Source organism: Stomoxys calcitrans, chromosome 4, assembly GCF_963082655.1.
Source record: "Stomoxys calcitrans chromosome 4, idStoCalc2.1, whole genome shotgun sequence".
Classification (NCBI taxonomy): domain Eukaryota; kingdom Metazoa; phylum Arthropoda; class Insecta; order Diptera; family Muscidae; genus Stomoxys; species Stomoxys calcitrans.
In genome coordinates this window covers 171,264,572-171,365,969 of record NC_081555.1, presented here as the reverse complement: position 1 = coordinate 171,365,969, position 101,398 = coordinate 171,264,572, and the positions used below count along the sequence as shown (strand labels likewise).

The 101,398-nt window shown below is 37.9% G+C and overlaps 3 protein-coding genes across 11 annotated transcripts; 1 reads left to right on the top strand and 2 right to left on the bottom strand.

Annotated features, from left to right (window-relative positions):
- Positions 1 to 3,850: 3,850 nt before the first annotated feature.
- Positions 3,851 to 85,008, top strand: LOC106085555 (neprilysin-1). Of its 9 annotated transcripts, XM_013249861.2 has the most exons (12): positions 3,851 to 4,100; positions 4,199 to 4,396; positions 51,000 to 52,154; positions 74,865 to 74,918; positions 74,993 to 75,120; positions 75,180 to 75,297; positions 75,359 to 76,362; positions 76,495 to 76,657; positions 76,722 to 76,841; positions 83,736 to 83,782; positions 83,844 to 83,993; positions 84,055 to 85,008. In XM_013249861.2, exons 3-12 carry the CDS (start codon positions 51,545 to 51,547, stop codon positions 84,325 to 84,327), a joined length of 2,667 nt encoding a protein of 888 aa, XP_013105315.1. In that variant the 5' UTR covers positions 3,851 to 4,100; positions 4,199 to 4,396; positions 51,000 to 51,544; the 3' UTR covers positions 84,328 to 85,008. The 9 variants fall into 9 exon arrangements, with proteins under 9 accessions (XP_013105315.1, XP_013105320.1, XP_059223522.1 ...); XM_013249866.2 differs by lacking the exon at positions 4,199 to 4,396; XM_059367539.1 differs by having other exon boundaries at positions 3,851 to 4,219.
- Positions 85,009 to 91,197: 6,189 nt separating this feature from the next.
- LOC106085551 (sialin) lies at positions 91,198 to 96,293 on the bottom strand. The gene is made up of 2 exons (XM_013249854.2): positions 95,875 to 96,293; positions 91,198 to 95,805 (listed from the first exon to the last, which is right to left on the bottom strand). Exons 1-2 carry the CDS (start codon positions 96,125 to 96,127, stop codon positions 94,205 to 94,207), a joined length of 1,854 nt encoding a protein of 617 aa, XP_013105308.2. The 5' UTR covers positions 96,128 to 96,293; the 3' UTR covers positions 91,198 to 94,204.
- A 3,943-nt stretch (positions 96,294 to 100,236) lies between these two features.
- Positions 100,237 to 101,112, bottom strand: LOC106085553 (uncharacterized; the record flags this gene model as incomplete). Its single annotated transcript, XM_013249856.2, has 1 exon — positions 100,237 to 101,112. A coding segment is annotated over one exon (720 nt), but the record flags the coding sequence as incomplete, so codon positions are not given.
- Between the last annotated feature and the right edge of the window lie 286 nt (positions 101,113 to 101,398).

Genomic DNA, 101,398 nt, shown 5'->3' with positions numbered 1-101,398 from the left:
TTTTATTTAATTTGTCGTACTTTACTTCTCATTTCTTAACCTTATTTGTCACAGAACGTGTTTTTCAATGACTTTCAATTAATGGTTACACATTTCTTTGTAAACCGTAATCGATAAACGTCATTCACCGAAAAAAATCAAATGATTTTTCAACCGTAACTACCATGAGTATAGAAAATGCGGACAGTTCCGCAAACACATGGCTCTTCAATTGGATATCAAATTGGTTTTTTTCTGTCAAACACCTTTCGATTGAGCTCTATATTGTCGTGGTTGGTCTATATACCCATTTTGCGGGTTTTGGACGGCCCCGAGGCACCAACCCCAACAATAGAAACCATGTTTTGTTTTGACTGTGAGAGCGCAAAAAAATTCGAACGAATCGCATTACCAATCTCTGAGATCTGGTGTTTTTCAAAATTAGGGTAATGAGATGTGCTTTTTAGGGGAGGGATGGCACCTCAGACATTTCGACTCAAATATGGATATTAAATTCGTGTTTCGTGCTCCCAAACCCATATTGCGATGGTCGGTATATATGAACTGTTTGGAGGTTGTTTTGGGGCTGGGGCGGCCACCGACACTTTGCCCTGAAAATAGATATCAAATTCGTTCTTTACTCACAAATACCGTTGATTTGAGCTCCATATTGCCATAATCGGAAATGTTGTTCAGTTTAGGGGGTGCTTTAGGGCGTACCCCAAACACTTGGCGCCAAAATTGGATATCCAATTCGTTTGCTACTCTCAAATACCTTTCGTATGAGTCCCATATTGTCATAATGGGTCAATCAACCTATTTGACTTATTTTTGAAAGGAAAGGCGCCACCTAGACTTTAACGTAAATTTTAATGTCATATTCCTAATCTACTTCCAAATTCCTTTCATTTGAGTCACATATAGCCATGGTCGACTAATTTGCCCATTTGGGGGTATTTGAGGGTGGGCGACCTCCCATTACATGGACCTAATTTTTTATGCCATATTTGTAATCTACTGTCGAATACTTTTCATCTGAGGTCCATATTGACATGAACGTTGAATATATCTATTAAGAGGAGTTTTTGGCTTAGGGCGGCCCGCTGGGTATTCCCACCAAAATTTTAATACGATATTCGTTTTCGTTTGGGGTTGGGGCGGCCCGATGGGTACTTAGACCCAAATTTTAATACCATATTCGTATTCTATTTTTCAATACCTTTCATTTGATACCCATATTGTCCCGATCAGTCCACATTTGATTTTGGGTGGTGTTTTTGGGTAACGGTGGAGGGTTCGCCCCCTTCAGAAATCAACAAATTATAAATCATATTTCTCCTTTCTGACCATATTCGCAATCTACTCCCGAATACCTTTCATTTGAGTCCCATATTGTCATGATCGTTAAAAAACTATTTTAGGGGGTTTTGGGGCTTGGGCGGCCCCCAGTTACTTGGACCTAATTTTTAATATGAAATTCGTACTCTACTCCTGAATTACCTTTCATTTGAGTCCCATATTGTCCCGATCGGTTCACTTTTATTTTTTCAGGGTCCGTTCCGCTGCGCCTTCTTTTACTTTTTATGGAACAAAAATATTTAACCCCAGGGTGGTGGTTTGTGGGTTAAGGGGGTGGTGTGGACCCCCAGAAACGTGTTCCCGTAAGTTGGTATGAATTTCGTGTCCTACTCCCAAATACCTTTCATTTGAGCCACAAAACATTACCATCGTGCTCTACCCTCAAAAACCATTTTTTAAAACCCATATTGCCGTTGGTTTAAGGGGAGTTTATGGGATGAGGCGTCGCCCAGACACTTTGCCCCAAATTGTTTATTAAATTCGTTTTTAAATCTCCAATATCTTTCGTTTGAGTCACAAATTATCATGGTTGGTAAATTTTTATACCCCAAATCATGGTCCCACTTTTGGATATAAGATTCCTATTATACTCCCAAATACCTTTATTTGAGCCCCATATTGCGTCGGTCAGTAAATAATTGCTGTTTGTGGGTTATTTTTGGGGAAAGGGTAGACACCCAGAAAATTGGTTCCGAAAGTGGGTACCAATTTCGTGCTCTACTCCCCAATACCTTTCACTTGAGCCCCACATTGACATGGTCGGTAAATATGTCCGATTTAGGGGTGTTTTGGGGTGTGTGGTCGACCAAACACTTATCCCTGGAAATATATCAGCATCTTGCTCTACTCTCAAATATCATTTATTTGAACCCCATACTGCCATTGGCCTCAAAATTGAATATCAAATACCTTTTATTTAAACCCCTTACTGCAAAAGTCAGCAAATATGTCCGGTTTGGGGTATGGGCCCTAAAAACCATCCACTCTCTTTAAGACCCAAATTGTCATGGTGAGCAAATACGTCCTATTTGCGGGTGGGACGTCGGTTAGACAGTTGGTCCCGAACGTTGATATCACATTCGCAGTCTACTCCCAATTACCTTTCATTTGAGCCCCATATTTTCATAGTCAAGAAACATGACCTTTTCGGGGCTGTTTTGAGGGATGGGGCGGCCACTTAGTGACTTGGCTCTGAAAATATATATCAGATTCTTGTTCTACTCTCAAATACCTCTTATTTGAGTTCCATATTGCAATGGTCAGCAAATACGTCCTATTTGGGTGGTTTTATGGGGTTGAGGTGGCCCGAATATTGATATCAGGTTAGTGCTTTACTCTCAAAGACTTTTCATTTGAGCCCCATATTGCTATGGTAGTAAATTTGTCCCCTTTGGGGGGTGTTTTGGGGAAGGGTTGGATCCCCAGAAACTTGGCCCCACATTTGGATATCAAATTCGTAATATACTCGCAAATACCATTCATTTGAGTCCCATATTGCCATTGTCAGTAAATATGTCCGATTTAGGGGGTGGTCCACCAAACACTTGGGGTGGTCCACCAAACACTTAGTCTTTTCATTTGAGTCTCATATTGTCGTCTAATCACGACAATATATATATATGTTTGGTAGATTTTGGGTGTGGGGCGGCCACTGGGGTTATCCGTTACGGTGAATGAACACATTTCGAACCGAACACTGATTTTGGTAATAAAATTCAATGATTTGCAAGCGTTGCTCGTTAGTAAGTCTATTCATGATGAAATGTCAAAGCATACTGAGCATCTTTCTCTTTGACACCATGTCTGAAATCCCACGTGATCTGTCAAATACTAATGCATGAAAATCCTAACCTCAAAAAAATCACCCTTTATCAGAGAGAACACAAAATGTAGGTTAAATCGCACCAACCATCTCCGAGATCTGACGTTTCTGAAAATTAAGGGGGAGAGTTCAGATATCAAAAAATGAAGTACCCTATTTTCAACACTGGACCATTATGCGGCATCAGTAAAAATTTCATGAAAATCGGTTCAGCCGTTTTTGAGTCTATAAGGAACACACAAACAAACATACAATCAAGCAAACCGACAAACACAAATTGATTTTTATATGTTTTATTTATTTTATATGAGAAGAAAATATGTATTTAAATTGTGGATGCATTTACTAGTCTGATCTGTTTCTCCCAATTGCCTACCTTTTCGCCTTAGAAGATAAGGAAAACACAAACCCGTTACATAAATGTACTCTCAACATTTAAGAGACCACTTTATTTATTAAATGCCGGTTCTGTTGTTTAAACTCTCTTTACTGCACTCTCTTTAATATTCTCTTTGCCATACATGGGCAAATAGTGATAACGGCACGTAAAGAGAACTTTTGTGTTTGTTTACGTATTTATGCACGAACGTTTGTAACCGCAAACGAATGTGGATTGTGTCGTGCAATGTAAAAAGCTAGAAGGGTAAAGTTCTTGTTAGCCAACTTAAAACCAGTTAGTCGTGTGCGAATTATCTGTTGATGTGGTTGAGACATCCTCCTTGAATGGATTTATAAAGAGAAAACAAACAAAAACCACACACAAACCCTTGATACATTATGTGCCACCACGTGAATGGAGGGACAATAATCAACTAGCAACCGACACAGTGAATGAAGTGAATAACAATGGTGGTGAACTTGATTAATGACAGAGTTTTCTTGAAGCCATCAACGCATTTATGGACATAATTTATTGCTTGCACCACTGCTGCTTCTTTTTGTAATATAACTACCGTGTTAATGTGTATGACTGTGTAAATCAACCACAGTACCAGATGTTTACAAATTTTAAGTCGCAAAATGAATTTTCATTCATAGATTTGCCAGAGCAACCGCAATGTAAATGTGAATATGAACTTGACAAAAAAAAAAAAAAATAATAATAATCCGAGTGGTTTAAATCGAATAACAAATTGGTTAATGTATCATTTGCACCTACAATGACAGTGCTTAAACCTCAAAGCTGCATTAAACACATTGAAATAAGTACTCTTGCAACTTAACAGAAAGTTAATGGTAACATATGCTACTGAATGAATTGCGCCAAAAGTGTTAATAACAATTAAACAGAATTTGGTCATAAAAACAAGTGTTTAAAAAAAAGCCTGTTTAGTCAAATAATGACATTTGCATACCCAGGCGAATATTCCTATCAATGACATATGGTTTTATTAGTATAAATGTTATGGGGATTGTGTGTTTTGTTTTGCTCTATAAACAACAAAGCCTGCATATGGCTCTTGTTTTCTCTGCATTGTGACAATATGTTAGTAATCCCTAAATGAGGCTTACTTAAGGGATAATAAAATTACAGAAATTAATGCAAAACAAAATATACCACAACATTAATTGTTCTATAAAATTAACAAAAACTGCAACAACAATAGAAAACATTACAAATATTTAAAAAAAAAATAATTTTTTTATAAAAATTTCAACAAAACTTGATTATCACAAAAATTTTACGGAAACATTTTTGGATAATTAACTAAATAATTGGAAAATATTAAAAAAATTTTATTTTATAAAAATAATATAAAAAATAAAATAATATGGAGGGCACCGTAGCGCAGAGGTTAGCATGTCCGCCTATGACGCTGAACGCATGGGTTCGAATCCTGGTGAGACCATAAAAAAAATGTTCAGCGGTGGCATGCCGTTCGGACTCGGCTATAAACAAAGGAGGCCCTTTTCATTGAGCTTAAACTTGAATCGGACTGTACTCATTGATATGTGAGAAGTTTGCCCCTGTTCCTCAGTGGAATGTTCATGGGCAAAATTTGCAATTTGCAATATAAAAAGAAGAAAAAAAAATACTTTAAAATTTTTTTGGATAATTTTCTTTGGCAAAATGTTGTATTTATACCCTACACCACTACTGTGGTACAGGGTATTAGAACTTAGTGAATTTGTTTGTAACACCCAAAAGGAAGAGAGAGATAGACCCATTGATAAGTATACCGATCTACTCCGAATCACTTTCTGATTCGATTTAGCTATGTCCGTCTGTCTGGCTGTCTGTCTGTCCGCCCGTCTGTCTGCCCACGTTAATTTGTGTACAAAGCACAGGTCGCAATTTTCATCCGATCGTCTTCAAATTTGGTACAGGCATGTTTTTCGGTCTAGAGACGAAGCCTATTGAAATTGGAAAGAATCGGTTCAGATTTGGATATAGCTCCCATATATATGTTTGTCCGATTATCAGTAATAATGCAATAAAATGGTCATTTGTTAACCGATTTTCTTGAAATTTGTCAGGAAGGATTTTTTTATGACCCTCGGAAAAATCGGTTCAGATTTAGTATAGCTCCCATATATCTGCTTGTCCGATTATCAGTAATAATGCAAAAAAATGGTCATTTGTTAACCGATTTTCTCGAAATTTGGCAGGAAGGATTTTTTTATGACTCTCGACATTACAGGTGAATTTCAAGGAAATCGGTTCAAATTTAGATATAGCTCTCTATATATATCGCCCGATTTGCACTGCTAGAACCACTGCAAGCGTATTTACTGACCCATCTTCCCAAAACTTCATACGACGCTTTCCTCAATGACTCTCACAGTATCTGAGAAGTTTGCTCGAAATCGGTTCAGATTTGGATATAGCTCCCATATATATGTTCATCCGATTTTCAGTAATATTGCAATAAAATGGTCTTTTGTTAAGCGATTCTCTCAAAATTTGGCAGGAAGGACTTTCTCTTGTCTCTCGACATTACTGGTGAATTTCATGGAAATCGGATCAAATTTAGATTTAGCTCTCTATATATATATATCGCCCGATTTGCACTGCTAGAGCCATTGCAAGCGCATTTACTGACCCATCTTCCTAAAACTTCATACGACGCTTTCCTCAACGACTCTCACAGTATCTGAGAAGTTTGCTCCAAATCGGTTCAGATTTGGATATAGCTCCCATATATATGTTCATCCGATTTTCAGTAATATTGCAATAAAATGGTCTTTTGTTAACCGATTGTCTCAAAATTTGGCAGGAAGGATTTTCTCTTGACTCTCAAAATTACAGGTGAATATCATGGAAATTGTAGTTAACCCATTAACGCCGAACGGCTAGAAATACTCAAAAATAGAAATGTGTCAGAAAAATTCTAGCTCAAGGCATGAAGAGAACGGATTAAAAATTGTAAAATAAAAATTTTCTCGTCTATAGATGTTTTGGGAGAAGATTGCCTTGTCAAGCAATTCAGCAATTTTATAAAAGCCCGAAATAAACAAAAAACAAACAAAAAGGCGTTAATTCCGGCCGGGCCGAACTTTAGATACCCACCACCTGGGGTAAATCACCTTTCGTCAAAATCCGATGAAAAGTGCATACCTTATGCCCCATAGCAGCTATATCGAAATATGTTCCGATTTGGACTAAATACTAATAAGTACAAGTCATTGTTCAATTTTGTAGAGCAAAATATTGGTCTTTTTGGCAGCTATGTTCAAATATAAACCGATCTGAACCATATGGGACACGGATGTCGAAAATCCTAACATAAGTCACTACGTCAAATTTCAACGAAATCGGTTAATAAATGCGCTTTTTAGGGGGCTATGATTTTAAATCGAGAGATCGGTCTATACAACTCACTGTCTCAAATTTCGGCCACATCGAACAATAAATGCGCTTTTATGGGTTCTAAACCTTAAATCGAGATATCGGTCTATACGGCAGCTATATCCAAATCTGAACCGGACCGTGCCATACTGCAGAAGTATGTCGAGGGGCTTAACTTACCTCACTGTCCCAAATTTTGCCGACATCGGACAATAAATGCGCCTTTTATGGGCTCAAAGCCTTAAATCGAAAGATCGGTCTATATGGCAGCTATATCCAAATCAGGGCCGATCTGTGCCATATAAGGCTATATAAGGGCTATATCAAGATATAGTCCGATATAGTCCATAGTCCGATATAGCACTGTGCAAAGTTTCAGGTCAATATCTCTATTTTTAAAGATTGTAGCGTGATTTCAACAGAATGACGGACATGCCTAGATCGTCGGGCCGAATCTTGGGAAACCACCACCATGGATTCTGCTAATATATGAGAGCTATATCTGGTTATAGACCGAATTGGACCTTACTTGGCGCAGTTGTTAAGAGTCATAACAGAACACTATATACAAAATTTCAGCCAAATCGAATAAAAATGGCGGCTTGTAAGGTCTCAAGAAGTCAGATCGGGAGGTCGATTTGAAACGTACAGAACGCTATGTAAAAAATTTCAGCCAAATCGGATGAAAATTGAGGCTTCTAGGGGCTCGTGAAGTCAAATCGGTAGATCGGTTTAAATGGGAGCTATATCAGGTTATAAACGGATTTGAACCGTACTCGGCTTAGTTGTTGGAAGTCATAACAGAACACTATGTGCAAAATTTCAGCCAAATTTGACGAAAATGACCAACATTGACCCAATGACCTACATTGATATAAAGTATCTGTGCAAAATTTCAAGCGGCTAGCTTTTTGCGTTCGACCGCAATCGTGATTTCGACACACGGACAGACGGACATGGCTAGTTCGACTCAGAACGTCGAGACCATCAAGAATATATATACTTTATGTGATTCTATTATAGTAGATAGATAATAGATCAATATTTCGAGGTGTTACAAACGGAATGATTAGATTAGTACACCCCCATCCTTTGTTAGTGGCTTTAAAAATTTGAAAACAGCAGAAAATGTTTGCTGTTTTCGAAACAAATTACTGCTGTCCCATTTTCAGCAGACTTTTTGCTGTTTCAGCAACCATTTTTGCTGTTTTTACTATGAGTTTACATCAAATTTTGGACCGATATGAGACGATACCATTTCCAAAATTTCAGGCAAATCGAACAATAATTGCGCCCTCTGGAGGCTCAGAAAGTCAATTTGGGAGATCGGTTTATATGGCAGCTATATCAGCTTATTAACCGATTCAGAGATCATATTTGGCACAGTTATTGGAAGTCATAACAAAACTAAATATTCAAAATTTGAAATCGAATAATAATTGCGGCCTTCAGAAGCTCAAAAAGTCTAGTCGGGAGATCGGTTTATATAGCGGCTATATCAGGTTATGGACTAATTTAGACCATACTTGGTACAGTTGTTGGATGTCATACCAAAACGATATGTGCTAAATTTCAGGTTTGTTTTTTTTTGCGCATATGCAAGCTAACATCGTCGTACGTAACGTTTCATCTCTGCTCTTTTGTTTTTGGTTGATCTGTTTTTTTCCAAACTTCTTTTTGTTGTCTATGCGTTCAACATCAGTTATTTTTGACTGGCATTTACCACAGGGGTAACTACCAAACCCGACATTAGTTATTTATTAGTTGCCAACCGTGGGTTATTTTATTTATTAATAAAAACACCATTTGGTTTTAAATTATTTATAAAAGTTTTACTTTTTGGGAAAAATGCATTCTTATTTTAGCGTTAGAAAAAATTTTAAATCAAATTTTTGTCTTTAGAGATAATTTCAATCAATTTATTTTTTTCTTTAGAGAAAATATTTTTTTGTGAAAATTGTCTTAAGAGAATCATTGTCTAAGGAGAACAATTTGTTGAAATTTTTTCTTTAGGATGATTGCCCTCCCATGCGTATGAGTATTATGATTTTTTCCCCTTTTAGCAAAATGTTAATCATACGCACACAGGTATAATGATTGGCCCCAATTGAATTTTGCTCAAATATTGCAATTGCAAATTTTGCCCATGAACATTAAGGAACAGGGGCAAACTTCGCACATATCAATGAGTGCTGTCCGATTCAAGCTCAATGCTTATGGACCTCCTTTTTATAGCCGAGTCAGAAAGGGATGCCTCAGTGCGACACCCCTTTTGTGAGAAGTTTTTACATGACACAGTACCTCACAAATTTCGCTAGCATTGGGAGGGGATAAGGAACAGGGGCAAACTTCGCACATATTAATGAGTGCTGTTCGATTCAAGTTATAGCTCAATGCTTAGGGACCTCCTTTTTATAGCCGAGTCAGAAAGGGATGCCTCAGTGCGACACCTCTTTGGTGAGTGGTGTTTACATGACACAGTACCTCATAAATTTCGCCAACATTGGGAGGGGATAACAATCGCTGACAATTTTCTGATGTTCTCGCCTGGATTTGAGCTCAGGATTTCAGCATAATGGTAACCTCTGCGCAATGGTGGTGTCTTTAAAGAAAATTATTTTCAATTTTTTTCCAGAGAATTTTTTTTTTTAAGTTTTTCTAAAATTTGTCTTTTTTTGTAAAATATTAAAATAAAACGAAAAAGTTAATTCCAATGGTAAAGGCATGGCGAGCTACGGGTCATGACCGTCTTTTTCATTGGATTGGAAAGACTAGGATGGGCAAATATCCTCATATTGAGCCATCAGGCGGTGCAGTGGCGGGACACTCTATACCAGCTAACGAACAGGGGCCGACACCAACTCACTCAATATTGGGAAGATTAGGATAAGCAAAGATCCTAATACTAAAACATAATGGGCTTTTGACCCTTGATTGGCAGATCGGTCTATATGGGCAGCTACATCTAAATATAGTCCGATCTGAACCATATTTGATGTCGGGAGGCTTACAACAACTCATTGTTTCAAATTTCAGCAAAATTGGGAAATAAATGTAGCTTTTATGGGCCTAAGACCCTTAATCGGTAGATCGGTCTACATGGCAGCTATATCTATATATAATCCGATCTAAACCATATTTAGGTCGGATGTCTTTACTTTACTTACTTTAATTGGCTATGACAGAACATCTGTTCAGCTAGCCAAACATAGAATAGGGTTCCAAGCGCGTCGATCTTCTGCGCTCATTCTAAAATCTCTGACATCAAGTTTCGACATGTCTCCCACCACTTGATCTTTCCATCGGGCTTTTGGTCTTCCCGGTTTGCGTGTACCACCATGTTTACTTCAAAAAGGCTTCTTTGCTGGAGCTTCTTCATCCATTCTGAGCCAACGCAGCCGTTGTATTTTGATGCGTGTAACTATGCTATCGTCGTCATACAGCTCATACAGTTCGTTGTTCATACGTCGCCTATATTCTCCATTAACGCAAACGGGTCCGTATATTTTACGAAGAATCTTTCTTTCAAATACTCCAAGCACAGCCTCATCTGCTTTCACAAGTACCCATGCCTCAGAACAATATAACAACACGGATAGTATCAGTGTCTTGTATAGTGTAATCTTTGTCTGTCGAGAGGTGGCCTTGTTTCTAAACTGCTTACTTAGTCCAAAGAAGCATCTGTTTGCCAGTATTATTCTTCGCTTTATCTCAAAACTGGTTTCATTCGTTTCGGTTACGGCGGTGCCGAGGAAGATGAAGTTACTGACTATCTCAAAGTAGCAGTTCCCAACTTTCTCCATTTACTACTTCCGGTGACCGACCTATGATGTCGATGTCATCGGCATAGGCGAGTAGCATGTGTTCTCTTGTGATTAGTGTGCCATATCTATTCACATCTGAATCTTGTATAATCTTCTCCAGCAGGATATTAAAGAGATCACACGAGATCACACTTCCTTGCCTGAAACCTCGTATGGTATTAAATGGTTCGGAGAGATTATTTCCTATTCTTACCGAGTAACGCGTATCAGCAAGTGTCATCCTGCAGAGTCTTATTAATTTTGCAGAGATACCAAACTCAGACATGGCTTGAAATACCTTTGAACGTAAAGGAGTATCATAAGCGGCTTTGTAGTCAACAAAGAGATGGTAGGTGTTGATTTGTCCTTCTCGGGTCTCTTCCAGGATTAGGCGCAGTGTGAATATATCTGGTCCAGGGTGGATTTACCAGGTCTTAATTTTAGGTTTTAATCTTTCACACAGTACGCTTGAGAGTATCTTGTATGCGATGGGAGGAAAATTATTCCTCTGTAGTTGGCACATTCCGTCTTGTCTCCTTTCTTGTGTACGGGACATAGTATGCTGAGGTTCCAATCATCGGCTATGCGTTCTTCTAGCCAAAATACGCAGATAAGCTGATGCATACGCTTTATCAGCGTGTCACCTCCGGTCTTAAATAGTTCAGCGGGTAACCCGTCGGCTCCTGCTGGCTTGTTGTTCTTTAGTCGGGTCACTGCTACCTGGACCTCCTTCTGACTAGGAGGTAAACATTCTATACCATCATCATTGATCGGTTCTGCGGTATCCTCTTCGCCGCCAACATCGGACACTAGCAGTTGAGTAAAATGTTCTTTCCATATCTTCAGCATGTTATCGGTGTCAGTTACCAGATTTCCTTCTTTGTCTCTGCAGAAGGATGTGCCTGCACCAAAGCCATCGGTTTGATGTTTAATTCTTTGGTAGAATTTCCGGACTTCATTCTTTCCATTTCACGTCTTTCCATATCCGTTTTCTTTTTCTGAGGAATAGACGTTTCTCCTCTCTCCTTTTCTCCCGATACTTCTCCTTTATCTGGCGCGTTGCTACTGATTGCAGGGTTGCTCTATATGCCCCATACTTAGCTTCAGTAACATCTCGACACTCTTGGTCGTACCATGGGTTTCTGGGAGGAGGCTTCCGGTACCCAAGTACGGTTTTCGCGGCATTTTTCATGGAGTGGGCAATAGTTTGCCACTGCGCCATTATATCATCGGAACAAGGAGTGCTTTCATCAAGCAGTTGGGTCAGTCGAGTGGAGTGTGCCGTTGCCACCTTTTGTGTTTGCAGCTTTTTAATGTCTAGCTCCCGTGCAGTGTCAGATTGTACTTTCCTCGCCATGTTCAAACAGGTGCGAACCTTTGCTGCAACAAGGTAATGATCCGAATTTGTATTCGCTCCACGGATCGATCGTACATCTAACACGCTCGATGAATTCCTTCCATCTATCACAACGTGATCAATTTGGTTCCTCGTGTTTTGATGGGGTGACAGCCATGTCGCTTTGTGAATATTTTTATGTTGAAATCTAGCGCTACTAACTACCATGTTTTTTGCCGCGGCGAAATCTATCAGCCTCAACCCATTGCTGGACGTTATCTCGTGGCTAAAGTTTCCGACTGTTGGACCAAAAATGTCTTACTTCCCTATCTTCGCCTTAAAATCTGCCATAACGATTTTAATATCATAGGCGGGGTCATATTCTCTCTCCAGGCGCTTGTAGAAAATATCCTTGGTCTGCTCGTCCTTGGCCAAATAAGGCTGATGTTAAAGAATTTGACTTTTATGCGGATTGTCGAGGTTCGGATGTCGGGAGGCTTAAAATCTAACACATCTAATAAGAATCAAGCAAGTAATTCTGTTATCGGCATCCATTCGATCGGTATAGTGGACATCATCTTGTTTTAGATGTTTCAAACAAATTCACAGAGTTATAAACTTTAGGGGTGTAGTATAAAAAATTATTTCTATTCAATTTCATTTCATTAAAACTTATAATGCGCATTTTGAACGCATGCATGCTCGACCTTTCTTTTCAATTTCTTTTTTGTCACCCACATCCGATATATGTCTTAAGCACTGCCTGTCTCTAATGAACATTTCATTGGCCTAGGGCAAGATTTGAACTTTTTTGCTGCTAAGTACTAAAAGCGACCCTTTTCCGTTGCTTCAGTTATTCCGTTCAGCGTATATGAATATGAAAACTTTTAAGTTTGAGTTAAGTTAATTTCCGTTCTAACGATAACAAAATTATGCACCAAGTACAAGAAGAGTGCTGAGAATGATTGGAGCCTAAGGGGCAAAAGCAGTTGGGTTTATAAAAATAGCAAAAATAACCTCTTTCTAGTTGAATGAAAACACAGGCAAATGAAACAAACATGTTTTGCTTTCATGTAGTTTTACTATTTTTGAAATCAAACATTAACTTTGTGTCCCACCATTCGATTGTTATACACCACATATCCAAATAAGCAGAGTATAAAGTCCCTAAACTTGGCTGCCTGATTTAGGGAACAGTTTATAAGTCAGCTGATGACACTTTATGTGGGCCCGGCAGAAGTTTTTGGTTGTCCAAAGGATTCTGACTCAGAGTATATGTTTTGGATTTGCTTTCAGCTCACTCTTATATTGTTCTAAATCCTTAAAAACAAATCTAATCCTATCAAAAATTTCACCAATCATCAGTTCATCATTATTTGGGTCTCTATTAAGTATGTTGTTATGGCGGCGTTGATGGACTCATGTTTTCACCAGAGAAAAATGCTTAACGCATCGCACCATATGAGTCATATTTGTCATAATTAATGTAAATCAACGTGCAGAATGTATCTTTGGTTACATGTCCTTCTGGGACACAAATTCAGGATTATATTAGCTACGAGGTCGAAACTGAGTCTCTAATCTGGCTGCACGGGTTACAAAGACCTATGGAAAAGCTTAATGTTAAAGTTCCAGCAAACACGGCACGTGTTTCCTTATCATAAAATGGACGAAAAGAGAACTCATGAAATACTTGCAGTCAAAGTGGCACTCGTGTCCGAAATAGGTAGTCACAACGAAGATTAAACCACAACATTAGGTAGCTGCATTTGATATAAAGGCTACACAAAATGGTGAGGAACACTTGAAACAGTGTGCAAAACTCTAGAATCGCGTTGTTACTTGGTTTAATAAATCTTTCTTTACTTTTTCCCTATATGTTTACCAAAACCCCATCTCCATTGTTGTCCCCCCCGAAAACTCCTCTTATCTTTTACTTGACTCGCTTGTATACCCCCACTGGCCAATTATCGAAACGCCAGTGGCACAATAAATTCATATTGATTTTTTTACACTTTCCATAAAATCATCACCATGATAACGAAACTGGCTGGTCATAACGGCAATCAGTTTTGCCGACAAGTTAAGAAGCACCGAGCAGGATTATAATCTGCGATATATCAAGGCATTATAATATGTTTATAATTTCTAATTTTTGTTTTATTATTTCTTGACGGGTTAAGAGCACTCTTATCACCTGTACTAGACTGAAGCGTTAATTGACTTTTTTTAATAATGCGTTGTGCTTAAATAAGAACAGACATTTAAAATGGCCGTTATCATTTTGAATGTCTGTTCTTATTTGGAATTTTTAATTTGGAAATATTGAAGAAATTTGATAGAATAAGGGATGTCTATTTTGAAAAATATATAAAAAACAAGTAAAAAGGCGTTAAGTTCGGCCGGGCCGAACTTTGGATACCCACCACCACCAGTGAAAATTGGATAACTTAAGCACCCAAATTCGGCACGGACATTGAGTGGTCTAATATATATGCCACTATTAAATTTTTTAGAACAAAATATTGGCCTTTTTGTAGAGACTAAAAATAGCTCACTGTTTAAAATTTCAGCGAAATCGGGTAATAAATAAAGCTTTTAAGACCCTTTATCGGCAGATCGGTCTATATGACAGCTATATCTAAATATAGTCCGATCTGAACCATATTTATATCAGATGACGGGAGGCTTAAAAAACCCCACTGTTTTAAAATTCAGCGAAATCGGATAAAAAATAAAGCTTTTATAGTCTTCAGACCGCGAGATCAGTCTATATGGCAGCTATATCTAAATATGGACCGATCTAATCCATATTTAGGTCAGATATCGCGAGTCTTAAAATAGCTCACTGTTTAAAATTTCAGCGAAATCGGGTAATAAATAAAGCTTTTATGGTCTTCAGACCCTTTATCGGGAGATCGGTCTATAAGGTAGCTATATCTAAATATGGTCCGATCTGAACCATATTTGAGTCAGTTATCGGGAAGCCTTAAACTACTCACTGTTTTTAGCAAAATCGGATTAAAATACAGTTTTTATGGGTATTAGACCCTTTATCGGCAGATCGGTCTATATAGCAGCTATATCCAAATATGGTCCTATTTGGCCCTTTCAAGAACTTAACCAGCGTGCACCAAAAAGACGTATCTGTGCCAAATTTCAGCGCAATATCTCAATTTTTGAAGCCTGTAGAATGATTACAACAGACGGACGGACATACGACGATCCGAAATATATATACTTTGTAGGGTCGGAAATTGATATTTCGATGTGTTGCAAACCGAATGATTAAATTAAAATACCCCCTAACCTACAGTGGTGGGTATACAAATATTAAAACCTTAGAATTTGTATACCCACCACCGAAGAATGGTTTGTCATTCCGTTTGCAACACATCGCAATATCAATTTCCGACCCTACAAAGTATATATATTTCGCATCATCGTAAATGATCAGCGTAAAAATCTAAGACGATCTAGCCGTGTCCGTCCGTCTGTCTGTTGAAATCACGCTACAGTCTAAAAATAGAGATATTGAGCTGAAACTTTGCACAGATTCTTTTTTTTTATCCATAAGCAGGTTAAGTTCGATGTTGGGCTATATCGGACTACATCTTGATATTGCCCCCATATAGACCGATCCGCCGATTTAGGGTCTTAGGTCCATAAAAGCCATATTTATTACCCGATTTTACTGAAATTTGGGACAGTGAGTTGTGTTAGGCCATTCGTCATTCTTCTTCAATTTGGCCCAGATCAGTCCAGATTTGGATATAGCTGCTATATAGACCGATCTCTCGATTTAGGGTCTTAGGCCCATAAAAACCAAATTTATTATCCGATTTTGCTGATATTTGAGACAGTGAGTTGTGTTAGGCCATTCGTCATTCTTCTTCAATTGTGCCCAGATTGGTCCAGATTTGGATATAGCTGCCATATAAACCGATCTCTTGATTTAAGGTATTGGGCCTATAAAATAGCTGCAATATAGACCGATGGACCCGAGGGCCCCCTCCCAGGCTACGTCCCTGATGGGAGCTATATCTAAATCTGAACAGATTTCTACAAAACTCCTTAGATATTGTGGCAGTCGTGGAGGAAAGCGTAAAGCAAAATTTTAGGAAAATTGGCTAAAACATGTGCTTGTAGTTGCTCTTGAAGTGAAAATCGGACGATATATGTATATGAGAAATTCATCATTAATATCGAGAATCACAAAAAAATCCGACCTGTCAAATTTTGAGTGTATCGGTTAACAAATGACGATGTTAGTGCAATTTTAGTCCAAATCGGACGAATATATATATGGGAGCTATATTCATATCTGAATCGATTTTTTTTCCAAATTTGAAGATGATCGGATGAAAATTGGGACCTGTACTTTGTACACAATCTAACATAGACAGACAGACAGACGCACATAGCTAAATCGAATAAAAAATTGATTTTGAGTCGATCGGTATACTTACCAACGGGTCAAGCTCTCTTCCTTTTGAGTGTTAAAAACAAATGCATTTAGTTATAATACCTTGTACCACAGTAGTGGCGTAGGGTATAAAAATGGGTTTAATGTTTTTCAAAGTATCCTCCAACAAGATTTGTACACTTTTGCTTGCACTTAAAGAAAATCTCTTTAAGTGCAAGCAAAAGTACTTTTCAACTCCGATTGAGACACCTCCAAAAAGGAGGTGAACAAAGATTATTCCTCTTCTCTTGTTCGTTATTCGAACTTCTCCCAAGACTTCAGTCAATCAAATTATGATGTTACAACTCAGAATTCCTTAGCGGAACAATAGCCAAAATTCGCCAATTTTGCCGGAAATATAGTCGACCATTTGTTTCGAAGTGCTTCTTCCAGTAACAACTTTCGTACGATTTGGATCATCTTCGAAGACCCATACGGTCGATTGTTGTTTTGTTTCGTGCTCATACACACAGATCCACGATTCGCCAATTGTGGCGATCTTATAAACGTATTTTGAAGCGCTGCGCTCGTATTTTTCCACAATTCTTCGTACTAATCGACACGAGTTTTTTTTTGAGTGGTTGGCAAATTGTGCGGAATCTAACGAGAAGCAAATTTGCTCATGAACATTCCATTAAGGAATAGGGGCAAACTTCTCACATATCCATGAGTGCTGTCCGGTTCAAATTTAAGCTCAATGGTAAGGGGCCTGCTTTTTATAGCCGAGTCCAAAAGGAGTGCAGCAGTGCTACACCTCTTTGTGGAGAAGTGTAGAATCTGGTAAACGAACGCGGTTTCGAACATGTGTTGAACTCTGAAGGGGGTCCACCCATTCAAATTATGAGCTACGAGTATAGAGGAGATATCTTAACGATGCACTTTGCGTCAGCAGAATGTACTGATACCGTCGAAAAACTCATTGGAAGCATCCACACTCCCTGGGGCACAAAGCTCGCCCTTGTGAGAAAGATGGACATCACCCAGCTCACAAAGGCGATGGTCTTTATCAAGGGTGAGGGTGGCAAATTCACGACGGAACGCATGAAGTAAGTCTAAAACAAGCAAAACCAAAATTTGGTCATGAAGAAATGGGAAGTCTTTCACAGGGAGAAGAAGTAGCAAGGAACTCTGCTTGTGGTGGGCATTGATCCAGTCTCCGTGACAAGTTTGGTAAGACTGAAGACTTCCCTATTTTTCAAAATAGGGAAGATTAGAATATTAAGTCATTGGGCGGTGCGATAACGCCTAACGTACAGGGGTCCGACGATGAGACAATAACAATGACTTTCTTATAATTGGGAAGACTAGGATAAGCAAAGATCCTTATACTAAAACATCAGGCAGTGCAGGGACGATAGACTCAAGACATCCTAACGAACAGGGACTCGACGATGGAACCATCAACGACTATCTCAAGATTTGGGAGTCTAGGATAGATAAAGATCCCAATATTGAAACATCAGGCAGTGCAGTGACAGGAAACTCTATGTAGATTAATTAACAGAGATCCGACGATGAGACCATAAACTAATCCCAAGAAGCCAATTTACTCAAGATTTGAAAGACTAGGATAGGCAAAGATGCTAATATTGGAACATTAGGGAGTGCAGGGACAGTAGCCTTCTAACGACCCGACGATGGAACCATTACCGACTTTCTTAAGATAAGAAAGACTAGGATAGGCAAAAATCCTAATATTAAAACATCACGCACTGCAGTAACAGGAAATTTAATGTAGTCTTAAGAACAGGGAGCAGACGACGAGACCATCACCCACTCCCAAAATTTCCATTTACTGGGGCACCAACGAATGAGGTCATTCAGATAAACCTCCACCGGAGCGAGACAGCTACACACGCTCTGTGTGGGAAAATCAGCAAAGGCAAGATTCATATTGCCTTAATTCAGGAACCATGGAAGGCCCGGAACAAAGTTTCTGGACTGAACCATATCAACTACCAATTATTCTGTGCTAACGCTGAAACGATAGGTAGAACCACGAAAACTTTACGGGAGGAACCGGATGGTGAGAAACCGAGGCTATTACTGAGAGGAAGTAGGAACAAGGTCAGTTTAGCATGAGGTATCATTGTGGGACTCATAGAGAAAAGTTACGGCAAGTGGGAGCATGAGTAGGGCATGTGGTAAAAATGATGAGACGTTGGAATATTCACCATTTCAACGCCCAGCTTTCGCGGCTTACAGACTCCAGCACTTGGGTGCGGCTAACTTTGGGGCATAGAATGAAAAATGATTAAGAATTTTGTGACCAGCACGGAATTCCTGACATAGATTTCTTCGGGAATACTTTTCACATATAAGGCGCACAACCAGCCGGTTACTGGTATAGGGGTATGAACATCTTGGCATGGATAGATTATAATCCGCACTGGCTTCTCAACCTAATCTACCCTACTATACAAAACCACCCAAAAAATCAAGCTTAACGAGTGAAATTTGCCAGTTTGGTGATAAATTGATCATGTCTGATATTTGACAAATGGATCGAGTTAAAACAGACCCTATTAGTCGTTTTCCCGATTTCACTTATTCAGTTTCTATAGCTGATCACTCGATTTGATTAATCGGCTATCTGATGGCCCAATTCTTATCCAATTTGGCTGGCACTTCGTATATTAGGTTTAAAGGTGACTTCTAACTTTTAAATCAATAGATAACATATTAAAGCTATCAGAGTATCTACAGAGTGTAATATTTATTCGGATTGGTAACATCTCTCTTTCAGATTTCTATTCTTACCTTCGAGATTTTAATTTTATATTCTTTTTAATATATTCCTTGCAATATGTAAACCCATCTCCGTATTTAATATCTTGGGCACCTGAAGACGGAATGATGGAATGAGATTATCCCAAGAACTTGTTGAGCGCAATCCTAGTTAAGTTGATATTACTTTTTCTTTCTATGGGATCGAGATCTTTAAAGACGCTTTTTATTTCCACCCTTTTTCTAATGCTACTTGTTCGACCACTACTATATGCATATCCATCTGCAAGGCAAACTTTATCATAAACACATACTCATATGACCTTCTTCGTTACGTACAATGTGTCATAAATTTAAAGTTATGACTTGTATGACAGTTGTGTTTGCACAATTATGCACATGTGTGTACGTGCACATGGGAGTCCTTTCTTTTGAATATGACGATTGTGCATGCACTTACTTATCGAATGCGATAGACACTCATACAAACACAGGAAGGCACAAAACACTTCGTTTTCCCTACTGAATAGGACTTTTAACTCTTCTTCTTGTTGCGTGTGTGTGAGAGTGGGTGAGTATGGAAAGTCTCCAGCCAACACCATTAAAGAAAGAAGAATAATAAAAAAGCATCAACCATTGAAGACAATGGCAACATAACTACGACAGCAAAGAGAACAGCATAGCACACAACACACATACTATCATCCATTGTAGTTATAACACTCGCTCACTCATTCAGGCAGTCAGTCAGACACACACAATCACATTGAATATAGGACAACAACTTGTTGAAATGTTGAAATTCATTGAAAGAAAAAATAAAGCAAACAAACTCTATGCCCCCCGGTGGGGAGGGGGAGAGGGAGAAAAGGCTCGGCGCAAACTTTCACAATTGTATGCGGCAACAACAACATTTCATTTACGAGCAGCAAACACATGAACAACATACCCTTTCATATGTAGGTAGGATTGTATATATGTATGTCGTACCTACAATGGCAGTCTATCTTATGTGAGTTAGTTGGAGTAGAGCAAGCACGCAAAGCCAGCGAAACCTTTTCTAATGTAAAGAAATTTTGACATCGTTTAATTTTTTCTTGAACAAACCAAAGTGAGCCAAACAGCCAAGCCAAATGCATGGATACCAACAACAATTTCGTTGTATACGAAGACATGCGCAACTCAACAAAATTCCCAAGGCTCGCATACAATCACAGAGATTTATAAGGAATTAGGGTTGCCATCGCAACTGTTAAGAGAATAAAAAAACGGGTAAAGATAAATTAATAAAAAAAATATTATTATAATAAAAAATTGAAAAAAAAACCCTGCACAAAAACATTGAAAATTTAAAAAAAAAGCATTAAAGGTCATAGAAAAAATTTTGCGAACTATAATAAATTTTAAGCTTTATTTGGACTATATATGAGCAGATTGGTTTTTGTGGGAGCTACATCAAATATATCCCCGACAATTGACAATCCTAACCGATTTACATTAATGAGAAGTATTTGTGTCAACCTTGATGGTATAGCCTTTCCCATTTGAAAGTTAGTGTTCTTTCAACAGACGATGAAAATAACAAGTAAAAGCGTGCTAAGTTCGGCCGGGCCGAATCTTGGGAACCCACCACCATGGATTCTGCTAAAAAAATTTAAAAAAAAAATTTAGTTGAAGGGCACAATTATATTCTACATACCAAACTTCTGTCAAACCAGCAAAAATGAAATCTTCTAGGAACCGAACAAGGATGATCGAGAGATCGGTTTATATGGAAGCTATATCCGGTTATAGGCCGATTTGAATCGTACTTGGCTGTTGTTAAAAGTCATAACAGAACACATCGGACAAAAATTGGGGCTTCCAAGGGCTGAGGAAGTCAAATCGGGAGATCGGTTTATAGGGTAGCCAAATCGGACAAAAATTGCTGCTTCTAAGGGCTCAAGAAATCAAACCGGGAGATCGGTTTATGTGGCCGCTATATCAGGTTATAGACCGATTTAAACCGTACAGTTTTTGGAAGTCGTAACAGAACACTACATGCAAAATTTCAGCCAAATCGGACAAAAATTGCGTCTTCCAGGGGCTCAAGAAGTCAAATCAGGAGATCGGTTTATGTGGGAGATATAAATAAATCGGAACCAATATGGCCCAGTTGCAAATCTCCAACGATCTACATCGGTATAAAGTATTTGTGCAAAATTTCAATCGGCAAGCTTTATGCGTTCGACCGCTATCGTGATTTCGACAGACGGACGGACGGACATGGCTACATCGACCCAGAACGCCAAGACGATCAAGAATCTATATACGTTATGGGGTCTCAGACGAATATTTCGAAGAGTTACAAACGGTATAAAAAAAAATTCATAATGATTTAAAAAAAGACAATGCTATGAAATGTTTACAATTCCCACACGCCATAAACACTGTGGAACAAATAACATAAGTCACTGCGAAAAATTTCAGCGAAAACGGATTATAAATGCAGCCTTTACAGGACCAAGTATTTAAATCGAGAGATTGGTCTATACGACAACTTTATACAAATCTGAACAGATCTGGGCCAAATTGAAGAGGGATGTCGAAGGGCCTAACACAACTCACTGTCCCAACTTTCGCCGAAATCGGACAATGGGCCCAAGACCGTATATCGAGAGATCGGCTATATGGTAGCTATGTTCATATCTGAACCGATCTGGGCCAAATTGAAAAAGGATTTCGAAGGGAACAACACAACTCACTGTCCCAAATTTTGTCAAAATCGGACAAGAAATGTGCATTTTATTTGCCCAAATCCTTAATTCAAGATATCGGTCTATATGGCAGCTATATCCAAATCTGAGTCGATCTTGCAGAAAAATGAAGAGAAGCCTAACACAACTCATTGTCCCAAATTTCGGCGACATCGGACAGTAAATGAGCCTTTTATGGGCGTAAGACATTAAATCGAGAGATCGGTCTAAATGGCAGCTATATTCAAATCTGAACCGATCTGGGCCAAATTGAGTCGAAGAGCCTTACATAACTCACTATCCCAAATTTCGGCGAAATTAGGCAATAAATGCGACTTTTATGGGATCAGTCTGTATGGCAGCTATATTCAAATCTGAACCGATCACGGCCAAATTGAAAAAGGATGTCGAGAAGCCTTACACAACTCAGACAATCAGACAATAAATGCGCCTTTTATGGGCCCAAGACCTTAAATCGATGGATCGGTCTAAATGGCAGCTATATCCAAATCTATACCGATATGAGCCAAATTGAAGAAGGGTTTCAGCAAAATCGGGTAATAAATGTGGCTTTTATGGGCCTAAGAACTTTAATCGGCGGATCGGTCTATATGGGGGCTATATCACAATATTGTCCGATCTATATCAAGATATAGTCCGATTTGCTTTTCAGCTCAATATCTCTATTTGTAATGACTGTAGCGTGATTTCAACAGACGGACGGACATGTCTAGATCGTCTTAGATTTTTACGACGCTCAAGAATATATATACTTTATAGGGTCGGAAATGGATATTTCGATGTGTTGCAAACGGAATGACAAAATGAAAATACCCCCATCCTTCGGTGGTGGGTATAATAACAGGAAAAAATGCATAGACTATGAAAGAAGAGGCATAAAGAGAACCACATATATCGGTTTTTTGAAAGTTTACAACGTAAAGTAACCAAACAAGAGGAGAGAAGTTTCCCAATTCTGGAAATTTTTATTCGAACTATTCGTTCTAAGATAACTTGTAATCCTTCCATTTAAGGTGTATTCGGCAATATTATTGAAAGGGCTGAGAGCCACATTATTTTAGAACAATTTAACCCTCAACCGAAATATTAAACGCACATTTTTGTTTTCATTTTTAAAAAAGCTTTAAAAACTCATTTAAAATGATTTTGTGGCTGATTAAAATATTCTACAAAAATGTTCGCTATGAAATTCTACTACAGATCTCTGAATATAGCAAAATCCGAAAGTTAACCTGAATCAGTCGCTTTGCAACTTTACAGGGAAACTCGGTGTTTTTATGTAGTATAGTTCCCGAGAAATCGGGAACTATACGAAAGACACTACGTATAGTTAATATAAAAAATAAAATTGAATATATATATGCTTATTTGAAATTAAAATACATATTTTATATTAATGTTTTTTACATTTTTTCGGAAACAAAATGTTTCCGTGGCATATTTTATGAAAATGTGTACTAAAAATACCACAGACAACTTTTTGAAAAAATTATTATTTCTATATTATTCTGTAGAGTCAGAGCACTCCGCAAAAATTGGTTTTTCAATATAAGCTAGTAACATTTTTACCAAGTAACTGATGCGAAAACGCAACACCTGTCGAAAATGGGTTAAGGAAAATGAGTGCTTTCCGATTCAAGTTTTTAGCTCAATGATAAGGGACCTCATTCTGATACCCGAGTCCGGACGGTGTGCCACAATGCTACACCTCTTTAGGAAAAAGCTTTTACATGGCAGAGTACCTCACAAATGTCGCCAGCATTAGGAGGCGATAACCACCACAGAAAATATTTTCTCATGTTCTCTCCAGGATTCGAACCTATGTGTTCAGCATCATAGATAGACGTGGTAACCTCTGCGCTATGGTGGCCTTCACATAAGTACCGCCAACTATATATGCATAAAAAACAAGGACCATCAATTTTGGTAAATTTGGTATTTTTCTGAACTCGTTGCATAGTGGTCCAAAAAATCCTCAAAATAGAATGATGCCAATGAAGGAAATGTTCCAAATCCAATTTCACTAGGGGTTACCGAATAAAATCTGTCTGAAGGTGTTGCATTTATTATTAAAATATTAGAGAGAGTTTGGGCATATTAAACATGCATCAACACTTTTAGTTTTTTATACGGTTTAGAGTATTTTGCAACATAAACTTAAGTTTCTATTAGGTATATAATTTAATTTAGTACAAATGATTGTTTTTAATGAAGGTCAGTTCGCATTCTAAGTGAGACAAACAACAGTTAACAGTTTATCCTGTGATTTTCGAAAAACTTGAATTTTGTTCTATAGTGTAATATACGCCATAGATGGCAACCCTTTGACATTCAACTTAACTGACAACTCTGTAGCGACTAAAAAGGATTTTACTAACTAGCAAGCAGCAAAATGTGTTTACCGCCGGTCACATTGGCTAAATGTTCGAATTGAAATTTCAGTTAGAACTTGCAACTCATACGAAACGGTACCTTCTCTAACAAAGCGCGGTGTATGGGAATAAAATAAGTGCGCCAGAAGCTCCTACAACGCTTCACAAGTTTTTTTTTATTATATTTGATTCCATTAAATGCCATAATAAACAAATAAACAAACAAATAAAACTAGAAAAATTAAAAAAAAAATAAAAACTAACATTAGTAGTAATAAACTCAAACAATCAATAAAGAGCTTTTGTCATTCATTCGCCTCTGCATTATCGTGGCCGTATCTGATATCAAACGAGAATCATAAATTGTTTTTATTAAATGGCTGTGGTGCTCCAAACCATATTTTATTTGCCAAATCTCCTTGCAAGCAACAAAAGAAATGAAATAAAAACAACAAAAAACAACTATAACTACAACAACAATAACTAATTCAAACGATATTAACTGGATTTTCGGGTTCACATGCGAAAAACCCCCCCAAAAAGCAGCATAAGCACGCACCTAACCAAAACACACAAACACATTTGCCCACACACATCGTATCATCACATCATCCAAGCGAAACCAAACAAACCGAATTCTGAATGAGTTGAGTGCGTGCATACCTTGCGTTTGCATTCTTGCTTAGTTGTGTGTATGTGTGTGTGAGTGCGTGCCGCCAATTAAGAGAATTTGCTCAAAACCACCGACGACCAAACAGTTGGGGCTTACAAACGTGTTTTGTGTGACAGGCCCCCTGTTGTGTGCAGCGTTGGCACTCATCACCAGCTGAACTCCAAAGAACCAGCAACCAACAACAAAAAGAACAACAACAACAAGAACGATTGCACAGTAAGAACAACATCAACGACCACAGCAATAGCAGTAGCAGAGACCGCATTATCAATTGCAATACGCTGTTGTGGTGATTTGAAAATTCAAAAATAACAGAAATGTGCGAACAGTTTCATAAACCCAAATTTATAATTGATGTTGGTGCACAGTGGGGTATTTGTTTGGTAGAAAATGAAAATTAAGAGAATTCTAGTGAAAATAAACGATGTATTGCGGAGTGATTAAGTAATTTGAAGTATGTGACTATTGCTTTGCTGGTTTAGACGATATTAAAAATATAACATTGGCAATAACTACAAAAGACATATAAAAAGGTTTTTTTTACAGTAATTCAGTGTCAGAAAAATATTTTTGTGACCAACTAAACCAAATAATGTAGTAAGCGTAGGTCGGATAAGATAACTTGTACACCCAGCTGTACAGAATTACTGAAATATGGAAACTAAGAGGCCGCAGTGTTGAGGTTAGCATGTCCGCCTATGACGCTGAACACCTGGGTTCAAATGCCGGCATGAACACAAAAAAAAAATTTTTCAGCAGTGGTTATTCCCTTGCAAATGTTAACGATATTTGTAAGGTATTTAGCTATGTTAAAACTTCTATAACAAGACACCACTAAGCGACACGCCGTACAGTGGGATGCGAAAAAATTAGTGGAAAAAGTCTGCCTTCTTTAACGGATAAAGATATATTCACGGAATTTTATATGGTTATAACTGAGGTACTATCCAGACTATGTGCAAATTTTCAGGGCCCTACAAAATCTTGTTCGGACTGCCAAAAGTGCATTCATGATCAGATTTTCAATATTTCCGATTTTCTATTTTTAATTGGATAAAGCACAAATTTTGCTATATTTTCTATATGCTAAGGTTTAATTCTTCATTCAATAGTTATGTGATTTGCAAATGCAAATTTGCCCATGAACATTCCATTAAGGAACATGGGTAAACTTCGCACAAATCAATAAGTGCTGTCCGATTCAGTTTTAAGCTCAATGACAAGGGACCTCCTTTTTATAAACGAGTCCGAACGGCGTGCTGCAGAGCGACACCTCTTTGGGGAGAAGTTTTTATATGGCAAAGTACCTCATAAATGTCATCAGTATTAGGAGGGGATAACCACCGCTGAAAAATTTTCTGATTTTTCTGCCAGGATTCAAACTCAGGAGTTTAGTGTCATAGGCGGACATGCTAACTTCTGCACTACGGTGGCCTCTATGTGATTTACAGACCAAAAACTGTGACAAAAGCTAATTTTTGGAATTTTTTGGTCAAAGTAGGTAATTTCATTTTTTCGTCTCTATAAACAAAATAGGATCTAAAGCTCTAAAGCTAAAGGATGATACCAACACAACAAGATATGCTCTTATATATGACAGTGTTGGTTCCATAGATGTGTATACAATAATTAAGTCTAGTTAACAATTAAATTATAAAAATTAAAGCAATATATATTGTAATTAAAAATATTAAAATTAAAAAAAAATAGATTTGAAAGATTCTGAAAGTTGTAAAATTGCTTATGCGTTGAATGTTCGAAGGAAGGTTGTTCCAGAGACGTATTGTTGCAATGAAGAATTGTCTCTCTGAGTTCAGGCAGTTTATTCTCGGTGGTATAATTTTCAGTCGTCTATTAAATCATGCAAATTTTAGATGAGTTAAACGGGTATATCCCAGGTTCTTTTGTTTTGGATAATTTTGTGAAGCAGAATGAGACTTCTAATATTTGGATAATTTTTAAAGGATACATTAAAAACTTGTAGCGCAAATTGTGAAATACTTTCATGACGTTTTCTATTAAAGATGTATCTGGCAATGTCATTGAAGGCAACAGTAAGTCTGCCATTATCTTCAAAATCACAGTTGTAGAAAACTTCGCAGCCATATATGAGAGTGGGAATCAGATATGATTTCGCAAGCCGCATGCGGATTTTAAATAGTGTAGAGAGACGAATTGCCCACAGTTTACGCAGCATTCCATACACTTTGCCAAGAGTTTTACTGATGTGATTATTCCACGTTAAATTTCAGTTAAAAAAAAATAAACCCATGTTACAAGCAGTTTCAACTCGTGGTATTGAAGTGTTATTAAGATGTACAATTAAATAATCCAAAATAGTTAGTTTACGTCTATGAATTACGAGTAGTTTCGACTTTGATGGGTTAATGCAAAGTTTGTTATGTTTTGCCCAGTCATAAACTTGATTCAAATCATAGTTTATATCAGATACACATTTTTGAATATCGCTTATTTTTGTATCAATATATAGCTGCAGATCATCAGCATACATAGTTAGAACATCCGGAAGATCACTTATGTAAATGAAGAACAGTTGAGGGCCAAGAATGGATCCTTGGGGAACGCCTTCGGATAGTTCAAGTAGACTGGAGCAACGACTTTCAGTTTCTACCGCTTGTGTTCTTTGTGACATATATGATAACATAAGTTTACATGCGATATGAGAAAAATTAAACAGTTTTTGCAGTTTTAATATCAGAATATGATGATCAACTGTATCAAATGCTTTACTGTGGTCCAAAAGAAGTAAGAACGACACCATTTTGTCATCAATGCTTTGGCGAAGGTTTTCACTAACATCTAACAAAGCGGTGCAGCAGCTTCTTTTCTTCCGGTATCCAGATTTTCTGTGAGATAGTAAGTCATTCTCAGTTAGAAAATTACTAATTTGATCAGACATAATGCGTTCCAAAGCTTTAGACAAGAAATATAGTATAGCTATGGGGCGGTACTCTCTATTTGCTTTAGGAATAGGTAAAATCTTTGCGATTTTCCACTCAGCTGGAAAAATCGATTTAGTCAATATAGAGTTGAAAATGTAAGTTATATAGGGTATTAAGTCAGGTAGTAATAGCCTCAGAAAGCATGGATCAATTTCATCTAATCCCATAACATTTAGATTTAATTTTGTGAATACTTTCGAAAACCTCATTCCCATCTACACAGCGGAAAGTAAATGTATTCTCAATGGATGGAGTGCATAGCTGTTCATATATGTCCGAAATTGGTTCCACAGGTTCAATTGAAATTTTTATAATTTGTGTTGACTTTAGTAGAAGATATGTGAAGTACAATATTGGAATTTTTTTTACGAAAAACTTTAAAAACCCTTCGAGTTCTCAAAACGCAAATCTGAAACCCCCAGATTGATGAAAGATTTTTGTTACCCCAGGTGAACCCTAAATATATGAAAAAAATTTTAGAGACCTCAATACTTGAATGGTGCGTTTGTGGTCTCTACGGTGTAGCCTTTTGTATACGTATTTTAGCCACATTACTTGATGGAAATACCTAAAATGCCCATTCTGGGGAAAAATGTTTGCAAAATCAGCATTTTTTAGCAAAATTACTGTAGAGATCTCAATCCCTGGATGGCGCAAAACTGACCTGATTTTGTAAGCCAGACTCGTAATCTACTCCCGAATACCTTTCATTTGAGCCCCATACTGATATGAATGTTCAATTTGTTTGCTTGGTGGAGTTTTGGGGTTAGGGAGACTTCCTGGGTACTTGAACCCAATTTTTAATGCCATATTCGAAATATACTATTATACAATACCTTTCATTTGATATACGTATTTTCTCGATCGGTACACTTTTGATTTTGGGTGGTGTTTTTGGGATAAGTGGGAGGGTCCGCCCCCCTTCCGATATCAAAAAATTATATAGCCTATGTTTTCTTCCACACCAAACTATACAATCTGTGAAAATTTCAAGATAATCGGTTCAGCTGTTTTTGATTAAACAATGTCTGTGTGTCTGTCCGTCCGCCTCATCAAAAATTGGGATATTGAGCTGAAATTCGGTACAGATACGTCTTTTTGATGTACGCTGGTTAAGTTCTTGAACGGGCCAAATCGGACCATATTTGTTTTGTATTATAGACCGGTTTGCCGATAAAGGGTCTAATGCCCATAATGCTAAATGCTTCATTTTTTATCCGATTACGCTGAAATTTGAAACAGTGGGTTATTTTAAGCCTCCCGACATCTGACTTAAATATGGTTCAGATCGGACTATATTTAGATATAGCTGCCATATGGACCGATCGCGCGATAAAGGGTCTGAAACCCATAAAGCTTTATTTCTTATCCGATTTCGATGAAATTTGAAATAGTGCGTAGTTTTAGGCCTCCCAACATACGATCTAAATATAGTTCAGATCGGACTATATTTAGATATAGCTGCCATATAGACCGATCCGCCGATAAGGGGCCTGAAGCCCATAAAAGCTTTATTTATTACCCGATTTTGGTGAATTTGAAACAGTGAGTTGTTTTGAGCCTCCCAATATTCGGCATTAATATGGTTCAAATCGGACTTTATTTAGATATAGCTGCCATATAGACCGATATGCCGATAAAGGCAGAGCCTTAAAATCTTTACTTTATATCTGTTTTCGATGAAATTTGAGTTGTTTTAAGCCTCCCGGCATCCGCCACATATATAGTAAATACCGGAATGTATTTAGATATTGCTGTCATATAGACCAATATGCCGATTTATGGTCTGAAGCCCATAAAAGCTTTATTTCGAAATTTTAAATAGTGAGTTTAAACCTCCCGACATCCGACGTAGACTAATTGTCTGAAAATGTCACTGAACATGATTGAACAGTGTCTTATATTTATTAGACCACTCAATGTCCGTGTCGAATTTGGGTGCTTAAATTATCCAAGTTTCACCGGATTTTGACAAAAGGGGATTTACGTATATATACCCGAGGTGGTGGGTATGCAAAGTTCGGTCCGGCCGAACTTAATGCCTTTAATGTTTTTATTTCTTTGTGATTTTTCGAACATTTCCAGCTCCAGATCAAATTCAATGCTTTCTATTTAAAGAAAGCAAAGAAATTATAAAAGTTGGACAAGTGTGTGCTGTTTATCAAAACACTTTGACTGGTCTGGTGGATCGCGATTTCTGATACATCGTGTATCATTATCAACACCTTTGTCAAATCGATTAAGGTGCCCTACATACTATTGAACACGATGTAGAGCACGCCTTTGTTTCGAAACAGGGATCAATAAGTAAGAGAGAAGAAAACCTTACTTTCCACTATTCCGTTTCAAACTGATCATCAATGCTAAGAACAACAAACACATCAATACTGCCAAATTCTTTTTGTTGTGCACTTGAACATTCTTTGAATGTCGCTGTGAGTGTTTTTTGTGCTTAGGCCGCATTGACCTATAGCACAGCGACGGGCCGGTTAGTTTGGTTTGAGTGTTTGCGCTTTCCTATTTGGAGTTTTTAAAACTTTCAGGGGACCCTCTCCCTTACCCCAAAAGTACTACCCAAAAATAAAAGTGGACCGATCGGGACAATATGGGACTCAAATGAAAGGAGTAGAATACGAATATCATATTAAAAATTGGGTCCAAGTAACTAGGGGGCCGCCCAAAACCCCCTAAAATAGGTTTTTTGGACGATCATGACAATATGGGACTCAAATAAAAGGTATTCGGGAGTAGATTGCGAATATGGTCAGGAAGGAGAAAATGCCTGTATAATTTGTTGATTTCGGAAGGGGGCGGACCCTCCCCCTTTATCCAAAAGCACCACCCAAAATCAAAAGCGAACCCATCGGGACAATATGGGTATCAAATGAAAGTTTTTGAAAACAGAATACGAATATGGTATTAAAATTTGGGTCTTAGTACCCATCGGGCCGACCCAACCCCAAAAATTCCCCCAAACGCACATATTGGACGTTCATGTCAATATGGGCCTCAAATGGGAGTAGATTACGAATCTGGCCTACAAAATCCGATCGAAGTATAGGGGTAACCCTACCCCCCGAAAAACACCTTATGACTGTATGGGACACGGTTTTTTTGTTTGTTTTTGTTTGTCCGTAGAATCAAAAACGGCTGAATCGATTTTCTTAAAATTTTCACAGATTGTGTATGTTTGTCTGGAAGGAAACATAGGCTCCCCAACCCAAAAACTCCTCTTAACGGATATTTTCGACATTCATGTCAATATGGGCCTCAAATGAAAAGTATTCGACAGTAGATTACAAATATGGCATAAAAAATAGGTTAAAGTAATGGGGCCATGTCTATATGGGACTCAAATGAAAGGTATTTGGGAGTAGATTACGAATATGACACTAAAATTTGTGTTCAAGTCTAGGTGGCGCTTTTCCTTCCAAACAGTTTGATTGTCCCATTATAACAATATGGGACTTAAATGAAAAATATTTGAGAGTAGAAAACGAATTTGAAATCCAATTTTGGAGCCCAAAGCACCCCTTAAACTGAACTTCATTTCCGATTATGGCAATATGGAGCTCAAATCAACGGTATTTGGAAGTAAGGAACGGCAAAGTGCCGGTGGCCGCCCCAGCCCCAACATGGCAATATTGGGCTCACATTAAATGGATTTGGGAGCACGAATTTGATATCCATATTTGAGTCGAAATGTCTGAGTGCCATTCCTGCCCTAAAAAGCACTTCTCATTACCCTAATTTTCAAAAACACCAGATCTCGGAGATTGGTAATGCGATTCGTTCGAAATTTTTTTTGCACTCTCACAGTCAAAATAAAGCATGGTTTCTGTTGTTGGGGTCGGGTGCCACGGGGGCGGTCTAAAACCCCCCAAATGGGTATATAGATCAATCACGACAATATAGAGCTTAAGCGAAATGTAAAATTCGAAATTTTGCCCATGAACATTCCACCAAGGAACAGGGGCAAACTTCTCACAAATCAATGAGTGCAGTACGATTCAAGTTTAAGCTCAATGATAAGGGGCCTCCTCTTTATAGCCGAGTCCGAACGGCGAGCCGCAGTGCGACACCTCTTTGGAGAGAAGTTTTACATGGCATAGAACCTCACAAATGTCGCCAGCATTAGAAGGGGAAAACCACCGCTGAAATTTTTTTTCTGATGGTTTTCTGAAGGCGGTCCGCGTCATAGACAGGCTAACCTCTGCGCTACGGTGGCTTGAGAGAAAAAAACGAATTTGATATCCAATTGAAGAGCCGAAAACACCTTCCTATTATATAAAAGCTATTTGATGTTTAAATTGATTGATTTTCAAATAAAGTCAAAATAAAGCATGGTTTCTGTTGTTGGGGTCGGGTGCCACGGGGGCGGTCTAAAACCCCCCAAATGGGTATATAGATCAATCACGACAATATAGAGCTTAAGCGAAATGTAAAATTCGAAATTTTGCCCATGAACATTCCACCAAGGAACAGGGGCAAACTTCTCACAAATCAATGAGTGCAGTACGATTCAAGTTTAAGCTCAATGATAAGGGGCCTCCTCTTTATAGCCGAGTCCGAACGGCGAGCCGCAGTGCGACACCTCTTTGGAGAGAAGTTTTACATGGCATAGAACCTCACAAATGTCGCCAGCATTAGAAGGGGAAAACCACCGCTGAAATTTTTTTCTGATGGTTTTCTGAAGGCGGTCAGCGTCATAGACAGGCTAACCTCTGCGCTACGGTGGCTTGAGAGAAAAAAACGAATTTGATATCCAATTGAAGAGCCGAAAACACCTTCCTATTATATAAAAGCTATTTGATGTTTAAATTGATTGATTTTCGGGAAATTGATACTCATTTTCGGGACAAAGTCCCTGGCGTCCACCCCACTCTCAAACAGAATTTTTTTACCGATCATGCTATTATGGGGCTCATTTAAAACGTATTTGAAAGTAGAGTACGAAGCGTATATTTGCATTTAGAACCAAGTGTCTCCCTAAAACTCAAAAGAAAGGTATTTGGAAGTGGAGTAAAAATTTACCCAGGAGCCGAGAAGGGTCACACTTCTCACACATCATGGAAAGCTTTCCGATTCAAGTTTAAACTCAAAGATTTTAGGACTTTTTTTTATAGCCGAGTGCGAATGGCGTGCCGCTGTGCAACACCTCTTTGGGGAGAATTTTTTACATGACCATGCATGGCAAATGTAAGAGGGGATCACCACCGCTTTAAATTTTGTCCAATGTCATCGCCAGGATCTGTACGGAGGCTTTCAGCGTTATAGGCGGACATAGGCTACAGTGGCACGAATTCGATATACACATTCAGGGCAAAGTGTCCCCACCCTAAAAAAATATTAGAGAGTTAAAGAAGGCGTAGCGAAGCGGACCCGGTTCGGCTAGTATGTATATAAGAAAGCAAAACTACTATAAAAGAATCCCTCATGTACTTGAAGTGCCATAACTAAAATCAATTGATTTTGCAAAAAAAGCTGCCAACCGTCATTTACATTCAAAGAGCAAAAAAAGAAAATTAAAACAAGAAAAAATGCGTTAAGTTCGGCCGGGCCGAACTTTGGATACCCACCACCTTGGGTATATATGTAAACCACCTTTGAACAAAATCCAGTGAAAATTTAATACCTTATGTCCCATAGCAGTTATATCGAAATATGATCCGATTTGGACCAAATACTAATAAGTACAAGTCATTGTTCAATTATGTATCACAAAATATTGGTCTTTTTAGCAGCTATGTCTAAAAATAAACCGATCTGAACCATATACAACATGGATGTCGAAAAGCCTAACATAAGTCAATGTGTAAAATTTCAGTTAAATCGGATTATAAATGCGTCTTTTTTGGGGCCAAGAATTTAAATCGAGATATCGGTCTATATGGCAGCTATATCCAAATCTTGATCGATCTGAATGAAATTGAAAAAGGATGTCGAAGGGCCCAACACTACTTACTGTCCCAAATTGCGGCGACATCGGACAATAAAGGATCGGTCTATATGACAGCTATATCCAAATCTGGACCGATCTGTGCCAAATTGACGAAGGATGTCGAAGGGCCTAACACAACTCACTGTCTCAAATTTCGGCGACAACGGATAATAAATGCGCCTTGTATGGGCAAAAAACTGAAAATCGAGAGATCCGTCTATATTGCAGCTATATCCAAATTTAGACCGATCTGGGCCAAATTGACGAAGTATTTCGAGGAGCCTAACACAGCTCACTGTCTTAAATTTCAGTAAACGTGGATAATAAATGTGGCTTTTATGGGCCTACGACCCTAAATCGGAGGATCGGTCTATATGGCAGCTATATCCGAATCTGGACCGATTTGAGCCAAATTGACGAAGGATGTCGAAGGGCTTAACACAACTCACTGTCCCAAATTTCAGCAAAATCGGATAATAAATGTGGCTTTTATGGGCCTAAGACCCTAAATCGGCCGATCGGTCTATATGGGGGCTATATCAAGATATAGTCCGATATAGCCCATCTTCGAACTTAACATGCTTATGGACAAAAAAAGAATCTGTGCAAAGTTTCAGCTCAATATCTCTATTTTTAAAGGCTGTATCGTGATTTTAACAGACAGACGGACGGACATGTCTAGATCGTCTTAGATTTTTACGCTGATCAAGAATATATATACTTTATAGGGTCGGAAATGGATATTTCGATGTGTTGCAAACGGAATGACAAAATGAATATACCCTCATCCTTCGATGGTGGGTATAAAAAAGTATATTCGATTAAAGTTCATTCTAAGTTTTATTAAAAATGCATTTACTTTCTTTTAAAAAATCCGCAATTACTTTTTGGGCAACCCAATAATCAAATATTTTTTCTTTGAATGACGTCTGAAAAATAGCTACTTCTGAAATTAAGTAAAAAAAATTTGCTATTATTAATAATTTTTTTTTAATTTCAAATTTCCACTTAGCGCTTCTGTCTAATGTATACACATTTTAAACAATAGAAACATTGCCATTTCTAGCAGTAATTTTCTAATTGACGTTGCAAATTTAACACCTCAATGTAAACTACGTAAATACTAAACTCTGCTCTTGTTGGAGGATCTGTAGGTCAGTAATCACAACGGTCTTATTAACACAAAATGCAAATATTCACAAATTCCCACAATCCCAAGCGGACAATAAAAAAAAAACCAAACCAACACACGTTGGCTTTATACAAATATTTGTTCGAATGCGTGTGTAATGGGCCACGTAAATATAGCTCTCTTTTCAATGAAGAATTCAATATCATTGTACCTTTAGGGCGTCACAGAAAAATAAAATGTGGACAGATATACAACGACATGTAACCATTAATAATAGACATGTAACCAATAATAAAATGAATTGCCATATAGACCGATCTCTCGATTTAAGGTTTTGCAGGCATAGAAGGCACATTTATTGTCCGATTTCGCCGAAATTTGGGACAGTGAGTTGTGTTAGGCCACTCAACATTTTTCTGCAACTTGTCCGTAATCGGTCCAGATTTGAATATAGCTGACATATAGACCGATATCTCGATTTAAAGTCTTGGTCCTATAAAAGGCGCATGTATATCCGACTTTACTGAAATTTGACACAGTGACTTATGTTAGGCGTTTCGACATCCGTGTCGTTTATGGTTCAGATCGGTTTATTTTTAGATATAACTACTAAAAAGATCAATACTTTGAGCTCTATTTAAATAAAAACAAGTAAAAAGGCGTAATGTTCGTTATGAACTTTGGAGACTGATCTGGCGATTTAGGGTCTTAAACCCGTAAAAATATCATGTTTCGTCCAGTTTCGCTGAAATTTGAAATAGAAACCGGCTTCAAACCGAATAAGGCCCATATCGGACCATATTTTCACATAGCTGCCATTAAGACCGATATGTCAGTTTAGGGTCTTGAGCACGTAACAGGCGCATTTATCATTCGATTACTATGAAATTAGAAAAAGTGAGTTGTTTTAAGCCTCCCGACTTCCGACTCAAATATGGTTCAGATCGGACCATATTCAGATATAGCTGTCACATAGACCGATCTCTTGATTTAAGCCCATAAAAGCCGGAATCATTATCCGATTTCGCCAATATTTCAAAATAGTAGTTTGACTAAAGCTTCCCAATATCCGACTCAAATATGGTTCATATCGGACTATATTCAGATATAGCTGCCATATAGAGCGATCTGCGGATTACGGATTTTGAGCCCATAAAATCTGCATTAATAACACGATTTCGCTGAAACTTAAAACAGTGAGTTGTGTTAAGCCTTCCGTCATCACACCTAAATATGGTCCAGATCGGACAATATTTAGATAAAGCTGTCATATAAACCGATCTGCCGATTGAGGGTCTTAGGCCCATAAAAGCCGCAATTATTATCTGATTTCGCTACAATTTGTAATAGTGTGTTGTTTTAAGCTTCCCGACATCCGATTCAAATATGGTTCAGATCGGACTATATTTAGATATAGCTGCGATAAAAACAGATCTGCTGATTTAGGGTCTTAAGCCCATAAATGCCGCAATTATTATCCGATTTCGCTGAAATTTGAAAAAGTGAGTTGATTAAAGCTTTTCGATACGACCATTAAATGGTCCAGATCAGACTTTATTTATAGACTGATCTTCCCAATTAGGGTCTTAATCCCCTAAAAAGCGGATTTGTTGCTCGGTTTCGCTGAAACTGTTACTTGTATAAGAGTTCTCGGGACCTGTATCAAATATGATCCAGACCAGCCGCCATTTGCATATTATTATGGATATGGGAGTAGAGTTATTATAAAAGAGGATGGCTAATTTATCCATGGTGGTGGGTATCCAAAGTTCATCACGGCCGAACTTAAAACCTTTTTACTTGTTTCAAATTACATTACTTCAATGATTTTCTTAGATGTTTTTATTTTTTTATACCCATCACCATATGATGGGGGTATACTAATCTAGTCATTCCGTTTGTAACATCTCGAAATACTGATCTAGAACCCCATAAAGTATATATATTTTGATCGTCTCGACATCCTGAGTTGATTGAGCCATGTCCGTCTGTCGAAATCACGATAGCGGTCGAACGCGTAAAGCTAGCCACTTGAAATTTTGCACAGTTACTTAATATTGAAGTAGGTTGTTGGGGATTGCAAATGGACCACAGCGGTTCAGATATGGGTATAGCACCCATATAAACCGATCTTCCGTTTTGACTTCTTGAGCCCCTGCAAGCCACAATTTTCATCCGATTTTGCAGAAATTTTGCACATTGTGTTATGTTATGACTTGCAACAACTGTGCCAAGTACACTTTAAATCGGTCTATAACCTGATGTAGCTTCCATATAAACCGATCTCCCGATTTGACTTCTTGAGCCCCTGCAAGCCACAACTTTCATCCGATTTGGCTGAAATTTTGCACATACTGTTATGTTATGACTTGCAACAATTGTGCCAAGTACAGTTTAAATCGGTCTATAACCTGATGTAGCTTCCATATAAACCGATCTACCGATTTGACTTCTTGCACCCCTGGAAGCCGCAATTTTCATCCGAGTTGGCTGAAATTTTGCACATTGTGTTATGTTATGACTTGCAACAACTGTGCCAAGTACAGTTTAAATCGGTCTATAACCTGATGTAGCTTTTATATAAACCGATCTCCCGTTTTGACTTCTTGAGCCCCTGCAAGCCACAATTTTCATCCGATTTTGCAGAAATTTTGCACATTGTGTTATGTTATGACTTGCAACAACTGTGCCAAGTACACTTTAAATCGGTCTATAACCTGATGTAGCTTCCATATAAACCGATCTCCCGATTTGAATTCTTGAGCCCCTGCAATCCACAATTTTTATCCGATTTGGCTGAAATTTTGCACATAGCGTTTCGTTATGACTTCCAACAACCGTGCCAAGTGCACTTTAAATCGGTCTATAACCTAATATAGCTTCCATATAAACTGATCTCCCGAATTGACTTCTTGAGCCCCTGGAAGCCGCAATTTTTGTCCGATTTGGCTGAATCGATCGATAACCAGATATAGCTCCCATATATTAGCAGAATCCATAGTGGTGGGTTGCCAAGATTCAGCCAGGCCGAACATAGCACGCTTTTGCTTGTCTTTTTTTGTGACCGTTAACCTTTGTTTATATTGACATTTTTCTTTCTCAATCAAAAAAGTGCCTTCTCAGGTGGTAAAAATGTTTTAAATTTCATATACAATCATGCAACAAAGTCTCAAGTGATAGGTGACAAACATAAGTTCCATCTTAACGCACTCACTTTACCATCTTACATACATATACATATATGAAATGACATTTCGAATGTGTTTCAACCTCCTGTGCATTTCTCATGTCATGTCAATACAAAACTAATACTATTACGTGAGAAATGCAATAGCTATTTTAGCATAAGCTAAAGTGCAAATAAGTATAAATAACAAAAGTGTAAAAACACTTAAATACTTTCCTAGGTGATTATAACAAAATAACTGTAGCCATGGAAAGTTCATCCAACTTCAATTTTAAATATGGTATTTATGTTTCATTGTTTCTCTTTATATAGTAAATCCAAAGTCTCATATAAGTTAGTTAAGCCAATTGTTATTTCATCAGCATCCTTTAATAACATGCATCATCAACTTAGCACATCAATACTTAATACTTGCAACATGTTTTGATGGCAAAAGAATTTGCTGTTATTATTCCTTTGAATACAATTTCACTCAACATGGCCACCATTTCTATTGGATTTCAAGGAATGCCTGTCTCACTTGCTTCCACCCTCCACACAAACACCCAATATTAAGTTGAACAGCAGAAGCAGGTGTACTCACTTCTATGTGAGTACGAGTACCTGCAAGAATCCTTACAAACACGTGGACTATGTTGTTTCGTTGTGTCAACCTAATGGGGTCATCGAGAATTAACACAGTACGTTTGTTTGTAGATAGTTGCCCACAGGAATGTGTCTGTGTGTATGTGCATGTGTTACTGAGTGTTGCTTCTTGGGTCCACTATAATGTTGTTATATGAAGGAACAAACAAGTATGTATATTAGGTTGAATTGATTTCGATTGAGCTTTAAATTTAAATATTTTCCACGTGCAGTTTACAACTAACTAACATTTGAATTGTATATTGTATGGTCATTAACAAATATTAACATTTATTTGTTGCGACACTTGACAAAACAGTTGACCACATATGTTAATAGAATAGTTAACCTCCACAATTTTCAATCAAATCAACATTGAAAACATCCGAGCTTACGTGAGATTAATTGCTTAACAAACTCGCTTTCTTATAGGTTTATGATGATAAGTGACGTAGATCCAATTTTTCCATATTTAGAAAAAACAAGTATTGGGTTGCCTAAAAAGTAATTGCGGATTTTTTAAAAGAAAGTAAATGCTTTTTTAATAAAACTTAGAATGAACTTTAATCAAATATATAATTGCCATTTTGTTCGATAACCTTTTGCCATCTTCCTGGCAAGTTTAGTATTCCACGCTCATAGAACTTCTGGCCTTTATCTGCAAAAAACTGAACCAATAGCGATTTTATAGCCTCATCATTGCCGAAAGTTTTACCATTTAAGGAGTTCAGCAATGTAACAGCTGATAACTGACAGAAGAAAGAATGCAATTACAGAGTCACAAGCCGTTGAAAAAATTTGTCAACGCCGACTATATGAAAAATCCGCAATTACTTTTTAGGCAACCCAATAAGATCGTGCTAAGTTCGGCCGAGCCGAATCTTATATGCCCTCCACCATGGATCGCATTTTTCGAGTTCTTTGCGCGGTATCTCTTTTTAGGCAAACAAATAATACTGAATAAGAACTGTTGTGCTAATGGAGCTATACCAAGTTATATTCCGAATCTGCCAAATCGGATGAAAATTGCGACCTCTAGAGGCTCAAGAAGTCAAGAACGGTTTATATGGCATCTATATCAGATTATGTACCTATTTGCGCCATACTTAGTATAATTGTTGGAAGTCATAACAAAATACTTCATGCAAAATGTCAGCCAAATCGGATGAGAATTTCGCCTTCCAGCTGCTCAAGATATCAAGATCCAAGATCGGTTTATATGACAGCTATACCAAGTTATGAACCGATTTAAATCATACTTAGAACAGTTGTTGGAAGTGATACCAAAACACCACGTGCAAAATTACAGCCAAATTGGAAAGGAATTGCGCCTCTAAAAGCTGGAGAAGTCGAGACCCAAGTTCGGCATATATAGGCAGCTATAATCCTAACGTTGCAGTCCATTAAACTACTGAGGCGTAACTAAGTATTGGTCCAATCACGCTCATATAGAGCCAGTGGACTTTCTTCGGATTCATGCCCTATTTCGAGCCTACGGCCCATTGCACAGTGCCAACATCTGTGAAACTTCTAGGTACGTTCCTGAATGAGACACTTCCAATTCAGTTTCCTATCCAAAATTGCACCTAAGTATTTGGCCTTTCCAGGTATCGAAATCGTTCTAAGGAAAGTGGTGCGTCAAATTGGCCCACCTTCGTCTTTCTCGTGAACAAGCAGATTTCAGTATTCTCTGGGTTTACATTGAGACCCCTAGGTCTAGCCGTCTAGTCGTGTACCATCTGCAATAACTTTTCGGGCCATCTGGATAGCTGGCTCGGATCTTTAGAAGTATTATAACGTCGTCTGCATAGCAGACGGGTTCAAATCCCTCCTCAGCCAGCATTCGTAATAGGTTGTTGTTGTAGGAGTGTGTTGAACACTGAGGCGGCACCCCTTGCCGATGGAGAACTCCATCGGGTCAATCCGGTACGTACAAGCGGCTGCCATGGGATTGTAATAGGTCATTTATGGTGGTTGTTGTTGTTGTAGTTGCAGCGTGTGGTACACTGAGGCGGCAGCCCTTGCCAATGAAGGAATTCATCGGGTCAATCCGGTACATACAACCGGCTGCCATGGGATTGGTGGTCACCCATTGCAGTGGCTATAAAATGGCCTCCTGTGGCGTGCCTTGTGCCACTTTCTCCCTCATATGTATGTCATGGGATACACAACTTATCCACCTGTTCCTTAGCATATGGTTTATCCAGTCTCTAAGGACGGGGTCCACCCAATCCAGGTCTAAGGATTGGATCAGTGTGTCGGTCCGCACATTGTTAAAAGCCGCCTCGATGTCAATGCATATTAGTACAAATTATATTTGTTTACCCTCCACCATAGGATGAGGGGTATACTAATTTCGTCATTCCGTTTGTAACACCTCGAAATATGCGTCTAAGACCCCATAAAGTATATATTTCTGATCGTCATGGCATTTTAAGTAGATCTAGCCATGTCCGTCAGTCTGTCGGAAGCACGCTAACTTTCGAAGGAGTAAAGCTAGCCGCTTGAATTCTTCACAAATACTTCTTATTAGTGTAGGTCGATTGGGATTGTAAATGGGCCAAATCGGTTCATGTTTTGATATAGCTGCCATACAAACTGATCTTGGGTCTTGACTTCTTGAGCTTCTAGTGTGCGCAATTCTTATCCGATGTGGCTAAAATTTTGCACTAAGTTTTCTGGTATGACTCCCAACAAGTGTGTCACATATGGTCTAAATCGGTTTAAAATCTGATATAGCTGCCATATAAACCGACCTTGCCATATAAACGACCCCCGCAATTCCTATCCGATTTGACTGAAATTTTGCATGATATGTTTTGATATGACTTCCAACAACTGGACTAAGTATGGTTTAAATCGGTCTATAACCTGCTATAGCTGCCATATAAACCGATCTTGGGTCTTGACTTCTTGAGCTTCTAGAGTGCGCAATTCTTATCCGATTAACCGATTCTTATCCGATAAACCGATCTCCCGATTAGACTTCCTATCCGATTTGACTGAAATTTTGCATGATATATTTTGATATGACTTCCAACAACTGGGCTTAGTATGGGTCTTGACTTCTTGAGCTTCTAGAGGGCGCAGTTCTAATCCGATTTGACCAAAATTTTGCGCGAAGTGTATTGTTTTGACTTCCAACAACTGTATCAATTATGGTATACATCACTTCATATCCTGAAATAGCCGCCATATAAACCGATCTCCCGATTAAAATTCTTGGGTTTCTAGAGGGCGCAATTCTTATCTAATATGGTTGAAATTTTGCATATGTCTTGGTATGACTTTTGTATGTTTTGGTATGACTTTCAACAACTGTTCCAAGTATGGTTTAAATCGGTATATAAACTGATATAGCTGCCATATAAACCGATCTCCCAGTTTGACTTTTTGAGCCTCTGGATGGGGGCAATTTTTACTCGATTTGCCTGAAGTTTTGGAGGTGGTGTTTTTCTATATGAAAGTATCGTTCAAAGATCTTGACAAATGCGATCCATGGTGGAGGGTATATAAGATTCCGCCCGGCCGAACTTGGCACGCTTTTACTGGTTTTACATTAACACTCTTTTAGGGGGTGTGAGTCGAGCTAATGACCATGAGAATAAATATCACCAGTATAAAGGATTTTATTGACTACTGAAAAGAGTTTGACAGACAACAGCCGGATTTAATTAGAAACAACACACCATTGGTAGATGTTTGGCAGCATTATCATTACACTCTCATGTTCATGACTCTCTTAAAGGGGCACACATCTATGTATTGCAGTTAATTGTGTTTCCTAAGACTAACCGCAACCCCTTAGGGTTGGCGAGTTTCCACTTGGCTGAGGCAAATGCTAAATCCTTCGTTGAGAAGCAATCTAAATGAGCAAAACAACAAATGTGGGCATTTAAATAGTCATGACTTATATTAATAAAACCGGTTAAGGTTCCATTCCACACATATATCATTTCTGAAGAGAAGAAAGACATTTCTCTTAGGTCAAAGAGTTGTTTAAACTCCAGAGAGACTTTTACGAGTTTTTTTTTTTTTTTGCTGAGCTAATCTCACAATCTTATAAAATGTCATTTTAAGTATAAGAAGTTCTTGTGACTGGTAACAAGTTAAAGCAGCAATTCATATAAAGTGTAAGCTGGGGACAGGTGACAAAGTTAGCGGAATTCAATATTCGCACCCATAGCTCTTGAATGTGCTACTTTAGTGGCCACTAATGTCATGCATATATGTATTATTGCATGAGCATTTAATTAAAATCTAATGAATTTGTCATTCCTGTTCTTTTTCTCTGTTATTCCATGTACAGGCCAATAATAAACTTGTGGTTGTGTGCAAAGTTGTTATTGCATTTTTAATAGCATTCCTGGGAAAACACTTTAAGCCATACTGTGCCACCAAAGGCAATTACCCCAAAGAATACAAAGCAATTATGGAACTTTGCCTGCAAAGTGCAAAGCCAACTAGCATAGGCAGAGTACGAAAAGAGAGAGCACCAACAAAAGGGCAGCAAAGGAGTATTAGAGAGAGTTTCCATACCAAGGACCTGCTGCTGCATATGGCGTATGCTATTGTTGTTCTAGCACTTAAATAATAACATTAACTACAGTGTAGTATAAAATTGTTAATAGATTTGTTCATTAATTTAATTACCTTTGTTGCAAATGGTGGCTAATTGTGTACTCCACACTACAACTTGTCAGATGTGAGTTACTTACTATTCCCCATGGCAAACTAAACTAAAAACATGTTGACCATGTGGACGTGAGTGCTTTGTTTAAGCTTCTCCAGCATCGAGTATGTCTATTAAATTGAGATTTTTTAAGGCTTTTTCTTAACGATTTTGGATAAGTTGTGATGCGACTTGTGTGAGTGATTGACATTTTGGGGGCTCAACAAACAGCTAATGAATGCTATGACGCATAGTGGTTCAGGATTGTTTTTTACCCGCATAAAAATTTGTAACTTTTGCATCGAGCTAGATTTTTATACCCTCCACCATAGCATGGGGGTATACTAATTTCGTCATTCTGTTTGTAACACCTCGAAATATGGGTCTGAGACCCCGTAAAGTATATAAATTTTTGATCGTCATGTCATTTTAAGTTGATCTAGCCATGTCCGTCCGTCTGTCGAAGGAGTAAAGCTAGCCGCTTGAAATTTAGCACAAATACTTTTTATTAGTGTAGGTCGGTTGGGATTGTAAATGGGCCAAATCGGTCCATGTTTTGATATAGCTGTCGTATGAACCGATCTTGGGTCTTGACTTCTTGAGCCTCTAGAGGGCACAATTTTTTGTCCGATTTGAATGAAATTTTGCACGTGGTGTTTTGGTATCACTTCCAACAGCTGAGTTATGATTCGGTTCATAATCTGGTATGGCTGTTATATAAACCGATCTTGGATCTTGACTTCTTGAGCCAATAGAGCGCGCAATTCTCATCCGATTTGGCTGAAATTTTGCATGAGGTGTTTTGTTACGACTTTAAATATCTGTGCCAAGTATGGCGCAAATCGGTATATAACCTGATATAGCTGCCATATAAACAGATCTGGGATCTTGACTTCTTAAGCCTATAGAGGGCGCAATTGTCATCTGATTGGGCAGAAATTTTGTACAACGGCTTCTCTCATGACCTTCAACATACTTGTCTAATATGGTCTGAATCGATCAATAGCTTGATACAGCTCCCATATAAACCTATCTCCCGATTTTGCTTCTTGAGCCCCTACAAGGCGCGATTCTTACCCGAATGAACTGAAATATTACACAATGACTTCTACAATGTTTAGCATCCATTTATGGTCCGAATCGGACTATAACTTGTTTAATCTTTTTTTTTCAAAAGATAACACCTGACGCTTTCTTTTAGTTTTAAAATCATTAAAATCGATTCAGTAGCTATTGAGAAGTTTTAGGTCAATGTTGAACTTGGAAATAATTCTGGAATATTTGAACGGATAAATTTATGTGCACGAAAATTTACATAGTCAATGTAGATGTATTTTCCATTAAGTATGGGGACCCTAGTAGGTTCAGAAGTTGATGCATGGGGCTTAAAAGTTGGTCACATTGAGTATGTCAAATTTTGCACAAATACTTCCTATTAGTTAAAATGGGATATATCTGCCATATAAACCAATCGCGGATCTTAACTTCTTGAGCCTCTAGAGGGCGCAATTATTTTTCGATATAGCTGAAATTTTGCATGAAATGTTTTGTTACAACTTCCAACAACTGTGCCGAGTATGGTCCAAATCGGTTCAAAACCAGAATATATAAACCGATCTTGGATCTTAATTTCCTGACCCGCTAGAGGGCGCTATCATTATCTGATGTGGCTGAAATTTTGCATGAAGTGTTTTATTATTTACTTTCAACAACTGTGCCAAGTATGGTCGAAATCGGTTCATAACCTGATATAGCTCCCATATAAACCGATCTCGGAGCTTGACTTCTTGAGCCGCTAGAGGGCGCATTTATTACCTTATTTGGCTGAAATTTTCCATGAAGTGTTTTAGTTTTTTACTTTCAACAACTGTGCCAAGTATGGTCGAAATCGGTTCATAACCTGATATAGCTTCCATATAAACCGATCTCGGAATTTGACTTCTTGAGCCGCTAGAGGGCGTAATTATTACCTGATTTGGCTGAAATTTTCCATGAAGTGTTTTGTTTTTTTACTTGCAACAACTGTGCCAAGTATGGTCGGTTCATAACCTGATATAGCTCCCACATAAACCTATCTCGGAACTTGACTTCTTGAGCCGCTAGAGAGCGCAATTATTTTTATGACTGGCTTCAAATCCCATCGTAAACATTAGATAAATTTTCAGTAGTGGTTATCCTCTTACTTATGTTGGCTACATTTGTGGTATCCTTCCAAGAAATGTCGCTATGCGGCAAGCCGTTCAGCCTCGGCGTAAAAAAAGGAGGCCCCTTATCATTGAGCTTAAATATTATGAAGAAAGTTAAGTGTGAACTTTCTTTCTAAATAAAATCTTACCTGGCAGAAAGTGGCAGCGCACTTTCATTTACCAAAAGCGTTGCAAAGAAATCTACTACAAACCCTAACGACCAATGTAAGAAATGATTGCCTTTAACCTAGAGAGGGGAGGGACATATAAAAGAAAGACCAAGTAATGTTTTTAGACGAGTATTGGTTTTTCTCCTTGCTTTGATGTGATATGGTTTGGTCGACTGCCGCTGCTGAAAGGCCGATATTTTAGAGAACCACAAAGTAAAATTGCAAGCAATAATGCCAAGTTACAATATATAATTTACAGAAGTGGGAAGAGTTAGTACTAATCGGGTCAGTTCTTAATTTATTGTTCAACAAAGTTTAAAGACTGCGCTCTATGATATGAGACAAGTATACCCTACTCCGTAATGGAATGTTCATGGGAGATTTATTAGTAAGTAGTTTTGTTTTGACTTCCAACAACTGTGCCAAATATGGTCTAAATCGGTTCACAACCTGATATAGCTCCCATATAAATCGATCTGCCGATTATACTTCTTGAGCCTCTAAGGGCGCAATTATTATCCGATTTGGCAGAAATTTTGAACAATGAATTCCACAGCCAAACCAAGTATAGCCCCAATCGGTTTATAACTTGATATAGCTGCAATAGCATAGCAATTCTTATCCATTATCCTTTGTTTGCCGATAAAGAGATAGCGGACAAAGAACTTGACAAATGCGATCTATGGTGGAGGGTGTATAAGATTCGGCCCGGCCGAACTTAGCACACTTTACTTGTTCCAATAGTCTACATATATTAAAAGACGGTCATACGGTGGTTAATAAACTATTAGGAAAAAAATCAAAATTTAAAAAAAAAATCTTTTTTTTTCTTTTGAAAAAAAATCTTTTTTTTTTTTGGAAAAAAAAATCTTTTTTTTTTTTTGGAAAAAAAAATCTTTTTTTTTTTTGGAAAAAAAATTTTTTCAAAGCAAATTTTTTATAAATTTTTTAATTTTTTGTTTAATTAAGATAGTTTTATTTACCAAATCATGACCTTACTTTAATAGGTAAAAACAATGAAAAGAAGTTAAAAAAGCATTAAGTTCGACCGGGCCGAACTATAAATACCCACCACCTTAGGCATATATGTAAACCACCTTTCGTCATAATCCGGTGAAAAATGCACTCAAAGCAGCTATATCGAAATATGGTCCGATTTGGACCAAATTCGTCACGGCCATTGAGTGGTCTGAGTGGTCATGCCAGCTACATACAAATCTTAACTGATCTGAGCCAAATTAAAAAAGGATGTCGAAGGGCTTAACACAACTAACAGTCCCAAACTTTGGTAAAATCTGGATCGATCTTAACCAAATTTAAAAATGATGGCGAAGGATTTAAGTCAACTCACAGCCGCAAATTTCAGCGAAATCATGCACTTTTTATGGGGCCAAAACCTTAAATCGAGAGATCGATCCATATGGCAGCTGAATCCAAATCTGACCGATCTGGGCCAAATTGAAGAAGGAAGTCGAGTGGCCTAACACAACTCACTGTCTCGAATTTCAGTGAAATAGAACAATAAATGCGCTTTTCATCGGACGATAGATCGGTCTATATGGCAGTTATATCCAAATATGGCACCATGAGCCAAAAAAAAAATTTTTTTCAAAATTTTTTTCAATTCTCTGTAAAATTTTTATCATAATTCGTAATTTAGTTATTTTTCGGAAATTTTAAGTTGTGAAGCGTACAACAAACAAAAAAAATTAACTCCAACACCTTATAAAAAAGTTATGGATATTCCACACATCTATATATTTTTAGAACTCTATCTTTTGCAAAAAGGATCATGACCATCGGTCTGTAAATGCCCATTTGGCAGCGCTTCAAAATTTTAAATGCTTGAGGTGACCTACCTTCACGCCCCATGTCAATCCCTTCAAATTTTGCATAAATATTGGAAACCATCTCCACATTCACTGTGTCAAGTTTCGTATAGATATTCTAATCCGTTCAAATGTTATAGAATTATTCCAAGGATTTTTCGACTGTAGGACATGTTCTCCAAACACTTCTTAAATCCAATTCCTTTTTACATTTTTTGCCTCTACGGGCTACCAAACTTTTTTGAATTATGTTAAGGGGTATTCGAAGAGCGTATTTTGAAAATATGGGGAGGGTTATTTTGGGTACATTTTTTTTTATTTGCCATCAAAGTTGAAAAATAGTGAAAAATGGATACTTTTTTAATAGTGAAGAAATCATTTTTTATACCCACCACCGTAGGATAGGGGGTACATTCATCTAGTCATTCCGTTTGCAACACATAGAAATGTCAATGTCCGACCCTACAAAGTATATATATTTCGGATCGTCGTAAAATTCTAAGACGATTTAACGATGTCCGTGTGTCTGTCCGCCTATCCGTCTGTCTGTTGTAATCACTCTACAGCCTTCACCAATTGAGATATTGAGCTGAAATTTGACACAGATACGTCTTTTTGATGCACGCTGGTTAAGTTCTTGAACGGGCCAAATCGGTCCATATATAGACCGATCTACCGATAAAGGGTCTAATGCCCGTAAAAACTTATTTATCATCCTATTTTGCTGAAATTTTAAACAGTTAGTAGTTTAAAGCTTCCCGACAACTGACCCAAATATGGCTCAGATCAGACTATATTTAGATATAGCTCCCATATACACCGATCTCCCGATAAAGGGTCTGAAGGACATAAAAGCTTTATTTATTACCCGATTTTGATGAAATTTGCAACAGTGGATCAGTTTAAGCCTCCCGACATCTGACTTAAATATCGATTAAATCGGTCCATATTTAGGGATAGCTGCCATATAGACCGATCTCCCGATAAAGGGTCTGAAGCCCATAAAAGCTTTATTTATTAACTGATTTCGCAGAAATTTAAAACTGTAGGTTATTTTAAGCCTCCCGACATCTGATGTAAATATTGTTTGGATCGGTTTTCATATACACCGATCTGCCGATAAGGGTCTGAATTTATTACCCGATTTCACTGAAATTTTAATCAGTGAGTAAGTTAAGACCTCCTTACATCCGACCTAAATATGGTTCTGATCGGACTATATTTAGATATAGCTGCCATATAGACCGATCTGCCGATAAGGGGACTAAAGCCCAAAATAAATAAAGCTTTTATTATATGTTACCCGATTTTGCTAAAATTTGAAACAGTGAGTTTTTCTGAGTTTCACTATATCCGACCTTAACATGGTTCAGATCGGTTTATAATTGGATATATCTACCAAAAATACCAATACTATGTTCTACAAAATTGAATAGTGACATATGTATTCAATGTCCGTGCCGAATTTTGGGTGCTTAAGTTATGCAATTTTCACCGGATTGTGAAGAAATTAGGGTTTACATATATACCCGAGGTGGTGGGTATCCAAAGTTCGGCCTGGTCGAACTTAATGTCTTTTTACTTGTTTTTATTATTCTTAACTTATTATACTATTCACAATGTATTCTTCCATAGACAAAACAAAAAATGAGAATCCCTTAACTAGTTTTCGAGATATAACACTTGAAATGAGACCAAAATAGCTAAAAATGGTGTGTCGTTTTTTTTTAACCCAAAAACGGTCAACTTGGAACGACGGTATCTGTTTGTTTATTTTGTCGACTTACTCTTGCCCAATGTGTTTTAGGTAGGAGATAATTAGGATAAAACACCAATTAAACCCTATTGGAGGACATAGGCCATCCACGGAGATGCATTTGTCCAGCAGGAAATACTACAAAACACAAAATCGGTTTCCATAGATCTTATTTTCAGAATTATTTGTTTATGAGTTTTTGCTCTTTATAAAATTGCAAAATTTTTATAGCCTCTACTATAGGATGGGGGTATACTAACATTCTTGACCGTCGTGACATTTTATGTCGATCTGGCCATGTCCGTCCATCTGTCGAAAGCACGCTAACTTTCGAAGGAGTGAAGAAGCTAGCCTCTTGAAATTTTGCACAAATACTTCTTATTAGTGTAGGTCGGTTGGGATTGTAAATAGGCCATATCGCTCCATGTTTTGATATAGCTGCCATATAAATCGATCTTGGGTCTTGACTTCTTGAGCCTCTAGAAGGCGCAATTCTTATCAGATTGTGTTTTGCTATGAGCCTCTAAAGTGCGCAATTCTTATCCGATTGGAATGAAATGTTGAACGACGTGTTTTGCAATGGTTTCCAACTACTGATATAGCTGCCATATAAACTGATCTAGACTTCTTGAGCCTCTAGAGCTCGCAATTATTATCCGATTTGCCTGAAATTTTGTACGACGGGTCCTCTAATGACCATCAACATACGTATTTATTAAGGTCTGAATCGGTTTATAGCCTGATACAGCCCCCATATAAATCGATCTCTCTATTTTACTTCTTGAGCCCCCAACGGGCGCAATTCTTATTCGAATTGGCTGACATTTTACACATATAGTTTAATTGTGGTCCGAACCGGACCATATCTTGATATCGCTCTAGAATTGGCTGACATTTTACACATATAATTTAATTGTGGTCCGAACCGGACCATATCTTGATATCGCTCCAATAGCAGAGCAAATCTTTTCTTTCATCCTTTTTTTGCCTAAGAAGAGATGCCGGGAAAAGAACTCGACAAATGCGATCCATGGTGGAGGGTATATAAGATTAGATTAGCACGCTTTTACTTGTTACAACTCAATTTTCCTCCAAAATAGACTTGCCTCGCCTTTGACAAAAATAATTTGTTCAGCCATTATCTTTCAACCACAACATAAGCAAGAAAATCGAATTGGCATAAATTGAGTTAACATGGTTCTACGTCATATATATTTTAGGGAATATTCCCAATCATCGTTGGCTAATATATTGAAATATTTATTATTACTGACAAAAGAAATGTTGCACCTAAAAATATTAAAATTTCTCTATCTACATTTTATCACTTAAATATTCATATGCGTCACTGAAACAAATACAGAGTTAAACAAAAGCAAATAACCGTTATAAATTACCAAACAAAAATTTAACAACAAAAACGCTACAGTTTCAAATAATCACCTTTATCACAACAGTGCGTAGAGACAGCAGATAGAAACAACAGACAGACAGACACATATACATATAGAGTAAAAAGTGAATACCAATCGGAAGAAAGAATCAGTCAAAAGTGAAGACTCCACAGTTATGAATTTGACCAACACAAAATCGTTTCAAATAAATTCCAACGAAATTTTTGTGAAAATTACCAAATTATTTAAGACAAAATTGAAAATTAATTAATAAAAGTACAACTCTGATACAACAAAAAAAAGATCTCCTACAGCATCGCTAGTTGTCACACGAAAATGCATTTTCCAAAATGAACAATGAGAGGTGTTAATTAGCTACTGCAGATTTTAAGGGATTTGTGCCCGGCAGTTCTCCGAATTCTGCATGTCTGTGTAAAAGAACAATCAACACACGAAACCACCAAACCACTTCGGTGGAAGCAGCAGAACAGCAGCAACAGCAACAGCATTGAGTACGTGACAAAAAGACCATCTAAACCCCAAACAAATCAAAAATCCGCTGCAAAAAAAAAAACATTGGAATTGTGGTGAAGGCGAAAAGAGGAACGATGCCAGCGGAAAACAATAAACTCATAAACAATGGCTATCTGCGAACGCCGTATGTCACCAAGAACAATGGCCATGGTGCTGGTAGTCCTTCCAGCAAACAACAGCAGCAGCAACAACAACAACAACAACAAATCATCGATGTTGATAGTGATGGTGTAGGCATTACTGACATCGAGGCAACCTTGCACAATCTCTCACAGAAGGAGGATGCAAGTGCATCATCGGTGATTTCACCATTGCTGGGCGGGGAGAACAAATCCGATTTATCCGTTAACGAAGTTATGCATCAATCATCAACGCCGCCTCAATGTGCCAACAATGTGGGTCACATCAAACATCCAACTGTGGTTTTCCTGGGAACCGACAGTGGAGGCGGTGGCGGTGGCAGTCGCACCACACTGCAGTGTAATGCTCCCTCAGCGTATGCCCATTCGCCACAAAGCGATTTATTGCTCAAGGAGCCATCACTGCGATGCCGTCTTCTGGTGTTGGCTGTGGCCTTGACAGTTTTGGGCGCTGCCATCGGAGCGATGGCTATATATTTTGCTGGTAGTTATCGCTGTCAAACGAGCCATAACATAGATAATAACCAGAACTCCAATATCACAGGTGAGTGGTTCACAAGCAAACCCCTATCTACTCTATCTACCTATCTATCTCTTCCTTTCTCTGCGTATATCAGCCAGTTGTTTTATTGTTTTGCCGCTATTCTATTAACATACATTGAGGAGCAAAATTTTAGACACTCGATAATCAGCATTTTTAATTAAGAGTATTTGTTAAGCACCGCCATTCTAATGCTACTTATCTTATATTTAAAATTTAATTTGTGTTTGTTTGTTTGTTCCGTATAGACTCAAAAACGGCTGAACCGATTACCTTGAAATTTTCACAGATTGTGTAGATTCGTCTGGAAAGAAACATAGGCTATATAATTTTTTGATATCGGGAGGGGGGCGGACCCTCCCCCATAGCTTGATGAAACTATAATGAAAGGCATTTGAGAGCAGATAGCGAATATGACATTATTCTTTGTGTCTAAGAATCTAGGTAGTGCTTCGCCTCCAATAGGTTATTTGACCTATTAAATTAATGGGTAATCAAGTAATTGATTTTTTTGAGTAGAGTGCGTCATTCAAATTTGTGCTCAAGTTGCGCACAACCCCTCATATAAACGCCCTCCACCAAACGGCTGTATACACCAATCATGACAATATGGGGTTAAATTGAAGGTTTAAGGTTATGAATTGCGAATCTTGCTCTTTATTCTGCTCATATATCTAGCGGACCATCTCACCCTAAAACAATCGATAAATTATAATGACAGGGCACTGTGCGATTTAACTAATGTGTGGAGACACAAATAAGTGTAGGCCGCCATAGCCCCGAAATTGTGATAGCAGGAGTTGCAAAACGTAACGTTAAGGTTGCAACCATGTTTAGCTCATAGATAGACAAGACCAAACGAAGTGTTGCTGGGCAACATTTTTTTGTTCAAAAGTTTTACATGCTTTAATAGTAAGAACTATTGCCACCACACTGGCAAATTAGTTCTTTAACATAGAAAATCGTTTAATATGATAAATTTATTTGATTTAAAAAAGACTATATGATGACCATTTAATAGGTGGTATGATAGTCATTCATAGACAACCACCACATGATGATCCAAGCGAGTAGCACTAACGTTTAAATTAGCGCCATTCATTGGCTGTCTTCGATTGGATTCAGTTATTTGGAGAAGCAATCTTAAACAGAGAGGGCAGAATAGTCAAAATTAATCATCATGCTGGATGATGTTATGACAACCTATTGGTCCTTTGAATAAAGAAAAATAAAATATGGGAATTTCGTTGCGGTTGTTTGAGGTATTATTTTTTAACTTCCCCACCCAAGGCGGTGTTTAAAGTAGTTTAATTGCCAAATCTTTGTCAAAGAAAAAAAAAAAAGATATAAAAACAAAAAATTTGCAGAAAAATCTGTTTAGTTAAAAACTTGGTACCGAAATCTAAGGTGGGGTGGCTAGGAGGACCGCCCACCCCCAAACGTGTTTATAGACCAATCACTACAATATGGGACTCAAAGGTATTTGAGAGTAAAATACGAAACTGATATCCAATTGTGGAACTAAGTATTTCGTGAGTCACCCCATCCCCATAAAACCCCTCAAATCGGGCATATTTACCGAACATGGCAATATGCAAATGAAAAATCTTTGGGAATAGAGCACGAAATTGACTTTCACTTTTGGGACCAAGTCTCTGGGGGTGCACCTCACCCCAACAAGGATTTTTACTGACGATTGCAATGTGGGGTTTAAATAAGAGGTATTTGAGTGTAGAACAAGTAAAAAGGCATTAATTTCGGCCGGGCCGAACTTTGGATACCCACCACCTCGGGTATAAATGTAAACCCCCTTTCGTCATAATCCGATGAAATTTGAATAACTTATGCACCCAAATTCGGCACGGACATTGAGTGGTCTTATAATTATAAGTCATTGTTGAATTTGTATTTCAAATTTCAACAAAATCGGATAATAAATAAAGCTTTTATGAGCTTAAGACTCTTAACCGGCATATCGGTCTATATGATAGCTATATCTAAATACAGTCCTATATTTATACCCACCACCGAAGGATGGTGGTATATTCATTTTGTCATTCCGTTTGCAACACATCGAAATATCCATTGCCGACCCTATAAAGTATATATATTCTTGATCATCGTGAAAATCTAAGACGATCTAGACATGTCCGTCCGTCTGTCTGTTGAAATCACGCTACAGTCTTCGAAAATAGAGATATTGAGCTGAAACTTTGAACAGATTATTTTTTTGTCCATAAGCAGGTTATGTTCGAAGATGGGCTATATCGGACTATATCTTGATATAGCCCCCATATAGACCGATCCGCCGATTTAGGGTCTTAGGCCCATAAATGCCACATTTATTATCCGATTTTGCTGAAATTTGGGACAGTGAGTTATGTTAGGCCCCTCGACATCCTTCGTCAATTTGGCCCAGATCGGTCAGGATTTGGATATAGCTGTCATATTGACCGATCCTCCGATTTGGGGTCTTAGGCCCATAAAAGCCACATTTATTATCCGATTTTGCTGAAATTTGGGACAGTGAGTTGTGTTAGGCTCCTCGACATCCTTCGTCAATTTGGCCCAGATCGGTCCAGATTTGGATATAGCGCCATATAGACCGATCCTCCCATTTAGGGTCTTAGGCCCATAAAAGCCACATATTTTATCCGATTTTGCTGAAATTTGGGACTGTGAGTTGTGTTAGGCCCTTCAAGATCCTCCGTCAATTTGGCCCAGATCGGTCCACATTTGGATATAGCTGTCATATAGACCGATACTTCGATTTAGGGTCTTGGGCCCATAAAAGCCACATTTATTATTTGATTTTTCTGAAATTTGGGACAGTGAGTTGTAATAAGCCCTTCGACATCCTTCGTCAATTTGGCCTAGATCGGTTTAGACCGATCCCCTTATTTAGGATTTTAGGCCCATAAAAGCCACATTTATTACCCGATTTCACTGAAATTTTACACAGTGACTTATGCTAAGCATTTCGACATCCGTGTAGTACATGGTTCAAATCGGTTTACTTTTAGATATAGCTACTTAAAAGACCAATATTTTGTTATACACAATTGAACAATGACTTGTACTTATTAGCATTTGGTCCAAATCGGAACATATTTCGATATAGCTGCTATGGGGCATAAGGTATGCATTTTTCACCGGATTTTGACGAAAGGTGGTTTACATATATACCCGAGGTGGTGGAAACTTAACGCCTTCTTACTTGTTTTACCATATTTGGGTCAGATGTCGAGAGGCCTAAAAGTACTCACTGTTTTAAATTACAGTGAAATTGATGATTCAGACCCTTTATCGGGAGATCGGTCTATATGGCAGCTTTATCTAAATATAGTCCGATCCAAATTTAGGGCGGATGTCGGGAGACCTATTGTAAAACTAACAACTGTTTCAAATTTCAGCGAAATCGGATAATAAATAGGGCTTTTGTGGGCTTCAGACTCTTTATCAGGAGATCGGCCTATAGGGCAACTATATCTAAATATAGTCCGATCTGAACCATATTTGGGTCAGATGTTCGTAGGCGTAAAAGTACTCACTGTTTTAAATTTCAACAAAATCGGATAAAAAACAAAGCCTTTATGGGCTTCAGACCCTTTATCGGCAGATCAGTCTATATGGCAGCTATATCTAAATAAAGTCCGATCTGAACTATATTTGGGTCCTATGTTAGGGGGCCTAAAACTAGTCACTATTTCAAATTTCAGCAAAAACCGGTTAAAAATTAAAGCTTTTATGGGCTTCAGACCCTTTATCCGGAGATCGGTCTATATGACAGATATATCTAAATATAGTCCGATCTGAAACCATATTTATGTTCAACGTTGAGAGGCTTGAAACTACTCACTGTTTCAAATTTCAACGAAATCGGTTAAAAATAAAGTTTTTATGGGCTTCAGACCCTTTATCGGGAGATCGGCTCAATGTCTCAATTTTTGAAGCCTGTAGAGTGATTATAAAAGACGGACGGACAGACACGGACATCGTTAAATCGTCTTAGAATTTTACGACTATCCGAAATAATATAATTTGTTGGGTAGGAAATTGATATTTCGATGTGTTGCGGAATGACTAAATGAATATAGGCAGACATTTCCAAATGTAGAGTACTCCTCTCCAACATAGTATTATCGAGCGCAGCAGAGCGGGCCGGGCTCAGCTAGGTCTGTATAATTACAAATCGAGCGTTTAAAAAAATGCCTTTTGCACGTTTTAAAATTTATTAAAGATAAAAACAGACTGATTATTCTAAACGTAGCGATACTGATTTGAAAATTATCTAGAAACAAAATAAAAAAAAAAACTTTATTAAAGAAGAAAATTTTAACGAAATTTTTTCCAGATTGATTTTTTTAAGATTTTATCATTATCATTAAATTCCATTAAACTGACAGATTTTCAGATTAACTCATTTCGTTTCTTTAAAAAATTTAGTTATACTTTTGCCAATCAAATCATGATTTCTAAGAGCAGTTGGTAAACATATTTGCTTTTTAGCCTTTAATCAGATATAAGCTCTTTGCGTTTTGGTTTTTGTTTTTGTTTTTTTTATTTTTTGACAAGAACTAAATAACATACGTATATATCAATTGTTGATATCGTTTATTAAATATTTACCAATAATACCAGCAGCACCAACCAAATTAAATGACTATCAATGCTGCCTCGGCAGCTTGTCTATCCATCATTTTTGGAGGTACTTCATACTCATTTGTTCTTAGCGGCATTATCATCGTCACTTCATCATGGGGGTGGCATGTCAAGAAATTAAGAAAATGATAACATTCCGGCAATTAGCACACAAAACAATCCAAATGAACTTTAATACAGACATGCTTACACTTGGACATGTGTTTACTAGAGTGTGTACATTTTGCGAGTGCCAAGCAGGAGTGTATTAAATCACAAATTTTAATATGTTTATATCTAACACAACAGGATATTCTGGGAAAAAGTTGGTTAGATTAGGTTGAAAAGAGGGTGTAGATATTAATCCGCCCCATGCCACTATGGACATACGCCTACGCCAGTAATCGATTTGTTGTGCGCTCTAAAATTTTTAAGTTAGTTTTTTTTTTTTTGTTTCATTGACTTTCAAGTCGAGCCTAATGACCAAGCGAATGCAACATCCAAAGGAGAGATTGATAATTGAGTCTTGAAGGAAAGCAATTGCCAGTTCCTCAGACAAGGCAGGATACATGTCACCCCACTGGTGGATGCGTTTCGTTAATTGAGTTTCATTATCTCATCGGCACCATCGTGAACTATGTCCGTCCCTCTGACCGGCCTACAGTTCACAGCTTGTTGTTCGAAGTACTTATAGTTGAGATCATAAGCACAAATCCTATGTGAAATCTCAACTACTATTACCAGACTGTTCGCTGTAAGCTTTTTCACTGAGCAATATCTCTTCAGACAGACTTCAACTCCCCTCTATGGCTTTTGCATTCATTTTATTCCCATGTCTACGAGGCAAACCTGCCGCCTGCCGACGTCAAACATGACCACGACGTATGTGGTGGATTTTGTTTAGGAGACGAGCTTTTCGTCTTCCATTTAGAAACAACATTCGCTTGGTCATTAAGCTCGACTTCAAAGACAATGAAACAAAAAATTGACTCGCATGACCGGCCGTTAAAAGCCAAACAGATGAAAAAGATGATTTTTAAGTTAGTAATTCTGTGCTACTTACAAAATCCTTAATTGTTTTCCATGCCACGCCCCTAACTTGGTTCATGTCTGGTATTGTGTCCCCACCTTAGTGCTGGTATCTGTTAGACACGAAAGTCGGACAATGACAAAGGAAATGCTCCGACATCTCATCATCTTCCCCGCATGCCCTACACATGCTGTCACTTGCCCACATGCTGTTACATAAGTGAGCTCGTAGTCCTATGTATCCCGTTATGATACCAATAGCTATTGAGTTGCCCAAAAAGTAATTGCGGATTTTTTAAAATAAAACTTAGAATGAACTTTAATCAAATATACTTTTTTTTACACTTTTCTTTCTAAAGCAAGCTAAAAGTAACAGCTGATAACTGACAGAAGAAAGAATACAATTACAGAGTCATAAGCTGTGAAAAAATTTGTCAACGCCGACTATATGAAAAATCCGCAATTACTTTTTGGGCAACCCAATATATTAACCTCCTTCTTACTTCCTTTCATTAATATCCTTGTCTTCTCACGATCTGGATCCCCCAATAGGATTTTCGCCGTTCTACCAACCGCTTCACTGTTCCACAGTGTTGCATGCGCATTCATCGCCCACGCCCTTAACTCGGACTTCGTCGACCCGAAAGGCTTCGGGTTAACCAAGTTTATTGATGGCAGTCCTCTGGTCTTCACCGCCAGATAGTCTGCCCTTTCATACCCCTGTAACTCCGTCAGAGCCCGACACCCAAACGATGCGAATTTTACCATCCTCGGAGAAGGTGTTAATCTCCTTCTTAGACTCCAAGACTGTTCGTGACCTTACCGTCCTGGTTGTTATAACCCTTATAACAATTTTACTGTCGGTAAAGATGTTCACACTTGGCGTCCTCGCGTTAGCACCACACCACCTCAAGCGTTCCGTGATCGCCCGGATCTCCGCCTGTATGACCGTATTACGGCAGTCTAAAACAGGCAGTCAGGCAGTCTAAAACAGATCTCAGTCCCTGGGTTCTCAATGTAGACCCCCAGGCCCACTCTGTCCTCTAGCTTTGATTCATCCGTGTAACATGATCTTTCAGATGGCAGTACTGGGGTTCCGTCAATTCAAGATTGTGCCGCTGGTAGCAGTGCCTCGCACCCGACCTCAAGGTTCATCTCAGGTATTCGATCGGAAACCTTTTCCCTTCCTTTCAGGTTTCCTAATGGGCGTGGTCCTCATCGCTCCGCCTTGTCTTGGCATAGGCGGAGCGATGAGGACCATGCCCACTAGGGCACTGGAGACTATTCTAGATATCTATCCCATTGACATACAGATAAAGTGTGAGGCAGCCACTGCGGTTATGAGATTTAAGGCGATGGGAGAATGGATTGAAGATGGGAGCAGCTCATACCATCGCGGTATAATCGAGGCGACGATAGAAAACCTGGAAGGAAGGCAGGAGGTTTCCGAGAAAGTAAGTCTTCAGGAAAATTTAATATTTTTCTGTTGATAGAAAAAATCTAAAATAATTTGGCCTTAGAGAAAATTCAATAATAATGTTGTTATTAGAGAAAATTTCATCATTAAAAGAGAGCTTCATTCACATTTTGCGATACTTTAATTGAAATTTTGACTTAAGGGAAAATTTTACTTAAATTTTGTGGCAAGAGAAAATTTTATCGAAAGTTTCTTAAAAAAAAAAATCATTCAAATTATGTCTCCTGGGAATTTTTCAATAAAATTTTGTGTTTACAAAAATTTTACAAAAAAAACCCTTTGAAATTTGGCGTTTGGAAAGCACTTTCACTAAGATTTTCTCTTCAGAGAAATTTTCATTTTAAATTTAACTGACATTTTGTTTATAGGGAATATTTTACAGAAATTTTGGATAAAAAAAAATTCACTGAAATGTTGTCTCAAGTGAAATATTTATTGAAATTTTGCATCTAAGGAAAATTTCACTGAAATTTTGTTTATCACGAAAATTTTGTTTTTAGGGAAAATTTTGTCTGTAATGAAAATTTCACTGAATTTTTATCTTTAAAGAATATTTTATTGATATTTTGTTTAAAGAGAAAATTTTACTGAAAATTTTGTCTGTAATGAAAATTTTACTGAATTTTTATCTTTAAATAAAGTGTGTTGTTTGCGTAGTGTTAACACAAAAATAATAGGCTGCATCGAGCTGAGTCGGCGAGCTGAAGATGGTTGGACTATGATGTTTCGGAGCTGGTCGAGTGCGTGTGTGTAGATTTCCGATGTTTTCAAAATTTTAACATGGTGTCGATGTTATTCCTCGTGACTAACATGTAAGACGGTATGTGAATGTTTCGATGGCATTCCTGTTTTGGCTCAGACTTATGCTGACTCATTTCGGGTTATGCCTATTTCTGACGGTTACTGAATGACGTGTTGCTACGGGATGGTGCTTGCATCATAAGGTGACCAGTCTGGGACTGTCTGGAGTTCAACTGGTAGTAGTTGGACTACGTGGTCCAACCACTCCCGTGGTACCACGTGAGTCAGGAGCCCCTGGAACTTCGGTTCCAGCCTGACTATTGGTGAGGCCCCAGTTGGTAGCAACGTGGTGGCTTTGGTTTAACACCTAAAATCGCATTTCGATAGTACTCTGCTCCTGACCAAGGGGGAGGACACGTCCAGACAAAGTGAACTCGAATTGGTACTCATGCTGGCTTCGGCTATGTATGGAGGCGTTGGTAGACGCATCGTTTCCACCCGGGGTTAAGAGCCCTGCAGGATTAAGCCATCGTGGCAGGAGCCTGCATAAAAAACCATTTGGACTTATGCAGGATATAGACATAATTGTCAAGCGGATTACGAAGGCTCTGAATGACTCGCTTGTGTCAGCATGTTCCAGTGCCAAGCCAAGGGTTGTTCTAAGGAAGGACTGCAGAAAACTCCTCAACAGAGCGAAAGCCACAAGAGCGCCATACGATTGGGACATCTATAAGGCAGAGATAAAAAAAATTAAAAAGGCGAGCCGAGAAAGGCTCAAAACAAATTCTGGGTGGAATTCTGTAGCTCCGTGGAGGACACATCTGGGAGCTCTAGGGTAAGGAAGATTCTATCACGAGACCTATTACAATAGGGTATATTCAGAATTCAGAGAATATATGGACAATGTCTGGTGAGGAAACACTAGAACTTCTCGGGAAATTCTCCAACGGACAACGTGGCGCCAGAAGAGGTTGTAACTGGTATGCATTCGTCGGAGGTTATTGGGGAAATTGTGTCTGAGCCTAAAATCCTTTGGGTGATAAGAAGTTTCGACTTCTTTAAGTCGTCAGGCCCTGATAATGTATCACCGGTTAAATTACAAGCTGTGTCTGATAGACTGGTTCCTGAGCTTAGGGAGATATACTCTGCTTGTATCAGCATGTCATTTTTACCAGTGGGATGGAGGGACACGAAGGTAATTTTCATTCCGAAAGCAGGAAAACCTTACCACACGAAGGAAACTTTCACTAGAATTTTGTCCTTAGAGAAAATTTCACTAAAATTTTACAGAAATTTCGTTTTTAGAAAAAATTTCACTAAAATTGTTTCATTGGACAAAATTTTACTGAAGATTTGTCTGAAGGGAAAATTAAGCTAAAATTTTGAGAATAAGAGAATATTTCACTGAAAACTTATTTTTAGGGAAATTTCTTTAAAAATTTCGTTATAAGGAAAATTTCAATGAAGTTGTGTCTTTGGGGAGAATTTTACTTTGACGAAAATTGCACTGAAGTTTGATGAAAATTTTGCTATGAGGAAAATTTTACTAATTTTGTTTTTTTTAATGGAAATTTCATTAAAATTTTGAATTTAAAAAATTTCAGTGAAATTTTGTCTTTGTTGAAAATTTACTCCAATTTTTTTTTAGGAAAAATTTAATTCAAATTTTGTCTTTAGGGACAATTTCATTCAAATGTTTTCTTTAGGAAAAAGTTCACTTAAATTTAGTTTTTAGGGAAAATTTCACGGACATTTTGTCAATGGCGAAAATGAACTGAAATTTTATCATTTGAAAAAATGATGTAAATTTATTGTGTTTAAAAAAAATTTTACCGAAATTTTGCCTAAAAAATCATAAGAAATTTGTGTTTCGAAAAAATCTCATTTGTTTTATTTTTGGAAAATTTTATTGAATTTTTGCTTTTAGAGAACATTTCTTTGACATTTGTCTTCAGGGAAAACTTTGCCAAATTTTCTGTGCTTTTAGATGTACTCCTTAGGTTATTTTGGCTCTCAATGCCTTATTTCATAGGTGGCTTAATTCTTAAACACATCATTTACTGAGAGTTGTAAGTCTCCATTTGCAATTCCATCATAATCATCGCCATCATCATCAGCAAACTACAAACCATTAAGAATAATAAAAGGACGTGAGATGTTAGTTGAAACTCAGAGATTTACAGTGTCCCATTAATGTAGAGATGTTTTGATTGCTATCTTTTACTATCATCCCACTCATACTCAAATGAGATTTTTGTCATCTTATTCCCGCCAACTGTAACTAACAACAACAACTTGAATAAAACAACCAAGAGAAGGAAAAACAATTTCCTTTATTTTGTGTGCCACCAGAAGCAACAGGCAGCCGGGACAAGTTTTCAACATTTTCCATTTCCTTTTTTGTCATACAGCACAACACAACACAATGGCCTACTCATACATGCATGAGCAATCACACCGCACACACACACACACACACACAAGCACACTCACTCAGTCAGTCAGTCAGTCATTTGTAAATACATTTGTATATTCCAGTTTTTATGTTGGTAGTAGGTGGTGTTGTTTTTATAGATATCCCTAATGGTTATGACACACAAATCGTTTAAGCCGTTTATGAGGCCATATAAGTCCTTATTTGTATGTGATTTTGTGTAGCAGCATGAATGTATGCGTATGTGATGTTTTCTGTAAATTTTCTTTTGAATTAACTTTGAAATAGTCACTTGACGACTTTTCTGATATATCCCTCATATGTGTTGGTATTTTGAGGATTCTTAGAATTTCCTTAATATGTTGTTCGTCATGGTACGTAAGCAAATGTGTAGCAACGAAAACCCTACATAATAACCAAAAAACCACAAGAGTTTCTAAATAATTTCAAAGTATGTGGAATATGAAAATTGAAACTCATTATTGAGGGTTTTTGAAGAAGTAGAAGAAATTTCTAAATTTCTAAATTTAGCTAGAATGGTCAATTGAACTTGCTGAAGAGGATGTCGTTGCTGTCAGCTGGGGTTTAAGTGCTTTGTTGACGTCAATAAGCTTGTTATTGCACGTTCGAATATAATTTTCTCAGAAAAATTCTTTTTTTTTAAGAAATAAAATTGTCTTTAAGAAATTTTTTTTGAAATTAAAAAAATATGTGTAAATTTGATTGTCATTGAGAATTTTGACAAATTTTTATTTTTATAGAAAATGTTGCCAAAAATTTAATTTTTAATACAAAATATAACGGAAATGAAATTTTTCAAAAAAAAAAAAAAATACAAATTTTCACTAAATTATATTTCGAATTAAATAATTTAGTCGAGTTTTGATTTTAAGATATCATAATTCAGTTATTATATTTTTTTTAATTTTCTGAAAATTTTTTTATTTTTTTTTTTACCTTGTAATTTAATTTTTATTAAACACAAGCTGAACCGGGCCCGCTCCGCTGCGCCTTCTTTTACTTTATATGGAGCAAAATTTTCCTTTGGATATTTACGTCGACAATTAAAGAGCTACTATGCAACGAAAATAATATATCGCTTGGCAATATAAGTATCTTTATCTGAATCCCATATGATCTTTATTGGTCTACGAATTTAAGTTTGGATGAGATGTACTCCATTCTTTCATTCATTTCATTTCAGCCCGATATTCTCATGATGTCTGATTTAGGGGTATTTTCGGAGGTGAGGTGGTCCCCTAGTCCTACATTTGGATATCAAATTCGTATTCTACACCCAAATACCTTTATTTGAGCCCCATATTGCGATGGTCAATAAAAAATTGCTGTTTGTGGGGTATTTTGGGAAAGGGGGGAAAGGACCCCCAGAAAATTGGTCCCGAAAGTGGGTATCAATTCTTGCTCTACCCCCCGATACCTTTCATTTAAGCTCCACATTGACATGGTCAATAAATATGCCTTATTTAGGAGTGTTTTGGGGATTAGGGTGGTCTCCCAAACACTAAGCCCGGAAAATATATCAGCAACTTGCTCTATTCTCATATATCAATATATCATTTATTTGAATCCCATATTGCCGTTGGCCTCAAAATTGGATTGGACTCCTTATTGCAAAAGTCAGCAAATATGTACGGTTTGGGGTATTGGCCCTTAAAACTATTGGGTTGCCCAAAAAGTAATTGCGGATTTTTCATATAGTCGGCGTTGACAAATTTTTCACAGCTTGTGACTCTGTAATTGCATTCTTTCTTCTGTCAGTTATCAGCTGTTACTTTTAGCTTGCTTTAGAAAAAAAGTGTAAAAAAAAGTATATTTGATTAAAGTTCATTCTAAGTTTTATTTAAAATTCATTTACTTTCTTTTAAAAAATCCGCAATTACTTTTTGGGCAACCCAATATTAATATTTAGTTACACTCTCTTTAAGGCCCAAATTGTCTTGGTGATCAAATACGTCTTATTTGGGGGTTGTTATGGTGGTGGGACATCCTCTAGAAAGTTGGTCCCTAATGTTGATATCAGATACGTGGTCTACTGCCAAATACCTTTAATTTGAGCCCCATATTTCCATAGTCGGCAAACATGACCGGCTTGGGATGAGCGGCCACTCAGTAAGTTGGACTTGAAAATATATATCGGATTCGTGTTCTACTCTAGAAACCCTCTTATTTGAGCCTCATATTGCAAAAGTCAGCACATACTTCCTATTTGGGTGGTTTTGTGGGGGTGGGGTGGCCCCATAGACTTTTTTCCCGAATATTCATATCAGATTCGTGCTATACTCCCAAAGACCTTTCATTTGAGCCCCATATTGCTATGGTCGTAAATTTGTCCCCTTTGGGATATGTTTATGGAGAGAGGCGGCCCCCAAACACTTGGTCTCATATTTGGATATCAGATTCTAATTCTACTTTCAAATACCTTTTATTTAAGCCCCATATTCCCATGATCAGTAAATAAGTCCTGTTTGGGGGGTGTTTTGGGGAAGGGGTGGACTTACAGAAACGTGGTCCCATATTTGGATATTAGATTCCTATTCTACTCGCAAATACCTTTCATTTGAGTCCCATACTTCCATGGTCGGTAAATATGTCCAATTTAGGGGTGTTTTGGGGATTGGGATGGTCCCCCTAACACTTGGTCCGACAATTGGATATCAGATACGTTTTTTTTTTTTTATCCTAAATACCTTTCATTTGAGTCCCATATTGTCGTGATTGGTCTAAATATATGCTTGGTAGGTTTTAGGGTGGGGCGGCTTCCTTAGGTATCCTATCCGAAATTTGGATACCAAATTTTTATTTTAGGATACTATATGAGAGCACACAAAATTTCGCTTAAATCGCACCTCCCATCTCCGAGATCTGGCGTTTTTGAAAATTAAAGTAAGGGGGAGAGTCCGCCCCCCCTTCGGATATCAAAAAATGTAGTACCCTATTTTCACCAAGGGATCATTATGCACCATCTGCGAAAAATTTCAAGAAAATCGCTTCAGCCGTTTCTGAGTCTATAAGGAACACACATACAAACAAACACAAATTGATTTTTATATGTAAGATAATGCAACTCCACCTTCTAAAAAATTGTTCGTATGTATGAATATTTCAAATTAGTCTGGCGCAATCAAATAGTATATTCCCCACCAATTTTATCGATGATTTATTCACAGACACGAACCTTGTTAGTGAAAGTAACTGCACCAGTGATTGGAGTGACATAAATTTTATTCAACAATTCATTAAGAGATAATAAATATTTCACTGTGTGTTGTACATCATTCTAGCACTTAAAATAAAATTGTTAGCAATTCCGAAAATTATGTCCTAGTTTATTTAATACGGCGAACTTTGTCATCACGTTTTATTTGGGCATGAGATGGCAATTTGGACAAACACCCATTGAGTTATCACTTAAACGAAATAAACGTTTTACACGTTTCTTTAGCATTTTTTATGTTTTATGTTGCTGACAACATTCACGTAATTGTCATTCATACAAGTCATCGAAGTTTATTAAAAAGCGAAGTTTCTTGTAAAAAAGAAATGTGTGAACATGTGAATGTTTTGAAACATACAAAATGATTCTGAAGACATTCATCTTAATGATATTGCGAAAAAATATGTGTCAATTTAAAATGTTTTGTCTTCTTAACATAGGAATGTTTCCAAATATCATGCCCATGGTGCGTATGACTTATGTGCTGAGACAAATCTATCACTCATACGCTATGGTTGCCTTACCTTAGTACACAAATGTTTTTTGTTATGCCTATCTACGTGGACGCACTAGTAAGATTGCTTACTTATTACTTCAAACGCTTGGGTTGAAATTCTGGTGGAAACATGAAAATCATTTTTAGATTAGGTTGCCTGGGACTTCTTTACCAGATCACTAGCAGCGATATTGCCTAAAACACAATATAATGAAAAGTTCTTAAGCCAAAGAATTTCTGAAGGGAGAAAAAGCAATCCATCTTTTTAAGCTTAGGTTCAGATTTAGCATGAATGGGTAGCCCACCATAAAGTTGAGTTCACGCGAAGGCCACCATGGCCCACTATGGAACCCTAACGAAAAAGTGAAGGGAAGGTACTTAAAAGGTATGAGTACCTATTTTAGGCCTAAAAATACAAGAAAACCAGTAAGAAAAAAAGTCAAACTCAGACGTAGCTGTGTAATTAATTCCCTACACCACCGAGTATACATAATACTTCTAATAAATAGAACCTTTGCCTAAATCTTGTCAGCCATTAATTTTGCATCGAATAGACACAGCAAGATGTTTTCACAATATCACCCAAATTCCGGCTACCGCAGTTTAAAAGGCAAATGTCGACTAAAAAGTATTGGGTTGCCCAAAAAGTAATTGCGGATTTTTTAAATGAAAGTAAATGCATTTTTAATAAAACTTTGAATGAACTTTAATCAAATATACTTTTTTTACACTTTTTTTCTAAAGCAAGCTAAAAGTAACAGCTGATAACTGACAGAAGAAAGAATGCAATTACAGAGTCACAAGCTGTGAAAAAATTTGTCAACGCCGACTATATGAAAAATCCGCAATTACTTTTTGGGCAACCCAATATATATGGGAGCTACATTTAAATGTGTTTTGATTTTGAAGAAAATTTGGACACTCATTGGGACGTCAAAAAGAACACTTTATGCAAAAATTTGATAAAGATCGGACCAAAATTGTGGTTTTTGCAGCATTAAAAGTCCATATCGGACAAAAGACATATGCAAATTTGGCCATGAACATTCCATTAAGGATTTGAGGCAAACTTCTCACAAATCAATGAGTGCTGTCCGATTAAATTTTATGCTCAGTGATAAGGGACCTCCTTTTTATAGCCGAGTCCGAACGGCGTGCCGCAGAGCGACACCTCTTTGGGGAGAAGTTTTTACATGGCAAAGTACCCTACAAATGTCGCCAGCATTAGGAGGGGATAACCACCGCTGAAGCATTTTCTGATGGTCGTGCCAGGATTCGAACCCAGGCGTTCCGCGTCATAGGCGGACAAGCTAACCTCTGCGCTACGGTGGCCTCCAAAGACGAAAGACATATATTGGGGCTATATCTGATCTGATTTTGATGAAATCTTGCACGCGTATTGGAACGTCAAATGAAACTTTTCGTGCTAAATTTTGCAAAGATCGGACCAAGATTCAAAGACCATATCGTATTAAAGATATATATGGGAGCTATATTCCGATTTTGATGAAATAACACTCATATTGGGACGTGAAATGAAACAAGTCCAGCAAAATCTAGTAAAGATCGGACCAAAATTGTGGCTTCTATAACCCCTAAAAGCTATATCGGATGGAAAATACATATATATGAGTTATATCTAAATCTGATCCGAATTTTTTCAAAATCAATAGCATTCGTCCTTGGACCAAATGCAAAATCACAAGTCAGTGCAAAATTTTACGACAGTCGGACAACAAATGCGACCTATACCTTGATTCCAAGAATACATGGACAGACAGACAGACGAGCATAGCTAAATCGAATCAAGAAGTGATTGTAAGCTGAGCGATATACTTATCAATGATTGATTACAAGAATACATGAACGGACAGACGGACAGACAGACAGACGGGCATAGCTGAATCGAATAAGGAAGTGATTCTAAGCTGATCGGTATACTTTTCAATGACTCTAGCTCTTCTCCTTCGTAGCGTTGCAAACAAATGCACAAAGTTATTATACCCTGTACCACAGTGGTGGTGTAGGGTATAAAAATATAATGAGAGTATGGAGTAGGCCCACACATATGTATACATGCATTCCACAGAGGAGCACTGGACCATGCCCAGCCTAGTTTCGACTTGATGTGCGTGACAGTGGACTTTACGCAAACATTACCGCATTTAGGATCCCATCACGTCCGCTGGTCTATGCCCACTCAAGTGTCTCTGTGTGTGCAACCCAGCGACTATGCGCCCAAGCATAAGGCTTTTTAGATCTTATCGCGTCTCCTGTCGAATCCATCCGGCGTTTTCATTGTATTTGGAGAATTTTTCTGCCTCGCCAAGAAGACAGTGGTAACAGTGGACTTTACGCAAACATTACCGCTTTTAGGATCCCATCAGGTCCGCTGGTCTACGCCCACTCAAGCGTCTACTAGGTGTGTGCAACCCAGCGACTTTGCGCCCAAACAGAAGAGCTTTTTAAATCTTATCGCGTCTCTTAACGAACCCATCCGGCGTTTTCATTGTATTTGAAGACTTTTCCGCCTCGCCAAGATGAAAGTTTGTTGTCCCCATCGTCTCTTCTTTATCCTCATCAAGACAGCTTCCACAGTAATCATTATCAGGATTTTCCATATGCGCCCGATTATAACTCCTACCAATTCCTCCGTCTTTCTCCTGTGGGCGATAGGCCAGTTCTAGAAGAGTTGTAGCAATCCGGTATCCGGTAGATTTCCACCTTAGCACCGACTCCGCCTTCTCTTTTTCCCAAATGTCATTGTGTTCGGGAATCTAAAACAGTGCTACGTCACTGGAGTTTATTTAAGAACTCTTTAAATAACTCCATGCACTTCGATTGAGCCGCTCTTGAATTTATCGACTTGAGCACCATCATAGGCGCAGAGTTTCCAACGTGGCGCAGAGATTAGCATTGCCGTCTATGACGATAAACGCCTGGTTCCAAAATCTGGAACCAAGAACCCCTTCTTATGCTGACGACATTTGTGAGGTATTATGCCATATGCTTCGCACTGCTGCTCCTCCCTATCATGGAGGTTAAAATTGAATCGAGTAGCTCTCATTGATATGTAAAAAGTTTGCCCCTGTTCCTTAACGGAATTTTCATGGGCAAATTTGCAGCACCATTATACTGTTCACATAAATCCTGTTTGTATGGTGCTAGATCCATTGTGTGGCACAGATTTCTTCCTTAAAGATAGAATACTCGTCCGACAGTCTTAGTTCGAAGTTTGAACCCGTTCCGTCTCTATCTTGCTACCGTCAGTTAAGTTGGAGGTTTCAACGTCCTACAGTAAAACTTCCAATGCCCAAGTCGAATCCCCAAAAAAATCCTTTCACGAATGGGGCTCGGCGCCAGCTAATTAGATACCTTTCATTTCCTCCGCATCCAGTTCCAAAGTGTAAATGCGTCCGTTCGTTCGTTAATTGACATCGGTTCACTCGATGTGAACGAACACACTCTTCCAATTTTCGTTTTTCACGAAATATGATCGTGTCAGGTAATCCAAGTCAGCAATATATGATGAACCTAGAGTTCTTTTAGGGACTCTTAACAATTCGCCACGTACTTTGACCTCACTGTCCTCAATTCGAATAGCTTGAATCCCCAATACTGTCCACATAAATCCGGAATTAGACACAGAACTCTGAACGCCGTCATACTGACCGCCTTAACTGATACTGACTCTGCCTGAAAGACCGTACATTCGGCCGGCAGTCTAACGACATACCGATACTAAGCACATCAGATCTGGTTTCATCTCCATCTTGTTGCTATAATTGAAAAGCGAGGTCTTAGCTTCCTCCCAATAGTCTCAATTTTTTTGGGGAAAGCGAATCCCAAAAATTAAATCTTGAATTGGACTCGGTGCCATATTGTTTGAGACCATTCACAAACTTCCCTTCCCATCTGTAGTATTCAAAATGTAACTGCAGCCGCACTAACTATCCATACTACTTGATTCAGTATCTTTACAAATAACAAAAATACAAGATCGGTGATCAGTTCGCTAGCCCTTGCTGGCACATTCGCTTGTCTTCTCATTTCCAGGAATATCGTTGTACCTAGAAACCCAAATCAGCGCTATGTCAAAAACCTGAAATTTGTATGGGACTCAGAATATTAAACCACGTTCTTCAACCTCACCGTTTTCGAGTTTAAGGGCTTGAGCCACGCTCCGGTTAGGTTAGAGAGGCAGTCTATTTTGTAAACAGACTTAATAAGACAATTTTAGTCTAATTTGATACCACAGTAGCGACACACCAAGACCCTGGTGGAAATGGAGCACACTACCAACTCGACTACAGAGGTGACCTTGTACTTTACTTGCACTTTCCCATATTTATACCCTACACCACCACTGTGGTACAGGGCATTTTAGATTTGTGCATTTGTTTGCAACGCTAAGAAGGAGAAGACCCATCGATAAGTATACGGATCGGCTTAGAATCTCTTCCTGATTTGAGTTAGCTATGTCCGTCTGTCTGTCTGTCCATGTATTCTTGTAATCAAGGTACAGGTCGCATTTGTTGTCCGATTTTCACAAAATTTTGCATAAGTCTCTTTTTTGGTTCAAGGACGAACGCTATTGATTTTGAAAAAAAAATCGGTCAAAATTTAGATATAGCTCTTATATATATCTCTCATCCGATGTGCCCCTTTAAAACTGTGGGAGCCACAATTTTAGTTCGATCGTTACAAAATTTGGCACAGAGTGTTTGTTTGGACGTCCTAATATGTGTAAAAAATTTCATTGAAATCGGTCTAGATTTAGGCACAAAAAACCAACAAATAGGAGCCACAATTTTGGTCCGATCTTTACCAAATTTAGCATGAGATGATTCGTGTGACGTTTTAATACGTGTGCAAAGTTTCATCGAGAACGGTTCAGATTTAGATATAGCTCCCATATATAAGTTTCACTCGATTTGAACTATTAAGGCTGTAGAAGGCCCGATCCTTACCAAATTTGGCACGAAGTGCTTTTTGTGACGTCGGAATATGTGTGCAAAATTTCATCAGAATCGGATCAGATTTATATATAGCCCTCATATATATCTTTCATCTGATATAGTCTTTTAAGGCTGTAGAAGTCCCAATTTTGGTGCGTTCTTTAACAAATTTGGCAGAATCGGTTCAGATTTATATATAACTCCCATACATATCATATATCCGATATGCTCTTTTAAAGCTATAGTAGCCAGAATTTTGGTCCCATCCTTACAAAATTTTTGAGGAGATGTTTTTTTGACGTCGCACTACATGCAAAAATTTTTATCAAAATCGAACCAGATTTAGGTAAAGTTCCCATATATATCTTTTGTGCGTTTCGATTTTTAATTTAATTTTGGTCCGATCTCTACAAAATTTTTCATGAGGTGTTTTAATTGACATCCCAATACATGTGCAAAATTTCATCAAAATCAAATCAGCTTTGGATAAAACTCCCATATATGTCTTTTATGCGTTGTATGCGACTTTTAAGGCTGAAGAAGCCCCAATTTTCGTACCATCGTAGGAAAATCGAAGAAGGTTCTATTCGATATTTCGACTGGTATGCTAAATAAAAGTCTGACTAGATTTGGATATAACTGCTATATATAAAAAGTATTACGTACACTCGGTAGTGTAGGGTATTATATAGTCGGCTCCGCCCGACGTTTGCCCTTCTTTACTGGTTTTCTGATCTCTTCATAAGCTTCAGAGTTTTGGGGTTGGAGTTCTGGGTTTCAAGGACGGTTGATCCCTTCCTAGAACTTCTTATATTAGTCCTGCATTCTCCACGCTACATCGAAACCAAGAACATCGAGGTAGACCCAATCTCGTCTCTATTTTGGAGCTATCAGCGAACAAAGTACCCGACCCCAAATCCTCTCTTTTGGAAAAGTACTAAAAAATCTATATAGAATCGGTCTTTCTGTCAGATAACCTGAGGTCTTCCCTCCGCATCTGTTATATCCAGAATAGAACTGTGGAAGAACCTGTCTTATTATAACAGTGCAAGCTCCCCAGCCTAAGGCCAATCCCGCCAACAAGCTACACATTAAGCATCGCAGGAACTTTATGGGCCTTTTCGAACTTTTTGTTCGATCCCTCCTTTCCACCACCGAAAAATTCTGTTTTTGATCTAAAATTAATCAAATTTTTAATTTTATCTTTAAAACCGGAAACTTGACTTTGATTTTAGATCCAAGGTTTCTTGGTCAAAAATTCTTAGAAAATGTCGTAGATTATGATTTTGATAGCCGCTAAGATTTGACCGAGCTTAATGTACATTATTTCGTTGGGTCACCATCCCACTTTTTAAGGAATATCGTCCGAAAGGAATCGAAGATGCCTTATCCCGGGCCTAGTCCGCGATTTCACATCAAGGACTATACCCAGAGAGAAAAGCAGCAGCTCTAAATCTTTCTTTTGTTCGTGCTCTACCCATTCATTGTTGCTCATCTCGACACTCTCCCCAGTCACAATTCAATGACCTATCTCACTGATCCTTGGGAAAAATTTGCCTAGAATCAGAAACATGAGGCCTCCGTAGCGCGTAGGTCTGCATGACTACCTATGACGCTGAACAGCAGGGTTCGAAACCTGGCGGGACATCAAGACAAATATTTCAGCGGTGGTTATCGCCTCACTAATGCTGGCCAGAATGTAGCTCCTCAATGCGTTTCCCATGTTACTGGGTCGACCCGGTTCGGTCCAGGGTCGATCGATCCTAAGGTCATGTTGTTAAAAGACTCTTCGAAGGTCACCTTGGCATACTCCTTCTGGTGGAGAGACTTTTCAACATATCGCACCACTTAGTGGAGGACAGATGTGTAATTTGCTTCTGCTTCTGTCCTCGTGGAGCACAGATTCTGTAATTTGCTTCTGCTTCACAAACTATTCAGTGTTTCTTGTAAAAATAAAAAATTATCTAAGTTTATTAAAACAAATTTCCATCACTTTCATATAAAAAAAAAATCTTTATAAAATGTCCATACAGCGGTCAAAAAAAGTATTCATCATTAGCAAAATTGATAATAAATTCACTTATTTTGGGTAATTGAAGAAAACTTAAAGTAAACAAATAATGCAGTTTTATGCAATAGTTTATTTTTCGTAATATGTTTTAAAATAAATTCAAAAAATAAATTTAATTAGCGCAAAAAATGCAATTTTATATAATAACACCAAAAACAGAACAAAAAAAGTATTCATCATTGATGTGCTATCATCAAAGTCAAATTCAAATATTATTTGGGAATCCCCCTTTTCTGTTTTATTTAGTAAAGGAGGCTTTGCCCTTGACAGCAAATATTTAATTTCATTGAAAATATAGTTTTTGTCAAAATGGGTCGTAAGCAAAACGAGGTTTCTGATGAGGTAAAAGTTTTGATAATAAAACACCACAGGAATGGTTTAACTCAAAAAACTATCAGTGAAATATTAAATAGACCACGATCTACTATACAATCCATCATCAGAAAGTGGACAGAAACGAAAACTGTTGACAATAAACCAAGATCTGGTCGACCAAAAGCACTTTCAGTTGGAGATGTGCGTTGGCTAGTGCGGCAAGTTCAGAAAACTCCGAAGACAAATGCGACCATTCTTCGTAAAAACACTATGGAATATTTAGGGAAGGAAGTTACTACACAAACAATTCGAAATACACTCAAAAGGCATAGTTACAGAGGAAGAACTGCACGTAAGAAGCCCTTTATAAATAAAATAAACCGAGTGAAAAGGCTAAACTTCGCAAAAATGTATATAAAACAGCCCGAATCATTTTGGAAAACAGTCATTTTTGCAAACGAGAGCAAGTTTAATCTTTTTGGGTGCGATGGAAAGGTCATAGTGTACAGAAAACCAAATACAGAGCTTGAAGAACGAAACACAGTTGCTACTGTAAAACATGGTGGAGGTGGTTTAATGGTTTGGGGGTGTATGGCGGCTTCAGGAGCGGGAAATCTTGAAATTATTAATGGAGTAATGGATCATAAGTATTACATTGACATTTTAAAGAGGAATTTAAAAGATAGTGCTGTAAAACTTGGGCTTGGTAATAACTTTCAATATTATCAAGATAATGACCCCAAACATTCTGCTTTAAATACCAAGATGTGGATGCTGTATAACTGCCCCAAAGTCATTAAAACTCCTCCTCAAAGTCCCGACTTGAACCCAATTGAACATCTTTGGGAACATCTCGAACGCAAATTGAGAACGCGCAATTTTTCGAGCAAAAGTCAAATGCAACAGGTGATAATGGAGGAATGGACTAATATAGACCAAAATATAACCGCTAAATTAGTCCAATCGATGTCAAACCGTTTAAAAGAAGTTATAAGACGCGGTGGTCGAATAACAAAGTATTAATTTTTTTAAATTATGTTATTTATTTTTTTGTTTTTTTGCAATGATGAATACTTTTTTTGTTTAATTTTTTGTGTTCAGCTGTAAAATGGCCCTTTTTGTTCCAATAAATACTATTTTTTTCTTTAAAAACAATGAAATTGTGTACATATATATCACACAAGCACTATTGCATCATTAGTTTAATATGTTTTTATTCCAATTGTCTTTTGTAGACTTATTAAAAAAAAAACATTGAATGATGAATACTTTTTTTGACCGCTGTATTTATTTTGTCAAATTTTTTCCCTTTTCAGAATTCTTATCAAATAAAGATGACATCTGTTTGACAGAAGAATGCGTTAGAACAGGTAAATCGCAATTCCTCACCCCTTTAAGAAAGCAAATATTTTAACTATCTCTTTTACCCCCAAATTTAACTTAGCGGCGCATTTATTATCGGGCATGGACACCAATGCCAACCCATGTGACAATTTTTTCCAATATGCCTGCGGTACATGGAACAAGATACACGTTATACCAGAGGATAAAAGTTCTATAAGCACTTTTGAGGTAGAGCTTCAGTTTTTCTGTCACACTGCTTTATCTAAAACTCTTTTTGAATATTTAAGGTTCTGGCAGATCAACTGCAAGTCGAACTTAAGGATATACTGGAAGAGCCCATCGATGATAGTGATAATCAGGCAACGGTCAAGGCGAAAATGTTTTACAAAAGTTGCACTGACATGGGTTGGTAGTCGATTCATTAGCTTACTCTAACAACCACTCTAACACTTCACTTCTTCCTTAGCTCAGATTCGTAAAGTTGGGATAGGTCGCTTAAAAGATGTTCTCAAGTCGCTGGGAGGTTGGCCTGTCATTGAGGAGAACTGGTCGCCCCCCAACATCAGCATAGAAGAACTGGCCGGCATATTGCGCCGTTCCTATGGCGAATCTACTCTAGTCGAACTTTATGTATCGGCCGATGATAAAAACTCCTCGGTATATGTCCTACAATTGGATCAATTTCCCCTGGCTCTACCCTCCCGCGATTATTATCTCAAATCGAGTAGTGAAAATGATTTGAAAGCCTATCACAAATATATGACCCAAATAGCCATATTGATGGGAGCCAATGGAACTACGGCCAAGCAAGAGCTGAATAATGTCTTGCAAATGGAAATTCAGTTGGCAAATGCCACACTCCCAGAACCAGATCGCCATGATACCAGCTCCGTCTACAGAAAGATAACCCTCAACGATTTACAGACCGAGGTGCCACAGCTGAACTGGACTCTCTATCTACAAACCGCTTTGGGTAGCAGTATTCCTTTGAAGGAGAACGAGGAATTGGTAGCCTATGCTGTGCCATTCTTCATCGAAATGGGCAAAACTTTGGCCAAGACTGACACTAGAACAAAACATAATTATCTGCTGTGGCGTCTGGTAATGTCCATAATGAATCACATGATTGACGAGTATCAAAGGGAAAGGTTGGAATTTCGAAGAATTCTTATGGGCGTTCAAACGGAACGCATGCGTTGGTCCCAATGTGTCGATTGGACCAATAAGAAATTGGGCATGGCTGTGGGTGCCCTCTTCATTAGGGATAACTTTGATCAGGCAAGCAAAGAAACGGCTTTGGAAATGATTCACACCATAAGGGAGGCTTTCAATGAACTTCTGGTGGAAAATCATTGGATGGATGATGAGACAAGGGCAGTGGCCAAGGAAAAGGCTGATATGATGAATGAACGCATAGGATATCCTGAACTTATAACAGATGCCAACGAATTGGAAAAGGAGTATGAAAATGTAAGTTGGAACAATTTTCCCATAGAAAATGATAAAATTGTAACAGTGTACCACAGTGGCTGCATGAGGTACAGTAAGAAAATTTCCCAAATATTTTGTTATCTCTTTATTTTGCCTTTTCCCCCCCTTTAGCTCACTATAGTTCCTGACAATTTTATGGAAAACGTTTTTCGCCTATTAAAATGGGAAACCGAGAAAAACTTTCAACTTTTACGACAGCCGGTCGATAAGGAGAAATGGACAACAGAACCGGCAGTAGTTAATGCCTTCTACAACCCAAATAAAAATGATATTGGTAGGTGCTGAGATTTTTTAAACAAAAATCATGGAATTCTGTTCTTATTTTTCTATGCTTTTAGTTTTTCCCGCTGGTATTTTGCAACCTCTCTTCTACAGTCAACATTTTCCAAAATCTTTAAATTACGGCGGCATAGGAGTAGTCATAGGCCACGAAATCACCCACGGTTTTGATGATAAAGGTATGTGATACATTTTTAAAGCGCTAACAATTTGTGAATTAAGCTTTCATCTTGAAAAAAGTGATCCTCGCACATTGACGTAGCTGGGTGGGGTGCTAAGTAACCCCCAGCGAATCTGTAGCACACCCACGAATTTTTGTTAGTGTTAACTTTTCAAACCTTCCGATTCCAAAATTAAACAGTTGAGGAAAACTTTATTTAATTTCCAATTTTGTGTTCCCAATAGGTTGAGAATCAATGTTCTAATGATGTGTTAATTTCCCTTTCAAGATGAGCTTAATATTCAAACATTTTATACAATGAAACCAGTAAGGAAATGCAAAAGTCCGGCGGTGTCGGCGGATGTTTTGAGATGATTTATTAAACAATCCTTATCAAATTTCGAGCAAATATGTTCAAACTGTAATAAATAGGGTTGACAAATTACAAAATTATTGCAAATTACCCAAAATATGCAAACTGCAAATTTTGCCCATGAACATTCCGCTAAGGAACAGGGGCAAACTTCTCACCTATCAATGAGTGCAGACCGATTCAAGTTTAAGCTCAATGATAAGGGACCTCCTTTTTATAGCCGATTCCGAACGGCGTGCCGCAGTGCGACACCTCTTCGGAGAGAAGTTTTACATGGCATATTACCTCACAAATGTTGCCAGCATTAGGAGGGGAAAGCCACCGCTGAAAATGTTTTCTGATGATCTCGCCAGGATTCGAACCCAGGCGTTCAGCGTCATAGGCGGACATGCTAACCTCTGCGCTACGGTGGCCTCCTATATGACGAACTTATATATGGGAGCTACATATAAATCTAAATCGATGTGGTAGGCATCGAGGAAACCGTTACGCACTATTATGGCAATATTGGTCAATAAATGCGCTTGCAGTGGCTCTAAAAGTGAAAATCGGGCGATATACATATATGGCTGGCTGTTATATCCAAATCTGGACCTGTTTCTATGAACTACTACTGGTGAATTACATATTAAGAGTCATTAGAAAATCCTTGCTGCTAAATTTCGAGAGAATCGGTTAACAAATGACCACTTTATCGCAATATTTCTCAAAATCAGATGAACATACATATGTATAGGAGCTATATCTACATCTGAACCGATTTCGACCAAAGTTGATATAGTGAAAGTCGTCGAACAAAGCGCCGCACAAAATTTTGGCTAGATTGGTCAGTAAGTGCGCTTGCAGTGGCTCTAGGAGTGAAAATCGCGCGATATATATATTGAGGGGGTAAGGGGTAAGGATCCGAACGAGCTATGCAAAAGGCCCGAAAAGGTCTTGCATATGGCATATGACTGGGCTAGATCCAGAGGACTCAATGTTAACCCAGAGTAGTCTGTAATATGCCTGTTCACGAGGAAGACGAAGGCGGGCCAATTTAGCGCACCACGTTTCCTCGATAAGACGATTTCGATATCAGACAAGGTCAACTACTTAGGTGTGATCTTGGACAGAAAACTGAACTAGAAGTGTCACATTCAGGAACGTACTGAGAAGGCTCACAGATGTTGGGCACTATGGGGCCAGAATCCGAGAATAGTCCACTGGCTCTACAGGAGCATGATTAGATCAATACTTACTTACGCCTCAGTAGTTTGGTGGACTGCTATGGAGAAAAAGTGCAACATAAGGACCATACAACAGGTTCAGAGAACATGTTGTCTTGGCATGGGCGAAGCGATGAGGACCACGCCCACTAGGGCACTGGTGACTATTCTAGATATCCGACCCATTAAGTGTGAGGCAGCCACTGCGGCTATGAGGCTTAAGGCGATGGGAGAATGGATTGAGGATGGGAGCAGCTTATACCATCGCGGTATAATCGAGGCGTCGATAGGAAACCTGGAAGAAAGGGAAGAGGTTTCCGATCGGATGCCAGAGATGAACCTTGAAGTCGAGTGTGTGCGGCACAGTCTTGAATTAACGAAACCCTAGTATTGCCATCTGGAAGATCATGTTACACGGATGGATCAAAGCTAGAGGACAGAAGGGGGTTTACATTGAGAACCCAGGGACTGAGATCTGTTTAAGACTGCCTGACCATAATACGGTCCTGCAGGTCCAGCGGAGATTCGGGCGATCACGGAATGCGTGAAGTGGTGTGGTGCTGACGCGAGGACGTCGAGTGTGAACATCTTACCGACATTAAAACGGTAAGGTCACGAACAGTCTTGCAGTGTAAGAAGGAGAGATTAACGCCTTCTCTGAGGATGGGAAAATCCTCATCGTTTGGGTGCCGGGCCATAACGGAGTAAGGGGAAATGAAAGGACAGACGATCTGGCGGTGAAGGCAAGAGAACTGCCATCAATAAACTTGGTTAACCCGAAGCTTTTCGGGTCGACGAAGTCCGAGTTAAGGGAGTGGGCGACGAATGCGCATGCAATATTGAGGAACAGCGAAACGGTCGGTAGAACGGCGAAAATCCTGATCGTGAGAAGACAATGCTATTATTGAAAGGAAGCAAGAAGGAGGTCAGTATAGCTATTGGTATTATAACGGGACACATAGAACTACGAGTTCACTTATGTAAAATCGGTGCGGCAACTGATAGCATGTGTAGGGCAAGCGGTGAAGATGATGAGACGTTGGACCATTTCCTTTGTCATTGCCCGGCTTTCGCGTCTAACAGATACCGTCACTAAGGTGGAGACACAATACCAGACATGAACCAACTTAGGGGAGGGGTAAACAATAAGGGATTTTGTAAGTAGCAAGGAATTCCTAACTTAAAATTTTCTTTTTAGAGGTTACTTTATAGTTTTTAGAACGCAAAACAAGTCGATTACTGGCTTAAGTCGCCATAATACTGTAAATTTTGCCTATTGGGATAAAAAAATACCCAAAATACGTGGGACAGTTTAAAAAATATTCTTGGTCGTCGTAAATATCTAAGACCATCTTCCTATGTCCGTCCGTCTGTCTGCTGAAATCACGCTAAAGTCTTTAAAATTTTAAATATTGAGCTGAAGGTTAGGTTAGATTAGGTTTAAGTGGCATCATCATCAGATTCACTTAGACGTTTTCGTTCATCGTGATACCACAGAAACAGAAGAAGGAAGAAGCCTTCTAGTTCCTACCGTTGAACCATCCAGAAGCTTTAAAAAGCCCAATAACTTGCGAATGTTCACATCCGCTAAATCAGACAGGTTTCCAAAGAAATGAGAACCTAGTGCGGGACACATACACATAAGGTGTTCTATAGTATCTTCTTGTTCCATGTCTTCACAGCTTCTGGAAAAGTCTATGCTGGCAACCTTCAGTCTGTCAGCATGTTTTCCGATTAGACAGTGATCTGTCATGACGGACACAATGACTGAGACGTCTGTTCTAGCCAATGACAGCTAAACGGTTGACCTCTTCAAATCTAGATTAGGCCACATAGTTTTGGAATACTCACAGCCCCCTCTGTGTGACCATCTATCATTCGTTGTCCTTCGGGCCTGGTCCTAAAAACTTAGCTTATATGTCGCTAGAGGCATACCCACAGATTCCAGTAACCCTGGAATGTGTAGGGTAATTCCTAGTCTAGCAAGCTAGTCCGCTTTACAATTCCCTGGGATATCTCTGTGGTTCTGCACCCAGAACAGGTGAATTTTGAACTGTTTAGCCATGTCGTTGAGAGATCTGCGACAGTCGAGGGCGGTTTTTGTGTTCAGAAATACGTTTACCAGGGAGTTAATGGAATGACATTATATCTTAGACATTCCACCACTTCCTTAATAGCAAGGATCTCCACTTGATACACACTGCAGTGGTCGGGTAACCTTTTCGATATGACCAGTTCTAGATCTTTAGAGTACAACCCAAAGCCCACCTGGTCGTTTAGTTTGGAACCATTCGTATAGAAGTCTATGTAACTGCTGTTACCAGGGATATCATAGTTCCAGTCGGTTCTATCAGGAATAGTGGTACAGTACTTTTTTTCAAAAAGCGGCTCAGATAGGGTGTAATCCACACTGCCCAGAACATCGGATATAAAATTCTGCCTTTGGAGGAAATTTGGATAAAATATTGTTCCAGAAAAAATTTAAATGAAAATTTGTCTTACGAAATCTTTCGATAAAATTGAGTATTTAGAGAAAATTTTTAAGATATTTTGTTTTTAGAAAAAAATTAATATACAAAATTTCATGTTAGGAGAAAAATTCGATAAAATTTTGTCTTTATAAAATATTTTAAACAAATTTTGGTTTTGTCTTTAGAAAAAAATTTCGTTTAAACTTTATCTTACAGAAAATTTTGTTAAAATTTTGGTTTAAGGTTCGTGCTATGTTCGAACTTCGCAGTCTATAGAAAAAAAATTTATAAAATTTTGTCTGTAGAAAATTTTTTCATAAAATTGATATTTAGAGAAAATTTCTTTACAATTTTGTCCTTAGAGAAAATTTTGAAAAGTTTTTTCATTAGAGTAAAATCGATAAAATTGTGCCTTTAGAGAAAATTTTGTCTTTTGATAAAATTTTGATTTAAGAACAAATTTCGGAAAATTTTTATAAAATCTTTTCTTTAAAGAAAATTTTATTCAAATTTCATGTTTAAAAAATATTCATTGAAATTTTTCATAAAATTTTGTTAGAAGTTAAAAGTTTTTGCCGTATCTTGGGAACCACCACCACAGCCATGGATTCTGCTAAAAATTAACACAAAATAAATTTAGTTGAAGGGCATAATTTTACTTTACGTACCAAGTTTCTGCCAAACAAGGGTCGAACAAGGATAATCATAAGATCGGTTTATATGGGAGCTATATCAGATCATAGACCGATTTGAACCGTACCTAGCACAGTTTTTGGAAATCGTAACAGAAGATTACGTGCAAAATTGTAGCCAAATCGGACAAAAATTGCGGCTTCCAGGGGCTCCAGACGTGAATCCGGGAGATCGGTTTATATGGGAGCTATATCAAGTTATTGAACGATTTGAACCGTACTTGGTACGGTTGTTGGAAGTAGCAAAATCGGACAAAAATTACGGCTTCCAAGGGCTCAATATTTCAAACCGCAAGATCAGTATATATGGGAGATATATCAGATTAGAGACCGATTTGGTACTTGGCGCAATTGTTGGAAATCGTAACAAAACTCTACATTCAAAATTTTAGCTGAATCGAATAAAAAGGACGGCTTCCAGCTGCTTGTATGGGCTCAAGATGTCAAAATCGGTTTATATGGGAGCTATATCCAAATATGAGCCGATATGCCCAAATCCCCAACGACGTACATCAACAAGAAGAATCGGTGCAAAATTTCAAGCGGCTAGCTTTACGCTTTCCACCGCTATCGTGATTTCGTAAGACGAACGGACGGATATGGCTAGATCGACTCAAAATGTCGAAACGATCAAATATATATATATATATATATATATATATATATATATATATATATATATACTTTATGAGGTCACAGAACAATATTTCGAGATTTTTCAAACGACATGACTCGATTAGTATACGTCCATCCTTTAATTGTGGGTATAAACATTTAAATAAAGTTTTGTATTTAGAGAAAATTTCGATACAAGTTTATCCTTAAAAGAAAATCCCATTCGTATATTTGTGTTACTGTGCATAGGAGCCGACCCCCAAAATTCGAATTCAAATGTTAATGCTAAGTTGTTTGTGAGCAACACCATTTATTTAGGTTCCATATTGCCCCGTTCGGTCTACATGTCCAGTAGGGTTTTTTTTGGGGGGAAGGAATTTAACCCGAATCTTGGGTAAACGATTCGCACACTTTTCGTAAATACTCAAAATTTTAATGTCAGATTGGTTTTTACTCTCAAATGCCTTCAATTTGAGCCCCATATTCTTAGGATCAGCCTATGTATCTTTAGATTCCCTTATTTCAATCGGTATACATGCCGATAGGGAGGGGTTTGCTCGTGGACCATTTGAACGCAGTGCTTTACTTTTCGGAACAAGCTTAATGATTGAAGATTTTTGCAATGGAAAAGGCAAGTTCAAAACCTTTTCACACTATCAGTCCCTACATTATGCATGCGTTTCATTTGAGCCTATATCCTTAAGATCAGTCTATGTATTTGATTTTTTGGATTCCCTTATTTCAATCAGTATACATGCCCGATATGAAGGGGTTTGCTCGTGGGCCCTTTGAACCCAGTGCCTTCCGTTTTGGAGAAAATACCCCATTCGAGACCAGCTTAATGGTTGACATTGTTTGCAATAGAAAAGGAAAGCCAGGGTTTCCAAACCCGTTAATGAAGTGAGAATGCTACTAAAGCTACTTAAAAACTTTTTCAAACTAGCTGCAGTGATATCTTTTATTGTGCAGAGATGTTTGGGAGTTCGGCGTTCCTTTAGATATTTGGACCCAATTTTTAATATCACTTTGTGGCCAACTCCCAAATCCCCTTCTATTGACTCTGGTATTGAAATTTTCGATCAATGTTTATATTCGGGGTGGGGGGCTTTTGGAGGTTGAGGTTACCACCAGATACTTCGATTCAAATTTTAAAACTCCGAAATACTTTTCAATTAAAACCCACATTGCTATAATAGGCCCATATTTCCGTTTGGAGTTTCTGGGGTAGACACAAAACTCCAAATTATTTTGTCAGACTACTTTCTTTGGTGAAATTTTGATAAGGAGAGGTGGATTTTCCCCCTCAGATATTAACATTTTTTAACAGAAACTTATGAAAATTTTGAAGCAAATAGGTTCAACCGTATTTGAGTCCATACGGAACAAACAAACATACATACAATGAGCGTCAAAAGTGTGTCAACACCCGTGAGCTGAACTCCCGATAGGACATAAAAATTTTTAAAAATATTATGAATTTGCAAGAGTATTGAAAATACAGATCCTAAGTATAAAAGTTTTTAATCATTTTCAAATATATAAAAATTTCTCTTCCAGGTCGTCAATTTGATAAGGATGGAAACATGATGGAGTGGTGGAACAATGTAAGTTTTCTGGGGCTTTTGTAAATAAAGATTTATTGAAATGAAATAACTTCAATTTTAGGCCACTATTGAAGCATTCCGTGAACAAACGCAATGTATGATCGATCAGTATTCCAAATACAAAATCGATGAAGTGGGCCTGTATATGAATGGACGCATGACTCAAGGTGAAAATATAGCAGATAATGGGGGCTTGAAACAAGCCTTCAGGGTATGTAGTCATAAATCTACTTATATTTGAAGATCTTCAATTATTTTCGCCCCCCCTTTAGGCCTATAAGAAATGGGTACAGCGCAATGGTCCAGAACAACGATTGCCCGGCTTAAATCTCACACATGATCAACTTTTCTTTTTAAACTATGCCCAAATATGGTGCGGTTCCATGCGTCCCGAAGATGCTCTCACAAAAATACGTTCCTCGGTGCATTCACCGGGCTCAGTTCGAGTACTGGGTCCGCTATCAAATTCAAAAGACTTTGCCGATGCCTATCAATGCGAAATGGGCTCACGCATGAATCCTGTAGAAAAGTGTAGTGTATGGTAAAATGGGAGAAGTAAAAACAAAAACACAGGATTCAAGGGCAAACGTCTGTCTATGGCTAGATGAACCAAGAACGAAGAAGGCCGCCATTATGAAATACAAACGGAACCTTAAAACTAATCTAATCGCTCACCTGCATACATTTAATTTACACTAACACATTTGTACTCGTACTTGAAAGACTTCATCATAGGCATACAGAAAAACACATACATATCTAATACACACATACATATGTACATGTATATGAATATAATATTATTATTTACACAGAGGAAAATATTGAAAATTGGCCTCCACTTCACAAACACCAATACATACATAAATACGCATTAACATACACACAGTATATATCAATGTCATATCAAAAGAGAAGAGAAGAAAAAGAAAAACTTTAACGAGATATGTACTATACCATGCGATTGTTGTTTGTTATCCCTTTTCGAAATGATGCTACAATTTTGATTTTGAATATAATAGTAACGCAAAAATCTTACAAATTATAATTTCTTATATATATATATATATATATAGTATACATACATACAAACATAATACACATAACACATAGTAGTAGTAGTTGTAGTGTATAATACATTGAACAAAACTGTTTACAAATACAGCAAAAATACATGCATATGTGTAGAATAAAGATCGTATATACAATAACACATACATACACAATTGATCAGTTGTTTAAATTGACCCAAAGTTATAAAAAGGTATGGTCTTGACTACATGTACCATCGATTGTGGAACGGCTAACAACATTTTTGGAAAATCTTTGAGCGCAGTATGCACCTCTGGCGAAATTTTCGTTACCATAAGAAATGCATTGACATATACCAATCGAAATTGTCGTTACCGGTACCGTTACCGAAATTTTCGCTTGCAGGTACGCAGCTCAAATGAAATTTTATTTGCGTAGCAGGGCGACAGGCATTGGTGATTTTTTTTCTTGCAACTATGAATGATAATGTATGTTCAAAAGCTCCAAGCAACATGAAATTACGTTATGTGCAAATAAAAAATTATTAAAATTTGGCCAACATTATAAATTGATGTAAGTCTCCATCTTGTATTTTACACAGTGTCGACATAAATGTCTTGGCTGCAACCGGAAATTTCACTAGAGGTACATACTCAGCTTTAAAACAAAATTTCAGTCAAATTTTCTCTGAAGACTAAATTTCTGTGAAATTTTCTCTATAGCATTTCAGTGAAAAATTCTCGAAAGACAGCATTTAAGTGAAATTTTCTCCAATGACAAAATCTAAAGACAAAAATTCAGTGACATTTTCTCTTAAGACAAAAATTCTGTGAAATTTTCTCGAAAGACAAAAATTTTGTGAAATTTTCTCTAAAAATAAAAATTCAGTGAAATTTTCTCTAAATTCTCTAAAATTTCAGCAAAATTTTCTCTAAAGACAGTGAAATTTTTTCTGAAGACAAAATTGCTGCAAAATTTTCTCTCAAGACAAAATTTCAGTAAAATTTTCCTAGACACAAAATGTTTGTGATATTTTCTCTAAAGACAACATTTCACTGAAAGACAACATTTCACTGAAAGACAACATTTCAGTGAAATTTTCTCTTGTGGAAAAATTTCAGTAAAATTTTCTCTTAAGACAAAATTTCAGAGAAATATTCTCTTAAGACAAAATTTAAGTAAAATTTCAGTAACATTTTCTCTAGGACAAAATTTCAGTGAAATTTTCTTGAATGACAAAATTTCAGTGAAATTTTCTCTCAAGACAAAATTTCAGAGAAATATTCTCTTAAGACAAAATTTAAGTAAATTTTCTCTTGTGACAAAATTTCACAAAAATTTTCTCTTAAGACAAATTTTGGATACAATTTTACCCAAAGACAAAATTGCTGTGTGATATTCTCTTATGGCAAAATTTCAGTAAAATTTTTTCTAGACGAAATTTCAGTGAAATTTTTTCTAGACGAAATTTCAGTAAAATTTTTTCTAAACAAAATTTTAATTTCCTTAGACAAAATTTCAGTAAAATTTTCTCTAATGACAAAATTTCAGTAAAATTTTCTCTGAAGACAAAATTGCTATAAAATTCTATCTAATAACAAAAATTTCACTAAAATTATCTATAAAGACAAATTTTCAGTCAATTTTCCATAAAAACTATGATCTGAGGACAAATTTGCTGTGAAATTTTCTCTAAAAGCGAAATTTCGTTAAAATTTCCCCTAGACACAAAATTTTTGTGCAATTTTCTTTAAAGACAAAATTTCAGTGAAATTTTCTCTAACGACAACATTTCGGGGAAATTATCTCTAAAGACATAATTTCAGTGAAATTTTCTCTTAAGACAAAATTCCAGTGAAATTTTCTCTTAAGAAAAAATTTCAGTAAAAACAAGACAAGTAAAGACAAAAATATATTTTTGATGACTACATTCCGAAGTAGAGAATAGAGTACCTAAAGGTGTACTAAAGAATAGAGTACCTCTGTTGAACCATCTTTTTAGATGTACATATCCCAAGCCTGGCATACTGTATTTTTTGTAAGTAAGTTATTAAAAAACTTTCTGATGGTAGTTTGGAAGCACCTTCAATGGCTATTGCGATTAGGGGAAAGATTCCCAGCACTCTAAGCGATATACTTATGGGAGCTCTACGTGCGACAGCGAAGTGGGCTACCGAAAGTGGTTTAGGCGTAAATTACTGAAAGCGCAAAATACCTAGGTGTTTTTCAAATCAAACATTTGGGAAAGAGTAAGAAAGGCAACTCTTACACTACACACCTACAAGAAAGCCATTGTCAAAAGTTTAGGTTTTAAACTGTGTGTCATGAACTGTATGTATACTGCAGTTGTCAGACCTATAACACTATTAGGTGTTGTGGTCTGGTGGACGGCGCTTCAAAATCCACCTCATGTCACAACTAAGAGGGAACCAAAGGATGTTTGGGTACTCTGAAGAACTAGGACTGGCCATATCGAGAAGATTACACAAACCACAATTCTATCAACGAGATGGCTGAACAGTGAAAATTACAAAATTATGTGGTCTACCGCTTCTCAATCATTTCTCCGTCATGATAAATCACCGTCTTATCGGAAAACATGCTGACAGGCTGAAGGTTACAAGTAACGACTTTTGCAGTGGAAACGTCGAGAAAGAAGCTCGGCATCGGATATATGTGAGCACCACACAATCTAGTACATTCAAGTACGATTTGTGTGGTGTTCATTGCTGTCACGAGAAGCTTAGCTGCGAGCTACCGGGCGCATCCACAGGTTGCGGATAATGACATACTCCATACCGAATAGCTGTTACTGTAGTCGCGGACTATCAGCGGTATCGAGTGTAGAGTCTCAGTAAGAGGTCAGGTGGCACCGACTCTTGCACAAATACTGAGTGCCTATGATACTCGATATAGCAAGTCGAGTTATTGGCGTCTTTAAAAAACCAATGACTACCCTGTTCCCGCTGCGATCGGTCCATTGGACATGAAAATGTGGTTACAACAACAGGAAGAAGAGACTATAGGACATCTTCTGTGTATGTGTCCCGCACCGGCAGTTAGAAGGAGTTCCACTTTAGGTTCTCATTTCTTTGAGAACGTGTATGATTTAGCAGATGTAAACTTTAGAGTTGTTGGACTTTTAAAACGTGAGGAACTAGAAAGCATCTTCCTTCACCTGTTCCTGCGGTATCGCAATAGACGAAAACACCTGGGTTCGAATCCTGGCGAGACCATAAGAAAAAATTTTCAGCGGTAGTTTTGTGGTTTTTTTCTAATGCTAGCAACATTTGTGAGGTACTTTGCCATGTAAAACTACTTTCTAAAGAGGTGTCGCACTGCGGCACGCCGTTCGGACTCGGCTATAAAAAGGAGGCCCCTTATCATTGAGCTTAAACTTGAATCAGACTGCACTCATTGATATGTGAGAAGTTTGCCCCTGTTCCTTAGTGGAATGTTCATGGGCAAAATTTATCAAGAAATGAGAAGGCAGATATGCTTGCGAGACTAGAAGCGCATCTCTCCAGGATATCAGATGTACAGCATCCCTCTCGGGAATTTTTTATATGCTCGATGTACGGTACAAGGAAAGATGAACGCTTTACACGAAATGATGACACCTTTCGCGGATACAGAAGGTGCAGCTGCGGGGCATAATAGGAATCATTACAAGGCACGACAAGTTAGGAAAACATTTACCTCGATAGGAATTAGAAATTATGATATCTTCAAAAAGTGTCATACCACTGACTTACTGTAAGATAGATTTCATTACCTTTGCCAATGTCCGGCTTTGTGTTGTTTTTCTTTCAGAATATGATGGCTTTTATGCTGTCATATAAATGCTATTACGAGGTGGGTTCATGGACCGTCCAGAAATAGTAGATAAAATACTCTGTAGGAAATCTGCGACTAAGAAGAAGAGAGAGAATGAAAGAATGACAATGAGTCTTCCGTTAGTCTGATGGAGTATCAAGACGATGTTTTGTGATGATACTCGAATCGAATAACAGTCGAAAAGTAATAAATTTGAAAAAAAAAATCAAATAGTTAAAAATTTTTTGAATATTTTTAAAATTCAAAATCATTCAAACTTAAAATGTTTGTAACACCTTTAATTCTTATCTAGAAGAGTGCGAACCCTAACAAATGTTAAAAGATTATCAAATTATTTTTTAAAATGTGTTTCCAAACTTTGATGGATTAGTTATTTTGCTTTTTATACCCTACATTACCACTGTGGTACAGGGTATTATAAGTTTGTGCATTTGTTTTTAACGCTAAGAAGGAGAAGAGCTAGACCCATTGATAGGTATACCGATCGGCTTAGAATCACTTCCTTATTCGATTTAGCTATGCCTGTCTGTCTGTCTGTCCATGTATTCTTGAGATCAAGGTACAGGTCGCATTTATTGTCTCATTGTCTCGAAATTTCGCACATGTCACTTCCTTGGCCCAAGGACGAACGCTATTGATTTTGAAAGAAATCGGATCAGATTTTGATATAGCTCCCATATATATTTTTCATCCGATATGGTCCGATCTTTACAAAATTTTGCATTGGGTGTTTTATTTCAGGGTCTATATGTGTGTGCAAAATTTCATAAAAATCGGACCAGATTTAGATATAGGTCCCATATATATCTTTCATCTGATATGGACTTTTAAGATTGTAGAATCTTTACAAAATTATGCATGAAGTTTTTTATTTAACGTCTTAATATGTGTGTTAAATTTCGTCAAAATCGGCCCAGATTTAGATATAGCTCCCATATATATATTTCATCCGATATGGAGTTTTAAGGCTGTAGAAGACACAATTTTTGTCCGATCTCAACAAGATTTAGCACGAGGTGTTTAATTTGACGTCCCAATGCGTGTGCAAAATTTCATAAAATTTGGTTTCGATTTAAATATACTACTACCATATTTCAAAAGGTATGCAAAATTAAAGTCTGACTAGATTTGGAGATAAGTTTTATACAATATATTACAAGCAGTAAGTATACTAGGTAGTGCAGGGTATTATTTCCTTACTGGAGGCCACCGCAGCGCGTTAGCATGTCCACCTATGACGCTGAACGCCTGGGTTCGAATCCTGGCGAGACCACCAGAAAAAATTTTTTTTTCAGCGGTGGTTTTCCCCTTCTAATGCTGGCAACAATTGTGGGGTACTATGCCATGTAAAACTGTGGCACGCCGTTTGGACTCGGCTATAAAAAGGAGGCCCCTTATCATTGAGCTTAACAACTTGAATCGGACTGCACTCATTGATATGTGAGAAGTTTGCCCCTGTTCCTTATTCGAATGTTCATGGGCAAAATTTGCATTTTACTGGATCTATTTTATATACAAGCAAATAACCGAATTGTCCAAATTTGAAAATACCCTGTTGAAAATGCAGTTTTATAATTTTTATACCCTCCGCCATAGGATGGGGGTATACTAATTTCGTCATTCTGTTTGTAACTCCTCGAATTCGTCTAAGACCCCATAAAAGTATATATATTCTTGAACGTTTTGATATTTTAAGTTGATTTAGCCCTGAGCGTCCGTCCGTCTATGGGCCTAAGACCCTAAATCGGCGGATCGGTCTATATGGCAGCTATATCCAAATCTGGACCGATCTGGGCCATATTGAGGAAGGATGTCGAAGGGGCTAACACAACTCACTGTCCCAAACTTCAGCAAAATCGGATAATAAATGTGGCTTTAATGGGCTTAAGACCCTAAATCGGCGGATCGGTCTATATGGGGGCTATATGAAGATATAGTCCGATATAGTAGATCTTCGAACTTTACCTGCTTATGAACAAAAAAAGAATCTGTGCAAAATTTCAGCTCAATATCTGTATTTTTAAAGACGCATGATTTCAACAGACAGACGGAAGGACATGGCCATGGATCATCTTAGATTTTTACGCTGATCAAGAATATATATACTTGATAGGGTCGGAAATGGATATTTCAATGTGTTGCAAACGGAATGACCAAATGAATATATCCCCTTCCTTCGGTGGTGGGCATAACAATGATCTTCGTCTTAGTAGGCAGAAAAACTTTAAAATTTTATATCGTTTGAATAGTATATTTCATATATTTGTTTATATAACTTAAATAACTGAGCAAATATAAATACGGAATAATATTTCTTTTATATTTTGGTTATATATAATACGCAGGTTTCTTTTTAACAAATAAGATTGGAAACCCATAACTCGAGTCTATTTTTAGTTGCACATTGTCATAGTAAAACTCAACTAAACAGCATCATTCGGTATAAAATTGTGATGAGAAAAATAAAAGTGATAATGATAGAACGAAAAAAAAATGGTAACATATTTTTCCATAATTCCAAAAATTTATATTGTATATATATATTCTTTAGTTATAAATTAATTAATTTAAAGTAACCTCTTTGAAAATGTATTTCGTCCTATGGAATTAAGGTAGGTGTTGTAGGTATACAGATGTAATCTTCGAGATCTAACTATTCTATTGTTCACAAGTTTAGTGTGGCAAGATTTGAAGGTATCAACAAACATTATTTATAGTTCACCACGTCTAATTAGAGCTAATATAACAATTATAAAATTTTTAATATATATTATCATGTATTAAGTTGTTTCTAGAGAATTCTCTGTTAGTTCTAATACATATAAAAACATTTTAGATTGATTAAGAGTACTAAATATGTTCTTAACAACTATAACATTTGAGGGGCAGATTAATTTTGTTAGCATGTTATATAGCATTATATGTATTTGATTTGAATTGAATTTATTGATGACAAGAACAATCTCAAAGTCGAAGTTTAAAAATTTACGGTCTTATTCACAAAACTTAATGTAGATATGAAATAGGTTTATTTGACATATATCCTTTATAGAACTTTCAAATAATTCTATTTTAAGTTGTAATAAAGTTTTTTTGAATAAGGCCGTTAAAATTCTAACAAATTTGATAATTTGATTTAGAAAGTGAAATCAGATGTTATTCTCCTGTCATAATCCGTATGACCAAAGTAAGCTTAAAATGAAAATTCTTAGTCATACACTAAATAACTCAAGGCGTATTTTTCAGTTGGCCGCATCAACCCAGGTGAGAGAATTTGATTTGCTTCCTCCAATATGCAATTTAAAGCTATAGTAATCAAGAATGGCGAAAGAACTATTGCCGGGAACTTAGGTGTATTGTGTTGCCCTGAAAGATTAAAAAAGCACTGAAGAACACTGATAAAATTTACGTTGGTACAATGCCAGACATTAAAATGAAGAAGATTGGGAGCCAGCATACAAGACAAACGGCCAGACGGTCTGGAGAAGCTCCCTCCAATATGCAATTTAAAGCTATAGTAGTCAAGAATGGCGAAGGGATAATTTAGAATGAAGATAATTTAGGTTTTTGTGTAGCCACAATCCTGCACTTACTCTCGCAATTTCAGTGCAGTCTCGCGCCCGTTAGCTCGCAGCTAGCTAAGCTTCTCGTGGCAGCAAATGAACACCACACAGATCAGACCTCAATGTTCCAGTCAGTTTTGTGTGTAAAGTCTCTGAAGCTTATTGGAAATCTGAATTCGAACTTAGTGAATTAGTTTGTAACACTCAAAAGGAAGAGAGATAGACCGAGTATAAGTATACCGATCGACTCAGAATCACTTTCTGATTCGATTTAGCCATGTCCGTCTGTCTGTCTGTCTGTCCGTCTGTCTGTCCGTCTGTCTGTCCGTCTGTCTGTCTGTCCGTCTGTCTGTCTGTCCGTCTGTCTGTCTGTCCGTCTGTCCATGTTAATTTGTGTTCAAACTACAGGTTGCAATTTTCATCCGATCGTCTTCAATTTTGGCGTCTTTCGGCCTAGACACGAAGCCTATTGAAATTGGAAATCAGTTTAGATTTGGATATAGCTCCCATATATATGTTCGCCCGATTTGCAGTAATACTGCAATAAAATGGTAATTTGTTTACCGATTTTCTCGAAATTCGGTATGGGCGTGTTTTTCAGCCTAGAGACGAAGGCTTTTGAAATTGGAAAAAATCGGTTCAGATTTGGATATAGCTCCCATATATATGTTCGTCCGATTTGCTGTTATACTGCAATAATGCAATGGTTATTTGTAAACCGATTTTCTCGAAATTTGGCAGGAACGATTTTCATATGACTCCCGACATTACTGGATAATTTCATGGAAATTGCTTCAGTATTAGTTATAGCTCCCATATATATGTTCGTCAGATTTTGGGTAATTTGCAATTAAGTTGTCATTTGTCAGCCGTAGTTATTACAGTTTGAACATATTTTTGCTCGCTGAGGTCCATTAAAAATGGTTCAGAATTGGATATAGCTCCCACATTGTACTTATAGGGTAGGTGTAGAGTATTATACAGTCGGCGCAGCCCAACTTTTGCCCTTCCTTACTGGTTTTGAATATGTGTTTTCTTGCTTGACACTAAAAAATTAATGAACTTCCTTCTTCTTGCTCAGATTGGTCGAAGCAAATTTGCCGAAATTTTAAATGTCAGGGCGAATCGAACTTTCTTCGACCTGTTTACAAATTTTGAAGCATCAAGTTCCCAAAAAAGATGCTTTGTTGTAGCAATTCGCCGGTGCGGCCACCTAGTTAAATACGCCTTGAAATAACTTTTAGAAATATGACTCTAAAATGCATTTTTCTCAAATTCCTTATACTAAAATGGGCTGTATTTTTTTCTTTAAAGATTTCTAATCTGAAAATATGGAATGGGAATTTCAAAAATATAAAAATTTCTTTTTAAATAATGCATTACAAGATTTCTAATTTTGCGTAATACAAATCGGTTGTATGAATCATCGTTTAGGAAAATATAAGCCGAAATGGAAATATTATAACAACTTTGTTTTAAAAACCCTGGTATTTAGAGTATGTTGGAAAAAATTAATTCGACCAAACACCATGATCGACCTTCCAATATTTTTCGATGTAGTTTTTCTATTATACCGATTTGAATTGAAACGATTGTTCCTACAACTTCGCATGTTCTCGCTCTAAATAAACTGTTTAAATTTTCAAAACCACACAAAAACATTGTTCTCTTTATATGTACATACGTATTATGTACATCACAGTCAATTCCATGTTCCACAATCTCTGGAATTAAACTTTTTCTCACTATCACTTAAACTAAATAAAAAAAAAAAAAAAACTTTAAAATTACTTTAAAAAAAAATTTCGAATAAATTCGAACCGTGTTGGTGCCTAACCACCACAGCATCTGGTGGGGCACTACAACACGAGGTAAATGTATCACACATTAAGTTCATTCAACAATAGGTACAATAGGAATATGCGTTCGTTACAATAAAAACAAAATAAAAACCTATTCAGTTTGAGCACCACAATACAAGACATCATAATCATGTTGTAATTTCATCACTAATTCTTCTTCTTCCGCGCCTTTGCCGCCTGGGCATATCCTCCTGATTGTTTGCCGTTGCTGTGGGGCGAGACCAGCTCTGTTCCTCAGCACTGGCAAATAGGATATAGATGATATTCCCGGCTATATTTAGGCCACCCGCCAGCCAGAAGACTTTACGCCATTGCAACATGGTTTCGTTGTGATTTATAATCAGACCTATGACATAAGGAGCCAAAAATCCACAAATATTGGCAGCTGAATTGGTAATGCCATACATGGTGCCAGCATAGGCAGGACTAAGCGAGATGTGATTCATTTGATTGCCGGGATATATGGCGCCTGCAAACGAGCCTACTCCGGCCAACATAAATGTTACCCATTGCCAGCTGCATCCCACATAGCCTACACCAATCAGCCCCAACGAGGGTATAAAGGAAGCTATGGAATTCCAAAACTTGTATGAGGTCAAGGTGGTAATATAACGTCGTTCCAACATCCAATCGGCCACCGCTGAACAGCCTATGCCCACCAGCCAGGAAGTGAGATATGGTATAGCATTTAATACCGCATTCGATTGTATATCAAAGTGTAGAATGTTGTTCATGTACGTAGGCAATTCAGTGAGCTGGGTGTAAAAAGCCCAACTCTGGCCGCACTGGGTTATTAAAATGGCCCATAGAGGCACTGATGTCATTATCGCACGCCAAGGTATAGAGGCTGGCGCAGAATGGCTTTCAACACTGGAAGACACATTTACCCTGTAGTCATCGTTATCATCGGCATCACTATCAACTGCTGCCTCCTCCTGTGCATAGTTATTGTCGCTTTTTGGATCAAGTTTCTTGGTAACTCCTATACATCTTTCAATATATTCTCGTTCTTTTGCTGAAATTCTAGGATGCACCGAAGGCTTGTCATAAACCAAGTACATCCAAAACACAAACCATATAATACCCAATATGCCAAAGACATAAAATGCCAAGGGCCAACCTCCTAGAAATTCCAAAGAACATAGCCAGCCTGCCAAAGGCATGGAGATAACCGTACCTATATTAGAGCCTGCATAGACAACGGCCGCAAATTTGTTCCTTTCCAGTGGGGGAATCCAATGGGCCAACATGGCATGCATGGCAGGGTAGGTAACACCCTCACCCATGCCCTCAAGTATACGCACCAATATCAGCGAAGGCAAATCCCAATTGGCAGCAATGGGTGTTAGGATGGTAAAGAGGGCGGTGATGAGAACTCCATAGCCATAGATTAACTTGCCGCCCAAGATCTCGGCCATACGACCACCGGGTATTTGAGTCAAAACATAGCCATAGAAAAATGAGCCCAACACCAGGCCTTGGGTGGCTTCATCCCATACAAAATCTCCTCCGGGTAGGACAGAGCTTGAGTTCTTCGCCTCACTCGCCGGACAGCTGTTATCAATAACAGGGGGTGTATTATTGCCTTCCTCGGGTGGAATTGCCGTTTGATTAACCATGGCAACAATTGCCACCGACAAATTCACTCTCATGGCATAAACAACGGCAAAGCCAAAGAAACCCATTAAGCCGAAAATAGTGCGGGTATTAATACACTCACATTCACCATCTGAAATGTTCAAACAAAGGCAGTTATTGATGTGTGTAAATAAAGCAATTAGAGCGACTTATTACTCACCATCATGGCCACTGATAAGAGGTGCCTCGACATTGGTGCTACCATAGTCATCCTCATCCTCGGAGCCATTTGTGGGCAACATTATGCTGCGACGATAATGTTGCGAATCCTCCTCATCCGTGGCCTCGCTGCTGCTGGTGGTGTTAGTACTGATACTTGTTTTCTTATGAATGTTGCTTTCTTTTCTGCCAGATGTTTTTGTATCGACACCAACAGACTTGGTATTTGGTTTTAGAGATGACGACGACGGCATACTCACCCACTTGAATATACGTCATTTACAGGCGGCAGTGATGCATTACGTTTCGTAATTCTCTGTAGCTATTTTTATTTATATTGGCGTTTTGGTGTTTAACACTTTATTTTTGTGTTTCTTTTTGGGGGGGCAGATATTAACAGATGTCTTGCTTCTAATTTCCCCGACCAACCGACCGACCGAACTAATAGAATGTTTATTTGCAAATAGAAGACCAAAAGCAAAGACACAAGAAATTGAAACTAGAGGAAGCCACGACACCACTTTATCTAAACCTATACAATGCTCTTTGACAGCTGACGGTCAGAGGCGGAAAGGCAGGCACACACAGCAAGAGAGCAACTAAACGCGAGAAAAATAATAGCAACAGGGGTCATTTAGCCACTTGTGTAATGAGAAAGAGAGCCAGTCGCACAACAACATGCGGCTGTGACGTCGATGACTAACGAACAAAACGAACAACTGATGGAAATGAAGTGTAATTTGAATCAAAGGTGTAATACAACTGATGTGTTGTGGTATACTTACTGACTGACTGACTAATGTGTTCAAGCGAACTGTGAAGGGAAACGAAATAGCGATTAAAACGTAATAGAAAATAAATACAACAAACTAGAGCCGTCAAAATTCGTACTTGCAATAACGGCAATTTTGGGAGTGTTTTTTTTTTTAACTGGGTTTTTAGTTTAAAGTGAACGTTGTAATTAACAATATGTGAATAAATGAGTAAATATATTATAAATAACAATTAATTTGCACACTTTTTGTTAAACATTTATTTGTTTAGTCCAAATAAAAACCAAATTCAACGGTTGGGGGAATCACTAGATATTGGCAAGAGAACTGCAAAAAAATGAATTCCAGCGACGTGTTTTCTGCTCATTCTATGTAGGTATATAAAACCTTCTCAATTGCAAAGTTGGATAGAAAGTCTTAAATAACAAACTTAAAAACCGATCAAAAGTTCATAGAAGGGGAAAATCGCAATGTAGCTTATCTTCCAAACATGTACCCAGAAAGCCTTAATGAAGCCGGTTTTGGGGCCTCCTACAAAAATATGGCGTAGGATATGAGCTAAGATCTCTAGTCTTTGTTTTATATTTTCTTGTTCTTGTGTATTACACACGATCGAGGAACAAAATAAGATGAATGACCAGGGCGAGATGTAGCTTCTGGGAACCATTCCTGAACGGAAGGCGGACTACCTGCATAGAACTTCAAAAGCCAGGTAGAAGTTAAGAATAGCGGTAACCATCCAAGCCCGGCGTATCCTGACTGAGTAGTGTTTTGAAACCTTCTGTTACGCAGACGATGTTAAAATAGTTTTGAAGGGGTAGGAGTCCGAATCAGCTATGCATAGGGCCGAAATGGTTTTGGAGATGGCATACAACTGTCATAGCAACCAACCCAGATAATTCTGTTATTGTTGTAGCCATATTTTCATGTGGAGGTGGCGATTCACGTGACGCTCCTGTATGTGAGCAATCTCGCTCCGGGCCAAAGGACTGATCGCCGTGGGAACAAGGTTGGCATTGTTTATTTCAAGGCGCCAATAACTCGTCTTGTCATATCGAGCATCAAAGGCACTCAGTATTTGTGCAAGAGATTCTCCGCTCCATACCGCTGATTGTTCGCGACTGCTGTTGCAACTACTCCGTATGGAGCATTTCACTATACACAACCTGTGGACGCACCCGGTAGCTCACAGCTATGCTTCTCATGACAGTAATGAACACCACACAGATCGGTCCTCAATGTTCCAGCCTGTGTGGACTGGATTACTACCCCTTCCCGTGCCGGGAAGGGGTAGTAGTCGGAATCAGCTATGCATAGGGCCGAAATGGTTTTGGAGATGGCATACGGCTGCCCGTATATTCTACAACCCAGAGAATACTGTCTGTTTACAAGGAAAATGAGGGTTGCCCAATTTGAGGCACCACGTTTCCTCAACAGAAAGATTTCGATATCCGATATGGTCAAATACTTGGGATTGATCTGAAGCAGGAAATAGAACTAGAAGTGCCACAAACACCAGCCTACTAAGATGGCTCACAAATGGTGGGCCCTATGTAGACCGTAAGCTCGAAATGTGGCCTGAATCCGAGAATAGAAATGTTATTACCTACAGTGGCACCTCTGCGGTACGCCGTTCGGACTCGGCTATAAAAAGGAGGTCCTTTATCAGTGAGCTTAAAATTGAATCGGAGCGCACTCATTGATTTGTGAGAAGTTTGCCCCAGTTCCTTAATGGAATGTTCATGGGCAAATTTGCATTTTTACCAATAGCCACAACGTTCCCCCGGCTTGCTTACGTGTTGAAGCATAACGAGGATCTCTACTGCGTTTAACCTACCGCAGATGTCATGAAGGTGAGGGCTTAAGTCTTTGATAGTATCGTATGTACAATCTTACGCATATGATTCGATCTAGATGCTATCTGCAGGGTATGGAATAGAGGATAGGTAGGGGTAACACTTACAGGCAACCACTTTTTATTCCCAAATTCCACATACTACAAGCAACCACTCAAATACTTCGCTATCCAACGTTTTAGGCCTGGCTGGAGGCCTAAAACGTTCGCATGGCTGATGATACCGGATGCATGGCATTGTAGACCTATCCAAAAACCTATGACACGATTTGACCTGGCTGAGATATCGGCTGATATGCAGCTACATACCATATGGATGTGCATAGCAGTCGTCGTGCCATACAAATCACGAAATTCACGCACAGAAATTCTCCAACATGAGAAGTAGTTGTACTTCAAGACTACTTTTAAGTACTGGCGAAAGAGAAATCGGTCTGTACGATGTACCTGAATCCTTTCTTGCAGCAGTGTCTTTAGGTGTCTTATTTTCTGGCGATTTCTATACAAAGGGACATATTCCTAGCCAGCATTATTGAGGGGAAATTTTCCCCTAAACATGTCTTCTGGGGATCCAACCGTGATTTCAACCTCGACTTGATCAACCAAATCAACAGCTGGACGATTAAAATAAAACCATTCGATGGCGATTCCGAATTATTTATGGTCAATTCGTTCACTCGTCGTTAATTTGTTGGTTTTTATTACAAACAAAACCTAATGCTTGGGTACAATAGCAAATATTCAAAAATCGAAGTTAGTGCTTTTATACTCTTTTTTACACTAAAAAAAGTAATCTTTTTCCCTTTTTACAATAGTTGTACGCTTTTTTTTTGTAAATTGCTGTTGTTGTTGTTGTAGCCACATTTTCTTGTGGAGGAGGCGATCCTCGGCAAAAGGACCAGACCCCCCAGTTTGGTTATTTAAAGACGCCAATAACTCGCCTTGTCATTTTGAGCATCATATGCACTCAGTATTTGTGCAAAAGCCGATGCCGCTCGGCCTCTTACTGAGACTCTCCGCTCGATACCGCTGATTGTCCGCGACAGCCGTTGCAGCTACTCCGTATGGAGCATTCCAGTATCCGCAAAATGTGGACGCGCACGGTAGCACGCAGCTTAGCTTCTAATGACAGCGATGAACACCATACAGATCAGACCTCAAAGTTCCAGCCGGTGTGGTGTTCAAAGCTGCCCCTGCCGGGGGTAGATTGTTGGCATCACTGAGTGTAGACAACACTCTCTAAGATACGAGAAGACATACAGCACAAATATCTTTGATGTCTGAGAATCTTGGAGTGTCTGAGAAGATCGCCAAGAGTGGTCAAAACCTAAACTAAGGTTAAGTTGAATGGGTGGCCCACCATAAATTCTAAGTGTACTCAGAGGCTAGTTTGGCCCATTGTACTGCCCTAGTGAAAAGGTGAGAATTCGAACCTAGATATGAGAGAAAGTGGAAGGGGGTAGGGTGCATCTTGGGCTGAGCTGTTCTTACATATATAAACATTAGGGATAAAAAATTTAATTTATGGTATTTATTAGAGAAAAAAAAGGTCTAACTATCATGACAAAGGGATAGGAAAAAACGCAACATTGGGAGAAAAATTTCAAAAGTAATTAAAGCTGGTTAACACAGACACGGATATGGTTAAAAAAATAATTCATATTCAAATACATATTACATGTTTTTAAATTTTATTGCAACATTTTCTTAATGCACGTTAATTACTCTACGGCACGTTAATTACTCTACGCATTGAGGCAAAGAATATCAATAAACACTTAACTTAATTCAGTGGGAATAGTTGTTGTGACATTAGAAAATACATCTTCATACACATATCAAATGTATAAATTTTCTTACCATTCGGATCAGACAAGTCATCGAAGCACTTTTAGTTGGCAAAAATGCTACCAATTGGGAAAACAATATTCTTTTGTTGGCCATTGTGTGGCATAGTCTCATAGTGATAGTTCTTCTCCATCATAACATGAGATTTACCTTGTTTGGCACTCTCTTCCAGCAATGTCAAGGGCATGTTAAAGCAATTGATGTAAAAATTATTGGATTTCAAACCAGCCACCACTTCATAAGCATAGGCATGATTTTCATGCCAAATGGATACATTGGAAAAGCTCAAAGTCTCTTTGCCCACCAATGATATGGCTTCCTTGGCGGTGCGGAAGGTGTGTAGCGTCACAATGCCGGCCACATGACCACCCAAATGTTCATGCGTGAAATCGTAAACCAAAGCAGCGCCCCCAGTCACAGACAAAAACTGGGCATTCAACTTTTTTACAGTCTCCAAAGCTTTAAGGTACTCCGCACTCTTTTCCAAGTCGGCGTTTGCGAAGGGTTTTAGTAGGGTTTGTAGTTTTTGTTCAAAATCTTTTTTAATAGATTCCTGCACCAAAACTGTAGCGACAAACGTTTCGCCACTAATGGGGTCTTCCAAAGATTTTCCCAAATAATGAAGAGCAGCATTGATATCACTGTGTCCAAATATAATGAGTACTGTTGGTTTCCGGTCGGTTTCCGCAGCGGCCTTTAATGTCGATTTGTTATCAGATAATAAAACAATTAAGTTTCTAAGGTTAGAAAATGATTTATTTGAAAATTATTATTTCTTGTCGAAACATACCGATTTTACTTTCATTTTATCCATGTCGTAATTAATATTTTTGAGTGAATCTTCAGTAATTAGTGGAGCTTTGGACATTTTTCCTAAAGAAAATAAATGCGGGTAGGGAAAACTCGGAAACTTCCCAGAGGTAGATGAATTCACAACATTAACAAACAAAAGCAACAACTACTTGTTGAACAACTAGAATAACACAGAGGGCGCCATTTGATTAATGAGGCGGGCTGTTTTACATATTGACTTATGTTGCAGCAACTGT

Excerpts from the sequence above, each read along its gene's own strand:
- LOC106085555 (XM_013249866.2), top strand. The coding sequence starts at position 51,545 with ATGCCAGCGGAAAACAATAAACTCATAAACAATGGCTATCTGCGAACG. Across the intron at positions 76,363-76,494 it reads TGGAAAAGGAGTATGAAAAT|CTCACTATAGTTCCTGACAA; the intron begins GTAAGTTGGAAC and ends CCCCCCCTTTAG. Across the intron at positions 76,842-83,735 it reads CCACGGTTTTGATGATAAAG|GTCGTCAATTTGATAAGGAT; the intron begins GTATGTGATACA and ends TTTCTCTTCCAG.
- LOC106085551 (XM_013249854.2), bottom strand. The coding sequence starts at position 96,127 with ATGCCGTCGTCGTCATCTCTAAAACCAAATACCAAGTCTGTTGGTGTC. Across the intron at positions 95,806-95,874 it reads TCTTATCAGTGGCCATGATG|ATGGTGAATGTGAGTGTATT; the intron begins GTGAGTAATAAG and ends TGAACATTTCAG.